This window comes from Aethalodelphis obliquidens, unplaced genomic scaffold (genome assembly GCF_003676395.1).
Source record: "Aethalodelphis obliquidens isolate GAN/ISIS:26980383/991018 unplaced genomic scaffold, ASM367639v1 scaffold52, whole genome shotgun sequence".
Taxonomy (NCBI): Eukaryota; Metazoa; Chordata; class Mammalia; order Artiodactyla; family Delphinidae; genus Aethalodelphis; species Aethalodelphis obliquidens.
This window is the reverse complement of record NW_020837996.1, coordinates 2,493,388-2,637,211: the sequence shown is the minus strand read 5'-3', so window position 1 is coordinate 2,637,211 and position 143,824 is coordinate 2,493,388. Positions and strand designations below refer to the sequence as shown.

The 143,824-nt window shown below is 42.1% G+C and overlaps 3 protein-coding genes across 8 annotated transcripts in view; all 3 read left to right on the top strand.

The window, feature by feature from the left end:
- The window catches only part of ATP6V0E1 (ATPase H+ transporting V0 subunit e1), a 35,073-nt gene extending 16,247 nt beyond the window's left edge, over nt 1-18,826 (top strand). The window contains exons 3-4 of one of the 2 annotated variants that reach the window (XM_027084282.1): nt 9,734-9,863; nt 18,329-18,826. In XM_027084282.1, the coding sequence (XP_026940083.1) occupies nt 9,734-9,827 (94 nt within the window). In that variant the 3' untranslated portion in view covers nt 9,828-9,863; nt 18,329-18,826. Of the gene's footprint in view, nt 1-9,733; nt 9,864-10,849; nt 10,900-18,328 lie in introns of those variants that run through there. The other variant, XM_027084283.1, reaches the window with a different exon arrangement.
- Nucleotides 18,827-31,497: 12,671 nt separating this feature from the next.
- Nucleotides 31,498-97,070, top strand: CREBRF (CREB3 regulatory factor). 5 transcript variants are annotated; one of them, XM_027084278.1, is made up of 10 exons: nt 31,498-31,593; nt 56,937-57,130; nt 59,450-59,575; nt 61,032-62,118; nt 69,143-69,337; nt 70,993-71,182; nt 72,398-72,471; nt 80,488-80,610; nt 87,362-87,497; nt 96,961-97,070. In XM_027084278.1, the coding sequence occupies exons 2-9, from the start codon at nt 57,122-57,124 to the stop codon at nt 87,475-87,477; spliced, it is 1,920 nt and encodes a 639-aa protein (XP_026940079.1). In that variant the 5' UTR covers nt 31,498-31,593; nt 56,937-57,121; the 3' UTR covers nt 87,478-87,497; nt 96,961-97,070. The 5 variants fall into 5 exon arrangements, with proteins under 5 accessions (XP_026940079.1, XP_026940077.1, XP_026940080.1 ...); XM_027084276.1 differs by lacking the exon at nt 96,961-97,070 and having other exon boundaries at nt 87,362-93,035; XM_027084279.1 differs by lacking the exon at nt 96,961-97,070 and having other exon boundaries at nt 56,937-57,144; nt 87,362-93,035.
- On the top strand, nt 97,057-116,191 carry BNIP1 (BCL2 interacting protein 1). Its single transcript, XM_027084281.1, has 6 exons — nt 97,057-97,237; nt 99,970-100,062; nt 104,283-104,374; nt 107,560-107,661; nt 108,466-108,584; nt 115,524-116,191. The coding sequence occupies exons 1-6, from the start codon at nt 97,154-97,156 to the stop codon at nt 115,718-115,720; spliced, it is 687 nt and encodes a 228-aa protein (XP_026940082.1). The 5' UTR covers nt 97,057-97,153; the 3' UTR covers nt 115,721-116,191.
- The last annotated feature ends 27,633 nt before the right edge of the window (nt 116,192-143,824 follow it).

Genomic DNA, 143,824 nt, shown 5'->3' with positions numbered 1-143,824 from the left:
CTTTATGCATTCTTTGTCCTCTGGATGTTATCAAGATTTTCGCTTTATCTTTGCTTTTCAGCATAGTTTCACTGTGATGTGCATAGGTGTGGTTTTCTTTGAATTTATTCTGATTGGGTTTGCTGAGCTATTGGATCTTTAAGTTAATGTTTTCCACCAAATTTGAGAAAATTTCAGCCTGTAGTCTACTTTTTTTTCTTTTTGCTCTATTCATTCTCCTTCTGAGACTACAGTTCCACCTATATTAGACTGTTTGATTTTTTTTTTCCAATATTTTTTCCCTGTTTCTTCAGATTGGATAGGTTCTGTTTTTCTCATCAGGTTCACTATTTCTGTCATCTCCAATCCTCTGGTAAATCCATCCAAATATTTTTCAGTTCATATATTATACTTTTTAGTTCTAGAATTTCCATTTGGTTCTTTTTTAAAGTTTTAACTTATTTTCTGAGATTCCCAATCTGTTCATTCTTTATAGCCAATTTTTCTTTTAAGTCCTTAACCATACTTACAATGCTGTTTTGTTTTGAGTTTGTTTTAGATCAATAAACACCTTTATTATATGAGCTAACATAAGAAGGAGGAGGATTTCTTTGCTTTTCTGGGCCTTGATTTTCCTCAGATAGAACTCCAGCTCCTTGCCCTCTAGTACACAGCCATTTGCAGGCCACACCTACTTTAGAGACATTACCTTTTAACTGATCATCTGTGTCATTTTGGACTCAGCTTCTGTGGATTCCTTTGTCCTTGATTGTTGATTACATTTCTTGGGGTTTTTGCATGTGTGTTTTTTACTAAATGCTAGATATTGTAGATGACAGACATTCTGGATTCTACTTTGTTCCTCTGAAAAACGTTAAATTTTTTCTAACAAACGGTTAAATTATTAATTGATCACCTTAAACCTGTGGAGGGTTGGTTTTACACTTTGTTGGGCAGATCTATTTCAGTTTTTGCCCTTAGAGTGAGTTCTCCATTAAGATGTGGCCCTTCTGAGGTTTCAGTGGAAAGTCTGAGGTGTTTACCAAGCCCCTCTAACTTCAGACTCCAGTTCTCTTCCGCTGTTGTACGCAGCAGTGGAAATCTCTGCTCTGTTTTTTCGGCCTTCTGGGTGTTTTCCACCAGTCCTTGGCATTTGCATTCATGGTTCAAGGATGAGCCAAGGAGTTAAGGGAATTTATACACAGGTTTTGGGGCTCCCCTTTGTGACACATCTTTTTTTGTGGTTTCCCCTCTTAATTTCTAACTGCTGGCAGCTCTGAACTTCATCTGTTGATACCTCAAGCCAATAAGACTGCAGGGTTTTGCTAGAGCTTCACACGGACTGGACAGTGTCCTCAGGGGAAATGCTGTATAAAACTAACTTCCTTCTTTCAAGGATTGAATCCCTTCTAGTCTCTACCTGCTTTGGGCACTCTTTAGTACCATCAGTTAGTTGTTTTTCATATTTTGTTCAGAGTTTATAATTCCTATCTATAGAATGAGTCTGATATAAGCCACTCTGCTACTACCTGAACCAGAACTTTACCTGTTGACTTTTTTTATTTTCAGGTATTATATTTTTCATTTCTATAGAAGTTCTTTTTGCTGCTTTTATAGTTTTGTTTTCCCTCCCTCCCTATCCCCTCCTTCCCCCTCTCCCTCCCTTTCCTCCTTCTTTCTTTCTCCCTGCATGTGTTTTAAGTGTATCTTATTTCTTAAAACATAGTAGACAGTTTATTTTTAGTGCATATCTGATCATTCCATTATCTGAAGTCTCTTCAGTTTGTGTCTGCTCTTTTCTGTCTCTCACTCATGGTGTCTTGTTTCCATATGCATTTAGTTATATTTGACTGCCATCTGTCCATTTTCCCTGTAGTGTGTTTTTGGGTTTTTTCTTTTGACTATGCCACACGGCTTGCAGGATCTTAGTTCCCTTACCAGGGATTGAACCTGGGCCCTCGGCAATGAAAGTGCAGAGTCCTAACCACTGGACCACCAGGGAATTCTCTGTTTTCCCTATAGTTTTATATGTATGACTTCTTGGGGGCCTGGTATGAGGGTGGGCTCTTCCAGAAAGTATTTACATTGCTTCTGCCAGGTGCCTAAGGCCATCATGAGTGTGGCATTAAATTAAGTAAAATTCTTGGTATGTTCTTTTTTAAAACCATGTAGTTGGCAAACCTTCTCGAAGACCAGTTCTCAATGGCAGTGTTTTCCTCCTTCCTTCTTGGTGTTTGTATTTGAGACAGTTGATTTTCCTAGCATTCCACTTAAGGGGGTCGTTTGATTTTTCCTTATCTTGAGACAGAACCCTTTGGGGTCTTAGCTTTTTTGCGGTGTGTGGGTGAAACTTTCATTAGACTTTCTGCCTTCAATGGGCGCTAGGCTTTGTCTACCGTTTTTCATGCCCTTCGATGTCTGAAAATAAAAGCTGAAGTTAATCTGGTTTAGTTATGCTCTCAAAGTATGGAACACAACCTGTAGTCACTTTATTTTCCTCTCTGGGTACTTGCCTTCACTTAGTTTTTTGCTCTGAGACTTGCTTACATTTCTCTCATGGATTCATGTAAAATATTTGGATGTCTTGATTGTTGATAGTGGAAAGGAAATCTAGGTACCTGTAGATATTATTATCTACTATATTATCTATTATCTACTATATCTATTATCTACTATATTAAAAGGTTTATTTTTCTTACTCTGACCATATAATCTTTTCATTTATAATTTGGCAGATAAGAGAATTTGAACTGGAAGGCCTAGTATAGAAAGTATGGAGCAAAGAAAGGAAAAGATGATTCAACTTTAGAGCTGGCAAAAATAGGGCATATTCCTATTTTTGTATTGTAGTAGTGCAAGGGCCATAGAAGAGATACAGTTGGCATCAGGTTAATGGAAAGTAAGTTTATGCCTTCTCATCTGGAGCTTGGGGTCCTCTTCCAAACTCCCATGGCTATGGCAGAGTTAAGTTCCTTGTGGTTGTAGGACTGAGGTCCCATTTCCTTGGCTTGGGTATTGGTTGGGGGCTGCTCTCAGCTCCTAAATGACACTCACATTCCTTGCCATGTAGCTCCTCCATCTTCAAAGCTAGCAAGAGAGAATCTTCCTTTGTGTCAAATCCTCCCCATCCTGTAGCAGTCTGGGTCCAATAAGGAGGTAGCAACCACACAGGAAGTTTAACATAATTATTCACTATGGCAGAAGAGTAACTATAAGATAGAAGGAAACTCCATATGGTACCCTAGGGCTCAGGGAGAGTACCCAAGCAGGGACAAACTTGGAAAGAATTCAGACCTTGTTGGAGAAGGTGTAGTTCAGCCCACCAGATAGCAGAGAAGTTCATTAGTTTGGCCAGGCTGGAGTTGGTCTGGAGTTGGTCTGGAGTTGCTGGGCAAGCAGTTGGCCACGCTCTAAGTGCAGGTAGCAGAGCAGGCTGGAGAGATCAGTGGCCAGGTAGTGGGAATTCTTGTGCCAGTGTGATCAGGAGGACTTCAAAGCATGTAGGCCAGGTAGGGGCTCTGGTTTTCATGTCGAGAGGGCTGCAGAAAGGTTATTTCCAGGCCAAGTCTCTAGATCAAAGAGCAACCGTGTTCTGGGCCACAGCCTGTGCAGATTCCACCAAATGTCCTCATACCCACTCCCCCAACTTCTAGCCCATGCTGTGTCCCTCCAGCTACCTCTACTGAGAAAGCTTAACATCGTGCTCACTTTAAAGGAGAAAAAGGGATTCAGTTTTTTATTACAGAGCACATATTAAAGGGTGCGTTGCAAGATGGTTGGCAATGAATTAATAAGTGATACACGCACTCCAAATGGCCTTCATCAGGAAGAGCCCTGTCCCTTTTGGGAGCTCACCTGATTAGGTCATGCTCACTCGGGGTAAATTCTCTTTCTTTTTTTTTTTTTAATTGAAGTATAGTTGCTTTACAGTGTTTCAGGTGTACAGCAAAGAGATTCAGTTATACATATACATATATATATACACACACATATATATACTTTTTCAGATTTTTTTCCATTATAGGTTATTACAGGGTATTGAATATAGTTCCCTGTACTGTACAGTAGGTCCTTGCTGGTTATCTATTTTGTATATAGTAGTGTGTATCTGTTCATCTCAAGCTCCTAATTTATCCCTCCCCTTCTCCCTATGGTAACCATAAGTTTGTTTTCTATGTCTGTGAGTCTGTTTCTGTTTTATAAGTAAGTTCCTTTGTATCATTTTTTTTAGATTCCACATATGAGTGATATATGATATTCGTCTTTCTCTGTCTGACTTCGTATAGTAATCTCTAGGTCCATCCATATTGCTACAAATGGCATTATTTCATTCCTTTTTATGGCAGAGTAATATTCCAGAGTGTGTGTGTGTGTGTGTGTGTGTGTGCGCACGCGCGCGCACGTGCATGCGCACGCACACATCTTCTTTATCCATACATCTGTTGATGGAAATTTCCCTTAAAGCCAGCTGTATCTTTTTTTTTTTTTTGAGGTATAGTTAATAATATTATGTAAGTTTCAGGTGTACAACATGGTGATTCACAATGTTTAAAGGTTATATTCCATTTATAGTTATTATAAAATATTGGCTATATTCCCTGTGTTGTACAATACATCCTTGTAGCTAATTTTATACATAATAGTTTGTATCTCTTAATTCCCTACCCTTATATTGCCCCTCCTCCCTTCCTCTCCCCGTTGGTAACCACTAGTTTGTTCTCTATACCTGTGAGTCTGTTTCTGTTTTGTTATATTCACTAGTTTGTTTTATTTTTTAAATTCCACATGTAAGTGATATACAGTATTTGTCTTTCTCTGTCAAGCCAGCTGTATCTTATAATCTAATCACGGCAGTGACTGTCCCTACATATCCACCATCCCCTGTTTATACAGGGTGTGTACGCAAGGGAATGGGAATTTTGAGCAACATCTTAGAATTCTGCCTGCCGCAGAGCAGGTGGGGGCGGGAGAGGAGGTGGAGATGAGCATGACTCAGTGCAGCATGAGAAACTCCTTTGTAAAGTAAAATAGGTTGTATTTCATTCTGTGGCTTGAATGCATTTTTAGCTGTATCACAGAGAAAGAGAAGGAATAAGTAGTATTTATTGAACACCTGTTTGTCAGCTACTACACGGAGCACTTTCATATATTATTCCTTTAATTCTTTTTTTTAAAATATAAATTTATTTATTTATTTTTGGCTGCGTTGGGTCTTTGTTGCTGTGCCTGGGCTTTCTCTAGTTGTGGCGAGTGGGGCTACTCTTTGTTGCGGTGCATGGGCTTCTCATTGTGGTGGCTTCTCTTGTTGCAGAGCATGGGCTCTAGGTGCACAGGCTTCAGTAGTTGTGGCACACAGGCTCAGTAGTTGTGGTGCACAGGCTTAGTTGCTCCGCGGCATGTGGGATCTAACTGGACCAGGGCTCGAACCCGTGTCCCCTGCATTGGCAGGCGGATTCTTAACCACTGTGCCACCAGGGAAGCCCTTTTTTTTTTTTATATTATTTATTTGGCTGTGCCAGCTCTTAGTTGTGGCACGCGGGATCTTCGTTGCCGCATATGGGATCTTAGTTGCAGCATGCGGGATCTAGTTCCCTGACCAGGGATCGAACCCGGGCCCCCTGCATTGGGAGTGCGGAGTCTTAACCGCTGGACCACCAGGGAGGTCCCTCCTTTAATTCTTAGTATCTTGAGGCAGGGATTATTATCTTCATTTTACAAAAGGGGAAACTGAGGCTCGGGGTTGTAAGCTCACTTGCTTGGAGTCACTCCACTAATATTTGATGTAGTTAAAATTAAAATCCAACCCTGTCTAATACTGAATCCCATATTTTCTAATAGTGTATAATAACACTGCTGCCCTTGAAAGAATTTGCGTCATTGGATTGGGATAAGGATATTTGACAGAGGTCATCTCGGTAGAGACAGGGCAAGTCACTTCTCTGCTGTTTCTTAAGGAGGTGATAGAGGTTACTCCTATCATGGCCCTCGCTGGAGGGACAGCAGATCAGAAGAGAAGTTCTCGCCGGACTTCCCTATTCCAGCAGGGAAGCTGAGCAGTTATCCGCTTGACCTGTGCATCACTGGGAAGTAACCATGCCTCTGTTCCCTGTTCTCATATCTGAATGTGGAACAAAAGAACAAAGTAGGATTTGAGAGAGCTCGGTATATAGCCTTTTCTGTGGGGAGGACGTATTTTATGCTTGAAGAATTCTAATAACCAAGAGCTGAGCTCAAGATAAGTGGCCAGGAGTGTTTGTAGATGAAGTATCCTCTGCCTCTCTCTTCCAGAGCATACTCTGCCCCCACCCTTGGTTTGTCTCTCACAAGCTCATGAGCCCCTGGGGGCAGGGTCGGGGGGTTGGCCCCTCAGCTGATTCCTCTGAGCATCCTTAGGGCCTGACGATGGAGCATGGCATTGGTAAATGATTGTGGAATAAAAGAGGAACTCCTAGGCTGCCTGATCTGTTTCATCCTTAATACCCCATGGAAGCAGCCTGGTATCAGGGACTCAGAAGTCCTGGGTTCCCTTTCCAGCTCTATCCCTGATTCGCTGTGGGAGTATTAAGCTCCCTAGGACATAGTTTCTTTGCTGTTAAAATGAGGACCGTGAACTTGACCTCTGGTGCATTCCAGCTCTTCAATTCTCTGAAAGATGGTACCGTGCCATAGCTGCCTCGGTAGTTTGAATAAGCTCAGGTTAGTTATTAGGCTGGACTTCAGGTTGTGGAGACATGTGGAACAGTTTGGGCAAATATGAAGAGTACATTTAGTTCTGTTTTTTTGGACATGTGAAATAATAGATTCATTGGAATATGATCTCTTTCTCCACCCACTTCCATCAATTCAGAGTGGATTTTTTTTTTTTTTTCTCCTTCCAGTTCTCCCCACTGTTTTTCAGCTTTAAAGAAAAATCTGAAGTCAGGCAGTAAGCAGAAGGGCAGACGAAGAGCTCATCTGGTTAGAGGGGGGATTTTCCTCCAGGACATTTCAAATGAACTGACCTGGGCTGTTTCCCAAGGAATTTTCTTGAACTTCGGTTTGTTGTTGTTGTTTTAAGTAAGATGTTTCACTTGATTTGAAACATTAAAAATAGTACGTAAAATTAAATTCAAAAAAGTTTCCGAATACTGATCTGAGCAAGCAGAGTGGACTTCGTTCTTGCTTCTGGATATTTCTTCTTTACCTCAGGTACCAAAGGCTCATGATGGACTTCATCTATAGTTAGCAGATGGATTCTTTGTTTCCTTAACTCCCAGACAGTTTAGATTTAGCTAAACTGATTGATGCTTTCTGAACTGTTGTCAGTTAAAATATTTCAGAAGGTAACTTTTGTACAGAAGGTAACTTTTGTAAGAACATTAGTCTGACCTGATTTTGGGTTCAGGAGCTGCTACCACCTAATTAGTGTTGTGACCACAGGCGAATCATTTCACCTCTCTCTGCCTCAATTTCCTTAACCATGTTGTGGGAGAATTAAAAGAAAGATCATTTGTGAAGTCTACCATCATTTTTTTTTTTTTAAAGCTCCCTGGGTGATTGTAATGTGAAGTCAGAATTCAGAAGCATCGCTATCCCACATCGTACAAAGTACTGGGAGATGGTGTTTTTATTCAATATTAAACATTTTTGGTAACGAGAGGAGACAGAGGCGAGGCTCTAACGTATTTTTTATTTAGCATTTCTAAGCACTGGCCAGTATTTCAGTCTGTCCTGAAAGGACGGACGACTGTTTGTACTGTCTGCTTCCATTGCCTGCTGGGATCGGGAAAGTCCTGGGTCTGTGTGGAATTTTCCATGACTCTCAGCTCTGCACCATTACTGTTCACTGCAGTCACAGCTCTTCAGTGTGTCTGCCTGTGCTCCCCTCCTCTTTCTTTTTTTCAGGTAGATGTTAAACCTCAACTACAAGTATGGGTATTTTGTTTGCGTCAAATATTGTAGTTCTAAGGACAGATCAGAGAGTCTCATCTGAATTTTTTGTTTATCAAGTGAGTCAGCTTGAGGTAACTGTCTTGGCTGGATGTCCTCAGGTGTCACGTTTCCTGTCACAGAACCACCTTCTGTTGGGCTGGGGTGGGGAGGGGCGGGTACATTGTTTCTGTAGGTGAAGCTGCTGTCGCTGCTAGATTCTCCAGCGGTCTGATCATTGGTGATCAGAATCAGCTTTTTGATTCTTTTATTGGAAGAGTTCTAAATATTACAGCAAATGGAAGAAAAGAGATCCAGCCAGATAATGGTTGCGTGTGGCTAGTTCCCCTCTTCCAGGGGAATTTAAAGTCCTAAAATTGTAGAAGGAGACTACAGGATAGCTGAGGCAGGATAGCTGCTTTCCCTTAGAAAGCAGTTCTCTGTATCCCATGCAGAGAGGACAGCGGTATCAGATTATGATGCTAAAATCCATCCTCCAAGATCAGTAGTGGATGGAGTCTGGGCCTGTTTACCAGACCCCCTCCCCCCAGACGAGAGCAATTCTAATTTCTAATTTAAATAAAAACTCATGTATTTTGAATAGGAATTAAAGGCACTGTGTGCTCTGCTTCATTCTGTGCTCGCCTGAAGCGGTAACTTCTTCGAAAGGCCTTCCTGACCACCCCATCGAAGGAGTACTACCTCCATCATTCTCTATTCCTTCGCCTCACTTTATTTCCTTCCTGACATTACATTCCGTAAGCTTTGTGAGGGCAGTAGCATTTCATTTTCTCCTTTGTATTGCTGGGGCCTGGAGCCTAGCAGGTGCTCATTAAATATTGGTTTAATGAAGTAAAACGTGGAATGGTTTGAATAGCCAGCTGTTTATTTGCTGTCTTTCTGTGGAGCCGTACGAGTTCTTTATATATTTTGGATATTAGCCCCTTATCAGATATATGATTTGCAAATCTTTTACTGTCTTTCTTTTTGTTCTTTGCTTTGGTCTTTGTTCAGTGATTCTCAAACTTCACTGAGTATATGAATTCCCATATCAGATACAAAACCATTTATTCAGAACTTTGTGAGCAGTAGAAGAAAACTTTAAAGACAGTTTTGGCTATGTACTGTTTTGCACTTCCGACCCTGAGGTAAATATGTAACACCATCATACTTCCTCCATAATCGGTCTGTGATACAGAGGAATACCTTGTTACTTAGATCTGAAGTAAGCAGGGGGAGTTAGATGCCCATTTGGTTCAGCTCCACTACTGCCCAAAAGATATGTAACACGTTTTAGTGGTGATGGTGATGAGAGAAGGGGTGCTCAAGTGATATAGTCTAATTGGGAGACAGTGGGCTGAAATTTAACCTTGGCTCTACCAGTAAAACTGGATGTGTCATTTTGGTTGTGGGTCTTAGCATTTGGAGAATGGGTAAAGCAAAGTAAACTGATTTTTCCTGAGCCCAGAAGTTGTGACGATGGTAAACTGAGATTAGGCAAAAACACTCTGAGGTGACGATATCATATGAATTCAGGAAATCTTGACTACTTGGAAAGGGAATTAAGGAAATGAGAGAAAAGACAGAGACATACTATGATGAAGCCTCACTGCTTTGTCAATAATGTATCAGATGAAGGGAGGGTTTGTTCTGTGCAGGCTTTTCTTACAAGACATGCTTCCATTAGCACAGTGTGCTTTATGAACTTTAAGTGTGTTGAAGGTTTGGTCTGAACAATAGATTTTTAATTCTACTAAAGCACTTTTCTCATCCTAATTTAAAATGGTCCCGTTCCAACATGATTTCACCACTTTCTGTTGTCCTTCCTCCCCCATTATTTTTTTAGTTGGCTGATTGCAATTCTGGCCCAACTCAACCCTCTCTTTGGACCGCAGTTGAAAAATGAAACCATCTGGTACCTCAAGCATCATTGGCCTTGAGTAAGAAGACCTGCTCGCCAGTGCTCAGTCATTGAGGTGACTATGCCCTTGACCTTTCACATCAATGTTGTCAATCGGTCAGCTAGAGTTTGCCTGGACTTTTCCTCATTTTAACACTTGGCAAGGGCAGACTGCTGAAAGCAAACACAATCTGAATTGCAGAAATAGATTTGGAACTTAGGCCATTCACTTTTAGCAAAGGATTTATCCGTAAGATTCTTTTAAATTGTATTCTTACCCAGCCAGTTAAATAAATTATGTTTGCATGTGGTCTTTCGGGCACAGATCAGGAATGTGACTGTGTGTACTTGGTATTTTGAGATTTAGCAGCTTTAAGTGGCTGACAGATTTTAGATGAAGGGCATCTGTGAATGCTTTGGACAGAGAGAGACAGATGCTTTTTGAAAATTGTTCTCAAAATTGCAAGTTTCATTTGCTTCTGAGGATCAGGGAAGTAAGGAGTGGTGTAGTGGAATGATTTATTCACTGGCCAAGAGTCAGAAAGAAAGCCTGTCATTTCATTTGTTCTTCAGTCTCCATTATTATGTTAACTGGAGGTTAGCGCTAAATGTTTGACTAGATTCAGGTTCAGCTTTTTTGGCAAGGGTACTTAAGTGGTTCTGTGAACTTCATAGTGCCTTATATCAGGAGAGACGTGATGTCTGGCTGTCTGGTCGTTAGAGATGCCAAGGTGATCAGTGGGTTCTGGCCCCTCCAGGTGTAAAGGTCTCTATCACCCTTTATCCAGTGATTGTATCCATTGCTGATCTTAGGCTGAATGAAGCATTGCAGTAGAAATTGCAAAAATGGTGATTTTCTAGTTTTTGTTATTACTTCCATATTTGATTAGGTGAAATATTTCTATAAAAAAATGAACTTTTCCTGGACTACCCTGGTGGTGCAGTGGTTAAGAATCCTCCTGCCAATGCAAGGGACATGGGTTCCATCCCTGGTCCGGGAAGATCCCGCATGCCACAGAGCAGCTAAGCCCTTGCACCACAACTACTGAACCCGTGCTCTAGAGCCTGCGTGCCACAACTACTGAGCCCGTGTGCCGCAACTACTGAAGCCCACGTGCCTAGAGCCCGTGCTCTGCAACAAGAGAAGCCATCACAGTGAGAAACCCGCACACCACAATGAAGAGAAGCCCCTGCTTGCCACAACTAGAGAAAGCCTGCACGTAGCAACGAAGACCCAACACAGCCATAAATAAATAAATAAAAATGTTTTTAAAAATGAACTTTTCCTTATCAACTAGAGTTATTTACTAACCTTGAAATGTAGATCATATAAGAAAGGTGGGATACACACTTCATTTTTTTCTTTTAATTTTCTTTTCTTTCTTTTCTTTCTTTTTTTTTTTTTTTTGTGGTACGCGGCCCTCTCACTGTTGTGGCCTCTCCCGTTGCGGAGCGCAGGCTCAGCGGCCATGGCTCACGGGCCCAGCCGCTCCACGGCATGTGGGATCTTCCCTGACCGGGGCACGAACCCGTGTCCCCTGCATAAGCAGGCAGACTCTCAACCACTGCGCCACCAGGGAAGCCTCTTTCTTTTTACTTTATTTATTTTGGCTGTGTTGGATCTTTGTTGCTGCATGTGGGCTTTCTCTAGTTGCGGCGAGCAGGGGCTACTCTTCGTTGCGGTGTGCGGGCTTCTCATTGCGGTGTCTTCTCTTGTTGCAGAGCATGGGCCCTAGAGCATGTGAACTTCAGTAGTTGTGGCGCACGGGCTTAGTTGCTCCGCGGCATGTGGGATCTTCCCAGACCAGGACTTGAACCCGTGTCCCCTGCATTGGCAGGCGGACTTTTAACTACTGTGCCACCAGGGAAGTCCCTCTTTTAGTTTTCAAAGTGAGTAACTTGGTGCCCAAGTTACTTCTGGGGTATTCAATGAGGTTTTCTTTTCTTTCCAATTTTAATCAATTAAATGTTTATTATCCTTTTTATAAAGTTCAGTTGTTCTTTCTTTGGCCCTGTGGGCACCTGTCTAGACTGGCTTCTATGTCCCTTTGATATTAGTCTTTGATAATTTTCTTTCTGGCAACATCAAGGTGTCCCAGACCTCTCTTGTATGTTTCTTGACTTGGAATCAGTGTTCCTCTAATAACTTTCCCACTGAAAGGATTCCCTGGTTCACTAGTCAGTCCTCAAGCCCAGTTGGCCCTGTTTTTCTTTCAGTGGAAGTGGTATTTATAAACCATGATCTGATTGCTAGGTGCATTCATTTCTGTTGGGGTGTTGTTGCTTCTAAGCCTTTACAGTGGACAAAGCCAGGAAGTATGGATTTTTAAAAAGAAAAAAAAAATCACGGGTTCATGTCAGTATTTCTAATTCAGATTTAACATTACAGGATTTTTGAATATCATTCACATATGCTGAAAATCTTGGCTCCTAAAGGCAGTAACTTAATTACTTAATTTGATTATCATATAATATATATAAAATAGTTTCAAAATTACCCCAATGTAACTACTAACTATAAGGTTATTGAATGCAGTTTAGGATTTCTTTGCTGCTTTATTTGTTCTTAGAACAAATAAAGAACAACATGCTGTTTTCTGTGGTTACTTGAAATTATTTCCTCTGGTGGTTATCAATTTGTTATACAGTTAGGTTAAGATGATTTATTTTGTGTTCAATTTATAGTAATTTTTTCTTTTTTTTGGCTACATTTTTTGGAATATGTAAAACATTTCCAGAGTCAAAATTTTAAGTAAGCTATATTCATAGAAGTCTATATCCTTCCAGTGTTTCATTGTGCAGAGATAAGCAAATACATAGTGTGTGTGTGTGTGTGTGTGTATCCATCCTTCCCTGACACACACAGCTGTTACAGAAGAAATATCATATTACATATGCTATTCTGTACCTTGCTCTTTTTCACTGAACAATATATCCTATCAGTGTATAGAGATCTTCCTTAATTCTTTTTATAGCCATTGATATCCTTTTGCATTATTTCCAGTCTTTTGTTATTATTGATAAAGCCACAGTGCCATCCTGTGCGTATGACACTTTGTATTTTTACCAGTTTTCTTTAGATTAGAGTCCTTGAAAATAGAATCTCTGTGTTAAAGGTATAAATACTTTTTCCAGGTATTACTACATGCCCTTCTATAGGGATTGTACCATTTTTGCATTTCTACCAACAATGTATGTGAATTTCTATTTCCTCACAGCCTGGATTTTTGCCAGCCTGATAGGTAGGCAGCCGTTTTTTTCCCTTAGAGTTCTGTCTGCCTAAAGGGGTTTTGATTCCCTTTTATATAGATTTTTTAAAAAAGATCTGATTTATATATATATATAAAACCTCCCCGCCCCCCCTTTTTCCCCATCAAGTTCTGTTTTATGTCCTTCCTCTTAACTATAGTGAATGTTAGGTGGTGGTATTGATTGGGGTTTAAAGCTGAGAACCTCAGGCCTCTCAGAGTGAGATCTTCATTCTAGCATTGCCTTTCACTTACCTTCTCTGAGCCTCATTTCCATCTCTCACCATAAGTAAATGGGGCCCACAGTGAATAACACTGTGTGTGTGGATCTGGTGTCATTTGCCCATTCTTTTCAGTTTCATGTGTCTGTAACCTGAATGATGAATTCCTAATGTTTGCACTCTGGTCCACAGCACAAACTAGGACTGCTTGAAACCCTTATGTTAACGGTTGTTCCTTTAAAAGCAGAATGGCAGGAAATAGAGCACAGCCAGGCAGCCCTAGTTATGAACATCATGTCACATTGATTCCATGTTTGAGGCAATGATTGTGGTAGTACTGTACCTCTAGTCCTATGGAGTTATCACATCAAGAGATCTAATCTGATCTAATCCTAACATTGGAGCAAACAGAACTCTCTTTTTTTTTTAAAAAAAAAATATTTATTTATTTATTTTTGGCTGTGTAGGGTCTTCGTTGCTGTGTGTGGGCTTTTCTCTAGTTGTGGCGAGTGGGGGCTACTCTTCATTGTGGTGCACGGGCTTCTCATTGCAGTGGCTTCTCTTGTTGCGGAGCACGGGCTCTAGGCGTGCGGGCTTCAGTAGTTGTGGCTTGCGGGCTCTAGAGCGCAGGCTCAGTAGTTGTGGCACATGGGCTTAGTTGCTCCGCGGCATGTGGGATCTTCCCGGACCAGGGCTCGAACCCATGTCCCCTGCATTGGCAGGTGGATTCTTAACCACTGCACCACCAGGGAAGCCCATAAACAGAACTCTTAAGACAGAACTTCACTTTTCTTGGTGGTAAAATTCAAAGAATGAGCTAAATTCCCTTTAGAACTTTGAACTTTTACACAACTGTGGGATGATAAAGGAGTGCAGAAACCAGATTTAGGCCTGTCCTCAGCTGGTAAGGAAAAATGTTCAATTCTGTATGTGATTCTTTAAGAGGCCAGATTTGGAAAGTAGGAGATGTAAGCCAGGCATGGTATTCAGCAGAGAAAAATGAGGAGCAGTCATGAAAGCTTTCAAATAATAATTCTATACAGATGAAATTGAATTGATCCTGAACAACACGGTTAAACAGCAAGCCGGTCCTTTGCTACTCTAAACACTTTAATTGCCATGATTTTCTTTCATATGTTGATAGGCTGAGTTATAGCACATTATGTTTATTGGCTGGAAATCTTACCCAATACTTCAAAGAACTATGTTCACGCCATCTCTGCCCCCTGCCAACCTTGGCTGCCTCTAGAGCCTCGATTCCTGAGATGCTTATGGAACTATCACATCAAGTTTGCTGTTTTTCCAATGTCCCATTTTCCTGCAGCTTTGGGGGTGTGATGCTTGTAGGGAATCTCCTTGGAATGGCTTCAGACCAGTGTTCTGTAAGTTAGTTGGTTAACCGCATCATGGTGATATGTTTAGATAAGCCTGTATGGTTTACCGCAGTCCTAAAAGGGCAGGCATTCTATTTTATTACAAAGTCTGGAGCGGAGAGGAATAGACTATTGGTAATTAGGCCTCTGCCCTGAGGAAGCTGTTTTTCTATGCATTCCAAAAATATTTGAGTGTCACGAGGTACATAGTACTGAGTGGGGATTTCAGAGGAGGCTGTGGACTCTGAAGGGGTTTGTGATCTGTTGAGAGGTTGGAACTAAGCCATACTTGTGAAAAGTTAAAACAGTGCAAGGTGTTTTATGGTTAAAAAGCCTATCACAGTTTTCCCTGTCACCTAGAACCCATTCGATGGCTTCTTTCTCCTCTTCCTTGAATCCAGTTGAGCCACTTATGTCACTAGTGTCTGCCTGTCTACTCTGTTCCTCTGTCGGGGACCCTACTATCTGACCCAGTCACTGCGGCTCTGAATTACTGCAGTGGCTCCTCATCACGTCTGCCTGCCTCTACACTCAAGGTATCTACAAACCACCACCCTGTTTATCTTCCTGACATAGCACTTCCTGAAACACATGCTGCTTGCCCCAGAAACTTTGAGTAGCTCTCCGTGGGCTACAGCAGGGCTTTTTCTTAAACCCAAGGTCCCTGATTTTAATGGGTACGTGCCGCTTGGAATGCTGTATGTAACGTGTTGTCAGCACAGCTTGTCAGGGTCACCAAAGGTCCCATGAGCCACAAAAGATAAGAATGACTAGTCTGCAGATTCTGTCCCACTTTCTAACTTGGTGGTCAAGGCCTGCCTAGTTTGCCTTCCAACCACCTTCGCCGCTTTCTGCACAACTTTCCTCCGTGACCTACTGGTTCCAGCCATACCATTTTCATGCTCTTGACCTAATTAGCTTTACTTAGCTTTTCCTGCCTCATTACCCTACCACAGTCATTAATGTAGAAGGCCGGTTAGTAAACACACTATTCAGCGAACATTCTGGTTTCTTGTCTCCACTCGCCCATTCTCAGTTCTTTCTGATGTTTTCTCTTGAGCGTCCAGCTTGCAAATCCTTGCACTTCCTTTCCTGGCCACTTGGCTTCCCAGAGATCTCTTCTCTCCTAAATGTATTTAGCTCTGCTGTTTTTGCCTTGAATTGTGAAGCACTCAGGCCTTTATAGGTTGCTTAAATACCTCTTGTAGTTAATCTCCTACAATAAATACATACCTTACCATGAGAGTAAAGAAGGAATTATTTTGCGAAGTTATCTGAAACGAAAAAATAAAGATAAAAATGAGACCTCTTCTTTTTTGTTTAAAAATATATATATATTCACTCATCATCCTTCCCTGAACAGATTTCTTGATTCTAGCCTTAATATTTTTATCTTTGTTTTTTTTTTTTTTTTTTTTTTTTGCGGTACGCAGGCCCCTCACTGCCGTGGCCTCTCCTGTTGCGGAGCACAGGCTCTGGAGGCGCAGGCTCAGCGGCCATGGCTCCCGGGCCCAGCCGCTACACGGCATGCGGGATCCTCCCGGACCGGGGCACGAACCCTTGTCCCCTGCATCGGCAGGCAGACTCTCAACCACTGCGCCACCAGTGAAGCCCTAGCCTTAATATTTTTATGTTGTTTTCATTCTCAGTTTTATCTGAAAGTAGCTTTGTGATTCCTTTATTTTACAAAATGAGAGCATGGACTCTTTGGTTGAGTTCCCCACCTCCACCCCAGAATGGCTATTCATATCAGAGAGATGATTAGAATATGTGGTTCTTTAATTCACTCCAGAATCAAACCACAAGTCTTCGAGCATAATGCTCGTTCACGTTAATCTTAAACTGGTATCACTGAGCTTGAGGGAAAATTATTCCCTCTTTCGGTGTGGTTTTTCAAAAGTGAAGACCTGTTTTCCCCTTCTGTGATTGTTCATTCATCCAGAAAGGCCTAAACAGTGAGGAAGTCTGACCATATGCTCTTTTTTTAAAATGTTTGGCTGCGTTGGGTCTTCGTTGCTGCGTGCAGGCTTTCTCTAGTGGCGACTAGCAGGGGCTACTCTTCAATGCAGTTTGCAGGCTTCTCATTGCGGTAGCTTCTCTTGTTGTGGAGCGTGGGCTCTAGGTGCACAGGCTTCAGCAGTTGCAGCAGGTGGGCTCAGTAGTTGCGGCATGCGGGCCTTAGAGTGAGCAGGCTTCAGTAGTTGTGGCGTGCGGGCTCTAGAGTGCAGGCTAAGTAGTTGTGGCGCACGGGCTTAGTTGCTCCATGACTTGTGGGATCTTCCTGGACCAGGGCTCAAACCTGTGTCCCTTGCATTAGCAGGTGGATTCTTAACACACTTGCGCCACCAGGCAAGTCTCCTGACCGTATGCTCTTCATAGGAACTTCACACACAAAACATTTGGATTCACTGCTTCACATATTCTCAAGTAAATTAATAATCTGCCTGGAACTCAGGTCTATGCAGAGGGCTGTTCTGCTGGCCTAAGGAAGAGAAGAGAAAATGATCGTGAGATTAATAGAAAGGTTTCATGAAGCCATGGAAGAAACCGGTAGCTCTGGTCATTGCCCCTACCTAGCCTGCTACGGTTATTTTCCTTAGTACGTGGTAAAAATGGTCCTCTAATTACATCTTCAGTTGACTGTTTGCACTGTCCTACCCTAGTGGGTCCCCAGCAGTCCGGTGCTTTCCACCATGGAGGGCGGCTGGCCTGCCCAGCTTGCTCCAGTAAGATTTACCAGCAGTCTCATGTCTGCTTCTGGGCACCTTGGCCCCGGAGCCTTGGGAAACCCGCCATTTAATCTCCCGGCACTGGGGATTCTCCAGGGTGCGTGCCCACTGGCTTGGGAAATCGCAAGGGCCCGTGTGGTCTCCCTGTGGGCTTTGTGACCTCCAGCCTTCCAGACCTGCCTGCTGCAGCCGTGCCTCATCCCCACTTAACTAGCCCCTCACTCCGCCTGCCCCTCCCTCAACACCCTAGCAAATGGTGGGCCACAACCAGCTTGTTTTCTTATCCACTAACTCGAGGCTTGTGTGGAAATCACCTCTTAAAGACACTATTTAACTTATTTTCTCTTTAGTTTTTCTCTTTAACTTCAAAAGTAGCACATATGGCTTTATTTATCAAGACGTTGTACAGTAAGCTTTTGCGAGAAGGAGTTATGCGACCACTGTTAGCAGTCTGATGTGTGAAGATACCTATTTTAAATGTTTGCCAGCTCTGCAAAGGTGGTGTTGCAGCTTTAAGCTTCTAGAAGAAGAAATTCTCATTTGTCACCTACACTTGGGGTTGCAAGAACGGTGAGCCATCGAGTAGCAAGGAGCCTGCTCTTTAGGAGTCTGACTCAGGGACCAGCTTGCCCGCCTGTGGGAGCGGAAGTGCAAATACAGATTCTTGAAGCCCAAGGGAACTTGTCAGGTCCCAGTGCAACGGGTCTTAGTCAGCTCCACTCTCCCTGCTTTCTATGATACCGTCAAACCGGGACTTGGGATCCTTAGTTTAGCATTGTCCTTGGTAACTGGACTTATTGTCACAGCCCTGCAAAACCTGCCCGAACTTGCACATTAACTGAGCCCACTTTCATTTAGGGGGCATCTGTGTATTTAAAATTATTGGCCTGGTTGACTTTCTTGGTGTTACCCTTTTGCCCTCCTGAGGTTGATGGAAAGGCCCAGTTACTGGAATGGTTTTGTTTTGCAGGTCACGAAGAGAACTCCTTTAGATGCAAAATCACCTCCATACCCAGACCACCTTCCTTGACTCGCCCAATTTGGCTGTCAGCTGCCTTAAACGTTCCCACCACATTTGAATATCTTATTCTACAATGCAGTATTTTTTCCTGTCACCTTTTTTACACTTTGATGAATGATGTGCCTATTGAATCTAAACTGTGCTGCCTCTATAAAATGTTTATGTACTGTTTGGAGATAGAAAGTGCTGTTCTTTTGAGAAATAACATTACTCTCTCCTTGGAAACTGTGGATCTGAAGATGGCTCCTGCCTGCTCACAACGTGAGAATCAGTGAAGTGTTTAAAAACTGTTACATGACAGTAAGACTCCAGTGGGGCAGTCAGTAGGAGAACATGTTCAGAGGGAAAAATCTGTCCCACCAGAATTATACCAAAGTATATTTTCGGGATGAATTTCTTATTTCTGCCCTCCTTTGGAATAAATTATTTTTCTGCTCTCTATGGAAATCTGGTTTTGGTGTTTGTTAAGCTCATTTCTGTAAGCTCTTCTGTCTCTGGATAATGCCTTTTTGAAAAATGATTTTGTAGTCCAAACGTAGCTTGGATGGATTAACCTGGCTGTGTAGTTTGAGATACCTGAGGAGTCTGGTAAGTACTGTTGTTAATCATCCAGTAAACACCTGAGTGCTTGTTGTAGCCACTGGAGGAATCGAAGATGTGGAAATTGGGTCCCTGTAAATTCAAGAGCTGGAGTGCTATTTGGGGAGGTATATAATTCAAGGCCCCGTTTGACCGTTGTCCATAAACACGTGGTCATGATGCTAAGCAGGTAGAGGGGCGGTGCCCGCCACAGGGACAAGCGGGAACCAGCGGTTCCGTGTACCACCTCACTATCAGAAATAGGACTGAAAAATCAAGTGGTTAAAAAGCCTGGGACGGGAACAATAATTCTGTGTTTCGGTAGCAGGCATCTCAATAATTCACTAACTTGGGGACTTTATTAGTTTTAAGAAATTTAAAATGAAAATGGATCTAAATTTTCACCAGCTCATGGCTCTTTGACAGCCAGCCAAGAATGGGTTTCCTGTTTTGCAGTTTGCACTTTTCTATTCCTCCCAAACTATCTGAACTCATTGCTTTGCTATTCTTATGACCAAAGAGAGTTTCAAGTTGACATGACTCTCCTGCTTTCATTTCTTTCTTTTCCTTCATTTTGAACTTAAAGTTTTTCCTGAGAGGCAGCTCTGTACTTTACATTTCCAGCAAACAGGCCTCTTCAGCTAATTTCATGGAATCCAGAAAACAATGAAGATTTGATGTTGAGGGACCGTAGTGATACATGCTATAACCCCATCATTTTATAGATGAGGAATCTCAGCCCAGACAGGGAGAGTTACTTTCCCAGTTTAACATAGCTGGTCAGAGGCAGATGGGGGAGTAGGATCCGTGTTTTCTAATTTCTGCTCTAGAGCACTTCTTCCTTGTACCCTGCCTCTCTCAGAGTTCCACTGGCCAGGAGCCAGCTCTGGGGCTTGGGTGGGAGGGAAGAATTATGCCTTTGTGGATGATCAAGCTGTCTCTCATCGGAGCAACTTACTTGATCCTTAATCGTTATTTGTCATCTAAGAAACCAATGCTGGTGGTTACTGTGGGTACATGAAAGGATGCCACAGTCTTTGAGTCCTGACCACGGTCGGGGGAGCGTGACTTGAGTGCAGCTGTGTACCCAGATTCTTCAAGTCAGGCCCTACTGCCCATCATCACTGGCGGTCAGTCTGAAACCGTTCCAACTCCCACCCTGGACTGCTTCCCAGCAGGCCACCATGGGTTTGAAGCTGAGCCTCATGTCGTCCCTAGTGTGGTGCTTCCCTTGAGTGTTGCTTTTGCCTGTCCCGAGTTCAGCACGGCATGAGCTGATAGGGAGCCTACATGGGTTCAGCACAGCAGACCTCGGCTGTGGCATGCTTGCAGCAGTGATGGAGGGCAGCTCTTGGGGGGCCCTTCTCATTCACGATCGTGGTTTGACACATTTCTGATTTAATGGCATGGTTGAAGGCAGAGGTCACAACCCTGGCTGATCCAGGTCCCTGAGTTCTGCCTTAGTCTGTCACTTTGTACGGATCCATTTTCGTACTTCTTGTTCGCTGTAAGACATTAGGGGGTGAACTGGATTACATTGCTTTTTGCACTTGGGCTTGCTTGCCATTTGGTGGGTCTTACAGACGGGTAGGGAAGATGTATGTGTTGGCTGCACTAACAGCAGTGGGAGACACAGGGACATGAGCACTGAAGGGCCTGGTGATGTGCCAGGGAGGTTTTGAAAATCCTGCTCAGTAAACTTTCTAGGGAGATAAAAGGCCCTAATAAGGCAGCAGCTCAGGCCTGAATCTAGAGGGTTTTCTCCAAACCCTACTAGGACTCACTCCTAATGAGGCCTCAGTATAAAGCCTGTGAAGAAGAAAGGAGCTCATTTCCTAGCCAGATTGGAGATCAAAGGCCACCCCCCACCCTCCCGCCCCTCCCTGCCCAAAGACTGATTGCAAGCTCCTAACAGCCAGGTAAACTCAGATATATGTTTTCTTCTCACCTCCTCCCTAATAATTGAACCATTTTGTTAAAATGACCCAGCATCTGAGATGGATGCCTGTGAATCCTATTTCCTTTGACAGTGCCCTTGCTCTAGTGCTCGTCAGGGCCCAGATTGGAAGGAGCACCATCCAGCGCTTTAAAAGGATACTGGAAGTGTGTCTCTCCTCCAAAGTCCCGGTGAACATGGTGTGGCCTGGGGATGATCATCAGACTAGGAGAAGCCCTAGCTTTGCAGTTATTCCATCACTTGCTAGTTATGTGACTTGGGTAAAATCATTTAATATCTGAGCCTCGGTTTTTTCATCTATAAAATGGGGATAATACCTGACCATTCTGCTATGTGAGGTTGTTACCAAATGTGGTGGTGAAGGTGATTTGTAAATTATAATAATACACAAAGGGTATTTTTCAAAGAAATGGTAAAATCCCTAGGACCCACTGACAGTACTTTTCTATGAAGATAGGCCCCAGAGAGGCAGCCAGCTGATTTTTTTTTTTTTTAAACATATGGTTTCCCTTTTGTTTAGTCATTTGTACTTGGGTTACAGAAAAATAAAAGGCACACACCAGGATCCAGGCCTGATCTCTGAGCAGGGAGATGGATCTCCTAGAAACAATCATAGCATAAGTGTCTAGACCACATCCTTCCTGCCCTTCCAGGCTCTACCAGCTCGTATACCAGAACGGGAGTATTTCTGGCATGCTTTTGAAGATGTAGTTCAAGGGTCATTGGTTTCTTTTAACATTCTTTTTGTTGTTTTCTTTAAACATATGATGTCTGTACCCTTATCACTGACCCAACAATTTTTTTTTATATCTTCCTTTGGTGTTGCTTCAGAAGTGGCACCTTTTTGTTTATTTCTTCTGGCCAGTTTTTTATTTTTTTTTAAGCACTGGTAGGTGTTCTGCCATGTGGAGGGAAATATAGAATTGAGAAATTATTTTAAACTGTTGCTCGGACTCATGGAAGATTTGGCCCTGGATTTCATCTTCCAAAAATTTGAAGTCAGTTGCTCCTTTATCAACTATATTTAAATTACATTTAAAAATATCTATCTGGCAGTTCAGAATGGTTTCGTCACCCCACCTCTCTATGCAAGAGCTCTCTTCTGTTTGGAGAACAAATGTATTTAAAATGGAGATGGACTCTGAAGTGAAAATTGTGTATTACTTTTTCCCCTGTCCCTTTATTTCAGTTTTCTCTCAAGAGTTGAATGTATGAAGTTAATTGCAGAAAATCCATAATTTTCTAAGGAAAAAAGCACAATGTAAAATGCTGTTGTGAAGGATATTTTTTGTAGCAGAATTGATGGAAAGCAACCTTAATGTTCAACAAAAGGAGATTCTTACATAAGCCATACTGCATACAAATAAAGGAATATCCTGGTGCATTTAATAATTTTTTCCCCAAAATATATGCCTGGAAAACGAGATTGAAAAGACAAACAGCAGAACTATTAACATGGCCTCTGGATGGTAATTGCAAATGATTTTAATTTTCTTTTTCCTTTTCAGCATTTTCTCCAATGAAGCTGTGATACTTTAGCAAAAAGAAGAAACAATAAGTTTCTTTAATAACAAAAGATAATAGGATATTATGTTAAGAAGGAAAAAAACCCCACAGGATTTCAAACTTACATGCACAGAAAAAAACCTGATAGGAAATGGACCAAAATGTTGATTGTGATTATGTCTTTTACAGCTTTGTGTACTTACAAATTTTCTACAAAGAGCATGTTATTTTATAATCAGGGGAAAAATGGTGTTTTGCAGGGGAACATTGTCAGAATAGTATTAGTGCTTCCTTCAAAGATTATATAACACACACACAAATACACACACACACACTTTTATTTTAAGAGTAATTCAGGACCCAGGGAAATGAAGTCAGCTAGATTTATTAAAACACTGAAGCTATTCTGAATCAATGAAAATCCGCGAGTTCACACAGCAGTTCTGATTAACTGTTTGCACTGTGCAGGATGGAGTGCAGAGCATTCAGCTTATAAAACGCCAGCCTCCCTCTGTATAGGTGCTCACAGTGACCGCGCGGTGAAATGAAAAGGGAGCATTGATTTTGATTCTGCCCACATAGAAAAGTGGAAGCCTGGGGTATGAATGTTCTGGGGTCCCACACGGGTAGAAAAAGCCCTACTGTTCTTCCACTCCCAACTGCTCCAAGCAAGTCTTTCATTCAGGCTATGTTTCTGTTTCAGTTCAAACCCCCTCCTTGTGAAATGTATTGGCCCTTTTTTCCCCACCTCCCACTACTTCTCCCCAGCCCCCCTTCCCAGGCCAACTCCAAAACAGGAGTATTCTAGCTGAGGATGCTCAACGATGAGGACGGCTACCCACGTGAATCCAGCCAAGCTTCTATTTAAGTTGCCATCAGGATTTTGACATGGTTTCCATAGTTTCTTTCTACTGTCCAAAGTGTGGTACTGCTGTGGGCGCCACCCCAAAATGGAACGCGAGGAGCAGATGTTTTGTAAAAGTAAGCGCTGTGTCTGGGGAAGTGTGGGTTAAGAAGCTCAGTGTGACTTTGCAAGCCGTGTAAGGTTTTCAGCAACATTCAACAAGTATTTTCAGCTCCTGTTCTTTGTCCTGAGGTTACCTGCTTGAGACACTGGTAAGCGGAAGAAACTCAGCCTGTGACCTCGAGCTGAGAGTTTAGCAATGGACCTCAGTGTAGGTGCAGTATCTTAGCAAGTACAGGTTGCTGGGTAAGAGCACTAGGAACCCTTAATGAGTGGTGGAGGAAGGCTTTTTAAAGGAAATGACCTTTAAGGGGAAACCCAAAGGATGAGTAAGAGCTAGGCAAACAGGAGTGAGTGAGGTGTTCTAGGCCGATGAGTGATGAAGTTGTGGGAATCTAGGAAAGGGAGAGGTGTCCTGGATTATGGGAATAGGAGTGAAATGAAGTCAGAGAAGTAGCTGCACTGGGGCCATATTTATTAGCAGATACAGATGACTGATGGTTGTCAGAGGTGGGGGGAGAGGTCAAGGATTACACCCAGGTTTCCTGCTGGCTGGACCGTGGAACCTTTCACTGAGATACGGAGCCATGATGAGTTCAGTCATGGACAATGAGAGTTTGCAGGTGCCTGAGATATCCACATGGACGTACCTAGTGGGCACTTTTTACATGGGCCTGGAGGTTGGGAAGGAGGACCAGGCTGGAGGTAGGGATGCTAGGCACCAGCATGGATATTACTGAAGCTATGGGTGTGGTTATGGGGGCTGAGAAGCAGTCTAGGCTGGAGACCTGAGAAGCACCCACTCTTAAGGGGTAGGCAGAGGAGGAGGGGTCTGTCTATAAATGACATCATTAGTAAACCCTGTGGCTTAGACAATAGCACCACCTTCACCTCCAGCTTACCAAATATTTTCACATATGTTATCCAATGAAGTAAGTGGAACACATTATTCCTATTCCACAGTTGGAGAAATTGAGGTCAACAAAGGTTACATGACTTAGCCAATGCCACCCAGAGGTCTATAATACGTCAAAGGTCATCACATTCCAAAGGTTTTTTTTGCCCCTTCAGCGGGTATGGTTACAGGGCCTCCAACCTTCCTACTCATCCACACCCAAGCCTCTTCCCATCTCTGAGATCCGAGAGCTCTTTTGCAACTTCTTTTTTTTTTAGTTTGTGTTTTTTCCTTCATTGTTATCAGTCCTATTGCTAATGATAATAGCTAGCACTTATGTAGCAGTTGGGTAAGCAAGACGTTGTTCTAAATGTTTCACAAATGTTAACGTGTTTAATCCCCACAATAACCCTGTTAGGTAAATACTACGATTATCCCTATTTTACAGATGAAAAAATTGAGGCCCAAGGCCACAAGCTGCTACATAGAGGTAAGGGGATTTAAACCCAGAGGAGTCTGATCGCAAGGTCCCGGGCTGCTGCTGAGCCTCCATGGCATTTTGTCCCAGGGTCAATTTCCTCACGTGACCCTTTTGGGGTCTTGCAGTCTTAGCTGCTTCCCCGTGGTTTGTTTCTATGGTACCTGCGGTAAAGGAGTAGCCCACACCTACACCTGCATGTCTGAGGGAGGGGGTGCGCTTCCTGCTCTCCGCTGGCATTTCTGAAAAGCAGGGTCACCAGTGGAATTTTCAGGCATAATGTAGCACATGCACAGCAAGTGCGGGTCTGGGCAAAGCATCGTCTCCTCTCTCACCTCCCTTTGCCTAGAACACCTCGCAGCCTTCTCATCTTGCTGTGTTGACCGGAGACAGGCCCTGGGGGCGCTTTCCTACCTCCTCCCTTCCTAAATTGTGCCCCCTCTGGGTTCCCACAGCAACTGTGGCTGATTCCTGTCATCACAGCTGTGTAATTTACAGGTCTTTCCCCCCAGGCTGCAAAAGCTTTGCTGTGCAGCATCTCTGGCTTGTTTGTTTCAAGTGTTTGATCTCTACAACCTTGCACTAAGTAGTTACTCAGTAAGAGTCCTATGGGTGGCCAGCTTTCAAATGCACATTTTGTAAATTCCATTCTTGGGATACTGAGTTTGCTTAAAGCAAAGGTACAGTGGTCTGACCTAGAGCTCTAAGGTCTTGGTGAGCCAGCTGCTTGGGTGTGGGACATGTGCAGTCAAGCAGGACCCCATGCAGAGAAGGGTCCCACACCTGGTTTAATGTTCTGCTTTTGTTGTCATGAAATTCTTACTAATTTTTGAACAAGGGCTCCCTGCATTTTCATTTTGTACTCGGACCTGCAAATTATGTAACTGTTCTGTAGGCTGGAGTGTGTCCTTCTGACTGCAGTGGGTCCTAATCAGAGTATTACACAAATATCTGCACACCCCCTGAAATCACCTGCAAAATTAGGTGTGTGTATACTTGTGCGCTTTTTTCTGGGGAGCAAGTCTATGGCTTTTATCAGACCCCTAGGGAAGTTCAGAGCCATTGTTATTAATAATGACAACAATAGCTAACCTTCACTTAGGCTTGTTCTGTGCCAGACTCTAAGGACTTTACCTGTGTTGCCTTACGCCTCACCAGAGTGTAATTGAGTTGGGGCAGGGCAAGAGCAGTATTGTACATTTTCCTCCTTTCTAATACTCCCTACTCCTCTGTTCCCCAACCAGAGGAGAGAAGAAAACCACCGACCTGGTCCTCCCTTCTTTTATGGAGTTGGCAGGAGCCTGAACCTTTGTTTGGAGGAAAGGAGAACCACCCCTTACTTTGTCCTGAACCACCCTACTCCCAAGTTCCCCAAAGGCGACTTCTCTTTTGCCAGACTGGGAAGAGGTGATTGGGTAAGTGGGCGAGAAGCCTCTTCATGTCAAGCTGACTGGTTATCAGGGCACCAAGAAGGAGCTGTAGCCAGCTCACCAGGACTTCTGCCACCAGAATCCTGACGTAAGCCTGAGCAGTGGGTGCACCGCCCAGGTTGCAGGGAGCTGATGCCCTTAGGATATGTATGGAAAGGCCAGCAGCCCTGCAGGAGCCTAGATGGGCACTGAGTTATGGGGGTAGATTAATGAGACTTCCTCCTAGTACTGCCCTCTTAACACAGGATAGAGTCCACAGCTGGCATTCAGGTTTGTTAATGTGCTCTAGGTCTCACTGTGACTGGAGTGTGAATTCAGGTACATTGCACCCATTTATTTTATGCATCTCACTCTTGGGCTGGACCTTGTGAAAACAAGCTGGAAACTCAAAACTGGTGAGCACCATCCCTGGTTTTGCTGTAGCATGAGGGAAATTTATGACCTTGTGAATTTATGGGGTGGGGGGGACCTTGGATACCCAGGACCCCCTCACTTCACCCTCAGTTCTCTGAACTTTTTATTATTATTTGTTTCCTTTAGTGACCTTTTCTGGACTCTTTACTTCCTGTGTTTAGAAATCCAGCTTCACAGTTTTACACCAGGTTGGGCCTTTTGGAATGTGCCTCTATTTGTAGTTCAACAAACTGTTATCTGGCTACAGGTCTTGGTTCCTACTTCTTATCAGTCTGTTCCTCCGCTTTCTGTTTTTATTGTCCTATTTCTGGCCTCCCCAACAAGAAGGTCTTATTGTACCTGTCCGTTGGGAGTCTTTCCTACAACAAACACTAGATTGTTCTCACTCCCTGGCTTCCTGGTTAGCTCTCAGTTAGAGTGGCTGATAGTAACAGTGTATCTTCAGCTCAGCACTGACAAAAAACCAAAACCAAACCAAAAAACGAAAACCCCACAGGAACTACTAGATGTCCTGGAAATTTTCAGTCTAGTGAAACAGACAAAACAATTTTGACAGGAATGCTGCCTTGGAAGATAATGGCATCCCAAAACAGTCTTGAGTTGCTTGCTGCCCTCTCCTGCCATGCCACTTTCCCTTCTCTGCTGCTGCTTCTCTTGCAAGAAACTTCCGGTCACATTCCTCCCTGGAAGGTAGAGGAGGGGAAGACCAACACTGTTGAGAACCTATTAGGCATCAGGCCGTGCATTTCATCCTCAAAATCAACTTGTGAGGCAGGTGATGACAGAAATCAAGGGATAGATGGATTAGGAACTTGCCCAAATCAGTTAGCAAGAAAGTGGCCCTGAAACACGTGTCATATTCTTAACAACCAGGTCAGGGCTTCCCCTCTTATAAACTCTTGTATTGTCACCTTCCCAAGTCAGTCTCCTTCACCAGGTTCTGAGTTCTTCCAGGGCAGAGACTGTGTCTTCCTGTACACATTAGGCACTCAACAAATGTCAGTTTCTTTATTGCTTTCTCTTCCCTTATCTGTCACTAAGCAGGCTTGAATCTGCTGTCTACTGATGTGCCTGGCATTCTCTGTAATTCAAGGATGTATTAGTGTTTATGCCCCTTGATTTACTCGAGGAAATAATATCAACACATGTTACGAATAATACAAAGCAGTAAGTACATTAAATGCTCAGTTGGGTGGAAGAAGGAAGGAGATTAATGAGGGCAGAAATAGATATGATAGAAATAAACTTCATAAAAGATATGGGGGGCTTCCCTGGTGGTGCAGTGGTTAAGAGTCCACCTGCCGATGCAGGGGACGCGGGTTCGTGCTCCGGTCTGGGAGGATCCCACATGCCGCAGAGCGGCTGGGCCCGTGAGCCATGGCCACTGAGCCTGCGCGTCTGGAGCCTGTGCTCCGCAACGGGAGAGGCCACATGAGAGAGAGGCCCGCGTACCGCAAAAAAAAAAAAAAAAAAAAAGATATGGGGTCTTCAGCCATGGAGGATGAATAGGATTTAGAGGTTAATCTGTGCCTTCCGACCACAAGCAGTTAACAAGCTCCTATCCTGTGGCAGACATGGTCTGGGTTTGGAGAACGAGGATTCAGGGGAAATAAGTAAATGATCGACTAGGAAAGTGCATTTGGGGCTGAACTTTGGTGCCTCCCAGGAGGAGTAAGAAACCGAAGCTCAGAGCTGTCACATAAAGAACACTGCATCCTATTGAGAGGTTGAGGCTATGGGAAGAACTGATCTTTTCTCTTCCCCCAAAGAATATTTTTTAGGAGGGATGAATGAGGGATGGGTGCCAATTGCCAAACATCAATTAGTATCCCTTTTAGATTCACCCTCAGCAACACTCCAGTTTTCTCAGGAAGAAAATTGGTTTTCAAAAGTGTCAGAAGGACACCGCTTTTCCTGGAGATCTTGATTAATCTTGAGTTAATTAATCTCACTTCTAAAGCTGTGAAATCTTAACATATTACACAGATCCAGATGGGTCTGGAAAGAAAACACAGATTCAAAAGGAAAACACTCATTTAGAAGATATGTGCATGACCAGCAGGCAGGGCTCAGTCTGTGCTCCAATGAAAAATTACACACAGTGCAAACTTTAGGTCAAAAGGAAAGTTAGGACCTGTGGCAATTATTTTAATGCTTTCAGGAGAACTCAAAGTTAGAAGGACCATAGGGAACATCCAGTTCTAGCCCAGTTCCTCCTGGTGAAGAAATTGGAACCCAGAGAGGTCGAGCCCCTCACCCTGGGTCTCATAGTTGGTGGTAGAGCTCCAACTGGGGTCTTGGCGCCAAGAACAGTGTTTCAAATACATCAAGGCTTAAAGTGGGTGAAATGTCTGCATTTCCAATGTCTCTGTAAGGATACAGAGAGTGTGGGTAACCGTGGTTGGTTCTGAGAAGGAGAAATGAGTGGCCCGGGAACAGGGGTGGGAGAGAGGTTTAATTTTCACTGAATACTTTTTGTACCTTTTGAATTTTGTACAGTGTAAACATGTTACCTAATCAAACAATAAAAATTATTTTCAAGAATTCAGTGGAGTCCTAAGTATTACTTTTTTACCCCATTGACTCATATTTGGGTAAAACATAGTTTTCTGACTCAGGCTATCCCAGTATGTAAATGGTTCTGCAATATCAAGGTTAAGCATTTTGGAAGTGGTCATGGCAGTTGGTTACTGCTTTGTGGCTAGAACAAGAAGAGCCTTCCGAAACTCAAAGCAGTGCTATTCCAGAGTCCTAACTCCCTGCCAACTTTGACTGGCAGGATAAAGCCCAGAGAAACAGAAATCAATTAGGAGTCAGTGATTTCATTCACTTCAGAGCAGGAAGTAGTCATTAATAAAGCTTGATGGAAAGGTCTCTGTTAGCCAAAAGTCTGTCCTTTCCAAGACAACAGAACATGCAAAGGCGGTTATACAACGTAATTCATTAGTAAGTGCTTTCAATGGGCAGAGTCTCGTGCTGGGAGAAGAATCTGGGTGGTCCTTGAGCCCAAGAAACTGTTGCCCAGTAGAGGAGGTGAAAATACTTATGTTCAAAGGGCAGTAACAGTGGAAAAGCTAACCATCTGCTGGAGTTTTTCCAAATATAGTATTACGAGAGAGGATTATCTGTGACCTACAGAGATTTAATGCATGAATCTCATGAATGAGTGAGAGGAACATGGCTCAAACTTCCCAAGCTAGTTTTTCTATTGGGGTTTCATTTTTAAACTTCAGTTCGTGTGGAAAATTAGAAGGTGGTATGTTAGACTTAGGAAAATAATTATAGTCCTGCTACTTCTGTGCAATCGGGAAAATACTCATTCCTTCATTGGGTATTGAGACCCTAAGGCATTTTGAAGGATACAGAGGTGAGATTTACTTTTACTGTCCTCTTTGGTATCTACATATACTTATCTATTAATATGGTGTACAAAAGTATTATTTCAGTAGCTGTTTAACTGCTGAAGTCTAAAGTTATCCTTGCTTGTATTTAGTCTGCTGTGGATCTTCTAAATAATGTCCTTGAAACAATCTAATCATACTGTCATTCATTAAGTGCTCACTATATTTGAAGCACTATGGTAGGTGCTTTATACGAATTATTTTCGCTCAGTTCTCACATCAACCCCATGAGCTACTTACAGTGGAGCCTCACGAGGTTAAATAATTTGTGCTGATTCACACACGGTAGAGCAAGGTTTCAAATCCAGGTTGCTATTCAACGAGTATTTAATGACTATGTGGCAGGCATGAAAGGTAGAGGATAAACAATACAGGCTGGTCCTTGTCCTCTTGAAGCTTATGACCTATAAAACTCTCTGGTTCAAAAGTCCATGGTTTTGACATTGACGTTACTACTTCTCTATATGTGTGCAAAGAGGAGCCACCTTTTCAAAGGCAATTACTCCTAAGAGGAAACTGGCATCCTAAAGGAATCTAGTCAAGCATTTCTGTTCCCCAATCGTCCTTTCCCAATGCTTACTAAAATCAGATTTCTGTGCTCAGAAGATGAATTCTGTGCCCTTAAGGAGAATAAAGAGCAGTCTGCAAGCGCAGGCTGTGATGACAGAACTGGTTCTAGTCCCAGTTGGGTCATTTACAAACTGCCTGACCTTGAGCAAGTAACTTAACCTCTCTGAGCCTTAATTTCCCCGTCTGAAAAATTGGTGTATTAGCACTGCGTGTTATTATTAATAGAATTAGGAAACACACACACTGAGGTACATGTGTTACGAAGGCTTGTTTGTCTAGGCGCTCTGGTAGCATTCTGTTTGTACCGTTGTGTACAGATCGCTGTCTCAAAGGTGCACGAAATCTGGTTTATTCCAGCGTCTGGAGCAAACGTGTGCAATAAATATTAGTTGAAAGAATGATCGAACGACTGAAGGCAAGGTCAGTTTCTCAGTGAATTGAGAGGTTCAGATGCGAAGAACATTCATAAAACAGAAAGTGGATGCAATCCCCCTCCTAAGTTAATGCCCTCTGTTTTCGTAGATTCCTTCAAGTTTCAGTGAACTTAAACTGTAAAATGGGCATACGAGCACTTCCGGCCTCACAGCGTAGTTCTAAGGTTAGATAGAATGCAGGACGTGAAAGCATTTGTAAACGAACAGCGCCGAGAAACGTGAGGGTAGCTGGCTATCAGACGGCCCACGCCCACAATGCAGCTGCAGGCGCCGAGCCCCCGCTCCGCCCCCTCTTTCTGGTTTTTCCCGGCCACCCGCCCCTCCCGCGTCATGTGATAGGGGTGCTTCACCGGGCCGATCTCCTGATTGGCCGGGCTGCAGGACGCCTCGCGATTGGCCCGAGGCCGGCGGGCCCCCGCCTCCCTCCTCCTCCTCGCCGCGGCCCACGTGAGGGGGGCGAGTCACGCGATTTCCGGGAACCCGTCAGGAAGGACATAAACAAAACAAACCCGAGGAAGCATGGAGAGGGGCCGCGGCCCCTGCAGCGGAACCGGACCCAGCCCCTGAGCCGCCCCCACTCCCACAGGTGAGCTCCGCTGCCCGCCACCCGGAGCCCGCAGGGGCCAGGACTAGGGGACGAGCCGGGCGGGGGGCGGAGGAGGGCCGCTGGCCTAGGAGGTGGCAGCGCCGGGGCTTTGCGCTGGGCCGGCGCGGGGCGGGGGCCAGGACCAGGGCAGAGTCTGGGGGCGCGCGGGCCGCAGGCTGCCGCCTGCCGGTCACGGGGGTTCTGGCTCCCCTCCCCCACCCCCGGCCCGGGATGGTTATATAAAAGCGCGGGGCGGCGGTAGAGGGAGCTACGGGCGGGAGGCAGGCTAGGCCAGGGGTGGGCAGTGCCGGGCGTCCGCCCTGCCAGGCCGCCCGGCCCTTCACCGCTGCCTCGGAGCCCGGGGCCGTGGCTGCCGGCAACCGGCCTGTCAGAGAAGCGAGCGGGTGGGAGGGGCCGGGGAAGGGAGGGGAGGCGAGGCTGGCGGGGGAGGACGAGAGAGAGGGGCGTGTGAGGAAGGGCCGGGGCCACGAAGGTTGGAACCAGGCTGACAGGAGACGAGGAGGCGCGGGCTGGGGGTTGGGGGGCTCCAGGCAGGGGTGTCTCGGGGGTGGCCGCTCCCCTTCCCGTCCCCGCCCCGGCGACTGGCGAGCGGGGGCCTCCCTCCCGGGATTTGTTTATATGTCTTCTCAAAGCAGCTTGAAGCGGCTTGGAGGCGGAGCTTTCTGCGCAGAGTGGCAGGTCTGCTGTCCAATGGAGCAGGCGGATGAAGGCTGCCAAGCCAATGAGAGTAGGGGAGGCGGTGCCTCGGACCCCCAAATGGTTGGCTGTGCCGGGGCGGGCCGGGTGGGGCGGCCATGTTAGATGGGAGGGGACCAGTGGCGGTGGGTCACTGAGAGGGGAGGAGACAGGGCAAAGGGCAAGGGAGCCGGGCCGGGGGCGTTTCGGGTGTCCGAAGGCGAGTCATATCGGACGATGAAGTAGCTCAGGGGAGCTTGACCCCGACCCACCGCTCTCCCCACCCGAGCAGAGGAGGCAGGGAAGTACCGAGGGCAGTCTAGCCGCCCCTTGGGGGTGGTTCCTGGGACTAGATGGAGCTCAGTCTCTGGATTCGCCCTCTTTCTCGGTCTTACGCTTCCTGACAAACCCGGCCGCCAAACCCTGTAATTGCCCTCCTTTAACCCAAGAAGGCAAACCTTTTTGCTGTTTCTGAGCGAGCTTGAGCCTTAAGAAGGTACTTGGATAACTAGCGGTCTAAATTTCTGCACCAGGCCTCAGATAGAAGCAGTGAGGAGGAAGTTATGTTTTTCTGGATTTTGCACAGAGGAAGCCAGGACTAGAAAAGCCGAGAAAAGTTAAGGGCTGGGCGGGGTCTCCGTTTTTTCATCAGGATACCTTCTAAAGATCAGGCCCCTCGTGTTTGCCCTAGCTTAGTAGTAATTTGCCCCTCCTGCTTACATAAATTAGTAGCTAACTTAAATTAGCTTCGTGAGAAAACTGAGCCATGAGAAAATTATTTAGGTTTGAAGGTTCTTTAAGACTCTGTCTTGCGAATACCCTGCAGGTGAGAAATAGGATCAAGAGCTGACTTATTTCTTTTTAAAAAAGCAGAAAATAAGATTTCTTTGTAAATCTTGTGATTTGTGGTAAACTGTTTGTCACTTGGTTGTACTTCTAAATATTTTTTCCCCATTTTCTTGTAATCCACAATAGCTAGGAGAAACACCAAAGATGAAAGAGGAAATGGTATGAGTAATTAGAAAGTAACTTATTTTACTTTATTTGGTTCACGATTATTTTGGCATCTTGTCCGCCGTATTAGATGCTTAATTTAGTTTCATGTTAACATAACCTTACAATCTGTGACTGCAATGGTATTGTCAAGGGTACCAGGCTGTTGTTGCATCTTTGGTTAAACACTTATGGTTAGGAACGTGCCTTAGGTATATCGTGCAGGGGCTATTCAAGAGTTGACTGTTTTTATTTAGGAATTTGCATTATCTCCTATTTTGTTAATTGGAGAAAAATAATAATTGGTAAATAAATGATTTATCGATTTCTGTATTAATTTGATATGATTGACTCACAGTTCTGTTAAGAATGATATATGAAAATATAATCCCTGATTATTTGATAGACTTCAGCTATTAAATATAATTTTTATGACAAATAAAAATATTACCTTATTTTTTCTCTTATTCTAAGAATGGTAAATAGATCCAACAGGACTTATTTGGATGTAATTCTTTTATATGATTGATAAAGCATCTTTGGAATTTTTAGACTAGTAAGCATAGAAGAGGCTAAATATATCCAAAAGAAGAGATTTGGGATCCTCCACTTACTATCCCATTTTCTGTCTGTCATGACAGGGGGAAACAAGCTTTTACAAAAACTATGTCTCGTCTGGTTTACTAGTTTAACATGTGTGGGTTCTTGGATGCCAGTGTAAGGAATAAAGGAATAATTATGGCTCCTTGTGGTGGTGAACTAAATACAAGTGACAATGAAAATACAGTGAGTTTGCATATTGATTCTATTAATGTAGCACAGTTTTAAAAGATTAAGAGAACTAAATTCCCTGTTCACTTTTAAAGTTTAGTTTTTAGTCAAGATTGACAACTATGAGACTTTCAGTGATTCAGCAGAGGTTTGTTTCCATGTGGGTTTGTACTTGGATGTTTTGGGGATGAATCCTCTTTCACCGTATTCAGTAGTTTGTCTTTCAGAGTAGATAAACTCTTAGACTGGACATAAATTTGTCAGATCATTGGTGCTAATGATTCTAAGATAGTGTAACCTGTACAGACTTCCTGTACAGGGTCAAGTAGTAAATATTTAGGCTTTGTGGACCAGGTAGTGTCTGTAACAGCTACTGAGGTCTGCAAATTGTAGCATGAAAACAGCCATAGACGATATGTTTGGGGCTATAACCCAGTAAAACTTTATTTATAAGAACAGGCTGTATTTGAAGGCTGTAATTTGTTTGTCAACCCATGTTCCAAGACATCAGTCTCTGGGTTTTAAGTACTTAGATGTTAACTTATTGCAGCATATATAAACGTGAACTTCGAGTAATATTTGAGCACTTGCAGAATGTACATATCTCCTGCCTTGAAGAATTTTTAGACTAAGAGCACATGGCAACATTGTATTCTATATTTTTATTTTATTTGCAAATAGGTGTTTTCCTGAAAAACCATTTAAAGTAAATGTTGGACTATTAAGTCCTATTTACTTTAGAGATGCATTGTGATTGAAAAAAAATTTGGCTTTAAGATGTCTCTAAGAACCTCAGTATATTCAAGGGTATGGTCCTGTTGAGGTTTAAAAGTGCATTTAACACATCATTCGTAACAAAACTGTACAGCTGTTTGAAGAGAGGTTGGTCAAGTGAATAGATAACACACTTAGCTCTTATTTATATATTTTATATATATACATATAGTTAATTTGGAAGCCACATTGATTGTGTTGTTGCCTGAGATGTTTCTAGAATTACCTAAATAAGGTGGAGTGCTTTTTCAAAGAAGACCCCCAAAATTTTTAGGTTGCCGCCACTCCCCTTCCTTGGAAAATGTCAGGTGGTGCTAAGTGCCCAATGAAGCAGAGATGCCGTAACTAAAAATATTACACAGGCAAATACTTTTTCATGTGTAGTTTTTTGTTTTGTTTTTATGTAATATTTCACCAGTCTTGTTGATTTGAACTGGATTTCAAGCATGAGCATGAAAGTTCAGGAAAGAGAATATATTGACCTCTTAAAGCTGAAAAGCATCATGTGGCGTTCAATCTTGTTTCTAGTTCTAGTTAACCTATGTTTGCCTGGGTGACTATGAGTAATTCAATTTATTAATTTGTTAATAGTGGGGATGTTTTTCTATCTCACAGAGGGATATTGGGAAATTGTTAGTTATTGTGTTCTCAAACTCTTGTACTTTGAATATGCTAATGCTTCAGGCCGCTTGAAACCACATCCCAAATCTGGATTCAATTTTCTTTCTCTTAGTGATTGCCTCTCAGTTTCTCTTTATTAGGACTTTCCCCACCCTACAGCATTTCTCTACCCACTTAACAGCGAGCGACTTGAGGTCAGAGTCTGCCTCTTATTTCTATATCTCCAGTGCCTCACACCTTTTAGTGCTTCTGAACTACTTAAATAAATGAGTGAATCGCTAAAAACTGCTTATCTGGAAGGCAGTGAAGTCAGTCTGCTATTAGTAGAGATGTTGGGCTTTCTGACTTGGAAGGGAGTAATTAATCACCATCTTCTCATACAAAAAGTCTTCATGTTGGGCTTTCCTGGTGGCGCAGTGGTTGGGAGTCCGCCTGCCGATGCAGGGGACACGGGTTCGTGCCCCGGTCTGGGAAGATCCCACATGCCGCGGAGCGGCTGGGCCCGTGAGCCATGGCCGCTGAGCCTGCGCGTCCGGAGCCTGTGCTCCGCAACGGGAGAGGCCACAACAGTGAGAGGCCCGCGTAACGCAAAAAAAAAAAAAAAAAAAAGTCTTCATGTTAAAATTGACCCTTTCTTGTAAGGAAGTTTATAGAGAAGCTATTTCGATGATGTCTAAAAACCCCTTGAATTCTTTTGTTAATTTTTTTCAGGTACATTCCGTTAGTTAGACTCATTGAATATTCCTTCCAGGTGCGCACACTCCCAAAAAACAACAACAAAAAGACCTTGTGCTTTGTCCTTGGATTTGTCATTAGCTCTTGGCACACTTGGTCTTTGGGTGTTTGGCAAATGTGAGTGAAACCTCTTATTTCTTAGCTGTTTGGGATAATTATTCATCTATGTAGCAGGGTCCCTTTGGGGGAGAAGCACTGTAAAATCATTCTGGCTAATAAGTCTGATTTACCCCAATGGGGAAGGCTAGACGTGGAGGGAGTTTGATGCAGGGGACTGCAGTGGTACTTTGTGACTGCAATCCCATTCCATTGCCAGCCAAGCCTTGTATGCCTTTTCGTGACAGTATGCCTTTTTTTTTTTTTTTTTTTACAACTTAGAATTTTTATTAAAACAATCATTTAAATTACAACAATCCCCCAGAATAGAAAATAGCCTTCCCTGGTCTGGCCCTGACAGGAGGCCCCATAGTTAGAAGGGTGGTTTGACATCTTTGAAAATGGATGGATGGAACTTCCCTGGAAGCCCAGAGGAGCCAGCCTGGCCCCAGGGCAGCTGGGAGAGGCCATCTCCCCGCCAAGGCCACCCCCTCCAGGGGCCTCCAGGCCCCAGCCCTGTCAGCGGGTGAAGCTTAGTCATTGTCACAGGTTGTCAGTCTCAGGACTTGCGGTTTTGATTTGAAAGAGAAAAGAGAGGGAGAGAGAAAATGGTACTTTGTGACTGCAATCCCATTCCATTGCCAGCCAAGCCTTGTGCGCCTCTTCATGACAGTATACCTTTTCAATGCCAGTTCATGACATTCCTTCCAAAAATCTATATTGGAACTCTCCTGCCCCAACAGCTTTCTAAACTACTCATCTCTCCACTAATTCCCAGCAACTCTGATCATCCTGTCATTCTGTCCTTTTAACGCCAAAACCACTTTTACATTTTTTGTTACAAAGTCATGTTTCCACTCATTTATCTTTGGGTATTATTGATGTTGACAAGTTTCTGACGAAAGCGTCATGAGCTTGCTGATTTTTTGTCCTTCTTCAGTTTTCTTCAGATTCTTTGTTGACACTTATTTTCTTCCGGATAATGTTTTGTCTTGGCGAATTTAAGCTGCCCCTTTTGTTTTGTAGAGGAAGTTCCTTTGACTGTTACACACCATTCCTGGTACAATTTGCCTTCTTCCCTATTATATGTTTGCCATTCACCAAGAAATTTAAAGCATTATGAAAACAAAACTTAAAATGTCCTTGATGTTATAGGGAGAAACAAGGGGCAGGGTGGATATACTCTTGTTTGAAAGATTCACTGTACCCTTTTTTTTTTTTTCCTGGCCTCACTGCTCAGCTTGCAGTATCTTAGTTCCCCAACCAAGGATTGAACCTGGACCCTTGGCAGTGAAAGCACTGAGTCCTAACCACTGGACTGCCAGGGAATTCCCTCACTGTACCCTTTAAACAGCAAGGCTTCAAACATCCTACTTGTGTTGTAAAAGATGAGGTAGACTTTATAGCTTTTTGAACTGTTTTTAGTAAGAGTTTACATCCTTACTACTGAATCCTCTGCTGGAGTTGCCCATTCATGAGTAGAGGAGACAGACATTGCAGTTCAACATTATAGTATTTAGAACAACATGTCCTGAGAATATGGAAGATGGGCTACTAACTCTGCCTGGGCAAGTTGGAGAAGCTTCCCAGAAAAGACGGCATTTGAACTGGGTTTGAAGACTAGTGAAGGAAGTCAGGGAAGTCTAAAAGGTGTACAAGATGTGTAGGGTGGGGTTGGGTATGAGAAGGCCTCAACTAAGGCAGAGGTGGAGATGGAAGAGGAAGGGACTACTTTGTGAGATTTAGGAGGAAAGAACATTTTTGCTTTCCCTTGTCCTTTAATTCTCTTGGGCCTGCTTTGCACTCAGGTCTCTGTAGCTCTGACTTTGGTCTCTTTCCCCCTAGTTTTTAGTTTTTCTTTTAGCCCCTCATCAAGGTCTGACACGCCTCCCTTCTGTCTTCTCATCTGTGGTCACCAGGTACCTTTGATTCTGACCCAGTGTGTCCCTTACCTTTACTTCATCTCCTTGCCGCCATCCCTTCCTTTACTCTCTTTAGGTTTCCTTTCCCTTTTTTGAGTCTTACTTTTCATTTTGCTCTATTTAAAAAGAAAACAAAAATTCTTTCACATTACTGTTTATTTTGCATATGAACAGCAATATATGTCTGAGTTGATTCCCTCTTGGGAAATCTTGTGAAATCAACTTGTCTTTGATACCTATCTAGGTACTAATTATCCATCTCTATGAATTTCCTTTTTCGAAGCATTTTTCTTTGTATTCAGAGTTGTCACTTCTCATAGGCTACAGTGCAGAATATTACTAGTTATATCTTGTGTTTTTTACTTCTTATGTGCCTTAAACTTGTTCTGTGATGAGACCCAATTCAAATCTCACCTTGCCTGAGACTTTCCCAGGTAGAGATGGCAGTACTCTTCTCTCTAGTTTTATAGCCTTTTCTGAACACCTCTTTTTAGAACTAGCTTTATTGAGGTATAATTTACATAAATTCACACAATTTTTAGTTTTGACAAATGTATGCAATTGTTTAACCTCCTCTGCAGTCATGATATAGAATGTTTCCATCACCACAAAAAGTTCCCTCGTGCTCCCCTTCACCCCAGCCCCAATTACTGATTTACTTTCTATCACTGTAGTTTTTTCTTTTCCGGAATTTCATATAAATGCAATCATAGAATGTGTTGTCTTTCGAGTCTGACTGCTTTTACTTAACATAATGCTTTTGAGATTCATGTTGTTTCAAGTTATCAATTGAGTACTTGTTATTATACGGATGTACCACGATTTGTCTGTCCATTTACCAATTGGTGAATATTTGGGTTGCTTCCAGATTTTGGGCTACTGTGAATTAAGCTGCAGTAGACATTCATGTACAGTTCTTTTAAATACCTGTTTTCACATTCCCTTTCATTTTGGAGGTCGAGTTGCAAAATGGTTAAGAATGAAAGTCCTGGAGTTACCTGTGTTCCCAAACAAGCTTTTTGCTAATTCTGTGGTTTGGAGAATCTTTTTTTCTTTTTTTTTTTGCGGTACGCGGGCCTCTCACTGTTGTGGCCTCTCCCGTTGTGGGGCACAGGCTCCGGACGCGCAGGCTCAGCGGCCATGGCTCACGGGCCTAGCCGCTCCGCAGCATGTGGGATCTTCCCGGACCGGGCCACGAACACATGTCCTCTGCATTGGCAGGCGGACTCTCAACCACTGCGCCACCAGGGAAGCCCTTGAGAATCTTTAAGATTCCCTACTTGTAAAATGGGCCTGGTTGGAGATTGGAGCAAGCTGGAAAGCACAGGTCCGTTTCAAGCGATAACTCTCACTTCAGTTCAAGTGATCTTCCTGAGAATATGTACCCAATGTTGTCAGGTCTGATATTTCTCCCCCAAGGGAGTGGCATTTGATAACAGGATACAGAAATTTTATATGAAATTTCCAACTTAAGTGCTGGCAGTTAAAATTTAATTTTTTCAAAACACTAATGTGTGGGCTGAACAAAACTCATATGTAGGCATTGATTTGTGGCTGCAATCCAGTTTGAGATCTTTGCTTTAAATCTTCAGTTTTTTGGGAATTCCCTGGCGGTCCAGTGGTTAGGACTCGGTGCTTTCACTGCTGGGGCCAAGGTTCAATCCCTGATTGGGGAACTAAAATCCTGCAAGCCGTGCAACATGGCCAAAAAAACAAAGCCTTCAGTTTTTTGTCTCTTGTTTTAAAATGTACATACTCTTGGTAGAGTGAACTTATTAGGACCTTGTTACATTTGTTTTATAGCTTAGAATAATAACTTGCTGATTTTCTATCTCCCAGGTTAAAAACTAATGAATTACTGTAAATGAATTTTATTCTGTTTTCTGATTGTAGGGGGATATAAGAATTATGAGTGTCTAATGGAAGGGTGGGACCAGATTCTTTTTACTCTTTGTATTTCTCTTCTGAGAGCTGCTGATACTATTCAAAGCTATGTTTTCCCAGCAATTGGGATAGTCTGCCTCCTTTGATTTATTCTGAACCCTGTTGAGACAAGTATAGTATAGATTAAACTGTGTGTTTGTATGTGTGTGTGTTCGTTAGAAACTGTGTAAGGTATTACGAGTACAAAGATAAATTTTGTATAAATCCATTCCCTCGAGTTGCTCAGCTTCTTTGGTGAAGCCAGTATAAATACTATAAAAAAGATAAATTGTATGTAATTTTTTGAACAATAAGAGCAGTAATTTCTCTGAAGAAGCCTTTCCCCTTGTAATTTATCCACCAATTCTTTACTGTGTGTAGAGATGACTCGTTTGCAACTTTATGAATTACTTTGTGACTCCAAAGATTCTTTTGCTGATTAAACCAGCATGTTGAACATTTCACCCTCATAAAGCTGGAGCGAGGGTGTTAAATGACCTGTGTTGCCTGCATATCCTTTATTCACCCTAGTTCCAGGCAGTTGGGTTTTTGTGATGATTAAGTGTGGAATTCAGACAATCTAGGATTCTGAATTGAGTTTAGGTTTATACATTCAATAGCAGCCACATCCCAGGAACATCTTACACTGACGGAGGAATCAGGAAACAAAAAATAGCCACCATTTATTGTCTGTTTTGTGCCAGGGCTAGATTCCTTACATATTATCATGAATCACAATATCCCTGCAAAGTAAGAGGGGGAATTCTTGTATTTACAAATAAAAGAAGGCAAGTAAGAATCTGGAATGAAATTCCAAATACTCAATTTTAAAGCAGAACATTTTATCTTGAATCTAGAGTTTGTTTCTCAAAGAGCAAGTCTTTAGGAGTATTGGAGCCAAAGAGGCAGGCAGCCTTTCTCAGTTTTGAAAGAAATGATTGCAAAACTGTATTCACAACCTCTTTGTAGCCCTGCGCCACAACCTCTGTACCTCTATAGTCCTGAGCTGGTGGTTTATATAGCCCATTTCACACTAGGAAGGAATTCGAAGGGAATTTCAAAATTGTCTCTAGTATACATTCATGCTACTTGTGAAAAGCATCAACTCTGAGAAGGGAGGGAGGAGACAATAAATTTTGAGGAAGAGTCCAGATCCCTGATAATAAGAGCACTGAAGTTGTTAGGGTATGTCCCCAGTGTCCTCTATGATGGATGTTTCCCTGCAATCTTGCTGGACGGCTCAAGTGTGATCTCACGTGCACCGCTGTTTTTATGCTGCTACCTTTAATTGTACTGTTCCCTTTTTACATCTTGTAGATTTTTGCAGAACAGCTCAGAAAACGAAATGATTCTTTAAAACTCCAATGTTTAACCTGGATAAAGTACTTTGTCTTAGTTAAAAATGTGTGTGTATGAGAGAGAGAGAGAGAGAGAGCGTGCATGCGAAAGATAGAGAGTATAGTACAACATTTATTAGTCCAGGGGCTTCCCTGGCAGTCCAGTGGTTAAGACTCTGTGCTCCCAATGCAGGGGACAGGGTTTGATCCTTGGTCAGGGAGCTAAGATCCTGCATGCTGCATGGCGTGGCCAAATAAAATAAAATTAAAATTAAAAAAAGAACATGTATTAGTCCAGTGCCTGGATTCAGTTGGTTTAAATAAGTTTTAATCCTCCTCTTTTCCTCTACCCTCTCCTCCATAGACAAAAATTATTTCAGGTCTTTAAAATTGACTGAAATTCAAACACTACTGTTCCTGGAAATTTAAAAGAAAATTCAGGAGTACAGTGTTAAATATTTTTACTATACAATACTACAGTGGTTCAAGACTCAAATGAACAAGCTTGTACAGGATACTTTGGAGCATTTAAAAGAGACTTAATAAATATATACTGAATGACTGACTTCTTTGTAATGTACTCTTTCTACATGAAGAACGTCGCACCTCTTGACTCCTTATCCAGAATGACCTGTGGTCTTAGGAGATTTCCTGTTTGCTGTCAGTCAGCTCTTGTCTGCATGCCTGTGCTGGGCATAGCATTGCTTTTGGCACTGTGGTGAAACAGACATGAGATGTAATGGTCATTCTCAAAAATTTTACAATCTCTGGTAGAAGAGGCAAGGGGTTGGGGAGGAGAAAGAGGAAAAACGTTATGGGCAAAGGCATGAAAAGCTGGAGTCTCACTGCTGGACATCCTTAGTGGAGTGAAGTGGGCTTGTAAGTACTTCAAGGATTTGGGGGAAAATTGTAAGACCAAACTAATACTAATGTTATATTTATCAAAGAGTAGTGGAAGATGGGGTTGGAAAGATAGTTTTCTTGTGTCTGAGTATTTTGAATATTATCCAAGAGATAACGGGAGTTGCTAAAAACTTATGAGCACAGTGCTAATATGATGTGGTAGTTTAGGGAAAATAATTTTATAACGGGGCATAAGAACTGGAGAGAGGGAGAGGCTGAAAGCAAGAAGACATACAGGGCAAATATTGGGATGGTAAATAGAAAATGATGAGGTCCAAGCAAGGGTTGAGAAGGTGGGAAAGGCAAAGTCAGACAGGTACATGCATGCTCTGTACAAGGTAAGTCGTCAGTGTATTTTTGATAAACGAGACTGACGTGATTTAATAACAAAGCAAGTGGGGAGGAGGAAAGAAAGAGTCAAGGCTGAGATCAGTGTTACATGCCTGGATGTCTGAGAGTGATGATACTATTGGCAGAATAGGAATGTTTGGGTGGGGAGGTGGCATGTTGTGTCCGAGGTCATGGGATGCGGGTGATCCAGGGAAATACCTGGATCTCAGATGGTAGGGATGGTGCACTGGTGTGTTTAGGATGAAGAGGTAGATTCGAGAGTTCTCTAGAGATGACTTTTGAGGCACTGAGAGTAGAGATGGTCTTTGTGATGATAGGTTTGCACAGAGGCATCCATTTACTGGCTGACCTTGGACAACTCTTGTCCTTGCTGAACTTTTTAAATTCATGTACAAGTGGTTAGACAGAGGGTGGGGGGGTGCTAATACTAACCCTAATTACTTCACTAGGTTTTGTTAAATGACAAGGTATAGCAGTGTTTCTGTAATCTGTAAACAGTTACATCAAATATAAACTGTATATTTGTTACCAGGAGTAATCAAAGGTGGCTGGGGTTAGAAATGCATTCTTTGGTTCTATCTAAAACTGTCTCATGCTCTTATTCTTGTGCTTTGAACAACTTAATTGGCAGGTATCAAGGCTGCAGAAAGACCCTACTAGTATCTTAACCGTCAGTAGTTTTCAGAAATAAAAACTCTTCCCATTCACCTCATGCTGATCTAGAAACCTGCTTTAATGATCTTTCTTATTGGTTCCCAAAGTGGTTTAAATAAGCTCTAGTGTGTTGTCTCTGTAGCCCAAAGATTAACGTTGTGCCAAAGCCTTTGGAAAAGAATTGAATAAAATTCTGAGAGGGCTTGTGTCTGTCTAAGACAGAATTCCAAGGAGAGATCACTTTTGAGATTTAGTATATTTTCTTAGCTCCTCAGGATCCTCAGGAAAATGTGCTTTTAATTATTTAATTAAGATATTGTGGCCAACCTAATTTACCCCCTTATTTTTTAAATTCTGAGTGTGAAGATAAAAGGAGACTATTGGGTTGACCCAGGGATAAAGAGTTCACAAGGTGTTATGGCAGAAGGATCCATATCCCGATTGTATTAACATCTAATTAGGATAACCATCTACATTGAAATTTACTTACTTGTTTTTCAGATTTTGGAGTCTAGAGAACTGCTGTTGAAGGGCAGAGAGTAGCAATTTCTCTGCAGTCATGTTCACAGGATTTATATTACATGATGAAGGGAGAACGCAGCCCCCGCCTTTTCTCCAATGCGTTCCTTGCATAGTCAGCCTCTTCCTCCTCAGTGGTTTGGAGATTTGGGGATCTCTGATTTCTACTGTACCATGAAATAGGTAGTGGCTTGATTTAGTAAGCATCTGAAGGTTTGTTTTGTTGAACTCCTGCTAAGTAGTTTTCAGAAAGCAAGGAATTGTCGAGTGGGACATTTGAAGTGTAACAGTTTGGATGTAGTGTGTGGGGGTCCTTCCTCCTTCCCTCCCCCTCTTCCCTTTCTTTCATCTTGGGGATTAAATCTCAGGAGGAATGACTGATTTAAATTAGGGGTCAGGACAATTACCACCTACAGAGAGAGAACCCAAGAACTCTGCCACCTGAAAGAAATGATGAACATGAACTAGCAGAGTTTAGGAAAGATCAAAATAAACCGTGGTATATAACAGTATAAATGTGTTGGCCTGTTTTACCACAGACTTTTTTTTTTTTTTTAATTTCCTTGTGGTGAATTCCTTGGTGGTCCAGTGGTTAGGACTCCGTGCTTCCACTGCAGGGGGCACGGGTTCGATTCCTGGTTAGGGAACAAAAACAAAGATCCTGGAAGCCATGCACGGCGTAGCCAAAAAAAAAAAAAAACAATAATAATAATAAAAATTTTTCTTGTGGTAAAATAAACATAAAATTTGCCATTTAAACCATATTGTGTACAATTCAGTGGCATTAAGTGCATTGACAGTTTTGTATAACCATCACCACTGTTCTGAAATATCCAGAATATTTTCATCACCCCAAACAGAAACTGTACTCTCCCAGCCTCTGGTAACCTCTCTTCTCTTTCTGTCTCCATGAATTTGCCTATTCTGGTACTTCATATAAGTGGAATCGTATATTATTTGTCTTTTCTATCTGATTTATTTCATTTAGCATAATGTTTTCAAGGTTCATCCATGTTGTAGCATGTATCAGAATTTCATTCCTTTTTATTACTGGGTAATGTTCCAGTGTGTGTATATACCACATTTTGTTTATCTTTTCATCTGTCAATGACCACTAGGGTTGTTTCCACCTTTTGGCTATTGGAAATAATGCTGCTCTGAACATGGGTGTACACGTATCTGTTTGAATTCCTGCTTTCGATTCCTTTGGGTATATATCCAGAAGTGGAATTGCTAGATCATATTCTATGTTTAACTTTTTGAGGGACTACTAAACTGTTTCTCAGCTGTATTGTTTTACATTCCCACCAGCAATGCACAAGTTTTCTGATTTTTCCATATCCTCACCAACACTTGTTATTTTCTCTTATTTGGATGATAGCCATCCTGATGGGTATGTCAAAAAATTTTAACATCTACTCTGATGATTCAGAAGTGCTGCTTGCTATTGTGAGGAACCAGTTCCCTCAAGATAGTAAAAGGGAGCAGTGGCCTAAGGCAGTGACATATAAAAGAGGAGCTGCAGGGATTCTAGCCATCATATGCAATATCTGCTTATTCATAGACATTTTTATTTATAAAGAGGTTTATATTTTTCTTGATGTCAACCTTTTTTTTTGTAAAATATGTGGACCCTTAGGGATCAGCTGAAACCCTCAGATTTGGAAGGGGCACAATTTAGGAGCCCTTGGGTATGTGTGAGCTGCCTGGGCCACACCAGTCAGCTCTTGGATTTGGCTTTTAAGGTTTGGATTAGTGTTGTGAGCAGTCCCGGGGATGAACCTTTGTAAGAAGTCCTTTGATCTTTCCTATTATTTTACTTGACCTTTTGCCTTGCCTAATGTACATAGTAAGCCTCAACATATTTTCAAACGGAGAACCAAAAAAACGTAGGGTAGGACCTGGTGGAAAGGGCTATGAAAAGAGATTGAAGCTGCGGCTCTCTTCAGGTGGTACCATTGCTGCTCATAAATAAATCATTTGCCCCATCTCATTGCTTTAGAGAGGTAGTTCTCTGTTACTGCAGTGTCTTCCTGCCCCTAGGAGCTGTTGTTGAATAGTTTTGAATGAGCCCAGGTACAGAAAATCTACTGGTAAATATTGTTTCTGATGGACCACAGTCTTCTCTCCCTTGAAAGGCTCACAAAACTGTATTGGGACTGGTGAGCCAGAGCTGTGAATAAGAAAGTAGTAACTAGGGGAATTAATTTAGCCTTTCCCCTAGCTGTCGTTGGTTTTTGTTTTTTCGGAATAACTACTAGTCCTTGAGGTCAGCTTGAGGGCAGGGTGGAGGATTTTTTGATCAAATAAGTTTGAGAAATGAGATCTGCTCTGTTCACCTGTTGGGGTCTGTAATGCACATTAACACCTAGCATCTTGAAGTTTCCAAGAAATTCTGCATAAAGGCAGTATAAGTTTGGTTAACGTGGTGTTTTCCTAACCTCACAACCCTTTTGTTGAGTAACCATTTAACATTCCTAGGGACAAATATTCCTCAGGTCACACATTGGGAAATTAGATCATTAACTTTTTATGTACTTTAATATCAAAAACTTTGAATAAAATATGGATATTCTTGAGACCCACAGAAGTGTGAAGGCGTCCCCAAAAAGCATGTTGTTACACCTTCCTCCTCAGTGTCACTTGGCCATCTAAGTATTAATGTGCCTTTTGTATATGGCTCCCTGGTATAGGAGGTAGTTTGTTTTGTTCGCCTTTTTTAATAAATTTACTTTATTTATTTTTGGCTGCATTGGGTCTTCATTGCTGCACGCGGGCTTTCTCTGGTTGTGGTGAGCAGGGGCTACTCTTCATTGCAGTGCACGGGCTTCTCACTGCGGTGGCTTCTCTTGTTGCGGAGCACGGGCTCTAGGCGTGCGGGCTTCAGTAGTTGTGCCATGCGGGCTCTAGAGCGCAGGCTCATTAGCTGTGGCGCACGGGCTTAGTTGCTCCACGGCATGTGGGATCATCCCGGAACAGGGCTTGAACCTGTGTCCCCTGCATTGGCAGGCGGATTCTTAACCACTGCACCACCAGGGAAGCCCTAAGAGGTAGTTTTGAAGCAGTGTGTCATTATGGAAGATTCTGTGTAACGGTGTAACTGTAACGGTGTAACTGCTGTAGCAGTCCTTATTCTTCTTTTTCCCTTCCACTTTTGGGTGGGGAATTTTGCTCTTCTTGGTTGTTTCACAATAAATGTTTGGAACAGTACCAAGCATTTCTGGAAAATGGGTGCAAAATGTTGGGAATGAGGATAGTTGGTGTTGTGACCTTTAGTCATTAGTTTTAGAGACTGGGAGAGTTTATCACTGAAAAGAGGTTCTACTGCTTGGGGTAGAATTGGCCCTCCCCCATCCTGTTTGCTGCCACCTAAGAGACTAGGAGAAGCAACTAAGGACCTTTATCCCAGGAGAACAAGCTCAACCCTCTATATGGTGGATACCCTCTTTTTGGGAATTGGTGTCTTTAAAATATACAGCTTTGTTGTCAACAGCTGTCACAGATGTTGAGTTTTTAAGCTGGAATAGCTGTGGGAGAAAAGAATGTGTTGGCAAAATACACCTATTGATAATAATCACCTTTCAGATTTAGTTCATTGCTACATCCTAATTTAATATCTCATTCAATTCTCATAACACCTCTATTACATAGTTAAGGGATAATAATTGTAATTCCTCAGTCTGGGAGCTAAAGCATACATTTAACTAACTTGCTCTAATTCATAAGGCCGTTTAGTTTTTTTCTTTTTTTTATTGAAGTATAGTTAATCCACAGTGTTGTGTTAGTTTCAAGTGTACAGCAAAGTGATTCAGTTATACATGTATATGTAATATTCTTTTTCAGATTCTTTTCCCTTATAAGTTATTACAAGATATTGAGTATCGTTCCCTGTGCTATACAGTAGGTCCTTGTTGGTCATCTCCTTTATATACAATAGTGTATATGTTAATCCCAAACTCCTAATTCATCTCCCCCACCCCCTGCTATCCCCTTTCATGACCACAAGTTTGTTTTCTATGTCTGAGTTTATTTCTGTTTTGTAAATAAGTTCATTTGTGTCATTTTTTTAGATTCCACAAATAAGTGATTATTATATGGTATTTTTCTTTCTCTGTCTGACTTACTTCACTTAATATGATAATCTCTAGGTCCATCCATGATGCTGCAAGTGGCATTATTTCATTCTTTTTTATGGCTGAGTAATATTCCATTGTATGTATATATACCACATCTTTATCCATTCCTCTGTCAGTAGACATTTAGGTTGCCTTCATGTCTTGGCTACTGTAAATAGTGCTGCAGTGGACATTGGGGTGCATGTATCTTTTCAAATTAGAGTCTTCTCCAGATACATGCCCAGGAGTGGGATTGCTGGATCATATAGTAACTCTATTTTTAGTTTTTTAAGGAATCTCCATGCTGTTCTCCATAGTGGTTGCACCTATTTACGCTCCCACCAACAGTGTAGGAGGGTTCCTTTTTCTCCACACCCTCTCCAGCATTTATTATTTGTAGACTTTTTAATGATAGTCATTCTGACTGGTGTGAGGAAACACCTTATTGTAGTTTATTTATTTATTTTTTCCTTATTGTAGTTTTGATATGCATTTCTCTAATAATCAGTGACATTGAGCATCTTTTCATGTGCCTCTTGGCCATTTGTCTGTCTTCTTTGGAGAAATGTCTGTTTAGATCTTCTGCCTATTTTTTCACTGCGTTGTTTGTTTTTTGGATATTAAGCTGTATGAGCTGTTTGTATATTTTGGAAATTAATCCTTTGTCGATGGCATCATTTGCAAATATTTTCTTCCAGTTCATAGGTTGTCTTTTCGTTTTGTTTATGGTTTTCCTTTGCTGTGCAAAAGCTTCTAAATTTAATTAGGTCCCATTTGTTTATTTTTGTTTTCATTTCCATTACTCTAGGAGACAGATTCAAAAAAAATCACTGCAATTTATGTCAAACAGTGTTCTGCCTATGTTTTCCTCTAGGCGTTTTATAGTATCCAGTCTTACATTTAGGTCCTTAATCCATTTTGAGTTTATTTTTGTGCATGGTGTTAGAGAATGTTCTAATTTCATTCTTTTACACGTAGCTGTCCAGTTTTCCCAGCACCACTTATGGAAGAGACCGTCTTTTCTCCATTGTATATTCTTGCCTCCTTTGTCATAGATTAATTGACCATAAGTGCATGGGTTTATTTCTGGGCTTTCTGTCCTGTTCCATTGATCTATGTATCTTTTTTTTGTGAGTACCATACTGTTTGATGACTGTAGCTTTGTAGTATAGTCTGAAGTCAGGGAGCGTGATTCCTCCAGCTCCATTCTTCTTTCTGAAGACTGTTTTGGCTATTTGGGGTCTTCTGTGTATCCATACAAATTAAAAAAAATTTCGTTCCAGTTCTGTGAAAAATGTCATTGGTAACTTGATAGGAACTGCATTGAATTCTGTAGATTGCTTTGGTACTATGGTCATTTTAATAATACTGATGCTTCTGACACAAGAACACTGTATATGTTTTCGTCTCTTTGTATCATCTTCACTTTCTTTAAATCAGCATCTTATAGTTTTTGGAGTACAGGTCTTTTGCCTCCTTGGGTAGGTTTATTCCTAGGTATTTTATTCTTTTTGATGTGATGGTAAATGGGATTGTTTCCTTAATTTCTCTTTCTGATATTTTTTGTTAGTATATAGAAATGCAACAGATTTCTGTATATTAATTTTGTATCCAGCAACTTTACCACATTCACTGATGAGCTCTAGTAGTTTTCTGGTAGCATCTTTAGGATTTTCCATGTATCTGCATATGTATCTGTATCTTCATGTCATCTGCAGACAGTGAAAGTTTTACTTCTTTTCCAATTTGGATTCCTTTTATTTCTTTTCTTTTTTTTTCTTCCTCATTGCTGTGGCTAGGACTTCCAAAACTATGTTGAATGAAAGTGGTGAGAGTGAGCATCCTTGTCTTGTTCCTGATCTTAGAGGAAATTCTTTCAACTTTTCACCATTGAGTATGATGTTAGATGTGGGTTTGTCATATATGGCCTTTATTATGTTGAGGTTTGTTCCCACTATGCCCACTTTCTGAAGAGTTCTTATCATAAATTGATGTTGAATTTTATCGAAAGCTTTTTCTGCATCTACTGAGATGATCATATGGTTTTTATTCAGTTTGTTAATGTGGTGTATCACACTGAATTAATTTGTGGATATTGAAAAATCCTTGCATCCCTGGGATAAGTCCCACTTGATCATGGTGTATGATCCTTTTAATGTATTGTTGGACTTCGTTTGCTACTATTTTGTTGAGGATTTTTGCGTCTATGTTCATCGGTGATACTGGCCTGTAATTTTCTTTTTTTGTGATATCTTTGTCTGGTTTTGGTATCAGGGTAGTAGTGGCCTCATAGAATGAGTTTGGAAGTGTTCCTTCCTCTGCAATTTTTTGGAATAGTTTCAGGAGGGTAAGTGTTAACTCTTCTCTTAATGTTTGGTAGAATTTGCCTGTGAAGCCATCTGGTCCTGGACTTTTGCTTGTTGGGAGTTTTTTAACTAGTGATTCAACTTCAGTACTGGTAATTAGTCTTCGTATTTTCTATTTCTGCCTGGTTCAGTTTTGGGAAATTGTTCCTTTCTAAGAATTTGTACATTTCTTCTAGGTTGTCCATTCTAGTGGTGTACAGTTGCTCATAGTCATCTCTTATGATCCTTTGTATTTCTGTGGTGTTGGTTGTAACTTTTCCTTTTCCATTTCTGATTTTATCGATTTGGGCCTTCTCCCTTTTTTTCTTTTTCTTTTTAAAAATTAATTAATTTATGGCTGCTTTGGGTCTTTGTTGCTGCGTGCGGACTTGCTCTAGTTGCCTCGAGCGGGGGGGCTACTCTTCATTGCAGTGTGCGGGCTTCTCAGTGTGGTAGCTTCTCTTGTTGCAGAGCATGGGGTCTAGGTGCACCGGCTTCAGTAGTTGTGGCACATGGGCTCAGTAGTTGTGGCTCACAGGCTCTGGAGCACAGGCTCAGTAGTTGTGGCGCACGGGCTTAGTTGCTCCACAGCATGTGGGATCTTCCCAGACCAGGGCTTGAACCCGTGTCCCCTGCGTTGGCAGGTGGATTCTTAACCACTGTGCTTCCAGGGAAGTCCCTCTCTTTTTTCTTGATGAGTGTGGCCAAAGGTTTATCAATTTTGTTCATCTTTTCAAAGAACCAGCTTTTAGTTTGTTGGTCTTTTCTATTGTTTTTTTTAGTCTCTACTTCATTTATTTCTTCTGACCTTTATGAGTTCTTTCCTTCTACTAACTTTGGGTTTTGTTTGTTCTTCTTTAATTGCTTTAGACTTAAAGTTAGGTTGTTTATTTGGGATTTTTCTTGTTTCCTGAGGTAAGCTTTATTGCTGTAAACTTCCCTCTTAGTATTACTTTTGCTGCATCTCATAGGTTTTGGATTATTACGTTTTCATTTTCATTTGTCTCTAGGTATTTTTTAATTTCCTCTTTATTTCTTCAGTGATCCATTGGTTGTTTAGTAGTGTATTGTTTAACCTCCACGTGTTTGTGTTTTTTGCAGTTTTTTTCATGTAGTTGATTTCTGGCCTCATAGTGTTGTGGTCAGAAAAGATGCTTGATACAGTTTCAGTTTTCTTAAATTTACAGAGGCTTGCTTTGTTGCCCAGCATGTGATCTGTCCTGGAGAATGTTCCATGTGCACTTGAGAAGAATGTGTATTCTGCTGCTTTCGGATGGAATGCCCTATAAATATCAACTAAGTCCGTCTGGTCTAATGTGCCATTTAAGGTCTGTGTTTCCTTATTGCTTTTCTGTCTGGATGATCTATCCATTGATGTAAGTGGCGTGTTAAAGTCCCCCACTGTTGTGTTACTGTCAATTTCTTCTTTTATGTCTGTTAACATTTGCCTTATATATTGAGGTGCTCCTATGTAGGGTGCATATATATTTACAATTGTTGTATATTCTTAGATTGATCCTTTGATCATTATGTAGTGTCCTTCTTTGTCTCTTATAAGTCTTTATTTTAAAGTCTATTTTGCCTGATGTAAGTATTGCAACTTTGGCTTTCTTTTGATTTCCATTAGCGTGGAATACCTTTTTCCATCCCCTCACTTTCAGTCTGTATGTGTCTCTAGATCTGAAGTGAGTCTCTTGTAGGCAGCAAATATATGGGTCTTGTTTTTGTATCCATTCAGCCAGTATATGTCTTTTGGTTGGAGCATTTAGTTCATTTACATTTAAGGTAATTATCGATATGTATGTTCCTATTGCCATTTTGTTAATTGTTTTGGATTTGTTTCTGTAGGTTTTTCCCCCCATTCTTTGTTTTCTTGTCGTGATTTGGTGACTAACTTTAGTGTTATGTTTGGATTTCTTTTTCTGTTTTGTATGTATATCTATGATGCATTTTTGTTTTGTGGTTACCATGAAGTTTTTGTATAGGAGTCTATATTTATACGTGCTTATTTTAAGTTGCTGATCTCTTAATTTCAAACGTATTTTAGATACCCTGAATTTGTATTCTACTCCCCTGATGATTACTGTTTTTGATTTTCTATTTTACATCTAATTGTTTTGTGTATCCCTTAACTGCTTATTGTTGGATACAAATGATTTTACTACTTTTTAAAAAATTTGTTTATTTATTTATTTATTTATTGGGGGCTGCATTGGGTCTTCGTTGTTGTGCACGGGCTTTCTCTAGTTGTGGCGAGCAGGGGCTACTCTTTGTTGCAGTGCACAGCCTTCTCACGGCGGTGGCTTCTCTTGTTGCAGAGCACGGGCTCTAGGCGCACAGGCTTCAGTAGTTGTGGCGCACGGGCTTAGTTGCTCCGCGGCACATGGGATCTTCCTCGACCAGGGCTCAAACCCGTGTCCTCTGCATTGGCAGGCAGATTCTTAACCACTGCACCACCAGGGAAGTCTAGATTTTACTACTTTTATCTTTTAACCTCCCTACTAGCTTTGTGTGTGGATGATTTCCTACCTTTATTGTATGTTTGCCTTTCCCAGTGAGATTTTTTATTTTGTAATTTTCTTGTTTCTAGTTGTGGCCTTTTCTTTTCCACCTAGAGCAGTCCCTTTAGCATTTGTTGTAAAGCTGGTTTGGTGGTGCTGAAATCTTTTAGCTTTTGCTTGTCTGTAAAGCTTTTGACTTCTCTATCAAAATTGAAAGAGAGCCTTGCTAGGTAGAGTATTCTTGGTTGTAGGTTTTTCTCTTTCATCACTTCAAGTATATTGTGCCACTCCCTTCTGGCCTGCAGGGTTTCTGCTGAAAAATCAGCTGATAGCCCTATGGGAGTTCTCCTGTTTGTTATTTGTTGCTTTTCCCGTGTTGCTTTTAATATTCTCTCTTTATATTTAATTTTTGTCCTTTTGATTACAGTGTGTCGTGGTGTATTCCCCTGTGGGTTAATTCTCTATGGGACTCTGCACTTCCTGGACTTGGGCGACTATTTCCTTTCCCAGGTTAGGGAAGTTTTCAGCTATTATCTCTTGAAATATTTTCTCAGGTCCTTTCTCTCTCTCTTCTCCTTCTGGGACCCCTATAATGTGAATATTAGCATGTTTGACGTTGTCCCAGGGGTCTCAGACTGTCCTCATTTCTTTTCATTCTTTTTTTGGTTTGGCAGCAGTGATTTCCACTACTCTGTATTCCAGCTCACGGATCCATTCTTCTCCTTCATTTAGTGTACTGTTGGTTCCTTGTAGTGTGTTTTTCATTTCAGTTATTGTCTTCTTTAATTTTGTTTGTTTCCCTGGTGGGTGAGGTTGGTCCAGAGGCTTGTGCAGGCTTCCTGGTGGGAGGGGCCTGTGCCTGCCTCCTGGTAGGTGGAACTGGGTCTTGGTTTTCTGGTGGGCAGGGCCATGTTTAGGGCTGTGTTTAGAGGCAGCTGTGGACAGGAAGTCTTTAGGCGACCTGTCTGCTGACGGGTGGGGCTGTGTCCACACCCAGTTTGTTGCTTGGCCTGAGGTATCCCAGCACTGGAGCCTTCAGGCTGTTGGGTGCAACCAGGTCTTGGTGCCAATATATCAGCCTCCCCCATGTATCTTTCACCAGTGTCTGTGTCCCCAGGGTGGGTCACAGCTGCCCCCCACCTTCCCAGGAGACCTTGCAAGACCAACAGGTAGGTCTGGCCCAGGCTCCTGTGAAATTACTGCTTTTGTCTTTGGTCCTGGTGTGCATGAGATTTTGTGTGCACCCTTTAAGAATGAAGTCTTATTTCCCCCAATTCTGTGGAGCTTCTGCAATCAAGCCCTGCTGGCCCTCAAAGCTAAATGCTCTAGGGGCTCCTCTTCCTGTTGCCAGACCCCCAGACTGGGGTCCCAGATATGGGGCTCAGAACTCTTGCTCCTGTGGGGAAACCTCTATAATATAATTATTCTCCAATTTGGGGTTCACCTACCTGGGGGATATGGGATTTGATTATATTGTAAGTCCATGCCTCCTACCAGTCTCATGGTTCTGTCTTTATGTCTTTAGCTGTAGAGGATCTTTTCTGGTAGGTTTCAGTCTTTTTCAACAATGATTGTTCTGCAGCTTGTTGTGATTTTGGTGTGCTTGTGAGAGTTGATGAGCTTAAAGTCCTTCTACTCCGCCATCTTGGCCACTCTCCTATTTCGTTTTTTGGGGTTTTTTTTGTTGTTGTTGGTTTTGTTTTTTGTTTGTTTGTTTTTTTGCGGTACGCAGGCCTCTCACTGTTGTGGCCTCTCCCGTTGCGGAGCACAGGCTCCGGACACGCAGGCTTAGCGGCCATGGCTCACGGGCCCAGCCGCTCCACGGCACGTGGGATCTTCCCAGACCGGGGCACAAACCCGTGTCCCCTGCATCGGCAGGCGGACTCTCAACCACTGTGCCACCAGGGAAGCCCTCCTATTTAGTTTTAATTATGGAATCAAAACTGGAATCCAGGTCTCTTGTCTTCCAAACAAGTGCTCTTTTTGCTAACTGCATTGACAAATTTGTTTCGATGCCAAGTGTTTAAAATAATGTTTTACATAAATATTTGTATTTGTATGGAAGTTTTATGGCTTAGAAAATTTGGTAGCCAGGAGTAATATTATTTTCTTTATATAGATGAGAAAAATGAGTCTTAGAAAGATTGACCTACCCAATATTGTAGAGTTTGCAAGTGAGAGCAATAACTAGAACTTAGCCCTTTTTTTGTCCAGTGTTTTCCTGATAAACCAAGCTGTTGGTACATGGTGTCTATAGTGGTTGTCAATAAATATATGCCAAAATATATATGTTGTAGAGAACTCAATCTCTTCTTGATTCTTCAACCCTGTTGCTAGAAAGGATAAGTTTCAGGTTTTAGAGAGTATCAAACTTTTTTCCCAGATCCAAAGTTATAGACCGGGATTATACTAGTCCACTTTGTTGAATGCATCACTTGAATGATTTGTTTTTTTGGGGGGGGTCTAAGTAATAGGTCTGGAAAAGGCAACTGACCTTGTTTCTCACAGGAATCATGGGAAGAGTTAGGACTGAGAGTACGTGTCAGCAGTATGTCCAAGGAGGAATTGGGCCAGAACTAGCCTTTGGCACAAGCAGGCATCAGTCCATTTAAAAACTGTAGCACTGGATTGAGATGCATAGTTAATTCTGTTTCTGGGCCCAGGTTGGGCACTTGAGGGTGTTTCCTAGGCTAGAACAGTGCACTGAGAATGACAGCCAAGTAGTGGGAAAAGCCCAGCAAAGATCTAGGAAATGCAGATGATACTCAATTTATTAATCTAATTGAGTAGAACAATTATTGCGTCCTTGTTGACTATCTCTTATTTGTTCAGCAAGAGGTCTCTGAAATTGATGTAATGTATCACTCTGAAGCTCTAGGCCAGAGAATGTGTTAACTACAGAGGGCAGCGTAGCTTAAATTGGCTCTTTACATCAGTCTAAGAAATGATACTGCATCTAGAATGAATAAGAGCAAGAAGTTCAGTTTAAAGCAGAGGTTCTCAGATTTTAGAGAGGAGCAGAATCACCCTGAGGGTTTGTTAAAACACATTACTGGGCCCTACGCTCAGAATTTCTGCTTTAGTAGGTCTGGGCTGGAGCCCAAGAATTGCATTAGTAACAGATTTCCAGGTTGATGCTGATGCTGCTGGTCCTGGGATCACACTTTGAGGACCACTTATCTAGGAAGAGATGCTGAAGTGGGTATAGCTGTTTAGTTCTTCTTGATTAAAGCCTTCACAGAGGAGGGAAAGGGGAACTAACCTGTCAGTTTCTACCACAGTCGAGACCCTGTGCCAGGTGACTTGCAGTCATTTAATTTAACCCTTGAAACCACTCTGCAAAGTAGTCCTTATCCCTGTTTCGCCTCTCAACATACATGTTCAGAGCTTACTGGAATAATTACTTCAAGGACAGATTTCACTTATAACTCAAAGAATAATGCTGCGTATACCATTATGAACATGATTTTATGTAATGTAGAGGATATATTAAATTCTGTTATTGGTGATATATATTCATTGCTCTTCTTGTACATTTATGAGAGATATAAAATGTAGGTTCACTTAGCAGTAATGATTATACAGTAGCTGGAATTGCTGAGACATTATGTTTTCTCATACAAAACATGAAGAGAATGGGAGGTTTATTTTAACATTAAGTAAAATACATTTTTAGATCACAGGAAAGATGGGCCTATGTTAATAATATTTTTTTTCCTTTTGGCCGTGCCACCGGGCATGTGGGATCTTAGTTCCCCAACCAGAGAATCGAACCTGTGCCCCCTGCATTGGAAGCATGGAGTCTTAACCACTGGACTGTCAGTGAAGTCCCAGGCCTATGTTAATTTTGTCAGCGTTTTTTTTTTTTTTTTTAATGGTGCCAGTTGGTTATTGACCAGTCCTATTGTAGAAACAAATAAAGGGAGGGATGGTGAATTTCAGAATAGTTGGTACTAAAAAATGGCCTAAATTCTTGATAGTACAATCACAGTACTTATTCCTTTAAAGTGTTCTTTGTTAATGTTATTTTTGAAAGGTCAACTTGTTTCTAGTGGCTTTCAGTGAAGTTACTTTGTGTTGTTGACAGATTCGCACAGAATTATTAAAAAAACAACAGTGATACAAGCAGTTGAATTGAAGGCATTCTGGGAAACCTACTGTTTATTGTGAAAATCATCTTTGATCTTGAAATTAAAAGTAAAGCTGGAAAGGAATTTACAAACGAGAAAAAAAAGAAGTTTGGGATCGGACTCACAGGATCTGGGCTTGGAAATGCCTCAGGTAAATCATACAGAGTAGGTGCAAAGTTTTATATTTTCCCACTGCAGTTGGTTCAGTACGTTCTCTGAATCTTAACACAACTTGCTATAATATCTTTTAAAGACATTTTGCTGCTGATCTCAACTGGTTTTGAATACATGTCCTTCCTTTGCTATAGCTTTGAAATTTAATGAGGTTGACACAGGGAACAATGTGAAGGAAAAGTTGGTTAGAAGGTAGCAGAGGTGCTGGCTTTTATGGGGTCTAAACCAACTCCCCTGAAAATTAATCTGCCACAGAAAGCCCATTTCCATCCCCTCTATCTTCTTCTAGTTTCCCAATTGTTCCTTTCCCTTCATGCCCATTGAATTCAGTTAGGAGGAAATGGTGAGGGACTTCAACCTTTCTGTCTTTCACACACACACACACACACACACACACACACACACACACACACACACACACACACACACACACACACACACACACACACACACACACCCATACCTCCCACAAAACATGTCTAAGGATGACTATTTATATCATGGTAACTACTTTGAATTGCTCAGTTCTGGTTTGAGGCAATCACTGAAACAATAAATGAAGTCCTGTTAGTCCCTATTCGGCATATCCAAACTTCTTCCCTTCCCCCTCCCGTGGTTAGGTCTTATCCCTCCCCCACTTTTTTTTTTTTTTTTTTTTGTCTGCGTTGGGTCTCCGCTGCTGCACGCGGGCCCTCTCCAGCCGCGGCGAGGGGGGCCACTCTTAGCCGCGGTGCGCAGACCTCCCACTGCGGCGGCCCCTCCTGCCGCGGAGCACGGGCTCCAGAGCGCAGGCTCAGCAGCTGCGACGCATGGGCCCAGCCGCTCCGCGGCACGTGGGATCCTCCCGGACCAGAGATCGAACCCGCGTCCTCCGCATTGGCAGGCAGACTCCCATCCACTGCGCCACCAGGGAAGCCCTGTCCCCCCTCTTTTTATGCTGGGGAGAAACCTAGAAATAATGAGAGGGCAGGGACTCTGAGGTGGCTTTATGTGGGGCCAGGCAGAACTGTGCCTCGAGCACAGGAAATCAGCAACTTGCCGAGATGGTCCAGTGATTTGGAGACAGGCAGCGGAGGCAAAAGGGGGTTTGCTAGCTGATAGTAAAAAGACCAGTGGCCTCCCTCCACCCCAACCACTATACCAAGTGGACTGCAGATACCCATTTTGAGTTCTTTCCCATTCAAGGTTTCATTCGCTATTTATTGAATACTTGAATTTAGGTCTATAAAACACTTATTTTGAGCTTGCAACCTGGCAAGCTTGCGGAAAATTAGAGAAAGAAAAGAATGGGATGGGAAGTACCCATGAAGGAAAACATGGTGAAAGAGTGTGTGAAAAGGGGTCAGTCTGTGGTAGGTAGAAGGTATATGAATAGAGAAATATAAGCAAGTAGACTAATATAATTTTAAAAGTTTTGACAGAAACTTGCAAGAGAAGAACAAAAAGGCAAACAGGGAATTTGTATTCTTTCCCATCTTCCTTTATCCAAGTTAGATTTCAAAGTGAGGACTTTGACTTGTTTGGGCCACTTTAGTAGTCTTAGCCTGAACTTCACTCTGAACTGATTTGTTTAGACCTTGAAATGATAAAGGGGGGATAAAGAGAAAAGAAGGAGCATCAACTCTGGGTGCCGAGCCTTTTTTTCTCCCTTTCTTATTTATCATAGAAATTGTATCCTTCTCAGGGATCACGATTAAGGCTACTGAGTTCATGCACCAGTTACTGGCCTCACTCAGCAGATTTTTTGATATTTGGCTGATCCTGACTCCATCACGTTCCTGGAGGCATTAGTTGGACTAGAGATGCCCAAATGGTCTTACACTTGTTTTGGGAAATAAGACATTGAACTCATTTAGGAGTATAGAGACTGTCTTGCTATCTCTTCAGACCCGAAGAAATGGCAGGGGATTCTCCACTTTCTGGAGTTAGAACAGCGAGTGTTGTTAGAGATGGATTTGAAGAAATGTTACAATAGCTAATAAATAAAAGTACTCATTAGGTACTACATGCTGACTCTGGTGGCTAAATAAGCTTTAGTTTTTAGAAGTTAGGTATAATTAACAATTTCCAGTCTATTCCTTTTCCAATGTTTGATGCATCTTAGTTATTTTCGTAATATAATTCCATAGTTTAATGTTAGTTAGATATTTTAAATGTACTAAAATTAAAAAGCAGGAAAAAATACAAAATTGTTTTAAAGATAATTATTTAGTAGGTGTGAGGGTGGGGCTTGTGTGTAATAAACTGGTCTCGAAGCAGTCGTTAACTTTCCAAAATTAAAATCACTCTGTTGTAGCCTAGTGTAAGCGGAATGGATCCGCCTTTTGGGGATGCCTTTCGAAGCCACACCTTTTCAGAACAGACTCTGACGAGCACAGATCTCTTAGCAAACAGTTCAGATCCAGATTTCATGTATGAACTGGTAAGTAACATTTTCTTGGATTCTGCTTTAATCGATTTGAGGTAAAGGTGTTGTATCATTTTTTTATTTATAAATGTCTAAAAAGAAAAAATGATGTGATCAGGCCAAATGTTTTTCTTGTCACTATCAGTCTGGTATTTTAGAAGGGTGTATGAGCCCATTGAAAATAGTAAGAGGAAAGGTTATCTAAATATCCTTAACTCTAGTTTTTGACGATGAAGGTAGAAGCCGTCTTTTTAATATGCCTAACTGCTAAAGGACTTTTCAGCTGGGATATTTAGGACTGATAACATTGAGCAAGGCAGATGACACAGAGAATGTGAGACAAAGGTAGCAAATCCAAGCAACATCTGAATATACTAATTATTTATTCTCGAGGTAAAAAGACACTTAAGATTCTTAAGAAAAAGACTTTAAAAATAACTTAAATTACATGCAACTTCAGAAACACGGAGGTATATCAAAACTGGAAAACTAACACAAATCTGTTAATTTGCTAAAAATTATTGAGCTGTACGCTTAATAGAGGTGAATTTTGTGGTATATAAACTATATTTCAATAAAGCTGTTAAAACACACGGAGACATACGTGCAACCAAAAAAAAAAAAAAAAACCAAAACCCCACAAACAAATGGAGAAATCAAAAACAGAACAAAAACAAACTGGAAAACTGAAAATTTCCTCATTTTCTTCCTGAGCCTCCACCCACCAAACCTTCTCCCCAGAGATAATTACCACTAACAGAGTTTTTCTATGCATATATAAATATATGAATATTTTAAATTGGATGACATATCATTGATACAGTATTCTGTAACTTAACTCTTTCTAACATAAAAACATGGTAAGTGGCCTTTCATCCTAGTACATTAGAGCTTAACTGCATTCCTTTTAATGGCTGCATAGTCTTACTGACATTTAAAAAATCATCTCTCTACTCATGAGGAGTTAAAGTACTTTCCCATGCCCAAGAGTTATTACGAGGTCTTACCAAAGATTTTATCTTTCTGTGGCTGAGTTGCACCTCTCTTTGGATTGCTCTTCACCTCTATGTTTAAATTCTCACTTAGGAAGACATATTCTGTGATGAAGGTAAGGCCTTTGTTATTTGCTTTATAACTGAAGCTTGTTTCTGAGAAGGTCCCAAAATCCTTCTAAGTTAAAGATCAGGAAATGTAAACTTTTTTCGGGAAGAGTGTTTACAGTGAAGTTCAAGAGCCCTGAACCATACCTAAGTTTCTCAGGGGACATATTTTCCCTTTTTTTTTTTTCCTTGCCCGAGGAAATGATATTAAATGGAATGGTAGAGTGTCATGTAAGTAGTGTTTATCGTAAAAGCAGACCAGAGGTTGAGTACTGATTTATCAATTTGATGCATGAAAGTGAGGATGGAGGTAAATAATTCTTTCCTCAGTTACAGTATGTGATTTATATATTTTTTTAAACCTTTCTCAGGATAGAGAGATGAACTACCAGCAAAATCCTAGAGACAACTTCCTTTCTTTGGAGGACTGCAAAGACATTGAAAATCTGGAGTCTTTCACAGATGTCCTGGATAATGAGGGTACTTTAACCTCAAACTGGGAACAGTGGGATACATACTGTGAAGACTTAACGAAGTACACCAAACTAACCAGCTGTGACATCTGGGGAACAAAAGAAGTGGATTACTTGGGTCTCGATGACTTTTCTAGCCCTTACCAAGATGAAGAGGTCATAAGTAAAACTCCAACTTTGGCCCAGCTTAATAGCGAGGACTCTCAGTCTGTTTCTGATTCCCTTTATTACCCTGATTCACTTTTCAGTGTCAAACAAAATCCCTTGCCCTCATCATTCCCTGGTAAAAAGATCGCAAGTAGAGCAGCTGCTCCTGTGTGTTCTTCTAAGACTCTTCAGGCTGAGGTCCCTTTGTCAGACTGTGTCCAAAAAGCAAGTAAACCCACTTCAAGCACACAAATCATGGTGAAGACCAACATGTATCATAATGAAAAAGTGAACTTTCATGTTGAATGTAAAGACTATGTGAAAAAGGCAAAGGTAAAGATCAACCCAGTGCAGCAGAGCCGGCCTCTACTGAGCCAGGTTCATGCAGATGCAGCAAAGGAGAACACCTGCTACTGTGGTGCCGTAGCCAAAAGACCAGAGAAAAAAGGGACGGAGCCTCTGCAGGGCCATGCCACTCCAGCTTTGCCTTTTAAAGAAACCCAGGAACTATTACTCAGTCCCCTGCCCCAGGAGGGGCCTGTGTCTATTGCAGCAGGAGAGAGTAGCAGCCTTTCTGCCAGCACATCGGTCTCAGATTCATCCCAGAAAAAAGAAGAGCACAATTATTCCCTTTTTGTCTCTGACAACTTGGGTGAACAGCCAACCAAATGCAGTCCTGAAGAAGAGGAGGAGGACGAGGAAGATGTTGACGATGAGGACCATGATGAAGGATTTGGCAGCGAGCACGAACTTTCTGAAAATGAGGAAGAGGAAGAAGAGGAAGAGGATTATGAAGATGACAAGGATGATGACATCAGTGACACTTTCTCTGAACCAGGTATTGTAGTGCTTGGAGGCTTACTGAATTGACTTTTTGCTACTCTCTTGAAATAGAAAGTTTTGCTGTGGTTGCTTTCTTTGTCTTAGTTTGGGGATTAAATGACTTAGTATCTTGACTTGGATATGTAATCGCTTTTATCTATTGAAACAGCTCTAAAATAATCACTCTTGCTCATGTGTAGTTCATATGCTGATTCCTCGAGGGCTTCTTCTTAGTTTATCTTATGTTAAGTGATCTGATTTGTTACTGTCTTGAGCAGCTGTGCAAAGATGCCAAAATTGATTGGTTTAAAAAATATTCCTATTTCTGCATGTGTCCCTCTGTTATAATTGAGGTATGTTTGGAGTCCCTAGAATGGTGAACCAAGCAATGATGGTTTATATTACTCATCCCTAATAACCAACAAAGCCTACTTAATGAATAAGGTAAAAGAGAGCTTTTTCTTTGTGTCTGCTGCATCTTTCATTTGCACAGTATTTTTCCACTGAAGAAAAATACATGCTGTAATTTAATGAGCATGAAGGAGTCTCTGCTCTATTTATATACAGTGCATATAAAAAAAAGGGAGAAAGAAAATGAAACCTGTGGGGAACTGGTTCACTTCAGCATGTACATGGTTGGGCTTTTGCCACCGTTGGCTTGTGCAGTTTATTTATGAAAATGGTGTTGCCAAGTGGCACACAGTTAAATGCACAAAGAAGTGAAGATCTTCACATTTAAGCGAAAGTTATTTTCTTCAAAAATAATATTGGCACTATAACTTCTACATAAAAGACCAAGTTATTAAGAAAAATATAAATTGTCAAAGAGAGCCCTTTCATTGTTGGAATTTCAGCCAGTATAAACATTGGTATTTAATTTTCAGAAAGGTTTTTCAGCCATAGTAGCTATATTGTAGCCAGTGAAGCATATTATTGCCCAGAGACTTTCCTCTTAGTGAAATCTTTCTATTGCACAAATGCTTAGATTTATGCATTTGAGACAATTAAGTTGTTTGACTTGAGTGGATTTTCAAGTAAGGAAAAGGTGGAGGAAAAGGGTTTATGCCTTTTCTTTGGCTTACTTTAGCACTCAGTATAGTCTAGACAGAACAATTGTCTTTTCTACTTAGCAGGAAAACTTCTCTCTCAACAAGTTAATGAAATCTGCTTTGAGGTGTTTCAAACTGTCTTTGCAGTTAGCAGTAAGTTATATAGCTCCCTCCCATAGGGAGACCAAAGTGCTCTCCATGAGTGGTCCTTAAAACCTGACAGGTCAGTCCTATTGTTTTGAGTCCCATATTTAGAATTAGGGTAGGAGGGAGGGTAAGGGTTGAGACAAGGAGTGATAACTAGGGTGATAACTAGGAAGTGGAAAGTATGGGGAAGAAAATGCCTTTACTGGCTGGTGCTAAAAGGAATATATAAATCTGAGGGAGTCGGTAAATCCCACTATCACCAAGCAAGGCAGGCAAGGACTATACTGTTTATTCCACTTCTGGTTGTAGTTTTGCTTTTCTTTGACTTTTTTTTTTTTTGGTGGGATCTTAGTTCCCTGACCATGGATTGAACCTGGGCCTCGACAATGAGAGCGTGGAGTCTTAACCACTGGATTGCCAGGGAATTCCTGCTTTTCTTTGACTTTTAACTCCAGTCATCCTTGATCTTTTGACTTGATTTCACAAGGATAAATGTGTTGAGAGATGAGTAGGTCCATGAAAAGAAACCACTTGATAAGTTGACCCTCATTTCCATTTTCTCAGCCTTTTGACTCGTGTCGGGGGTGGGGCGGGAGAGCCCTGATTTGTGAGTTTGTTGGTGTTAAGCAACCAACAGTGCTTTAAACAGAGATGCGTTAGCTGGCATTTGTCAGGGTGAACCCCTCTTATTGGCACTATTTAACAATACTAAATATTTGGATGGCATTTAATTCACTCACTTGCAGTTGACTTGAAGTAAAACCTCTTTGGTTAGTATTACTTGGACACTTCTCACAAATGTCAACAAATGACATGCCTTATCCACAAATCAATGATATTTTATGGTATTTTGGGGGCTTATTCTCATTTGCTAATGAAAATTTCCCTTCTTCTTGGAAGAAAGAGCTAAACAAGTGACTTTAAGAATACAAATGTGAGTTATTGGTGAGAGGCAAGAAGAAATTCTTTGAAGCAGAAAAGTGGGATAGTTATAGTTTCTTCAGAGTGGGTTGATTGGTTTAATTTGCAGCAGTTTACAAAGGCCCTTTTGTGATGACTAGCTCCCTTGATGCTGTTTCTTGGCAGTTGGCTACAACAGTGCCTGAGCCTACAAAGCTCCAGGAAAGGTGTAAAATGGAGTTTCAGTCCCTACTCTGGACTTGCTCCCAAGTTTTAATAGAGCCTATTCTGTGGACAGGCTACAACTGTTTGGGGTCATGGAATTACATGGTTGTAAGGCTAAGAATTAGGCCCCCAGAATGAGAGTTTATTTTGTAATCCCTACTAAGGATTTTCATGATTGACTTTACCAGCTTAATGGCAGTAATCTGCACTAGCCAAAGACGTGTGATCAGAATTTTAGGCCTTTTTGACTACGTTTTGGTAACTGTGTCAGGAAGGAATGAGTTAGATCAATATGGTGATCCATCAAATGAAAAGAAAATGGAAAAGGCTCCATGGGAAATGTTACATTAAACAAATCATTGATTTGTTAAAAAAAAATTGTGTGTGGGGGTGCCTATTTTTGTGTTAGGCACTGTGTGTACTAATTTTTGGCTATGCAGAGATGAACAAAATAGACATGATCCTTATCTTCATGCAACTTAGAGTTGAGTGGGTTTATTTACTGTCATGATTTCTCAGTCTTCTGATCTTATGTGTACTGTGACTTGGCAAGAGAAAGATTCAGGACAAGAATTTCTTAAAATTTATTTGATCACAGAACTCACTTGGGATTGAAGACATTTTATAGTAATAGTGTTCCTCAGAACACACTTCAAGAAATATTTAATCACCTTAAATGCAAGACCAGTGATCTGGGAATATAATTTTCATGCATTCTACTTGATCACAGTAGTCTCTGTATTGAAAGGCAGATGACTTTAACAAATCCATTGTGTGTATGTGTGTTATTGTGAGTTCATGGTGTATGCTATTAGAAAATATTAAAATATTAGGTCAAAGAAAACTGATAACCCTTAAATACTTTTTTTGGGAAAATGCTGAACATATGTAAGTAAATAAAACTGGTTATTAATTTGGGTGGGAGAGAAGAAATCCAAATCCTAATGACTCTTTGGATTTAACGTGGAATATATGTGGGGGAAAAAATCTGTTTAGACCATTTAACTAGATAGGCACAGGCAAAGCGGGAAGCCCATTTGGAGCTGGAGTCATGGGGCCTGAGCCAGTCCCAGCTCTGCCAAATCACTTAAACCCTCCATTGAGCATGTTTCTTTGTGTAAATAGGGTTAATAACCTCTTCCTACCCAGTTCTTAGAAGCCTCAAATGAAACATCTGTGAGTGAAATATGTGAGTACATTAAATGAGAGAGAAAGTGTTTTGCCAGAAATCTAGGCCACTGAGGGAGCATATCAAATAAAGTGTCAGGGGATGGGTTGCCTGAGGGAGCTGTATGTAAAAATGTTTACCTTATACTTTGGGCCGGGATAGACTTGGGACACCAGTTCTTGACATTGATAGGAAGATGGGAGTGTTTTGGTTGGTGCTGCCTGTGTTGAGGTGTTCCCAGCCATACTAGGGTAGTCTCTGTGAGCCAGTAATTTTAGCTTGGCCTCATGGAGCAAAGGCCTTTTTAAAAAGGCCATTTCTGGCGGAAGCATGTAGCCCTTGCACCTTTTCCAAAGCTAGGTTGATAACTGGAATAAGATAAAGTCCTTTAATTTAAAGTGATACATTAACACAAGTAAATAAAAAAATATTACTTTATGTATCTAACAGAATTTTTAAAAATCAGATTTCCAAAAATGATTGTGTCACTTGTGCCTCATTTCTTATTTATTTATTTAAATTGTATTTTTGGCTGCGTTGGGTCTTCGTTGCTGCATGCGGGCTTTTCTTTAGTTGCGGCAAGCGGGGGCTACTCTTTGTTGTGGTGCACGGGCTTCTCATGCAGTGGTTTCTCTTGTTGTGGAGCACAGGCTCTAGGTGCGTGGGCTCAGTAGTTGCAGCATGTGGGCTCTAGGATGCACGGGCTTCAGTAGTTGTGGCATGCAGGCTCAGTAGTTGTGGTTTGCAGGCTTAGTTGCTCCACGGCATGTGGGATCTTCCCGGACCAGGGCTCAAACCCGTGTTGCCTGCATTGGCAGGCGGATTCTCAACCACTGTGCCACCAGGGTAGTCTGTGCCTCATTTCTTAAGAAGAACTAAGGTTCTCTGTCACACTGCTTGCCATGTTGTTGTTTTGTTTGTGTTTTTTTAATTTGTTTTAAAGTACTACATGAGCATTTTAATGCTGTTAAGCCAGCAGTGCTACAAAAGCTTGTCTTTACTGTTGCCTCGAAATCATTCTGCTCTCTGAATTGATTCTTTTTTCAAAGGTCATGTTTATCGAGGCATAACAGTAAAATTCACCCCTCTTTAAGTGTACACTTCTTTGAGTCTTGACGAGTGCATGTAATCATGAAACCACCACCACCACAATCAAGGTACGGAATAGTTTGATCACCCCCCAGATTTCCCTCCCGTTCCTTTATAGTCAGCCTCTCCCTCCACCCCCAACCTCTGGCAACCACTTTGTCCCTGTACTTTTGCCTTTCCCACAATGTCGAATAAATGGAATCATGTTCCTAATTAACTCTTAATGTGAAGAAAACCTGGCAAAATTCTAAAATTCGATTTTTATTTCCAAAATGTCCAGATGTCATCACTTTCTTAGTGTCAGTTCCAGAGGAGTCATGTTTTTAGGAGGGAAAATGGTCATTTTGCTTGGCCATTGCCATCCAGTTTTTCCTTGCTACCTTAGGTTTAGGGCTGTATACACCCCGTGCACAGCCCATCTCCATTGCCCCAGGTACCTAGTACTAATTAGGTGGAGTAATCTCTAAGATGGGCATGCTCTGAGGGTATTTTAGATTTATAGGTTATTCTGTATTGGGTCTGACCAGTAGTTCCAGCAGCTCAGAATTAAGTATTTTCTGAAACTTCCTATTAGTAGGGAAAATAACTTCTTAAAAAGTGAAGTAAATGCAAATTGCTTCCAATAAAATATTAGTTAGAATAGGCATATAAGTTTTTATTTGAATAGCCTGTGTGAGAACTGTCATTTTTGTACTTTTACAAAAAGCGTATTGTGGGAAGTAGGAAGAAAACCACTGCTACCTCACAGAATTCTGCTTCATAGGATACCTTCCCAGAAATGCACACAGCTTTCTGTCTGGGGATGTTTCAGATGCATAAATATTAGACGGAAGACATTAAAAATAATTGTATAGTGTCTAAGTACCGTTAATTAATGGTACTTTTTAACATTTCTGTGCCTGTATTTCTTTTTTTTTAATTGAAATATAGTTGATTTACATAATGTTGTGTTAGTTTCTGGTGTACAGCAAAGTGATTCAGTTATACATATATATATTCTTTTTCATTATAGGTTATTACAAGATATTGTATATAGTTCCTTGTGCTATACTGTAGGAACTTGCTGTTTATCTATTTTATATATAGTAGTTTGTATCTGCTAATCCCAAACTCCTAATTTATCCCTCCCACCACGTTCCCCTTTGGTAAGCATAGGTTTGTTTTCTATGTCTGTGAGTCTGTTTCTATTTTATAAATAACTTCATTTGTATCATATTTTAGACTCCACATATAAGTGATATCATATGATACTTATTTTTCTTTCTCTGTCTGACTTCACTTAATACGATAATCTCTAGGTCCATCCATGTTGCTGCAAATGGCATTATTTCATTCTTTTTTATGGCTGAGTAGTATTCTGGTGTGTGTGTGTGTGTGTGTGTATGTGTATGTGTGTGTGTGTATATATACATACATATATATATATATATATATATACACACCACATCTTCTTTATCCATTCATCTGTCTGTGGACATTTAGGTTGCTTCCAAGTCTTGTCTGTTGTAAATAGTGCTGCTATGAACATTGGGGTGCATGTGTATTTTTGAGTTAGAGTTTTCTCCGGGTATATGCCCAGGAGTGGGATTGCTGGATCCTATGACAACTCTATATTTAGTTTTTTAAGGAACCTCCATACTGTTCTCCATAGTGGCTGCACCAATTTACATTCCTACCAACAGTGTAGGAGGGTTCCCTTTTCTCCACACCCTCTCCAGTATTTATTGTTTGTGGACTTTTTAATGATGGCCATTCTGACTGGTGTGAGGTGATACCTCATTGTGGTTTTGATTTGCACTTCTCTGATAATTAGCGATATTGAGCATCTTTTCACGTGCCTGTTGGCTATCTGCATGTCTTCTTTGGAGAAATGTCTATTTAGGTCTTCTGCCCTTTCTTTTTTTTTTTTTTTTTTTTTTGGCGGTACGCGGGCCCCTCACTGCTGTGGCCTCTCCCGTTGCGGAGCACAGGCTCCAGACGCGCAGGCTCAGCGGCCATGGCCCACAGGCCCAGCCGCTCCACAGCATGTGGGACCTCCCGGACCGGGGCACGAACCCGTGTCCCCTGCATCGGCAGGCCGACCCTCAACCACTGCACCACCAGGGAAGCCCCTCTGCCCATTTTTTGATTGGGTTGTTTGTTTTCCTGTGGCTGTATTTCATTCTCTCAATCTCATGTGAAGATACAAAAAGAAAGTGTCATATACTAACCAAAGAGAAACCTAAGGAAGGTAAACAGTGTAGTTATCTCTGTTTATTAGTCTCTAAATATTTTGAATTAGAGATTTCTATATTAAAAGTTATTTTATAGATTTGGTTTATTATCTTTGACATGTTAATACTGTTTTTTGATGAAAGGAAATGTGTCAGATGGTAAATAGAGGGGATCTTTTTGTTTGTCCTGATTGGTTTATTGAAATGTACGGAACTTAAAATCGGGGCGGGGGGCTTTCTTTTTTTAAGGCTATGAAAATGATTCTGTGGAAGATTTGAAGGAGATGACTTCAATTACCTCTCGGAAGAGAGGTAAAAGAAGGTACTTCTGGGAGTATAGTGAACAACTCACACCATCACAGCAAGAGAGGATGCTAAGGCCATCTGAATGGAACAGAGATACCTTGCCAAGTAACATGTATCAGAAAAATGGCTTACATCATGGTAAGAGGGGATTGTGATCATGTATGTTCCCTCCCTCCCTCCCTTCCTTTCTCTTGTTATTGAAATATAGGTGATGTGCAATATTATATCAGTTTCAGGTGTATTACATTGTGATCTGACATTTGCATGCACCATGATCACCATGATAAGTCTTGGTGTAACCATCAGTCCTGGATATTTCATGTCACTTTTAAATAGAGATAGTAAACCATAATGCTTAATCATTATACATTATATGTAGGTATTCAACCCTTCCTAGCAAATTGGAGAGTCTAGAACAGTAGAGCTGCTGTATTTGCTATGACTGCTCTTCATTCACAAATAGCGTTTATCAGTATTGAGAGCCATCACCTAAACAGGGAGGAAAGCTTGTGTAAAAATGATTTGTAGTCACTTCTTGTTCTATATATCCTACCCAGGAAATGACCCAAGAGCCTGCTGATTCCTGACCTGTCACAGTTGCCATAAGCAAGAAGGGTTGGGGAAGAAGAGAATGGGCTCTAGCATCTCTGTCTTTCATTTTTGTCCAATCTCCAGGCCTAAATATAAACAGGGAGATTGGAATCAAAACGGTGGTGGAGAGAAAAGAGGAGGGAAAGGAAAGAAAGGAAGAACAATTGCGGAGAAAAGGAATGGAGCAGGAAGAATTGAATAGTAAGAGTCAGGAGAGGCTTATAATCTTAGGTAGGCCAGATTTTGATCTGTGAACCCAGGAGGATGTAATTGAGTAGAATTTCTTCTGCACAGATGTTTTTACCTTAATCCAAAGTCTGTACTGAGAAGGTGAGGGGCACTAGTAGGCTTGGAGCTCAGTAAACAGTTTAGTAGTTGCTCATGCTACAGATATAAGTTGCTAAGCATTTTTGACACAGAAGTTGTATCAGAAGTATATTTGTGCCTCATTTTCCCTTTCCACTGGCACCCAGGTCTGTACTCTATTATCTTTCAGTGAATAAAGGCCTAGTTTTTGACTTCAGATTAATTTTCTACCAGAAGTGAAAAGATGGGTCCAAAAAATAGGTCCAGGTAGCATGTAGTGAGTACTAGGAAAGTTGTTCAGGGTATTGTAGTTCAGAGGACAGAGCCATTCCTCTTGCCTGCAGTGGTAGGGAAAGTCTTCTTGAGTCTTCTGTAATGTTATTTATCAAACTAACTGAAGACGTGGTTTCTGAAAAGGCAATCCTTATTTGTTGGACTTTTGGGTCCAACACAGGAATATATATGTCTGACAAATTTTCAGTCATAGCAGCATAAATGTCTTGGTTTGGGTAAAATTTCCAAATTCGTTGCTGACCATATACTGTACCCTAGCCCTGATTTTTGTGTGCAGGTGAACTTGGACTCCAGTCCTGAGGTTTGAGATGCTTATTACTTCCATACAGATAATTAAGAATCCATCATACCAGGGCTAGAAACCTTAAGGTGGAGAAGGTTTGGGAAAAGGCTGGAGTTGTGCTCTATTACCCCCATTTCTTGCCATCACAAAGTGGGAAGGAGAGGAGGCCAGCCCTTCTAGCGTAGGTTGTTCACATGCTGAGACCTCTGAAAAAAGAAAAGGGACGAGGGGAGAGATGGATTTTTACATATGGCTATATAAAATGTATCTCTTGTTAAATAAAATGATCTCACTTAAACTTCTTTTAAACCATCTATAGGAAAATATGCAGTAAAGAAGTCACGGAGAACGGATGTGGAAGACCTGACTCCAAATCCTAAAAAACTACTCCAGATAGGCAATGAACTACGGAAACTGAATAAGGTGATTAGTGATCTGACTCCAGTCAGTGAGCTTCCCTTAACAGCCCGGCCAAGGTCAAGGAAGGAAAAAAATAAGCTGGCTTCCAGGTAAATGGTAATGTTTACTCATGTGATTGAAGTCTAGGAGGTGAGGTTAGACTTCAGTGAGCTTTCATAGAGGAGGTGGCCCTCGGCCCTTTTTTCAGAAATATACTTTTATAAATACTACAATGAGAGTATTATAATTTTTCCCTTGAAAGTAAATGATGGTATTTATGCTTCATGGAAGAAGTTTTTAAAGGGGAGAGGTGAATGAACTCAAGCGCCTTATAGTATAAAAAGGAAAAATTTTATCATAGCTCTTTATTTTTTGTTTGTTTTGCAGTAAGTCACGTTTTTTTATTGAGGTATAATTTACTTGATAAATTCTTCACTTTCAGTGTATCCTTCTGTGAGTTTTGACAAACATATCCAATTATGTAACCACAACCACAGTCAAGATATTGAACATTTTTATCACCTTAAAATATTTCCTTATGCCTCTTTGTAAAAGTGAACTCCCTCTCTCACCCCTAACTCCTCACAACCACCGATCTGTTTTCTGTTCCTACAGTTGCGCCTTTTCCAGAATATAGATGGAATCGTATTATATGCAGCCTTTTGAGTCTGGCTTTGATATCGCACAGGACGAATTTGAGATTCATAATGTTGTTGTGTGGAGGAGTATTGATAGTAGTAGTCCTTTGAAGTGATACACTGCAGTGTATCTGTTCACCGGTTGAGGGATAGTTGAGTGGTTTCTAATTTTGTGCAATTATGAATAAAGTCACCATAAACATTCATCTGCAGTTGTTTATGTGAACATAAGTTTGCATTTCTCTTGGGTAAATTCCCAGGAGTGTGTGTTTAACTGTATAAGAAACTGCCAGAGTAGCTATTTCCAAGGTAATGAAGTAAATTAAAACAATATTTACTGTTTTCCGAAGTAGTTGTATGTACTGTTTTACATCCCCTCCAGCAACATACGAGGGTTACACTTATTCACATCTTCTACACCACTTGGTATTGTCAGTGTTTGTTTGTTTATTTTGGCATACTAGCCATAGCTTTATTTTTGAATCTATGCTGAAACTTTAAAAAATCAGTTTGGATAAATGATGATATTGTATGTTTTGGGGTGATGATTGAGGCCCTCGATACAAACATCAGTAGGCAGCGATTTTTGGTTGCTATTAGAAAATGTCTGACAGCAGCAAAAAGAAGTATATTCTGAATGTTCCTTTTAAAAAAAAAAGTGAACTAAATTGCTCCTTCCTTTCACAGGGCTTGTCGGTTAAAGAAAAAAGCGCAGTATGAAGCTAATAAAGTGAAATTATGGGGCCTCAACACAGAATATGGTAAACCTACACTTTTAACAATTTGATTAACTTCCTTTTACCTTGCTGACCACTCTCTTTTTCTTTGGTTTTGTTATTTGCTTTCCCTGTATTCTGCCCAGCTTTAGGCCAGCCTCTTTTTTGTTCATCCATTCAGTAAGCTATATACTCACTCTTACTCATTCACGTCCTTCTCTTAGTATGTCCGTCTGTGGCGCGCCAAGCCAAATCTCACCTCTATCCTAAAGAGCTCACCTCTTGTGACCATGGGTAATCTCTGACTTCCATTTTACAGTTGTGTGCTGGGTTAGCCAATTTTATTAACTAATGTATACTTTAACCTTTGAGTGGATAGTTTAGAAACATGTTTTACAAATGTGATTGTTCATTAGAATCATTGGTGTGTACATGTTAAACTGTAGATTTCTAGGCTTCTCCCCAGATACTCTGAACTGTAATCTATGCAAGTAGAACCCAGGAATCCATATTTTTAACATTACCCCAGATTACCCTTTTTTTTTTAAATTTAATTCATTTATTTTTGGCTACGTTTTGGGTCTTCATTGCTGCGCACGGGCTTTCTCTAGTTGCAGCGAGTGGGGGCCACTCTTTGCTGCAGTGTGTGGGCTTCTCATTGCGGTGGCTTCTTTTGTTGTGGAGCACAGGCTCTAGGTACGTGGGCTTCAGTAGTTGTAGCATGCAGGCACAGTAGTTGTGGCTCGCGAGCTCTAGCGCTCAGGCTCAGTAGTTGTGACGCATGGGGTTAGATGCTCCGCGGCATGTGGGATCTTCCCAGACCAGGGCTCGAACCTGTGTCCCCTGCATTGGCAGGCGGATTCTTAACCACTGCGCCACCAGGGAAGCCCCTACCCCAGATTACTCTTATGCAACCATCCTAGTACATATTTGGGAACCGTTGGTTTAGATCAGTGCTTCCCAATCTTTCACATCATGGCACATGCAGAAAACTATCATCCCTAAGGCATCCTGGAGTATAACAGAGTAGGCTGCTGATGGGAGGAGGCCCTTTTGGGCTGAGATGATCATTATCTCATACACCTGGAACCCTTCTACAACGAACTAGTGGGTTGGAAAGCTCTGCTTTTGATCTTCTGTAATAAGAACCACCCCTTCTTTTCCCCTTGCTCTGTTACTCTTCCTTAAGCCTGGTAGCATAAGAGCTCATATGTTCCTTTGCGTCTAAAATTGTCCTCTTCACTGTGTTGCTCTTGGGCTAAATTGTATCTGAAAGTGGAACAGTGGCTAAATGATCGATTATTATTTGTTTCCAGAGGTTTTCTTAAGTCCAGCATGATGTCTGGCACATAAGTGCTCAATAAATGTTGTGGAGTTTTTTCTTAATCCTTTATCTTGGTTATCTTGTTTCCATTTGTGAGGACAGAAAGAGGATTTCCAACTGTGATGTTTACAACTTGTGAAAGGAACTGATCTTTTTATTTATTAATGACCACACAGGAATTCTAATCAAGGTAAATGAATTAGGTAAAACAATAGTTGGTTTGTTGGAATGGAGATCTTCCCATTTTCCTATTATTCGTTCTTGCTTATTGAAGCATTTTGACCTTGAGCTCTGTGAGTATATATATGATTGCAATGTCATGGACATTCATACTTCATTTTAGAACCCAGCTGACTCACACTGCAGGGAAGTGTGGTGAGCTCCTGGGAGCCTTCTGGTCTCTTTTTCTCTGGACACATGTAGGCATATATCTGTGTGTTACTCAGTTAATAAATTTATCCATAATGATGTACATCTGTGTGGCCATATGTTTTTGCATTTGTATATATGTACATGCATGCCCACGCACACATGCTTTCTGTCTGTGATGTAAATATATTCTGGGGTGTGGAACAATTGGGGAATTGGTAAGGGCCAGGAATATGTGTATTTCTGAATGTGTTGTTCTATCTCATTGAGTTTTTGATGGCCTTAAATGTTTCTTGTTTCCAAAGCTAGCTTAAAGCCTCTAGATACTTTCATGTAGGAAAGGCCTGTCTTTATTTTTTATTTATTTATTTTTTAACATCTTTATTGGAGTGTAATTGATTCACAATGATGTGTCAGTTTCTGCTTTACAACAAAGTGAATCAGCTATACACATACACACATCCCCATATCTCCTTCTCCCTCTTGCGTCTCCCTCCCACCCTCCCTATCCCACTCCTCTAGGTGGTCACAAAGTACCTAGCTGATCTCCCTGTGCTATGTGGCTGCTTCCTACTAGCTAGCTATTTTACATTTGAAGGCCTGTCTTTAAAAGGTAGCATTTTCTTCTCAGTTAGTCAGCATGGAGGAAAAGGATCTTCTCATTCATTTATTTCTCGTCCACTTCTGTCTTACTAGCTTCTCTCCTCCAGTCTGGGGAAGAGCAGCTTCGACTATTGGTTTAGAAGACCTCAGAAGCAATGAGATACTCCTGTGTAGTTTGCCACATGTAGTCTGAAAGTTCTTCCCGGAGTTTCTGATACATCTCTCAAGGGAATGGTGCCCTTGATTCCTCTAAATATCTGGGAGTCACTCTGTTACTGCTTTGTGGAACACTTTTATCCGTTACTTATCTTTTTTTTTTTGCGGTACGCGGGCCTCTCACTGCTGTGGCCTCCCCCGTTGCGGAGCACAGGCTCCAGACGCGCAGGCTCAGCGGCCATGGCTCATGGGCCCAGCTGCTCTGCTACATGTGGGATCTTCCCGAACTGGGGCATGAACTCGTGTCCCCTGCATCGGCAGGCGGACTCTCAACCACTGTGCCACCAGGGAAGCCCTGTTACCTATCTGTTGACCCAATGGTTTCTAGAATTTGTGATTTACAAATCGGTGACATCGGAAAAAGATTTTGGGACTTGGGAACCATAGTGTTGCCAGCTTTATATTTTGCCATGTGAAGCCATTAAAAGGAACATCATCTACAATTACTGTCATTTCATACAAGGTAGAATATTTTAGCATTAGAAAATTGAGACAGGCATAATTTCAGAGTAAAGTTAGCTTTATGAAAAAATGTACTCTGTTGTCCTTATCCTTTTAAATTTGTCATCAACTAGCACCATTCCAAGGACTAGCTTCAGGGCCCAGGACTGTCCTACTCATCCCGTCCTATCCTGCCGAACCTCCTCCTCCTATTGATTCCTTCTACCAAAGCTCGCAAGAAGCTGCTCCGTGAGTCAAATGTAGATTTGTTGACTCAGAATGAAAAGTAAAGCTACTAAGAGGATTGGACGTTCATCCTGATTGACATATTTTATCCCTAAGCAAGCTACATGAGAAAATTAAAACTGGAAGATTCTTGGATGAACATGGAATCAAAACAGGAGGGATCTGTTAGAGATTTAAGGTTTGGCCTCACTTTCTGAGCCAGATGCCTCCGCTTCCTCACCCAGAAGTTTTTGATGTTGTTAGAACCCTTCACCTCTGCCCTCCCTCCCCCCAGGGCCTGGCATGGACACTGCCCAGGTTGAGAAGAGCTGTTCTGCTCTGTTTCAATTTTGATTTTACAGTGGGTTTTTTTTTTTTTTTCTTTCTTTCTTTTTAAAAGTGACCTGGGGCTTCCCTGGTGGCACAGTGGTTGAGAGTCCGCCTGCCGATGCAGGGGACACGGGTTCGTGCCCCGTTCCGGGAGGATCCCACATGCCGCGGAGCGGCTGGGCCCGTGAGCCATGGCCGCTGGGCCTGCGCGTCCGGAGCCTGTGCTCCGCAACAGGAGAGGCCACAGCAGGGAGAGGCCAGCGTACCGCAAAAAAAAAAAAAAAAAAAGTGACCTGATTTACTTTACCTGTTGAAGATGAGGGAACCTCATTTGCTTCTCATAAGTCCAGCCTGCATGTAAATGTCGTTATATTTGAGTAAATGGTGTTCTCTCTCAGTTATTCGAGAAGAAGCATAAATTTCTTGTTTCATGTGGTTTAGGGAGTCAGCTGTGCTTTCCTTGTTTACTGACACGTTTTATATATATTGTTCCTGCATGTAGTTTTAAACTGCCTCCCCACCCCCCCACCCCCAGTTATTTCTGACTTCTCGCTTCAATATTAGTCTAGATTGGTCTCTTCTAAGTATTACAAGGTTAGGAATAACACATCATTGATTTCAAAGCAGTGTCTGAAGTAGTAGAGATTTATTTCAGACCATAGGAATCCTGTGTGTTGAAATTGGTGATGTGTTCCCCCCTGCAACTTTATTGAGGTATAATTGAAGTACAATAACTCTACATATTTAAAGAGTATTATTTGGTTCGTTTGGACATATGTATATACATGTGAAATCAATCAAGATAATGAACACTTTGATCACCTACAAAAGTTTCATAGTGCCCCTTTGTAAGCTAACCCTCCCTCCATTCCTATCCCTTAGTAGCCCCGATCTGCTTTCTGTCACTGTAGATTAGTTTACATTTTCAGAATTTTATATTAATGGAATCCTACCATACATTCTCTTTTTTTGCCTGGCTCCTTTCACTCTGAATAATTATTTTAAAATTTCTCGGGCTTCCCTGGTGGCGCAGTGGTTGAGAGTCCGCCTGCCGATGCAGGGGACACGGGTTCGTGCCCTGGTCCGGGAGGATCCCACATGCCGCGGAGCGGCTGGGCCCGCGAGCCATGGCCGCTGAGCCTGTGCGTCCGGAGCCTCTGCTCCGCAATGGGAGAGGCCACAACAGTGAGAGGCCCGTGTAACGCAAAAAAAAAAAATTTCTCCATGTCATCTATATCAGTAGTTAAATCCTTTTCATTGCTGAGTAGTATTCCATTGTGTTAGATATATTACAGTTTCTTTATCCATTCACCTATTGATGGATACTTGGGTTGTTTGCTTTCGCTGTAACAGAGCTGCTGTGAATATTTCCGTACAAGTGTTTGGGTGGACATATATTTTAATCTCTCTTGGTTAAATACCTACGAGTAGCTGTATAGGAAACCGCCAAACTGTTTTCCAAGTAGCTGTACCATTTTACATTCTCAAAAACAGTGTATGAGGGTTCTAGTTGGTCCATATCGTTGCCAACGCTTGGCACGGTCAATCTTCTTACTTTTAACCAACCTAATGGGTGGTATGTGGCAGTATCTCGTTGTGGTCTTAATTTATATTGCTTTGATTAATGATGTTCAACATCTTTACTGTACTTACTGGCTATTCATATACTTTGTGTGTATATGTGAAGTATCTATTAAAATAGTTTGCCATTTAAAAATTTTGTCTTCTAAAAGTTCTTTATTCTAGATACAGGCTCTTTGTCTGATATATGTATTGAAAATATTTTATACTAGTCTTTGAATTTCCTTTTTGTTTTCTCACTGACATCCTCCAAAGAGCAAAAATGTTCAATTTTGATGAAGTCCAATTTGTCAGTCTTTCCTTTTATATTTTACATTTTTTGTGTGTTCTAATTAGAAACTTTGCCGACTCCAAAAATTGTATTTTCTTGTATATGTTCTCCTAGGATTTATGTAGTTTTAGGTTTTACAGTTAAGTTTATGAGATCTTTTTCAGGTTAATTCTTATGTATGGTGTAGGCTAAGAGTTGATTTTCTTTCCCCATATGAATATCCAGTCATTGAAAGAACTTTCCTTTCCCCATTTAATTGTTTTTGCACCTTTATCAGATCAGTTGATCCTATATGTATGGGTCTACTTCTGGACTCTGTATTCTGTTCCATTGATCTATTTGAGTATCTTTATGTGAATATATAGTGTCTTACTGTAGATAGTAGATTGTGAAAGTCAGGCAGTGTTAGTCCTTGTTAGTCTTCTAATTTTGTTCTTTCAAAGTTGTTTTGGCTATTCTAGGTCCTTTGCATGACCATATAAATTTTGGAATCAGTTTATCACTTTTTACAAAAAAAGTTTCTTGAAATTTTGATTGGAGTTGCTTTAAATCTGTAGATCAATTTGGAGAGAATTATCATCTTAACAAAATGGAGGCTTCCTGTCCCTGAACTTGGTTTCTCTTTCCATCTAGTTAGGTCTTCTTTAATTTCTCTCTGACTTGTTTTATAGTTTTCAATGTAGAGTGCTTGACCATCTTTTGTTAGATTTATTCCTAAGTATTTTATGTTTTTTGGTGCTGTTGTAAATGGACTCATTTTTGAAATTTCAAATTCTTTCTTGGTAGTATATAAAATGAATTTTTGTGTATTACTCTTATACCTTATTTTCTTGCTAAATTTATTAGTTCTAGTAGTAGATATTCCAGTAGATGCCCTGGAATTTTCTGTTTAAGCAGTCATCATCTGCAAATAGAAATGGCTTTATTTATTCCCTTCTGATCTTTATGCCTTTTAACTCTTTTTCTTGCCTTGTTGCAATGTCTGAGACATTTGAATAGAAGTGGTGACTGCCTTGTTTGCAGGGGAAACTTTGACCTTTAAGTTGATATTGGCTGTAGGTTTTTTTGTAGATGAGATGCTCTCTATTATTTTGAGTAAGTTTCCTTCTTTTCCTAGTTTCATTTATCATGAATAGATACTGAATACTGTCATTTTCTTTCCTTTTTTTTTTTTGCATTTATTGGAACAATCACATTGTTTTCCTTTATTCTGGTAATGTATCACATATTCCCCTGTTAATATGGTGAATTATATTAACTAACTTTTTATTAAACCAACCTTGCATTCTTGGAATAAACTCTATTTGGTTATGATGTATTTTCCTTTTTATATTAGAGTCTATTGAAAATATTTTGTAAGATTCTATTCCGATATTTTAAGTTGGATTCTGTTGTTAATATTTTGTCAAGGATTTTTATATCTATATTCAAGAGGGTTATTAGTCTGTGATTTTCTTTTTTTGTAATATCTTTGTCATGTTTTGGTATTTGAGGATACTGGGCTTAGAGAATGAATTCAGCCATGATCTTTCTTCCTTTTTTTTTGAAAGTTTGATGAAATTAATTTTATTTCTTCATTGTGCATTTGATAGAATTTTCCATTAAAGCCCTCTGCATTTTCTTTGGGGAATACTTTTTGATGAATTCAATTCCTTTATTAGAAATGAGCTGTTCAGATTTTCCATTTCTTCTTGTGAAGTGGCATTTTCAATAAATTTGTCCATTTCATCCAAGTTTTTGAATTTGTTAGCATAGCATTTTCTTATTATCCTTTTAATGGCTGTATTCTGAAGTGATAACCCGTTTTCCATTCTAGGTAGAGGTGATCAAGCCGTCTAGCTGGAGATGGGGATGAGGGTGGGAGTGGGTATCAATTTTGTTGATATTTTCAAAGAACCAGCTTTTGGCTTTGTTAACTTTCTCTGTTGTGTGTTTGTGTTCTGTTTTATTGATTTCTGCTCTTATATTTATCATTTCCCTCCTTATTTACTTTTGGTTAACTTTGCTCTTTTTTTTTTTTAAAGCTTCTTAAGGTGGGGAAATTTGTTGTTGTTTTTTTAATTTATTTATTTTATTTTTGGCTGCGTTGGGTCTTCGTTGCTGTGCGCGGGCTTTCTCTAGTTGCCGTTGGGGGGGCTACACTTCGTTGCGGTGCGCGGGCTTTTCATTGCGGTGGCTTCTCTTGTTGTGGAGCGCGGGCTCTAGGCACGCAGGCTCTAGAGCGCAGGCTCAGTAGTTGTGGCGCACGGGCTTAGTTGCTCCGCGGCATGTGGGATCTTCTCGGAACAGGGCTCGAACCCGTGTCCCCTGCATTGGCAGGAGGATTCTTAACCACTGAGGCACTAGGGAAGCCCGGGAAATTTGTTTTTAAAGCTTTGTCTTTGAAGGGCTTTGTTCGATTTATTTAATAAACATTTACTAAGACCCTATGAGTCAATATACCAGGCACTGTCATAGCTGTGAAGACAAGTAGGGCAAATTGCTTACAGGATAGTGGACATTGATACATGTCTACAATCTGTTATCAAAAGTGGCATATCGTTTGATTATTAGTCTCTTTGGATAAGAAAGCTTACAACCATCACTGCTTAATGTTTTCTTATATGTTCTTCATTTTTAATTGAGTATCTGTTATTACATAATTAAAAGTAAATTCTTCCATGTTAATGACATGCTCCAACTGTCCTGTTCTGTCTTACAGATAATTTATTGTTTGTAATCAACTCCATCAAGCAAGAGATTGTAAACCGAGTACAGAATCCAAGAGAGGAGAGAGGACCCAACATGGGACAGAAGCTTGAAATCCTCATTAAAGATACTCTTGGTAAGAAGAACACTGGATAAACTAATAACCATTAATAACGTATAGTGTAAGGTATATGATTCAAGGGAATATTCAAAATTCTTTTAAGGAAAAACTCAAGTGGTCTCATTGTAGTTACCTCCCTTTATGAGAAGATTTGTTTTTTGAGAGTTAGCATTCATAAACATGTTCTGCTGGTTACCACGATTGATTGATTGATTGATTGATAGACAAGAAGTGATTTATTAGGACGCTTACTAGGCTTACAAGTGGGCAGGTGAGCGTTGTGCTGCCCCACAATTTATTATTTAGACTTCGTCACTGTACTGTTTTAACACTTAGGAAAGATAAACTTCTAGCAACTTTAACCTTCTGTGGGGAAAATAAAGATCCCTGACCTTGTCAAGCCTGCAGTATATACTTCAATAGAGGTTCTTACCTATTTGTTTTACTCTTTCACAGGATTCTAACAGACTTGATTATCTGGTTTTCCATCCCTGAACAGTTTATACCACATGGGGAGGAACAGAGAGGCAGGCATCCAGAAGTCAGGCAGAGTGATACTGACAGGGAGGGTAGAGGTAGCTAATGTAGACAAAGACATGCAAACCCTAGAGGCCCCAGGAGCTTGGCTGCCGTAGGAGCAAATCACCCTATGATCAGTAGCATCCCAAGGGCATTACAGCATAACACAAGCCATGAAGACCCTGAAGCATCATAAAATTGTTTCAGCTATATTATATGTTCTTTGTTTAACAGTTTTTATTCTAGGACTGTCTCTTAAAAACTGGTTCTTACATAGTTGTTGTGTAGAGTAGTAAATTTCACTTACCTGAGAATTTTCTTCCCCAGGATGCTGACTGTATATTGAATCACATCACTTAAAAGAATTACAGCTTACTTTTCAATCATTAATTAGTTATTTACCTGAATTTTAGAGTGCCAAACACTATAATTAAAAAAATTTTTTTAATTGTAAATATCTTAGAATTTGTTAAGACAATTTTTCTGACTTCCAGTTATTATAAATTCATTCATTCCACAAAATTTTTTCAATGCCTACTATGTTGCCAGGTGTTGGGGGATCCACAGGGGTTAAGTAGAGACTTGGTTGCTACTCTTCTTAGATGCTTGTAGTCTAAAAATGGAAGGCAAGGAATAGAAAACCAAAAATAATAATAATAACATTGTGGTAACTGCTATGAAGAAATCAAGATGCTTAGATGCAGTGGAGTGAGCAAGAATATTTTATTTCCACTTATACAGAAAAGCTTCTGTATACCAAATCTGCTACCCAAATCATTGCATTTTCTTTAATTGAAAATAAATACACATTTAATGCTTCCATGCACTTAGTAAGTTTCTTATGGTTTTTGAAATGTCATTAATTTCTCTTGTCAGTGTTGTGTTCATACTGAACGTAAAATATACTAGTGTTTCTGTAGGGCAATTTGGAATCATTAGTAAAATTAGCAAGGCATATAGATTTAAACCCAACGATTTCATGAAATTTGACAGCTTTCATGTTTAAAGGCCAAAGGAGAAGATCTAAAAGAGAGATTAAGAGATGAGAAAAAAGAATTCCTTAGTCTAGGAAGGGATAAACAGCTAACATTTATATAGTACTTATTATGATCCAGGATCTGTCTACTCAGATTTAGTGATTTACTTCCACAGTTCTGTGAAGAAGGTATTATTATCCTGGTTTTACAGATGAGGAATTGGAAGCCCAACAAGGCATTAGGTAACTTGCCACAAGTTCTACAGCCAACAAGTGGCAGGACTAGGAGCTAGAAGTAAGTGCTCCTAGTTGCAAGTGCTTGCACTGTACCCATGGATCATCACTTGGCCCTGTCATCTGACACTCATCTCTAGATAGTTTCTGAACTGTATAGTTCCCAAGTGGCCCACTAATTGCCTCATCCAGTAGACTTACTTGAGAATTTATTTTTCTTGACATTCTGTGTAACATTTGATTCTTTTGAGCATTTATCTTCATTCTTAAAACATTTTCTTTATCTTAAGATACTTAAGGTTCTGCATGCCTTGTTTCCTATCTTTTTACACACAAAATGCTAGTGGTTTCTCTGTGGCTCTAGCAATACCCACTGGTCATGTGCAGAAATTAAGATACGTTTCCAAAAAACAAAAGCTCATTTAGCATAATGGTTAAAATCAGAGTATTTGAAATCAGTTCTAGATTCAAGTCCTGGCCCTGCCACTTACTACCTGAGGACCCTAGGGAAGTAACTTCACTTCCCTCAACCTAATTTTATTCATCTATAATGTAAAGTGTGGACAGTTGTGTGGATTAAATGGAAAGAGTGCATGTAAAGCACTTAGCATACTGCTGAACACAAATTCTCAATACTTAGTAAGTATTAGTTGTTGATGTTACCATATTACATCGTAAACATTTTTTAATTAATTAATTAATTTATTTATTTTTGGCTGTGTTGGGTCTTCGTTTCTGTGCGAGGGCTCTCTCTAGTTGTGGCAAACGGGAGCCACTCTTCATCGCGGTGCACGGGCCTCTCACTATCACGGCCTCTCTTGTTGCAGAGCACAGGCTCCAGACACGCAGGCTCAGTAGTTGTGGTGCATGGGCCTAGTTGCTCCGCGGCATGTGGGATCTTCCCAGACCAGGGCTCGAACCCGTGTCCCCTGCATTGGCAGGCAGACTCTCAACGACCGTGCCACCAGGAAAGGCCACATCGTAAACATTTGAATTTTTTTCCTTAAAAGAATTTTATTTCTACATTGTCTTCCTGTGTTAGGTAGAGAGAGAAATTTAATGTTATAAGAAAAAATTCTTCCTGCCTTTTTATTTTTTAACTTAAAGGTCTTATATATTGATAAGTTTGTGTTTTCCCTTTGTACCTGATTGTCAGTTTTACCAGATACAATCCTTGACTCACATTTTCCTGCCTTGAGTATTTTAAATATGTTTCTCCATTTTTATTCTGGAATAAAGTGTTGCTGTTGCAAAGCTAATAATTGCCTAATTTTTTTCCCTTATGCCGTTTGCTATTTTTGCCCAGATGTCAACAGGATTTTTTCCTTTTTCTTTAAATCCTAGTAATTTTACTAGACCATGTCTTGGAGTTGGTCATTTTAGGTTGATATTCTCATATACACTCTGTGCTCTTTCAGTAAGTAGCTTCAGATCTTTTAAATTTTATTTACTTATTTATTTTTAAAATTTCTTTATTTAATTGATTTATTTTTGGCTGCGTTGGATCTTTGCTGCTGTGCGCTGGCTTTCTCTAGTTGCAGTGGGCGGGGGCTACTCTTTGTTGCGGTGTGCGGGCTTCTCATTGCGGTGGCTTCTCTTGTTGCAGAGCACAGGCTCTAGGCGCCTGGGCTTCAGGAGTTGTGGCTTGCGGGCTCTGGAGTGCAGGCTCAGTAGTTGTGGCGCATGGGCTTAGTTGGTCCGCGGCATGTGGAATCTTCCCGGACTGGAGCTCGAACCCGTGTCCCCTGCGTTGGCAGGCAGATTCTTAACCACTGTGCCACCAGGAAAGCCCATATGTTTTTAATATTTGATTTGTTCCCTTGCTTTGGTTTTCTTCTTTGGGGACTCTTACTATTTGTGGGTTGGATCTTCTTTGCCTGTCTTCAGTATTTTCTGAAGTATATTCACTTCTTCTCAAATTTAAAAAAAAAATCTCTTAATTTCTTATTTTAAAATTCTTCCCCTTTTCACTGCTGTTTCTCTTAAATGCGTTATCTGTTGTGTTTATTTGCGGCTCTTATATCCTTTTAGATTTGTTTTAATTTCAGGAGTTCATGTTTTCATTTTTTTCTCTTTTTTTTTGAGGTGTGATTGACATAACATTATATTAATTTCAGGTGTATAATGTACTGATTTGATACTGGTATATATTGCAAAATGATCACCACAGTAAGTCCAGTTAGCATCCGTCAATATACATAGTTATAAAATATTTTTTTCTTGTGCTGAGACCTTTTAAGATCCTCTCTCCTACCTACTTTCAAATGTGCAGTATGGTACTATTAACTACAGTCACCATGCTATACGTTACATCCCCCTCATTATGGATTATAGTCTTTATCATCAAGAAGCACACATCTTTTGTCTTGTTTACAGCTTTTTCCCTGAATTCAATCTTGTCTGATCTTACAATCATGAATGTAGCTTTCTTATTATTTATCTTTGCTTGGTAGCCTTCCCTTTTATTTTCAGTCTTTCTGAATTACTTTATATGATACACATCTCTTTTTAAAAGATCTTAATTAGATTAAAATTTACATTTAATTTCAATTTGCATACCATAAAATTCACTTCTAGATTTTTATATATAACTTGTAGTTTGATTTTCTTTATTAGTCAGTCTAGGAGTTTTTCTTTAATGGATGAGTTTAGCTCATTTTTATTTTATTTTTTTTTTTGGCTGCTTTGGGTCTTCATTGCTGTGTGCAGGCTTTCTCCATTTGCGGTGGCTTCTCTTGCTGCAGAGCACGGGCTCTAGGCTCACGGGCTTCAGTAGTTATGGTGCACAGGCTCAGTAGTTGTGGCTCGCAGGCTCTAGAGTTCAGGCTCAGTAGTTGTGGTGCACAGGCTCTAGGGCACGTGGGCTTCAGTAGTTGTGGCTCGTGGGCTTGGTAGGTGTGGCTGGCGGGCTCTAGAGCGCAGGCTCAGTAGTTGTGGTGCACGGGCTTAGCTGCTCTGCGGCATGTGGGATCTTCCGGGACTAGGGATTGAATCCGTGTCCCCCGCACTGGCAGGCAGATTCTTTTTTTTTTTTTTTAAATGTATTTATTTATTTATTTTTGGCTGTGCTGGGTCTTCGTTGCTGCGCATGGGCTTTCTCTAGTTGCAGTGAGTGGGGGCTACTCTTCGTTGCCGTGTGCGTGCTTCTCATTGTGGTGACTTCTTTTGCTGCGGAGCACAGGCTGTAGGCTCATGGGCTTCAGTAGTTATGGCTTGTGGGCTCTGGAGTGCAGGCTCAGTAGTTGTGGTGCACGGGCTTAGTTGCTCCGCAGCATGTGGGATCTTCCCAGACCAGGGCTTGAACCCATGTCCCCTGCATTGTCAGGCGGATTCTCAACCACTGCGCCACCAGGGAAGCCCGGCAGGTGGCTTTTTAACCACCGTGCCACCAGGGAAGTCCCAGCTCATTTTTATTTATTGATGTATGTTTGGTTTTATTTCTGTTATCAAAAGAGCTGTTAGGGCCTTCCCTAGTGGTGCAGTGGTTGAGAGTCTGCCTGCCGATGCAGGGGACACGGGTTCGTGCCGCGGTCCGGGAAGATCTCACATGCTGCGGAGCAGCTAGGCCCGTGAGCCATGGCCGCTGAGCCTGCGCGTCTGGAGCCTGTGCTCTGCAATGGGAGAGGCCCTCGTACCGCAAGGAAAAAAAAAAAAAAAAGCTGTTAAGATTTGTTCATATGGCTTTCTTGCCTTTTTATGTCCTTCACTCTGTGATCCATTATTATTATAGTTTCATTTTGTATGTGTCCTCTGATTATTTTCAAGCTCTACATTTTTGTCTTGCAGGTTCACTTTTTAGCTAATAACATGTATACTTAATTTTTTTCTCAACTTTTCATTTAAGATATCAATCCTACAAGAAAAGTAGAAAGAAACAGTCCAGTGAACACCTGCCTGTCATTCCGCTAGATTCACCAGCTGTTAATATTTTGCTGCATTTGCTTTATTTCTGCCTGTGTACATTTTTTCCCTATATATTTGAAGGTAACTTATAAACATATGATTCTTCATCCATAACTACTACTTCAGCATGTATTTCTCAAGAACAAGGACACTTTCTTACTTAGACACAATACTGCTATAACTTACGTTGATGTGACATCTATATGGAGTCCATATTTAAATTTCCCCAGTTGTCTCAGTAATGTCCATTATAACCTTTTTGTTTGTTTTTGATCCATTTAAGGATCATGAGTTGCATTTAGTTGTGTCTTTTTTTTTTTGTATCCTTTAATCTAGATCAGTCTCCCAGGCTTTTTTCTTCCATAAAAAATCCAGGTAGTTGATCTTGTAAAATGTCCCAATATTTGAATTCATCTGTTTGCCCATGATTAGTTACAGTTAAATTTTCTTGGCAAGGATTCATTGTAGCTTATATATCCTTCTCATTATGTCAATCAAGAAACAGTATCAGTTTGTCCCATTATTGGTCAGGCTGATTTTGATCACATGGTTAAGGTGGTGTCAATTCTCTGTTTTTTACAGTATCTTTTGACTTCTTATGAGCAATTACTGCATAGTATTTTTCTGCTTCCATCTCCTTTAATTGCTCAGCTTTGTATTACATTTAAAACACGTACACCTTTGTTACATAAAATCAATATATCAAATATCTTTGACCTCAGCTATAGAGGATGAGGAAGACGAAAAAATCAACATACCTGCAGTGTCTCCCACCTTTCCTTCTTCTCTTCCAAGTTTGCTTATTTATCCACTTTTCTTTAAAATGAAGAAAAAGGAACGTAAAATTGATCGTCATTATAAAAATGAATGAAAACATCCTTCAGGTATATATTTTCAGTCACGTGGGTGAAGCCCATCTATGAGATGTAGTGAGGTTGGAGCAGTTGGTGGTTTGATCCTTCTAATCTTGTAGGCTCTAATTATGGTGGGTAGAATTATTTTCTGGGCTGCAGTAGCAAACGGCAGAACACTCATCTGGGACCAGTGTCTAGCTGAGAGTCACCCCTGACCCGCAGATTTTCCTACTCCTCACCTTCATATGTGTCTAAGTGTGCCTATTATTCTTTTCTTCAGGTCTCCCAGTTGCTGGGCAAACCTCAGAATTTGTTAACCAAGTGTTAGAGAAGACTGCGGAAGGCAATCCCACCGGAGGCCTTGTAGGACTAAGGATACCAACGTCAAAAGTGTAATCAGCCTCATTGGACCACTGGTCAGAAATGTCTGTGTTTGTCACGTTATTCATTGTAAATTTTCATTCTGTTTTGCATGTCAGTTTAGCATTATGTAAACATTTACAATTAGGTTACATTGTTTTAAGAACTAAGTAGCATAAGTGAAGCATGATCCAAAATACTTGATTATTACATTTTCAGAGCATAAACTGTTGGTTAAAACTGCTACTGGCATCAGAATTGAAACTCATACATTTAAGTAGATGTTTAGATACAGATTACAAAATCTGTTAAAGCAAAACATTTTGGAAGAGTGAAGATAATAGTAAATGCCAAATATTGTGGCAGGTTTATGCTCTGAACCACAAAAAAATTGAGGAAGCATTTTTTTAAACAGTCAGTTTAGATTGTTTTTAGAATTATTGCTTTTTATTCTAATTTTCCACAACCATTAATCTCACTTGTACATGGCACAACCCAGCACTCATGCCCATGTGCCATATTAGATGTTCATTTTCCGAGCTCAATATGGTATATATAAATATATATATAAATATATATATAATGTCTGTGCAAGTAAGAAAAAAAAAGCATATTCTTTGTGCCTTGTATTTTGGGGAAACTATAAAACTGGTAATATTTTGTATGATGAAAACCCTAATGAGGAAAAACAAGATATATAGATGGAAAAATTATGGGGTTTAAATGTTTTTTTGTTCCAACTCTTTTTCAAATTTTTTGAATGTATATAGGACTATGTTGAAATGTAGATATATGCCACAGAGTCTGTGTATTGTATAAAAAACAAAACAAAAAAACAAACAAAAAAAAGATGGCTCTAGAAAACTCATATTTCGGTACTTGACCGGAAGAAGACAAATACTTGCACATTATTGCGATTGTTTTATTTTTTGTACCAAAGACAAATGCAACTGATATGGCATACTGCCAGTCTAAGTAAAGTTTTGCACAGCTTACATGATACTGTATGAATGTATGAAAAAAAAGGAGAAAAAAAAGAAAAACGAAAAGGTCAGGGTTAGGGATCTTACTGAACTGTGAATTTTATTTCTGTTTGGGTCCAATTATCTACAGAAGGAGCATCCACACATACAGATATTATTTTGCTGTTCCTCTAGTTCGCTTCCATAGTAGATAAGTTGGTGGCCATTTAGGTGTCTATAAGTCTTTTTATTTCTGCACTTATTGTAGGAAATTTTAATATATTTCATTTTAGTAAGCTATTGGTAAAATAGTTTTTGACCTTGAAAATTAAAAAGTTTATTTAGCTTATTGTAGTATACTTCCACCAAACAACCAAAATACAGATTATTTTTATTGTATTATGTATATATATATGTAAAGACAGAAAAAAGCTAAAAATATCTAATTCTTTAGTTGCCACTTTTCCAATTGATGTATTATTGTGCATGTAATATTTTCAAAGATCAACACAAGCTTAAAACAAAAACAAAAAGATTTATAGATTTTTATATTTTTGTACAGGTATTTTCAAACTAGCTTCTTCAAACTTAACATGTGACTTATTCTTCTTCTATAGTTTCTAGAACTGAGAAATATTAACACATTTAGTTTTTAGGTGCTCTTTTTTGTTCACATAAAACAGCTTCATTAGTCAGTGTTTTAACTATGTTAAAGCTTTACCTCTTGATGAGAAATTTCTTATGTCAAGGCAACGTTATAAACCTTCCCTACAGATCTTTCCGTCCTGTCTCTCTTACTGTTTTATTTTCAAATCTTGTGTTTTGAACTCTGAAAACTGGTAGCTTAAAAATTATACCTTAAAAAAAAATCCTATTTAGCCAGAAAAAAAAAATACCAAAAATTTCCGACCTAGCTGCCGGGAAAGTATCTATTTCTCCAACTATTTCTCCATTACCCCTTGGAGAATTTATTTTTAATTATATTTTGTCTATACAGTGTGTTTCCTTTTCTGTTATTTTCTCCCTCCCCACCACGGTTTCCCATTTGTAAGTGATAGCACATGAAGCTATAGCTTATAAAGGTTTGCTTGATTCTAAAACACACAGTAACAAGTGAGCAATGTTGCTTTCATGCTTCTTTGACATTATGAAAAAGAAACTCCAAGAAGGATTGTCTTAACACCTTAGCTGAACTGTGATGCACAAGATTACCCTGTGTGCTTGGTGGAAATGTACCTGGTTAGTGCATTCACACTAAACAGATAAGCTTAGATCTAATGGTTTAATAGAATGTAAGTTTATTGTTTTAAAGTTTTTCATTTTTAGGTGGGAGAAGGCAAAGCACAGGTTTGTAACTTGGAGGTATATGAAGTTTTGACAGAATGTGTCTGGGAAATTGAAACATGTTCCAAAATATGGCAGTTTTGCAATCAGGTGAAAATCACTTCATGATAGAGATTCAGCTGATGAGGTTTATAAAATTGCCCCTTTCTAGCTGCTCTGTTAGGAATTCTGGTTTTTTATACCTTTTTCTTGTCTGCAAACCAGAATTTGATTTTTTGGTCTTGCATTTCAAAAAAAGACTTTGAATCTGTTTAGTAGATTCCATATCCTTGCATTTCAGTGTTTTATATGTACTACTTAAGTTAAATAGGTAAAAGCTTTTAAATAGTTGAGCTTTTTAATGTTGACACTTTATTTTGTACCTATTTATATATGTATGTATATCTTAGAAAAGCACTTTGTTAAAAAAAATTGCATTTTATATGATTCCTGCCATTTGCTGCTAAATCTGGGCTGGTCAGAATGCTGCAGCGATACTTGATCTAAATAAAAACCTGGCAGTAAAATGTAGAGTGAAAGTTAAATCCTCTTGCTGTTTTAACTTTATCATAAAGATGACATAGGCAAGCTGTGCAGCTTTACATTTTAACCAGGGGACTCTGTGGCATTTAAAACCGTCTAGAAATGGTTGTACTTTAATGCCAGTAATAATCTGCTTCCTCTATTGTCATTAAAATGTATACGTTTAGTGTATCACACAAACAAATCTTATAAGGGTAACGTAAAAACCCCAACAATTGTACGTGTTCTGTTTTTGAAAATTGTGGCATGTATTTTTGGGTGAAGATCATTAGAGAAGAGCTCTCTAAAGGTTTTCTGTGTTCATACATGGTATACAGATAGCTCATAATGAAGTCCAGAATTTTACTTTAAGTGAAGGCATTGTGAATTCACCTCAAATAAACCCATTGTTCCCAAAGCGATTATAAACTTTGACTCTAGTACTACTATGATTTAAAAAAACAAAAAACGTTCTTCCTCTTTTCAGATACACTGGATTCTTTATAGAGTTTGTCTCCATATGAAAGCATGCTGTCCAGTTGTTCTTGTTAAGATCTTGTCTGAGTTTTGAATTGGGTGCCACACTTTTTCAGTCAATATGATTGCTTGTTCTACTGTACCATGTACGATTCTTGTCCTCTCCTATATCCTTCATGACAGATTATGATGTGGCTTTATATTGTGCCTTACTTGTACATTTAAAACAAAACATCTCCATTCCCTTTCACTTCCTAAATCTTTCACTTTGACCTTTTTGGTAAGAGAATCAGAGCTATTATAAAAACATCATGAAGGATTTCAGATGGGTATGGTTTCAAATTCCCTCTCTTTATTGTTATTTTATATTTGTATGAAAGACCAGTTTTGAATGGTCTTTGAATATGAGGGGGAGAGATTAGCAGTAATTTCACTACATCCCTTTTTCCTAACTTTCATGAATTTGTCATACATCTTCTTTCTGATGCTTGACTTCATTTGCTCCTTAGCAGTAGTCTGCATTTAAAGAAAGGTATGCTCAGTTCATCAGCTTGAAATTGACTATTTTCATTTTTCCAGAATTTTTTAGGAGAAGAGTACTCGTTTTGTTTGTTTTATAAAACAGATGACAAGTCTCTTTAAAAGAAACAGAAGTACAGTACTTTTGAAATACAATGCTGTTAGTTTGGATTTCTTTTTTTATATATAATATTCATACAGTTATCTGATGTTTGCCTTCATTAATAAAGCTGTTAGTTTATTCACCAAAATGTCAAGAATGGATGTGCTTTTCTTTATTCCATACATTTCTAAATATTTTAGCTGCTAAGAGTTAGTTAACTTTCTAAGAAACGAAATCAAGTTGCCTTCAGCAGGAATTAACAAAAACTTATGTTCCCTTTCTTTATATAGTCTTCCTAAAATTCTGTTCAAGTATTTTCTAGTTAATTATGTAACAGAATGTTAGCATCTCTCCAAATCTTGAAACTTGAATTTTGAGAATGCATTGAATTATGCTTTCAGTGTTAAAGTTTCAAATTATCCTTCTAGTGAAGTCTATTGTGGAATACCATTTCCCATGGAACTAAGGCCATTTCCACAACTTTGCACAGAACTGCAGTCTTGTTCTTCCCTCGGATCATGACAAATAAGCCTCACACAGTGCCGTAATACTTGTGGATTCTTTTGTAATCTTTGTAATCTTAATAAGGGCATTATGAGAAGATGACTCCATGTTTTTTTAATATTTCAAACACATTGGGATGTAACCATGAATGTCAACTGTAGGAATGGTTGTTTCGTTTTAAGGAATAAGCATGTTGGGGGAAGATGATGAAAATGTACTACTGACAGTTTTACACTTCCATAGACAAGTGGGATTATGTGTTGAAGCATAATCCTCGTGCTTAGTAAACTGACTGAAATTGTAGAAATTACACCTAGGAACTGAATTATGCCAAATTGCCATTTTCCTTTAGAAAAGAGAGATTTGGGGGTAGTGGTGAGGGAATAGAACCTTAAAACTACTTCCAAATAGTATTTTGGAATTGATGACTTGGTGACTAGTGAGGAACATCAAAGTTGGGTATTTCAATGTGCCAAGTTCGGGTGAACTAAGTTTGCCTCTTTCATAACAATGTAAACACAATGGTGTAGTTAATTAAATTATGGGTGGATGTGAGCGGGACTGATTACTGTGTCTTGCCCTTCGCCCTTTGTTTTTTTCAGAACCAAATAACAGAAATGTATATGTGTGTACTGTATCTGCCTTTTCACCACATTTTTATGACACTGTATTCCACTGCCTGCTTTTTTTTTTTTTTAACCTTCTTTCCCTAGGATTTGTCCTATAACTTAGCATTTGTGGTTAACAGTGATACTAGGGCTGACTGCACATAAGACGTCACAAGAGAAGAGCGGAAGGGCAAGAATTCAAAGTGTTTGTTCATACAATGTGGCGACCTCTTTTGCATAGTTGCGTAGGATCCTGTTTGTAATGCTATCATAAATATTCTGTAGTTTTGTTCCCCACTCCCCTAACTGTAGCTATGAAACTTTTTATTGGATTCAGTCTTGTCTATTGTCTAGAAAGAATTTTATCTCGTTGACGCATGAGCTGTTTAAAAATTATTCTATTAAATGTTGGTTAATAGTTGTGCAGTTTTTCTTTTCAGAAGAAAAGGCAATTCAAACATTGCCTTTGTTTTCTGTCACTTTCCAACCCCTCAGCACTTCTAGTCAGATACAGATTCATCAGTGTATGCAACATCCTTTGTAATTTAAAATAAAAAAAGATGAAAAGAAAAGGTTTTGAATTGTTTGCCTCATGCTTTCGTCCTTCCTTTTTCTGTTGCTTTTCTGTTGCTTTCCAAGGTGATCATCCACCCTTCAGAATAACCCACTGCAACAAAATTCCAAACTGGAGACAGCAGTGAACTCTTGATCGCGCTGCCCCTCTCTTGGTGTAGTGTGCGAACAGCTAACTTTTTTTTTTTAACATTTTGGGCTGCTTTTTCAATACTTTAGTTAAATTTAGCTATTACGTAGAATTATTCATTGACAAAAACATTTACATTCTTTATAGTTTAGAGCATAGTTTAGTTTATCCTTATTTCTCCTCCTTGATTCTTTGGCCAAGCGATTTCTCTGAGGGAAAGAAGGTATTTTGAGTCTCTCCTGACTTAAGCCTTTGTATGTGTTCGTGTGTTTCATAATTCTAAGTAGGTCCCCAAGCTAGGCTGGGCATATACATAGAACTGTTAAATCAGGGGACCCGAGTAAACACCACTGTAGCAGTGTGTTCCTTCGGCCAACAAACATTTGTTTAGCACTTTCTCTGCCAAGACTTGTGCTGCGTACTGGCCAGAAGGAGACTAAAGAGACCGCCACTAACGTTTAGTCTGCTAAGGGAGGCCACGTGTGAACAGGGCCACAAAACAACACAAGAGCTGTTAAACACACAAAGGGTTCTAGGTACATTACCGCAGAGGTATTTGCAAGGACACTGGTACCACATCAAGTGGGGTATGTTAAGAGAATTGACAGGCTGTGTGCATGACATCCCTGGTCCCTTGAAGAAGCCCTTTTTGCTTCATTTGAGTGACACTGAGGCTGTCAGGAAGAAGTGGGCCTAGCCTCTCATGGACTGGTTCTGCTTCAGGACTTGACCTCACAGGAGCCTCTGTCAGAGTCTGGGCACTTTAAGGAGCTGGGTGAGCCAGCCCTTCCAGTACAGCTCTTAGGAAACCAACCCTTCTGTTAGGTAGCACCCAGTGAGATGGGCTGTTCAATTGTCTCTCGTTGCCCACATTGATTTCGGAACCAGGAGAGCACCTTAGAAAAACATTAGTTGGGAAATACTTTAATATCCCAGCTGAAAGGTTCAGAATAGGAAGAAGGCATTAGAAAGTCCTAGAAGGCTAGGGTGGCATTCATTAAGCCCCTGCTAGGTGCTTTCCTATCAGGGAACTCACCTGCTGCTCTCTGTGGCCCAGTAAGGTGGGTGATCGTGTCCATTTTACAAAAGAGACTAGAACCAGATGCAGGGACTCACCCCAGACCCAGCTTAGGTGATACAGAACTCCAATTCAAATGGCAATCTGCTTGCAGCACTCAGAGACAATCCGTACCCCTCTGTAAGGGACCTGGCCAAGTCACTGGCAATATTTGGATGGATGTCTGTGTAGGAGGGAGATAATGGGCTTAGGGTCTGCAAACCAGAAAGAACTAAAGCCAGAACCTAGTAGATGCAGTAAACAAAAGCTAGTCTCAGGATCAGTAGGTAAAGGTGACGGAAGCAAAACAGCATTGGCAGTAGTCAGTGATGGGGAGTGCGGGTCACCAAATTGTATATCTATCCCTCAAAGATGGCCTCTAGCTGAAGGCCTTAGAATTGAGTCTTTTTTTGTTAGAATGGAGTATGTTGGAGGGTGGAGAAAAGAGGAGCTATGTTTTCTCTAATTGCCTCATGGAAATGCAATTGGTGACTGTTGGTTGCAGAGGACTTTCCACCAAGTAGCATGATGGGAAAGGGGCTCAAGGTCACGTGGGCCTATCTACTGCGTGCAGAGTTTGGGTTTCTTCAGTGTCCTGAACAGGGAGCTTCTACTTGAGGATCCAAAACGTTTGACCTGAAGAATGTCAACCTCAGTTTCTTTAAAAGGTTTTAATCTTAAAATGTCTCCAGGAATGAACTTAAAAGAAAATGTACAAACTCTGAAGAAAACATTAAAATACTATGAAGGATACAGAAGACGACTTGAACAAGTGGAAAGATAGACCAAGTTCTTGAATAGGAACAGTCAACGGCATAAACCTGTCAGTCCTCCTAACTTAAATGAACAATTCAGTGCCATCCCGATAAGACATACCAATACGATTTCAAAAAACTAAAGTTCACATGGGGAAAAAAGTGGGGTGTTCGATCCTAACAGATATTAAAACACATAAAACTAATATTAAAACAGTATCATTTTGGTGAATGAATGAATAGGCCAACAGAATAGAATGGAAAGTATAGAAATAGATTCAGATGTATTTATATTTAATTTATATATTATAAATAATATTAATGTTATTAATTTATATATTATTTATATTTAATTTATATGGTAAGTGTGGCATCTGAAACCAGTGAGAAAAGGATGGATTGTTCAGAAAATAGTGTTGGAACAACTGGGTAACCCTCTGGAGAAAGTAAACTTGGCTCTGTATCTCCCACCATAAGCCAACACATATTTCAAAATGGGTAAAGATCTAAATGTAAAAATAAAATTTCAAATAAAACTTTTTTAAGGCCCGAAACACCATAAAAGCCAAGTCAAAATTCTGTAGACTAAGAGACAAAGCTCATTTCTAAGGGCAAATCCTCCTACTATCTAAAGAACTCTGGGAGCTGATATGAAAAAGACTGACAACCTAATAGAAAAATGAGCAGATAGTAAAATAAATACAAGTAGTTCTCCATTCATGATAAGAGAAATGAAAATTGAAAGATGGCATTTTTCACTTAATCAGATTGGCAAAAATCCCAGTGTTTGTTAACACACCGTGTGTACGAGGCCGTGAGAAAGCAGGCATTTGTACCACATTGCTGGTGGGAGTGTAAATTGATATAACTTCTATAAAGAGCGATTCGGTAGCATGTATCAGAATTTTAAAATGCATGTATCCTTTGACCTAGCAATTCCATTTGCTCTGGGCAACTCATTATCTCTCTGTGCCTGTTTCCTCATCTGTAAAAAGTGGATAACTCTACCTCACAGGGTTGTTGTGAGAGTTAAGTTAGAATGATACATATAAAGCACTTAGTACAAAGTACCTGGCACAAGGGAAGTGCTCCACAAATGTCAGTAATATAATAATAGTCATGTGCATTGCATTCTTACGATGTACCAAATTACTACATTGTGCTTGGTGCTTTTTATGTATTACCTCTTTTAATCTTTCAGTCAGTGCTGTGGTCACCAGCATTTAGCCTCTGAAGCACAGAGATGTGAAGTGGGTTGTCAAGCAGGATTCAAGCCAGGGCAGATGCCCAAGCCTGCAATATACAGCCTGTTTATTAGGTGCAGTGGGGTGATGAACACCTTAAGGGAGGGTGTTCCCTCCAAGGCTACAGATCCAAAAAGAGCTTGAAGAATCCAGGAAGGAGACAGGGCTGTGTGGGGTACCTGATGCCCTTGAGGTTCAGCTAAGAAATTTGGACTAGTTAATAAAAATTCAATGAAAGAGCCTCCATCTGTTGAGGGTCTGTTCTTAATTATTTCCATCGAAACTACTCCAGCGAGGTAAATTTATTAAATCCAATTGTACACAAAAGGCAACCACCAGGAGCCAGTGAAGGGGTGTAAGCTGGAATGTGACTTGATCAGTTGTGCGTTTTAGGAAGATCCCTTGGACCGTGGGCTGGACTGACAGGAAGTACCCTAGCAAACTGCTTTGAATTCCGTACATTTAAAAAAGTAATGATAACATTTGTCATTTTTTTCTTTCACTCCACAATTTATATTCACTGTAGAAAATATGAAAAATACAAGAAAGTTTAAAGAAATATAAAAAACTGTTAATTCCACCTTCCAGAGACATCCCAATTGATACTTTTCCTCCAGTTTTTTTCCCCCCTCTATGCAAAAAATATGCAGTCATTAGAGTGACTGATGGGCGGAAGATGGGGAGAGGCCCCTGTTAAAGCGTTGCTGATAATTCCCTCCTCTCTTTCTCTCCGTCTTACCAGGTCCACACCAAGGGGCCGACTGATTTTTCCCACGAGTCAGGAAAAGTCCACACGACTCGGCGCTACCACCCTCGCTCGCCGCAGGCCGGTCTCTAGGGGTCGCTGCCGCAAAACCCGACGGGGAAGAAGGAAGCCGGTGCAAAAACGCGTTGGAATTTGGGCACCGCGGCAGCCCGTAGCCGGCTTTCCCAACATGGCGTTTCCCCAAGACGTCCACGTCAGGATCTGTAACCAAGAGATTGTCAAATTCGACCTGGAGGTGAAGGCGCTTATCCAGGTACTAATGCCCGGGACCCCCGCCGGGGTCCAGTAGCCCTAAACCCAAGATCCACTGGCCTTCTGTGAGCTCGGCGGTCTCACTCCCGAGCTTTTCCCCCTTGGTCCCGTCCCCTTCGTCCCCTTGACCGTTGGCCTTGATACTCCATCTGGCTGCCGTTGGCTCGCCCTCTTCCGGGACGCCCCCTCCACCTCAGCCCCGACCAGCCTTCCCCTTTGTGGCCCCTCCCCTACACACCTCTGGCCGTCGCCTCGCCCCCACGACAGCCTCAAAGCTTACCTGTCATCCTGCTTGGCCCCGCCTTCTCGCACCGTCCTCTCCATCCTTTGGTAGCGTCCTGGAAGCCATTAGCCTCGCCCCCTGCTGGCCAGCTCCCTGGGTCCGATGCCCCGTGGCACCAAAGGCCACCTGGCATGGGAGGCACCGTTCGTTACGTGAAACGAACGTCACCTGGACCGTAGTTGAGATTGTTGTAAATGAGGAAATCGAGTCTGCCTGGATCAGAAAGCAGATACTGGCAAAACTGGGACCCGGACAGGGAAAGTCAGTCTGTAGAAAAGACTTAAGAGTCTACTCTTTCGTTTAACAGATGGGGTAATTGAGGTCCTTTGCCTTAAGCCAATTTTAAGGGTAGAAGGTAGTATTGCAGTAAACCAATTGGCATAGGCAAGAGTTAGAAATGTAGAAATGGTTCCTTGAGTTTAGCAAAAAGAAACCAAAAGTTTAAAACCTTCCTTTTAGGCAGATCGTTTCCATTTCCAACAAATGTTACTAAACATTCGATGTAGACTCAGAGTTTGCAACTAGCTGTCGTAAAAGGTGAAGGAAAGTAAGGCTACCCACGGAAATCAGATGCAAAATAAACCAAATTAATAGCTTATTATATGTTGCAAGGACTGTGATTTAACGAGTAATCCAGAGAACAAGTGAGGCAACTTGATGCAAACATTTAAACTTCTTGAACTTCACATTTCCCATGTGTAAACTACAAAACATCTGGACCAATTCTAGAAAAATAAATTTAAGATTCAGAACAGATGAAATTGCCTTTTCACATAATCTAAATTGCTTAAGCGCCCTTTTGCACTTTCCAACATTTGCATTCTCATGATGAGAGCAATTGATGATAGCTAGATTTAGCATACTCTTACTGTGTTCCAGCTCCTCTGCTAAGCCCTTTACATAGGTACCTGGTCTGTGAAGTGGGTATGTTGTGATGAGGAAACTGAGGCACAGAGGACTCTAACTTTCAAGGTTACACAGCTAATAAACTGCTACAACCAGAATTTGAATCCACATAATCTGGCTCTAGGGCCTGCTTTAAATCCTGGCCCTGGGATGAGGTCTCCATAGACCTCTACGAGCTGGAGGAGGAGTATTACTCGTCTAGCTCAAGTCTTTGCGAAGCTAATGGTCTGCCTCTGTGTGAAGCTTACTGGAGGCTGGACCTCAACACAGACTCCACTGACGGCCTCTCAGGCCCTCTGCCGGCATCCCCAGAGCCCAGTGCTGGCCCCCTGCGGGCTGCAGCCCCTGCCCACTCCCACACCGGTGGCCCCGGCCCCATGGAGCACGCCTGAGCCTCCCAGGGCTCCCCTCCCCGGGCCTCTAGGGTCTTAGGAATGAAATCCAGTGCTCCCCTCTGGGCCCACCACAGCCTCAACTCCCTTCAGCCTTGGGGAGCCGCCGTGGCCTCTTTGGGAACTGTTTCAGCCCAGGGACAGCCCACCTAGGAGTGTTGGGGGAGAGCAGTGCCCCCAACCATGCTGGGGTGGCCCATCCTTCCTCGAGTCGTCACCCCTTATTTGCTACCTTCCTGGCTGGCTGGATGGAAGGAAGTTTCCAGGATAGTTTGTCCTGTTGAGGACCTAACAGCGGGGCAGGGTTGATGCCCAGCATTGGGAGACCTGACCTGAGCATGGTGTTTACAATGGCGGGGAGGATGGAAGTGCTCAGAGTGGACAGTACTAGCCAAGGCCAGGCCCCCATGCAGAGCTCTGCCCGCTATCTTGCCCTGAGGCTCTCTGCGCTAGCTGGCTGCCCCTGCAGGGCTGTGGGGAAAAGGGGGCTGCCCACTCTTGCAGAAGTCAGGCAGGGTCCTTCCTAATTCCGCTGCTGCATACATTTTGGTTATTTTTGTAATGAGATTGTTGAATAAAACCAGCTCCGCCCTTTTGCAAAAAAACCCAAAAAAACCAAAACAAAAAACCTGGCCCCGGTAATTTTGAATGTCCAGAAACAAATTCTAAATCTACCTTCAAACATGTCTATAAACAGTGTGATTTATAATAGATGGTTTGTAAAATTAGATTGAGAAGTTAATCTTGGCATATGATGCCAGGAATTTAGCATCCTGATTTTCAAGTTGGAAAGATCTAAAGTTATAGTATCTCTTTCGGATGTTTATTCTTGTCAGGTGTATAAGCTGCTTTAAGTCTTTCATAGTGACTGGGTGGCATTTTGTTAAGCTTCAGGAACTAAGAAGTCAAGACAATTTTGTTTCTATCTATGCCTTTATGTTGCTTGGTCAGAATTAACCTAAAGAGGGATGAGAAAATGTAAATTATAATGTTTTTGCTTGTGTTGCAGAGGTAAACAGCAAAGATCAGGATGAATTACAGTCAGTAGGCCAAACTTAGTTGTGCTGTAAGCCAACTCTTTCACTGTACAGCTGGTGTCATTTCATTGCATTGTCTTGAGAAAGACCTCTTCATCTCTTCAATGTCTCCTAGGATATTGGAGATTGTTCAGGGCCATTAAGTGCACTTACCGAACTGAATACTAAAGTGAAAGAGAAGTTTCAACAGTTGCGGCACAGAATACAGGTGAGTGTCTGCAGAGCTGGGATGCTGAAACTGGGTAACGATGAATGGGGCTTGGAACTGGGACTAACCTCTGCTCGAGAGCTGTCCAGGTCCTTCAGTAAATGTTCAGATGGGAGTAGTAAACGTTTAGACAGTGGAGGTAACTGTACTAACCTGCTATCCAGGTAGAGATGAGGGACTTCTGAATGCACAGCACTGCCAGCTATGTTACAGGTAGATAGTAGGGACACCATTGTCCTGGGAATTTTTCAACTTGAAAACTCTGAGATCACTTGCATTACTTTCTTTTCTCTACCACTCTCTCCAACCCATCCACCTCAATCCATTACCAGTGTCCCCTGGTTTTTTTTTCCGTGCTGTCACTTTGCCCAGCCTCTTCCTCTCTGTTTCTGTAGTCTCCAGTCACATCATATGCATATGTAACAGTCCTGAATTCGACTAGGGTATATGTGCTGTCTCCAAAAACAATAGAATGAGAAAAGTAGCAGTCTGAATAGCATAGGTGTTTCTGTGCTGTGCCCTGAGTGAGGGTAAGATGGGTGGCATGGAGCTGGCCATTCCTGTCTGGGTCTTGGGGCACCTGGTCTCGCTGCATATGGTTCTTGGATTTAAAGACTTGTGCTCTCTTTATGACATGGCCCCAAATGCCAGCCAATAACCCTGTTTTTGCTTACCAGAAGAAGACAGTCTGTTCCAAAGATGATAGAAAAACTGGCAGTTTGGACCCTGAAAAACAGGATGTCTGTGTCCTGTGCATTGCTTCCTAAGGGATTTTCAAGGGCAATTTTGGCAATATGCAGTTTTTGTCAAAGGAGTTCACTTGAAGATTTCAGCAATGTCACTGAACCTGGCTGATCTCTTTCCACCTCCATCTCTAGTGCTGATTTAATCATTTTAATTTTTTAATTTAGAAAGCCTGTTACTTTCACATGTTTTTTATATATGCGTATATGTGTGTAAATATTGGCAGGCAGGAAAAAGTGCAGTGAAAATCTTAGGTGTGCCTCCTTATTTGTTCTCTGTTCCCCTCCTCCAAATAGGTAACCACTCTTATATGTTACTTATGTATCTTTCCATAGTTTCTCTACTCAGATACTAAAAAAGACAAATGTTTTCTTATTTCTTTCCCATTTCTCATCTAAAAGGTAGCATATTAAAAATGGTATTTCAATACCATTTTTAAACTGAATATGTATTGGAAATCTTTCCATGTCAGTATTGGGAAGCTTCCTCATTCTTTTTTTATAGTCATAGTTTATTTTTGGCCTGTTCTCTGTCAAAGGGCATTTATTTGGACTGTTTTTTTGCTTTTTAAAGCAAATTTATTCCATGAAAGACCTTTTTTCAACTCATATGACTTCAGCTCTCCAACCACACTCACCACCTTAAGTATAAGTATTTCCTTGTTCTTTCTGTTTAAGTTTCTGTGTGCTCACCCAGTGTTTATGTCCTTCACTAAGTAAGATAACCTCAGTACATTTACACATTTGTTATGTCCCTCCCTCCCGATCATCAGCTCTTCAAGCACCAGTCTACCCCTGGCACCTAGTAAGGCCCTAATAATTTTGCACATGGTCAATGAATATTGACTCCATCCCAGTTTTAATCTGCATCTCCAAACATTTATTAATGTATAAACAAGCATATAAATAAATAAATTAGTATATAAATGAGCTAATAGTTTATGTTTTTGCATCAATAGCTTGATTAAAACTGGAACTTGTTTTAATTTGAAAGCCAAAAGTATGACATGACCAGACAGGGACGGACAAATATCATATGATATCACTTAAACGTGGAATCTAAAGAATAATACAAATGAACTTATTTACAAAAACAGAAATAGACTCACAGACATAGAAAACAAACTCATGGTTAACAAAGGGGAAAGGGTGGTGGAGGGCTAAATTAGGAGTTTGGGATTAACAGATACACAGCACTATATAGAAAATAGTTAAACAACAAGGATTTACTGTACAGCACAGGGAACTATATTCAAATCTTATAATAACCTATAATGGAAAAGAATTGGAATATATATATATATATCTGAATCACTTTGCTATATACCTGAAACTAACACAATATTGTAAATCAACTATACTTCAGTTAAAAAAATAATGACATGAGGGCTTCCCTGGTGGCACAGTGGTTGAGAGTCCGCCTGCCGATGCAGGGGACGCAGGTTCGAGCCCCGGTCCAGGAGGATCCCACATGCCGCAGAGCGGCTGGGCCCATGAGCCATGGCCACTGAGCCTGCGCGTCCAGGGCCTGCGCTCCACAGCGGGAGGGGCCACAGCAGTGAGAGGCCCGCGTACCGCAAAAAAAAAAAAAAAAAAAAAAAAGACATGAGACTCAAGGTATATTGACATCTTTAATTATAGTCTGTCTGATAGTGCCATCATCTGAAGTTCTTGGGGGTCTCAGACAGCTGGTTGTTAGGTCTGCTGTCCCTCACTGTGGTGGACGGTTGGGTCCTGGTGTTTGGTTATTTTGGGCTCTGAGTACTCCTCTTCAGAAGCCCTTCCTGGTGGGACTTTTGTGTGGCCTGAGTTGAAGGCAAGTCTCTTCAAAGGTTTTTGCATTTGCTTTTGCCAGGTCTCCTAGGATTAGCACAAGTCTGGGAGCACTTTTGTGTTCATTTCTCCTCGTGGAGTTTCTGAAACCACTCAGGGAGTATGAATTTGAATCCTAGATCAGTGTGAGGGTAGCTCCATGGTTATATATTCTCAGGGAAGGTATTTTGTATCCCTCTAGCCAGACCCCACAGCAAAAAAGGACAAGCTTCCACATTTTCTCTGTGCTGGTTGACAGACATTTTCCTAGTTCACCTTTTCACTGAGGGTGTATCCCTTTGTGGTCCTGGCTTTGTGGTGTTCTCCATTCCAATTCCTGGCCTCAAATGGCCAAGGCTTCATTTTCTGTCCCCACATGGACTTTATTTTTTTCTGTTTTTTTAAAAATATTTATTTATTTGGTTGTGCTGCATCTTCGTTGCAGCAGGTGGGCTCTTTAGTTGTGGCAGGTGGGTTCCTTAGTTGCTGCTCGCCGGCTCCTTAGTTGTGGCATGTGAACTCTTAGTTGCGGCACGCGTGTAGGGTCTAGTTCCCTGGCCAGAGATTGAACCTGGGCCCCCTGCATTGGGAGCGTGGAGTCTTAACCGCTGTGCCACCAGGGAAGTCCCCCCACATGGACTTTAAAACCCTCTTTGCCGCCAGTCTAAAATGAAATATGTACAGAGATTGAGAGTAAGCATGAAGCAACAGTAGTGGTATTTCCATCATATTTCAGAGTGGAATCTGTAGGCTCCTATATAGTTGTATTTTTTTCCTTTTCTTTTCAGGCATGCCCTAGATTAGAGAAGCATATCTCCTGCTCCAGGGCAGCCTCACATCCCTCACAGGAAGACCGCTCTGGCTCTTAGTTCCCTTCTTGTTTTGTGGTCCTGGGGATGCTCCTTACTTCCTGCAGACTGAGCTATCTATGTAAAAGGATGTTTATTGTATGTGAACTGGCATTCCTAAGTCTTCTGTTCTAGGGAGGTTTTCTTTTTTCTAATATTTATTTATTTGGCTGCATCAGGTCTTAGTTGTGGCATGTGGGATCTCTCGTTGCAGCACGTGGGCCCTTCATTGCTGTCCGCAGGCTCCAGAGTTTGCGGGCTTAGTAGTTGAGGCATGTGGGTTTCTCTGTAGCTGAGGCATGTGGGCTTCTCTCTAGTTGTGGGGCACGGGCTCAGTAGTTGCAGCACATGGGATCTCTAGTTATGTCGCGCGGGCTCTAGAGCATGCGGGCTTAGTTGCCCTGTAGCATGTGGGATCTTAGTTCCCCGACCAGGGATCAAACCCGCGTCCCCTGCGTTGGAAGGCAGATTCTTTTTTTTTTTTTACGGTGTGCGGGCCTCTCACTGTTGTGGCCTCTCCCGTCGCGGAGCACAGGCTCCAGACGCTCAGGCTCAGCGGCCATGGCGCACGGGCCAAGCCACTCCACGGCATGTGGGGTCTTCCCGGACCCGGGCACGAACCCTTGTCCCCTGCATCGGCAGGTGGACTCTCAACCACTGCGCCACCAGGGAAGCCCTGGAAGGCAGATTCTTAACCACTGGACCACCAGGGAAGTCCCTAGGAGGGTTTTCAAGTGCTGTTGCATAATAGAAGTGCTCTCCAGTTTTGTATGAGCTTTTAAAGTCATTTTAATTTAGAGCTGTTTTCCCCCCACAGGAGCTTGAGCAGTCGGCTAAAGAGCAAGACAAAGAGTCTGAGAAGCAAGTTCTGCTCCAGGAAGTGGAGAATCACAAAAAGCAGATGCTCAGGTAGGTAGAGCCTGGCCTCCTGCTAGTGACCTTGGCTGGGTTGCTTGCTGCCTGTGAGGCTTGTGCCAGGGTTTGCCTAATAAACCTAGCTTAATGACTCAGTTGTGCCATTTATACACAGACCGGATGTAATTCTCAAAGCTGGGGGGCAAGCAGGGGCTGTTGGGTAAGTGAGACTGTGCGTAGTTTACAAAAGCGTATTTAACATTATACTGTATTTTATATTTTTAAAAAAGCAAAAAAAATGGTTACTTTTGTAATACAAGGTCCCTTTTTTTTAAAAAAAAAAATTTATTTATTTGGCTGCACCGGGTCTTCGTTGCAGCACGCAGGATCTTTGTTGGTGCGTGCAGGATCTTTAGTTGCAGCAGGTGAGCTCTAGTTCCCTAACCAGGGGATTGAGCCCGGTTCCCCTGCATTGGGAGCAGGGAGTCTTAACCACTGGACCACCAGGGAAGTCCCAGTAATACAAGGTCTTTTTTAATCTAAAGAGAATTGATATCTTAAAAAGTCCATTGAAAGTGAACCTACTTAAGACGGACCAAAATGTAGAAAGTTTTGAATGGGACTTTATTTTAAAAAATGAAAAAAAAAATGTAAATAAGCTTATGTTAAATAAAATTGAGGTTTTCATTGCAGCTATATGCTAATCCTTGATTATATAACTGAAGGTATGTGCTATTTCTTGGTATTGAAATTGGGGGACTTATCCAACAAAATTGTCTGATAGCATGAAACTGTACCTGACCCTTCACATTTGATGTTTGCACCACAATCAAAAAGAGGGTTGTTATTGCAAAAATATTTGAGGGCCCCATCAACTTTTCCAAGCCCCTGGTAGCCATATCCTTCTCTTTTGAAGTCCCTATCAATGTCACCATCCTTGTAGGTTTTCTCTTCGTCCTTGTTAATTGGACTAACTGTCACATCTGTATTTGTCTATGGCTTTGCTTCTGATTTGAGTAATTCTCCAGCATCATCCTTGCTGACAGCAGCTCTGTTTATAATGCCCAGCCATCAGGAGGATAGGGACTGACAAAGACATGGGCGTGGTAGAGGCTCCTGTGCGGAGGGAGGGATGTGTGAGTGGGGACCAGTGAGACTTTGTGTCATGATGGCTTTCCTTTCCCTAGGCCACCATGGGGACTCAGATTATAAACATTGAGTAAAGAGGACCCTTGTGTAAAATCTAGCAAGTTACACCAGCAAAACCACCTCAGCATGGGTTTAAAGTTGCGAGTGGCCATTCAGGATTTGCAATTCCAGGGTAGAGGAGAGAAAGCAGTAAATTAACACTTTGGCGATTTTGTGTTGAAACAGTACTTGTGCTTACCTGGGTTATCGTGCTTGTCACACTATACAGTAAATATTTTTGCTTGTCTTTCTCCCCAGTAAATGTGAGTCCCTGAGGGCAAGCACTGTTGTTCATTTATCTCTGCATTGCAGGGCCCAGCAGAACTCCCTTGTAAACAGTTGAAAATGTAATTGATTCTTTTAAAGTATCAGATGTGAGACGGCATAGCAGATGCTGGTCAGGCATCAGAGAGCTCATTTGAACACTTTCAACATAGAGGTGCTATTCAAAACCACCCTATCAGTTCGTGTACTCTCATTTGCCTCTTTAAATATTCCGGGGGTTAGCACAATTGATTTGAGCCAGCTGCGTAAGAGTTCTAGTGCATGAGTTTGATTCTCTGAGGAGCCCAGTTAACTTTTTTATAGTCCATCAAACAAAGACCTCACTCTAATATAAACTGGTACAGCCACTATGGAAAACAGTATGGAGGTTCCTCAGAAAACTAAAAATAGACTTACCATATGATCCAGCAATCCCACTTCTGGGCATATACCCAGAGAAAACTATAATTCAAACAGATACATGCGTCCCTATGTTCATAGCAGCACTATTCACAATAGCCAAGACATGGAAACAACCTAAATGTCCATCGATAGATGAATGGATAAAGAAGATGTGGTATATATATACAATGGAATATTACTCAGCCATAAAAAAGAATGAAATAATGCCATTTGCAACAAACCTAGAGATTATCTTACTAAGCAAAGTAAGTCAGAAAGAGAAGGACAAATACCATATGATATCACTTATAAGTGGAATCTAAAATATGACACAAATGAATGTATCTATGAAACAGATAGACAGACAGACAGAGAGAACAGACTTGTGGTTGCCAAGGGGGAGTAGGGGAGGGAAGGACTGGGAGTTTGGGATTAGTAGATGCAAACTAGTATGTATAAGATGGATAAACAACAAGGGCCTACTGTATAGCACAGTGGACTATATTCAATATCCTGTGATAAACCATAATGGAAAAGAATATGAAAAAATATATATATGTATAACTGAGTCACTTTGCTATTCAGCAGAAATTAACACATTTTATATCAACTATATCAACATTATATATCAACTTCAATAAAATATTAAATAAAAAAAGACCCCACTCGAACTCCAGGGAACTGTTCACCAAATTTGAGTTGTTTCTCGCAAGGAAATCAGGTAAAAAATGTAAATAAATCATGTCAGACTGGACTCTTCTAATACAGTGTGTTTGTGTTGGCCTTGATTGGTCTGTGGTATGCAAAGAACAGCAAATCTTGAAGAAATACTGAAGAAGACTGTCTTATAATGATTTTTCTACTTCCTATTACACATATTGATTGAGCAGCTAATGGGCCAATAACTGTTGTTCTGGGTACTGGTTATACAAAGATGAGCGAGTCATGGTTCTCGAGGAACAGAACCAAGCCGCACACAAGGCAAGGCAGTAATGTGTAAGAGATAACTTTGAACGGGCCTCGTGTGCCCCGCTGGGAAGTTTGGATGTTACCCTGAAGTCTGGAGCCATTGTGGGCTGTAAACAGAGGCATGCTATGGCCAGGTTGCTCCCTGTGGCTGTCCTGGGGGGAGAGGGACAGTTAATGGGCAGTAGGAAAACAACTCAGAGACAGCCTCCAGGATCCAGACAAGAGGTGCTGGGGCCTGAGCTGGAGCAGCTGCTGGGGCAACCAAGTGGAGGAAGTGGTGGGGGGGTTGGGAATGGACCCTGGGCCAAACTCGGATGGCCTTCCTTACTCCCTGGCTGGAAGGAAGACCTGCTGTGACTTGAACTGACAGCCTGGTGGCATCAACAGAAACTCACACATGACCCTTCTAATTCCAGCAATCAGACCTCATGGAGGAAGGCAAATCTCACTTGCAAAATTGCTATTGACAACCTAGAGAAAGCAGAACTTCTCCAGGGAGGAGACCTCTTCAGGCAAAGGTACCTGTCTTTTTGTCTTTCTGGGTTCTGGTGACAGAATAAAGAGCAGTCGGCAAGGTGCAAAACCCACTGTGGGGAACCCCTTCTTGTTTTCAGCATAAAATTAGTATTTAATTTTATAAGTAATATTTTTTTAAGTATGAAAGAAATATATTCTTATTTGTAGTAAATTAGTAAAATAAAAATATGAGTAACAAACTGAAAGTAAGTCATAATTGTACTACTCACAAACATTTTGATATATTGCCTCCTTTCATTATTTTTTCTTCCATATTTTTTATAAAGTCAATATCATACCATGCATAAAATTTAGTCTCCTACTCCCCTTCACTTAGTATCGTTGCACAGACTTACATTTTTTTTAAAAAGCTCTTTAAACAAAATGTTAATAGTACATAGTATTCCCTTATATTAACTAATCCCCTGTTTGTGTGTGTTTATATTTCTAGTTTGTCAGTATTATAAATAACACACCAGGGCACATGTTAGTACATAAGGCTTTGTCCACATTCTGGATGTTTCCTTTGGAGAGATTCCCAGATGAGATTATTGGTTCAAAGGCGTGAACATTTCTAAGGCTCCTAATACATATCGCCAGATGGCTTTCAGAAGGTAGCACCAGTTTACGTTCCTAATCAGCAGTCTTCAAGAGCATGCTCTCTGCACGCCTTTGTCACCGCTGACTATAATCATTTAAAAATATGTACTAATTCGATAGATTAAAAAATGGGATCTCATTTGAATCTGGGGCTTTCCTGCAGCCGGGCTTTTGTTGACATTCCTCCTCCCACTCTGGACTTCTAGGAAAACCGCCAAAGAGAGCCTGGCCCAGACGTCCAGTGCTATCACAGAGAGCCTCATGGGGATCAGCAGGATGATGTCCCAGCAGGTCCAGCAGAGCGAGGAAGCCATGCAGACGCTGGGTAAAGCCGGGCCTGCAGTGGGAAGCTGCTCCCAGAGATACGGGCTCCCTTGCCCCTGGGCTCCTCCACCTCTGCCCCCACCCGCCCCCAAGCTTACTGATATGTGTGGCTTCTCACTTCTTTGACAGCCTGGTCTTACCCAGAGTGGGATACGCCGCTCTCATTTCCCTTTTCGGTTTTTATAGTTGTACTACAAGATGCACACAACCCCATCAAAATGTGCAGAAGCACTCCCAGGGGCTGTCTCCTGGAGAGTGGGTGCAGCAAGGCTGGAGGAGGGGCCTGGGAGTCTGTTTCTCATCTAGGGCTCTGGGGACCCCCTGGCCAGGCAGAGAGATGATCAGTTATTGGCTGGCAGCTAGTCTGCTAGCATTTCATCAGCTTACAGTTGTACTCCCCAATGTTATTTTTACTGTGAGCTCCTTTTATTTCTTTATTTTTGGGCTGCACCGTGCGACATGCGGGATCCTAATTTCCCGACCAGGGATCGAACCCGTGCCCCCTGCAGTGGAAGCACAGAGTCCTAATCACTGGACCGCCAGGGAAGTCCTGTGAGCTCCTTTTAAAAGATGCAGTCAGGGCTTCCCTGGTGGCGCAGTGGTTGAGAATCTGCCTGCCAATGCAGGGGACACGGGTTCGAGCCCTGGTCTGGGAAGATCCCACATGCCACGGAGCAACTAGGCCCGTGAGCCACAACTACTGAGCCTGTGCGTCTGGAGCCTGTGCTCCACAACAAGAGAGGCTGCAACAGTGAGAGTCCCGCGCACCGTGATGAAGAGTGGCCCCCGCTCGCCGCAGCTAGAGAAAGCCCTCATACAGAAACGAAGACCCAACACAGCCAAAAATAAATAAATAAATAAAAATTTAAAAAAAAAAGATGCAGTCAGAGGCCACAGAAGAAGCTTCCGCAGACCATCTGGGTCTCCCCAACAGCTTTTCCATGATGTCTCCCTTATAACACAGAAGAGAATCTGCCCTGCCCAGGATCCTCCGTGTAGGAAAACAGGAAGAGAGTTTACTCTTTGAAAGACTTTTGGAAGATTTTACACAGAGACAAAAGTAGAGAGCCTGGTACATGAGTCCCAGGAACCCATCACCCAGCTCCAGCAGTTGTCAACTCCTGGTCAGTCTTGTTTCAACTCTGTCCTCACTATGCTCCCATCTGGATTACTTTGAAGCAAATCTCAGACGTCATCCATATAAATATTTCAGTATGTCTCTCTAAAAGATAAGAGACTCTTGAAACAAAAAACAAACAAAACAAAACCACAATACCATTACCACCCCTAAAAATTATCTGTAATTTTGAACCACTCTTTTTTTTCAGTGTACTATCAAAACAGGCAGAAGCAAAAGGAAAGCAAGCAGCTTATCCCCAAGGTCACTCCCTGTGTTTGAAAATTTTCTGGGTTTAGGCTCGGAACCAGCTGGTCACCTCCTCTGAGTGTGCACCGGGGTCATGGCCTGAGCCTGGGGAGAGGGCTTGGAGAACGTGACAGGGAGGAGCCGGCCTGGCCTTGGAATCGAGGACTTTTCTGCCTCTGGTGCGAGCGACAGGACACACACCCAGCACGTATATCAGAAACAGACCATATATTTAAGTGGCGAGAAGGCTGCACAGATCCTGATGGTTTCTGGGGTGTTGAGGGTCATTCTTGGGGTACATTTTGTAGGAGAGATAGCCATTGAAAAATGAAGAATGCAGTTCTTTTTTTTTTTTACTTATTTATTTTTGACTGTGTTGGGTCTTCGTTGATGCACAGGCTTTCTCTAGTTGCAGCGAGCGGGGGCTACTCTTCGTTCCGATGTGTGGGCTTCTCGTCGCGGTGGCTTCTCTTTGTTGTGGAGCATGGGCTCTAGGCGCACGGGCTTCAGTAGTTTTGGCTCTTGGGCTCAGTAGTTGTGGCCCACGGGCTCTAGAGCGCAGGCTCAGTAGCTGTGGTGCATGGGCTTAGTTGCTGCAGGGCATGTCGGATCTTCCCAGATCAGGGCTTGAACCCGTGTCCCCTGCATTGGCAGGAGGATTCCTAACCACTACACCACCAGGGAAGTCGAAGAATACAGTTCTTAATCCTTTCTTTATGACTCACAAATTCAAAAGTCTTTTAGGGGCTTCCCTGGTGGCACAGTGGTTGGGAATCTGCCTGCTAATGCAGGGGACACGGGTTCGAGCCCTGGTCTGGGAGGATCCCACATGCTGCAGAGCAACTAGGCCTGTGAGCCACAACTACTGAGCCTGCGCGTCTGGAGCCTGTGCTACGCAACAAGAGAGGCCACGATAGTGAGAGGCCCACGCACCGCGATGAAGAGTGGCCCCCGCTTGCCACAACTAGAGAAAACCCTCGCACAGAAACGAAGACCCAACACAGCAAAAATAAATAAATTAATTAATAAACTCCTACCCCCAACATCTTCTTTAAAAAAAAAAAAAAGTCTTTTAGGACCACAATTTTTTTTTAAAAGCGCATTAAGGATATGATGTCTGGTATTTGCTGTAAAATTGTAGGTGGGGGGAATTGAATGGGGGTCGTGAGGGGACAGGACTGCCAGGGAGTTGGTGGTTCATGTGTATGGGTGCTGACACATGGCACTTCATGATATTATTCTGTCTACTTTTGTGATGGTTAAAATTCTCTGTCAAGAAAGTTTAACAAAGAAAGGCCTATTAGGTTTTTACTTAACAGGTTCTTACTTAGGTTTTCAAAATGGCAGCAGGCATGGAGAAAGAGGGCTGAGAGGGATTTTTGTTACATGAGTGTTTGTTTTTACCCCTTCTCTGTGTTTTTTTTTTTTTTTAAATAGATCTTTATTGGAGTATAATTGCTTCACAATACTGTGTTAGTTTCTGTTGCACAACAAAGCAAATCAGCCATATGCATACACACGTGCCCATATCCCCTCTCTCTTGAGCCTCTCTCCCATCCTCCCTATCCCACCCCTCCAGGTCACCGCAAATCACTGAGCTGACCTCTCTGTGCTATGCGGCTGCTTCCCACCAGCCAACTATTTTACATTCGGTAGTGTATATATATTGACGCTACTCTCACTTCACCCCAGTTTCCCCCTCCCACCCCATGTCCTTAAGTCCATTCTGTATGTTTACCTCTTTATTCCTGCCCTGCAACTAGGTTCATCAGTACCAGTTTTTTTTTTTGATTCCATATATATGCGTTAGCATACGGTATTTGTTTTTCTCTTTCTGACTTCACTCTATATGACAGACTCTAGCTCCATCCACCTCACTACAGATAACTCAATTTCGTTTCTTTTTATGGCTGAGTAATATTCCATTGTGTATATGTGCCACATCTTCTTTATCCATTCATCTGTTGATGGACATCTGTAGCTTCCCTGTCCTGGCTATTGTAAATAGGGCTGCAATGAACATTGTGGTACATGTCTCCTTTTGAATTATGGTTTTCTCAGGGTATATGCCCAGTAGTGGGATTGCTGGGTCATAAGGTAGTTCTATTTTTAGTTTTTTAAGGAACCTCCATACTGTTTTCCATAGTGGTTGTATCAATTTACATTCCCACCAACAGTGCAGGAGGGTTCCGTTTTCACAACCCCCTTTCCAGCATTTATTGTTTCTAGATTTTTTGATAATGACCATTCTGACCGACATGAGGTGATACCCCATTGTAGTTTTGAGTTGCATTTCTCTAATAATTAGTGATGTTGAGCATCTTTTCATATGCCTCTTGGCCATCTGTATGTTTTCCTTGGTGAGATGTCTGTTTAGGTCTTCCGCCCATTTTTTAACTGGATTGTTTGTTTTTTTGAATTGAGCCCCATGAGCTGTTTGTATATTTTGGCGATAAATCGTTTGTTGTTTCATTTGCAAATATTTTCTCCCATTCTGAATGTTGTCTTTTTGTCTTGTTTATGGTTTCCTTTGCTGTGCAAAAGCTTTGAAGTTTAATTAAGTCCCATTTGTTTATCTTTGTTTTTATTTCCGTTACTCTAAGAGGTGCGTCAAAAAAGATCTTGCTGTGGTTTATGTCAAAGAGTGTTTTTCCTGTGTTTTTCTCTAAGAGCTTTATAGTGTCTGGTCTTACATTTAAGTCTTTAATCCATTTGGAGTTTATTTTTGTGTATGGTGTTAGGTAGTGTTCTAATTTCATTCTTTTACATGTAGCTGTCCAGTTTCCCCAGCGCCACTTAATTGAAGAGGCTGTCTTTTCTCCAGTGTACGTTCTTGCCTCCTTTGTCATAAATTACATGCCCATACGTGTGTGGGTTTATCCCTGGTCATTCTATCCTGTACTGTTGATCTATATTTCTGTTTTTGTACCAGTACCATACTGTCTTGATTACTGTAGCTTTGTGGTATAGTTTGAAGTCAGGGAGCCTGATTCCTCCAACTCAATTTTTCTTTCTCAGGATTGCTTTGGCTATTCGGGGTCTTTTGTGTTTCCATACAAATTGTAAAATTTTTTGTTCTAATTCTGTGAAGAATGTCATTGGTAGTTTGATAGGGATTGCATTGAATCTGTAGATTGCTTTGGGCAGTATAGTCATTTTCACAATATTGATTCTTCCAATCCAAGGACATGGTATATTTCTCCATCTGTTTATGTCATCTTTGATTTCTTTCATCAGTGTTTTATAGTTTTCTGAGTACAAGTCTTTCACCTCCTTAGGCAGGTTTATTCCTAGGTATTCTATTCTTTTTGTTGCAGTGGTAAATGTGAGTGTTTCCTTAATTTCTCTTTCTGATTTTTCATTGTTGGTGTATAGGAATGCCAGAGATTTCTGTGCATTAATTTTGTATCCTGCAACCTTACCAAAGTCATTGATTAGTTCTAGTAGTTTTCTGGTGGCATCTTTAGGATTTTCTATGTATAGTATCATGTCATCTTCAAACAGCAACAGTTTTACTTCTCCTTTTCCGATTTGGATTCCTTTTATTTCTTTTTCTTCTCTGGTTGCTGTGGCTAGGACTTCCAAAACTATGTTGAATAAGAGTGGTGAGAGTGGACATCCTTGTCTTTTTCCTGATCTTAGAGGAAATGCTTTCAGTTTTTCACCACTGAGTATGATGCTTGTTGTGGATTTGTCATATATGGCCTTTATTTTGTTGAGGTAGATTCCCTCTGTGCCCATTTTCTGGAGAGTTTTTATCATAAATCGGTGTTGAATTTTGTCAAAAGCTTTTTCTGCATCTCTTGAGATGATCATATGGTTTTTATTCCTTAATTTGTTAGTGAGGTGTATCACATTGATTGATTTGCATATATTGAAGAATCTTTGCATCCCTGGGATAAATCCCACTTGATCATGGTGTATGATCCTTTTAATGTGCTGTTGGATTCTGTTTGCTAGTATTTTGTTCAGGAGTTTTGTATCTATGTTTAACAGTGATATTGGTCTATAATTTTCTTTTTTTGTGATATCTTTTTCTGGTTTTGGTATCAGGGTGATGGTGGCTTCGTAGAATGAATTTGGGAGTGTTTCTCCCTCTGCAATTTTTGGAAGAGTTTGAGAAGGATCGGTTTTAGCTCTTCTCTAATCTGTGTTTTTCAAAACGCTACTCTGTTTCCTCTGGTAATTTCTTTTATTTGTTAATTAACTTGTAATTTTGTGAAAAGGTAATATAAATTACGTGGTTAAGGAAAAAACCTCCAGGCCAACACTGTCCCATGGAAACATAATGGGAGCCACATACATTCACTTAAAATTTTTCATTAGACACATTAAAAAAAAGTAAAAACAAACATATGAAATTAATTGTAATCATATATTTAACCATTTCAATATGTAATTCATAGTGAAAATTATTGAGATATTTGACATTCCTTTTTTTTCTTTCCACACTAGAGCTCTGAAATCGTGTAGGTATTTTACCCACAGAGACATGGATATTTGGATTGGACACATTTTACACACTCAGGTGTCACATGTGTCTAGTGGCCGTCAGTCCGGGCTGCACAGCCCTGGACAGTACAGGAGGGAAACAGAAAGACGGCTCTCCCTTCTGACCTCCCCCTGCCCCTGACTTCCAGGTCTGCTGCCAGAGGGGCGCACTGTTACCAGTTTCTTTCATAGCCTTCTGAGACCCTCCAGCATGCAGAGTACAAGCAAATTAAATGTTACCTATCCCTTTCTTACAGAAATGGAAACATTTCACATGTTGTCCTTCATGCCTCACCTTCTCACCCGACAACATGTTTCATTCTGTGGCTGTTCTGGTGATGCCCTTTAGAGGAATCTTGCCAGGGAAACCTTCTTCCTCAAGTGTCAGGTCCAGGAACCCACACTCCAGTTAGTTTGACATGTGGGCACAACGAGCCTTAAGGGACACGTGCCTCCTTGTAGGTTTCACACAGGGGCTGGAGCACAGGTGTCACGTGTTTAAAGCTACAGCCAGTGTCCCAGGACTGCAGGACAGGCATGTGTGAGGGCATGTGGCAGGACCCAGGACATCCCTGCCCCTTCACGATCCCACAAAGAGCAGATCTGACCACCAGGCGTCCTGGCGGGTGCACCTCACAGGCGGCAAGTCCTACCCCCAGCCCTGCCCCCACAGAGACCTCACAGTGCCTGTCCACGGCACCCGCATTAGTTTTGCGGCCGGGGGTTCTTCTCAGCAGCGCCTGCCTCCTCCAGAAAGCGGAGATTGGTGGTGAGGAAAGGAACCGTCCTCTGCCCTTTTCCCTGGTTATGTCCATGTTGGGAGGACTCCTAGTTATGGCCCTGTGACTGTATGTAAACAAACCTCCTCCTTCCCTGAGCTGGATGGGACCCAGAGAAGTGCCTCTCCTTGCCCTGTCCTTGTTCTGTGCTCCTCTGCGTCGCGTCTGTTCACATCCTTTGCCCTGGCTCAGAACTTGCTTCCGAGCACAGTGTTAATTACTGGGAACCCAGCTGGCAGAGCAGAGTCTTTGGATTCTGTGTTGTACAGTTTCTTAGTCAGGCTCCCTCCCTCTTTTGTTTCAGTTAATTCTTCACGGACTATCCTGGATGCAAATGAAGAATTCAAGTCCATGTCGGGGACCATCCAGTTGGGACGGAAGCTCATCACAAAATATAATCGCCGAGAGCTGACTGACAAGCTTCTCATTTTCCTTGCGCTCGCCCTCTTTCTTGCTACGGTTCTCTATATTGTGAAAAAGCGGCTCTTTCCGTTTTTGTAAGATCTGAGAGCTGCCAGCTTTTGCCCTTTGAGTTCCAGTGTCAGGATCCAGCCACACTCCTGAGCTCTGGCCCCGGCCACCAGACTGATCCACGCCCCCCAGTCTGCTCCAGTCGCTCAGCAGGTCCGATGGAGACACAGCCCCGCCTCCCGGAGCTTCTGCAGGTGGCTGGCGTGTAAGGGGCGAACAGAGCAAGGGGAGGAAGGCCTGTCATCGGGACACCTGCAGAGACAAAGGGACTCCAAGAGCTGTCCCACACTGTGGGTGGCTGCCACTTGAGGCACTCGGGCTGGCCTCCAGGATTTGATGCCCCTCTTGGGTCCCCCTCCCCCACTGCAGCCTTAATGCCAGATCTGGAGGAGGGAAGAGAAAAGGGGGAGAAAGAGGAGGATGGAAACTCACGTCCATTCCTTGAATAAAGTTGACTAAATTTTTTTTTTATTTAAAAAAATGTATTTATTTATTTTTGGCTGTGTTGGGTCTTCATTGCTGCACGCAGGCTTTCTCTAGTTGTGGCAAGCAGGGGCTACTCTTCATTGCGGTGGCTTCTCTTGTTGCGGAGCACGGGCTCTAGGCATGTGACTTCAGTAGTGGTGGCTCTAGGGCTCTAGAGCACAGGCTCAGTAGTTGTGGCACGCGGGCTTAGTTGCTCCGCGGCATGTGGAATCTTCCCGCACCAGGGCCCGAACCCCTGTTCCCTATATTGGCAGGTGGATTCTTAACCACTGCACCACCAGGGAAGTCCCAAGTTGACTATTTAACAGCATGAAATGCATTCGGTTTTCTAAGGTATCCCTCTGGGAATTCGTGTGCCTGTCTTGATGTCCAGATTTCTAGAACATGAATTTAGATCACTGATTTGTTCACTCACCAAAGAGTGATTAATCAACAGCCGCATGCAGGGTGTCACAGACACTGCCGTGGTCCCTCCCTCAAGGAGCAAGATGAACAAGATCCCGCAGACTCTCAGGAAGGAGGGTGCACCCAGCCCCCCCTGGAGGAGGCTCACACCAGTGTCTGAAGAGGATGAGGCAGACACCCTCTTTCTACGCACAGTGGCCTGGCCTGGCCTGGGGGTGTGCACTGTCTCAGGGGCTGGCCCACACCTTTCTCTTTGAGGTCCAGAGCTAAATATAACCAAGAGAGTGAAGCTGGTGATAAGCTGGGGCCTGTCTGGGCCTGAGTTCTGTTGAGGCCTGGGGGGATAGCAGGGCCCAGGCTAGGCCAGGCTGGGAGATGTTAGTGTCTCCTTGTGCTAAAGGCCTGGCTGACCTCGCACACAAAATCCCAGCCTCCCCCACTATTTATAGCCCCAGAAGCCCTGGGACGGTAATGTGGGGGCAGAGGGGAAAGTGAAAAGAACATGTGGATTTGAACGTTGCTTCAAAGACTTGGTTTTGAGTCTTGGCTCTGCCACTAAGGAACCACATGACCCTGGGCAAGTTACCTTATGTCACTAAGCTTCAACTTCCCCCCCTGTAAAGTGGGGGTGATAGTCCATCTAGATGCTTGTAGGGTCCATTTGAGAATCACACAAGAATGTAAAGTAGCAAGTGCAGCTTCTGTCTGAGCCATGGGCTTCCCAAATCCAGCCACCTTCAGGCCTCTGGGCCCCAAGGTTTCCTGAAGCAAACAGCCAGGTTCTCCAGGGAAAGCTGGCCTGGGCATCAGAAGTTCTGTTTAGATCTGTTTGAGCAGAGGATGTCAACAGTTAAGGCCTCAGTTATGAAGTGTCACATCGTCCTGGGACCAAGTTAGAAGAGACTGGCTGCACACCTCAGACTGACTAGTTTAATGAGTAGGTTCTGAGTTAAAGTATACACAGTTTATATATATATATATATATATATATATATATATATATATATCTCATCCTTAAACAACTTCTGGCCCCAAAAGGCACTCAGTGCAAGTTGTGCATGTGTGTGTCTTATTTATAGTCAAATTAAAGCTGAGACTAAAGCACAGATGGGAAATTCCCACTCAGATTCCAGCTGTAAGTGCAGCAGATGGATGTGATCATGTTAGGATTTTCTTGCTTAACATTTTTCTTTACTACTTTCCACTAATTGTCAACATCCTCCTCACAATATGGAAATGTGTGGGCTCTGTACTCCCTAGAAATTCTCCTTTTGACACTTTATTCCTCTTTTCCTTGCCTCCGTCTGAAAATAGGGTTGAATGTGACCCATTTTGAAATGTCATCGATAGCATATCTCGCAACCCCACCAGGTCCGTAAGTCGTCCCCGGTGGGGCTGGTGGTGCAGAAAGCCACACCTCCATGTTCAACCAGGAGGGGGCAGTACTCACATTTGCTCTGTGGTCTTGCTATGTGTAGACTATTTCCATCCGTCCGCATGAAATGCTCTCATGGATTTTTTCTTTTTTAAAAGATACCAGATATTTTAAAAACACGCAAATGTACAAAGTTTACCTGTATAGTTTTTGGAAGACATTTCATGAATCACCTTAATTTTCACTGTTAAGCAGTAAGGCAAGCTTCTATTCTCCATTTTGCTTAGCCGACAGTCAAGGAATTAAAAGTATTAGAACAGTCTTCAAGGGGTCATTCATTCAAGTATTTACTGAACACCTACTTTGTGCCAGGCACTATGTTAGGGATACTCAGTGAACAAAACAAAGATTCCCTGCCGTCCTGGAACTTGTAGTACGTGGGGGGAGGGTGGGCAGATGATAATTAATGGCCTAGAAAACAAACTTGTGGTTACCAAAGTGGAGTGGGAAGGGAGGAGGGACAAATTAGGGGTATGGGATTAACAGATACAGACTACTATGTGTAAAATAGATAAACAACAGGATATATTGTATAGCACAGAAAATTATAGCCATTATCTTGTAATAACTTAAAATGGAGTATAATCTGCAAAAATACTGAATCACTATGCTGTATACATGAAACTACTATTATTAATCAATAATACTTGAATGTACTTCAATTTAAAAATTAACATACTAAATAAGTCATTCATTATGTTAGAAAATAAGTGTTTTGGGAAATGTGGCCCCAGCTAATGAAGATTTGGAATGGGGGAGGGCAGGTTTGCAGTGTTAAGTTGGGAGGTCACAGTTGGCCACATTGACAGGCAAGATTTGAGCAGAGTGGACGGCGGAGGGAATAGGGTTCCACACAGGGACCAGCTAGAGCAAAGGACTACCGTGGGAGCATCTGTGATATTGTGATTCATAATAAGAAATATATATTTGGTCTTCGTTGTGTTCCTGGTACAGAGGTCCTAAAACCATTGGAATTTCCTACGATAAAGGAGGGATAGATTTGTCCTTTGTTATGTTCAGGAGGAGAATTTTGGAAAGCACAGAGGATGGGAGTTGGTTGCCAGGGGAATCAACCACATGATTAGTGGATTGGAACTTACAGTCCTACCTCCCAACCTCCAGGGAGGGGAAAGGGGATGGAGATTCAGTCTATCGATCATGAGTTCAATCATCGATGGCCAGTGATCTTCTTCCCTCTCCAGGTCTACATATTCTCAAAGGCAAGCTGATCTATCCATGTCCCCAGAGCTGTCACCATCATCTAAAGGACCATCATCAAGAGTGTCAAAGTTAGAACATGAAAAAGAATATGTATATATATGTATAACTGAATTACTTTTTGTACAGCAGACATCAACACTGTAAATCAACTTCAATAAAATAAATTTTTAAAAATTTAAAAAATAGCATTACATAGGAACTATATTTAATATTCTGTAATAAACCATAATAGAAAAGAATATATATGTATAACAGCAGAAATTAACACATCCTAAATCAACTATACTTCAATAAAATAAATTAAAAAAATTTTTTAATAAAAAGATAAAATTCAAAAATAGAAAAAAAAAAAAAAAACCAAAGTTTTATCTCCACTCAGGTGAGCTCTGGACACCCCCTGTTATCTCCATTCAGATGTCCCCGAGGTCCCTTCACCTCAGCTCATCCCTGACCTCTCCCACACACAGCCTGGGCTTCTGCAGGCTTCTCTGTGTTCCCTGACATCCTCTCATTTCCCCTTCCTGGGTTCCTTTTCCCTCCACCAAGCTCCTCCCCTTGACTCCTTTTGCCTCCAGCCCAGGAGATAGTACTTCATTCAACAGGTACAAGTCCTGCCTCCACCACTGTGTGGGTGAGTTTAAGGGGCCCAAAAGGCCCTGCTGGAGGGGATCTAACAGGGTGACTCAATTTGAAGATGCTTCTAAGGAGAAAAGATTTTTTAAAAAAAGATAGTAAAATGTAAAATAAGCTCTGTTTTCTTCTTTGGTGAATGGCGGTCTCCCCTGGGGCCCGGCCTGAGGGTTTGCCCAATCTGTATTTCTTCCCTAAGCAAGGGCAGAATAAAAATAGCTGGGGGCTAATCTAAGAGATAACAGGCGGGAGTCTCAGCCATGCTGTCGGGAATGAAGGGCTGCAGGCTGGGGTGAGGGGAGTTGGGTGTTAACAATCCCCTCTCCTCAGTCCCTAACAGCGAAGCCCCAGGGCCTGTGGTATTGGTCAACCTGCCATAGTGCATGGTGGTCAAAATTGCGGCCTTTGGGTGAATTGCACTCTCCCTGGCCCTATGTCCTGGGCAGGGATCGCCGCTCTTTGTTTCCTCCTCTGGAACACAGGGACAGCCAACACCACTGACCTCTTAGGGACACTGGGAGGATTAAAGGACAAAACTCAGGCCAAGAGCTCACACCATAACCCCAATGGCCACTGCATCCATTCCCCTTTCTTTTTGGGACCTTATTTTGGGGAAAATGGTGCTTAGGCCAAGAAAAGGATGTAAGGAATCAGGACTAAGGATGGAGTGGAGTATCCCAAAAGGCAAAGGTCTGAGAGTGGGACAAAGCAGACCGGGGCAAATCGGTCATCTCTCCCAATCCATCCAAAAAACAAAAGGCAATGGGTAGAATTAGCTCAGTGTAAAATGTTCTCTTTTTTATTATTCTTACATCTTCGCTCTTCCCCTCCTCCCCTGACAGTTTTGTTTGCTGGCAGAGTGCTCCTGGATGAAATGAATGCATAAAGTAGCGAAAGAATATGGGCTGAAGAATGAGGAAATGGCCCATCAGTTTTAATCTGACAGCTTAACTGGTATGAAGAACAAGCATGCTTCTGACGGAAATGTCACAGTTTCTCCGAAGGGTGTTCATGGTTTGCACGAGATGGCTCTTCCACGCATTCTCTGCCTCCACCTGAACAGGTTTGTGAATCAGGGGATGAGAGGGTGAAGCGGGTGTGAGTTGCTAGACTCTGCAAGCTCCTGGCTGCCTTCCTGAATGACCTCATCCATCTTACTGAGTGTGAACACTGGCTACACACTGTGCTGGGCGCCGAGGACAGAGGGGTAAAATTCCACATGCCTTGTGGAGACTGCATTCTGTGGAAGACAGACCCGGAGCCAGACAGTTAGACTAGAGGGTGGTAGGTGTCCTAGAAAGGGCCCCGGAGACCCTGGGAGCCCGAAGTGACTTCTTTAGACTACATAGAAGAAGCAAATGGTAGTCTAAATAAAATTAATGGTAAGCAATTATAATGAAATCCTAAAGCAATATTTGGTGAGATGTTTATGTTCAGCAGGTGATGGTGATGTTAATCAATTTACTGAGTGCTTACTTATTTCATTAAATCCAGGAATTCTCTACGGTAGGCAGTGTTATCGCAGCTGAGGCGATTAAGACCCAGAAAGGACCAGAAAGATGCCCCAGGTCACACAGCTAGGAACTGGGGGATCTAGGGTTCCCATCAGGCAGTTGGGCTCCAGAGACTCTGGAATTCTCTCAACAGCAGGAATAAGGGGGGCCAAATAAACTCTAGGGGCAGAGGGACTAGCTGCTCCCCCTTGATGCAGACCCCACCCAGCAACCAAAATCATCTAAAGGGGAGGATGGAGAGGGAGGGGTTGAGGGGTGTGAAGATGCCTGTTGACCTGGGGTTGGCAAGGGGAGTTCAGGAACGGGGAAGTCACCTAAGCTTTTGCTTACGTGGGAATTCACTGGCTCATATAACACGGAAAGTGGCTTTAATCACGCTGGATCCAGGTGCTCTAATAACGATGTTAAGAACTGGTCTCACTTCATCTCCCCTCCCCGTTTCTCTCCATGTTGGCTTAATTCTCAGGCGGATTTGCCCGACATGGCAGGATCCCCCTTCCCCCACAGGCAGCTTCAGACTAACATCCACTTATCTGGGAACCCCAGAAGAGAGATCCTTTTCCCTAAGAGTTCCTGAAAATCCCTGGGTGGTCCCTCCTGGACTAGTTCTTGCAGCCAGGGGGGCGGGATGGCCTGATTGGTCAGGCCCAGGTCACATGCCCAGCAAGGGGGTGGAGTCAGCCCTGCTTCCACCAACCATAGAGTGGAAGGTGGGAGGGGGCGGTTCCCGCTGGAAAATCAGGGTGCTGTGATCAGATGGGGTAGCCAGTGCAGGGTGGATCCCAAACCTCAGGGGTAGTGATGGTGTGCATGTGAGTTTCCAGCCACCCTAGGGTCAGCCCTTCACAGACGTCAGCTTGGGGGTTTCACCCCAATTTATGAAGGCTGGGGGATGATTCCTTTGTAGGAGGGAGCATACTTTTGTCAAGATTGGTTTTCCGTATTACGAAAGCAATACAGTATAGGCCAATTGCAGGACAGCTAGTAAATATATTTAATCAGAACAAACTTCTCCCCCCAGATATATGAAGAAGTCATAATCCCATCTGGAGAGAATTGCCATTAACACTTGGGAGTGGATTATGTATCTGTTTTTCTATCTTTTCCATCTTCTTCAAAAAATACGGGATCACATTTTACAAACTTATTTTTTTACTTTAAAAACAGTTTTACTGGGATAAAATTGATATATAACAAACTGCACATAATTGAACTGTACAATTTGATGAGTTCTGACATATGTATACAACCATAATCAAGATGATAAGCATATCCATTACCCCCAAAAGTGACCCTTTGTGATCTATTTACCCTCACTGCTCCTCCACTGCTCCTGAAATTTCTCCAGGCAACCACTGATCTACTTTCTCTCACTATTGAATATTTTGCATTTTTCATCATTTTATATAAATGGATCATACAATATATACAATTTTGGGGGTGTGGGTCCTTCCACTCAGTGTAATTATTGGCTTCTTTCACTCAGTATAATTATTTTGAGATTCGTTTGTGTTGTTGAATGTATCAAGAGTCCATTCCTTTTTGTTGCTGAGTAATATTTCATTATAGGAATATATCAGTCTGTTTATCAGAAACGAATAATAGTCATTAGAGTTATTTCCAGTTTTTGCTATAACAAGTAATGTTGATATAAACATTTGTGTAGAAGTCTCTATGAACTTATGCTTTCATTTGTATTAAGTAAAATACCCAGGACTGTATTGGTTGGCTCATACAAGTGTATGTTTACATTTTTAAGAAATTGCCAAACTGTTTTCCAAAGCGCTTGCCGCATTTTACATTCCTACCAGCAGTGTGAGCGAGTTCTAGCTATTTTACGTCATCACCAACGCTTGGTATGGTCAACATTTTAACCGTATAGATTTGAGCCATTCTGGCCAGTGTATGACAGTATTTATTGTGGTTTTAATTTGTATTTCCCTAATGACTAATGATGTTATGTGCTTATATGCCACCTGTATATCTTGTTTGGCGAAGTGTTTATTCAAATATTTTGCCCCCCCCCCCTTTTTTTTGGCCATGCTGCATGGCATGCGGAATCTTAGTTACCTGACCAGGGATTGATCCCTTGCCCCCTGCAGTGGGAGTGCGGAGTCTTAACCATTGGAACACCAGGGAAGTCCCTATTTTGCCCATTTTTAATTGGATTGTTTGTTTTCTTATTGTTGAATTGTAAGAGATGGGTATGATCTTTTTTTTTTAACATCTTTATTGGAGTGTAATTGCTTTACAATGGTGTGTTAGTTTCTGCTTTATAACAAAGTGAATCAGCTATATGTATACATACATCCCCATATCTCCTCCCTTTTGCGTCTCCTTCCCACCCTCCCTATCCCACTCCTCTAGGTCGTCACAAAGCATCGAGCTGATCTCCCTATGCTATGCAGCTGCTTCCCACTAGCTATCTATTTTACATTTGGTAGTGTATATATGTCCATGCCACTCTCTCACTTCGTCTCAGCTTACTCTTCCCCCTCCCCGTGTCCTCAAGTCCATTCTCTATGTCTGCGTCTTTATTCCTGTCCTGCCGCTAGGTTCTTCAGAACCTTTTTTTTTTAGATTCCATATATGTGTTAGCATACAGTATTTGTTTTTCTCTTTCTGACTTACTTCACTCTGTATGGCAGTCTCTAGGTCCATCCACCTTGCTACAAATAACTCAGTTTCGTTTCTTTTTATGGCTGAGTAATATTCCATTGTATATATATGCCACATCTTCTTTATCCATTCATCTGTCGATGGACACTTAGGTTGCTTCCATGTCCTGACTATTGTAAATAGAGCTGCAATGAATATTGTGGTACATGACTCTTTCTGAATTATGGTTTTCTCAGGGTATATGCCCAGTAATGGGATTGCTGGGTCATATGGTAGTTCTATTTTTAGTTTTTTGAGGAACCTCCATACTGTCTTCCGTAGTGGCTGTATCAATTTACACTCCCACCAACAGTGCAAGAGGGTTCCCTTTTCTCCACACCCTCTCCAGCATTTATTGTTTGTAGATTTTTTGATGATGGCCATTCTGACTGGTCTGAGGTGATACCTATGTAGTTTTGATTTGTCTATCTCTAATGATTAGTGATGTTGAGTATCCTTTCATGTGTTTGTTGGCAATCTGTATATCTTCTTTGGAGAAATGTCTATTTAGGTCTTCTGCCCATTTTTGGATTGGGTTGTTTTTTGATATTGAGCTGCATGAGTTGTTTGTATATTTTGGAGATTAATCCTTTGTCAGTTGCTTCATTTGCAAATATTTTCTCCCATTCTGAGGGTTGTCTTTTCATCTTGTTTATGGTTTCTTTTGCTATGCAAAATCTTTTAAGTTTCATTAGGTCCCATTTGTTTATTTTTGTTTTTATTTCCATTTCTCTAGGAGGTGGGTCAAAAAGGATCTTGCTGTGATTTATGTCATGGAGTGTTCTGCCTGTGTTTTCCTCTAAGAGTTTTATAGTGTCTGGCCTTACATTTAGGTCTTTAATCCACTTTGAGTTTATTTTTGTGTATGGTGTTAGGGAGTGTTCTAATTTCATTCATTTACATGTAACTGTCCAGTTTTCCCAGCACCACTTATTGAAGGGGCTGTCTTTTTCTCCATTGTATATTCTTGCCTCCTTTATCAAAGATAAGGTGAGCATATGTGCGTGGGTTTCTCTCTGGGCTTTCTATCCTGTTCCATTGATCTATATTTCTGTTTTTGTGCCAGTACCATACTGTCTTGATGACTGTAGCTTTGTAGTATAGTCTGAAGTCAGGGAGCCTGATTCCTCCAGCTCCATTTTTCTTTCTCAAGATAGCTTTGGCTATTCAGGGTCTTTTGTGTTTCCATACAAATTATGACATTTTTTGTTCTAGTTCTGTGATAAATGACATTGGTAGTTTGATAGGGATTGCATTGAATCTGTAGATTGCTTTGGGTAGTAGAGTCATTTTCACAACGTTGATTCTTCTAATCCAAGAACATGGTATATCTCTCCATCTGTTTGTATCATCCTTAATTTCTTTCATCAGTGTCTTATAGTTTTCTGCATACTGGTCTTTTGTCTCCTTAGGTAGGTTTATTCCTAGGTATTTTATTCTTTTTGTTGCAGTGGTAAATGGGAGTGTTTCCTTAATTTATCTTTCAGATTTTTCATCATTAGTGTATAGGAATGCAGGAGATTTCTGTGCATTAATTTTGTATCCTGCAACTTTACCAAATTCATTGATTAGCTCTAGTAGTTTTCTGGTAGCATCTTTAGGATTCTCTATGTATTGTATCATGTCATCTGCAAACAGTGACAGTTTTACTTCTTCCTTTCTTATTTGGATTCTTTTTATTTCTTTTTCTTCTCTGATTGCTGTGGCTAAAACTTCCAAAACTATGTTGAATAATAGTGGTGAGAGTGGGCAACCTTGTCTTTTTCCTGATCTTAGTGAAAATGGTTTCAGTTTTTCACCATTGAGAACGATGTTGGCTGTGGGTTTGTCTTATATGGCCTTTATTATGTTGAGGTAAGTTCCCTCTATGCCTACTTTCTGGAGGTTTTTTTAAAATTTTACTTATTTATTTATTTTTGTCTGCATTGGGTCTTTGTTGCTGTGCACGGGCTTTCTCTAGTTGCGGCGAGACGGGTCTACTCTTCATTGTGGTGCACAGGCTTCTCATTGCAGTGGCTTCTCTTGTTGCAGAGCTTGGGCTGTAGGTGCCAGGGCTTCAGTAGTTGTGGTGCATGGGCTCTAGAGCACAGGCTCAGTAGCTGTGGCACACAGGCTTAGCTGCTCTGTGACATGTGGAATCTTCCCAGACCAGGGCTCGAACCCGTGTCTCCTGCATTGGCAGGCGGATTCTTAACCAGTGCACCACCAGGGAAGCCCCCTGGAGGGTTTTTATCATAAATGGGTGTTGAATTTTGTCAAAAGCTTTTTCTGCATCTATTGGGATGATAATATGCTTTTTCTCCTTCAGTTTGTTAATATGGTGTATCACATTGATTGATTGGTGTATATTGAAGAATCCTTGCATTCCTGGGATAAACCCCACTTGATCATGGTGTATGATCCTTTTAATGTGCTGTTGGATTCTGTTTGCTAGTATTTTGTTGAGGATTTTTGCATCTATGTTCATCAGTGATATTGGCTTGTAGTTTTCTTTTCTTGTGGCATCTTTGTCTGGTTTTGGTACCAGGGTGATGGTGGCCTTGTAGAATGAGTTTGGGAGTGTTCCTCCCTCTGTTATATTTTGGAAGAGTTTGAAAAGGATAGGTGTTAGCCCTTCTCTAAATGTTTGATAGAATTTGCCTGTGAAGCCCTCTGGTCCTGGGCTTTTGTTTGTTGAAAGATTTTTAATCACAGTTTCAATTTCAGTGCTTGTGATTGGTCTGTTCATATTTTCTATTTCTTCCTGGTTTAGTCTCGGAAGGTTGTGCTTTTCTAAGAATTTGTCCATTTCTTCCAGGTTGTCCATTTTATTGGCATATAGTTGCTTGTAGTAATCTCTCATGATCCTTTGTATTTCTGCAGTGTTATTTGTTACTTCTCCTTTTTCATTTCTAATTCTATTGATTTGAGTCTTCTCCCTTTTTTTCTTGATGAGTCTGGCTAATGGTTTATCTATTTTGTTTATCTTCTCAAAGAACCAGCTTTTAGTTTTCTTGATCTTTGCTGTTGTTTCCTTCATTTCTTTTTCATTTATTTCTGATGTGATCTTTATGATTTCTTTCCTTCTGCTAACTTCGGGGGTTTTTTGTTCTTTTTTCTCTAATTGCTTTAGGTGTAAGGTTAGGTTGTTTATTTGAGATGTTTCTTGTTTCTTGAGGTAGGATTGTATTGGTATAAACTTCCCTCTTAGAACCGCTTTTGCTGCATCCCATAGGTTTTGGGTCTTCATGTTTTCATTGTCATTTGTTTCTAGGTATTTTTTGATTTCCTCTTTGATTTCTTCAGTGATCTCTTGGTTATTTAGTAGTGTATTGTTTAGCCTCCATGTGTTTGTATTTTTTACAGATTTTTTCCTGTAATTGATATCTAGTCTCATAGTGTTGTGGTCAGAAAATATACTTGATATGATGTTAATTTTCTTAAATTTACCAAGGCTTGATTTGCGACCCAAGATGTGACCTATCCTGGAGAATATTCCATGAGCATTTGAGAAGAAAGTGTATTCTGTTGTTTTTGGATGGAATGTCCTATAAATATCAATTAAGTCCATCTTGTTTAATGTATCATTTAAAGGTTGTGTTTCCTTATTTATTTTATTTTGGATGATCTATCCATTGGTGAAGATGGGGTGCTAAAGTCCCCAACTACGATTGTGTTACTGTCGAATCCCCTTTTATGGCTGTTAGCATTTGCCTTATGTATTGAGGTGCTCCTATGTTGGGTGCATAAATATTTACAATTGTTATATCTTCTTCTTGGATTGATCCCTTGATCATTATGTAGTGTCCTTATTTTTCTCTTGTAATAGTCTTCATTTTAAAGTCTATTTTGTCTGGTATGAGAATTGCTACTCCAGCTTTCTTTTGATTTCCATTTGCATGGAATATCTTTTACCATCCCCTCACTTTCAGTCTGTATGTGTCCCTAGTCTCAAGTGGGTCTCTTGTAGACAGCATATGTATGGGTCTTGTTTTTGTATCCATTCAACCAGTCTATGTCTTTTGGTTGGAGCATTTAATCCACTTAAATTTAAGGTAGTTCTCTATATGTATGTTCCTATTACCATTTCTTAATTATTTTGGGTTTGTTATTGTAAGTGTTTTCCTTCTCTTGTGTTTCCTGCCTAGAGAAATTCCTTTAGCAATTGTTGTAGAGCTGCTTTGGTGGTTCTGAATTCTCTTAGCTCTTGCTTGTCTGTAAAGGTTTTAATTTCTCCATCGAATCTGAATGAGATTCTCGCTGGGTGGAGTAATCTTGGTTGTAGGTTTTTCCCTTTCATCACTTTCAGTATGTCCTGCAACTCCCTTCTGCCTTGCAGAGTTTCTGCTGAAACATCAGCTGTTAACCTTATGGGGATTCCCTTGTATGTTATTTGTTGCTTTTCCCTTGCTGCTTTTAATATTTTTTCTTTGTATTTAGTCTTTGATAGTTAGATTAATATGTGTCTTGGCGTGTTTCTCCTTGGATTTATCCTGTATGGGACTCTCTGTGCTTCCTGGACTTGATTGACTGTTTCCTTACCCATATTATGGAAGTTTTCAAATATAATCTCTTCAAATATTTTCCCAGTTCCTTTTTTCTCTTCTTCTTCTGGGACTCCTATAATTCAAATGCTGGTGCATTTAACGTTGTCCCAGAGGTCTCTGAGACTGTCCTCAATTCTTTTCATTCTTTTTTCTTTATTTTGCTCTGTGGTAGTTATTTCCACTATTTTATCTTCCAGGTCAATTATCTGTCCTTCTGCCTCAGTTATTCTGCTATTGATCCCTTCTAGAGAATTTTTAATTTCATTTGTGTTGTTCGTCATTGTTTGTTTCCTGTTTTGTTCTTCTAGGTCCTTGTTAAATGTTTCTTGTATTTTCTCCATTCTATTTCCAAGATTTTGGATCATCTTTACTATCATTACTCTGAATTTTTTTTCAGGTAGCCTGCCTATTTCCTCTTCATTTGTTTGGTCTGGTGAGTTTTTACTTTGCTCCTTTGTCTGCTGTGTATTTTTCTGTCCTCTCATTTTGCTTAACCTAATGTGTTTGGGGTCTCCTTTTTGCAGGCTGCAGGTTCGTAGTTCCCGTTGTTTTTGGTGTCTGCTTCCAGTGGGTAAGGTTGGTTCAGTGGGTTGTGTAGGCTTCCTGGTGGAGGGGACTGGTACCTGTGTTCTGGTGGATGAGGCTGGATCTTGTCTTTCTGGTGGGCAGGACCACTTCCAGTGGTGTGTTTTGGGGTGTCTGTGACCTTATTATGATTTTAGGCAGCCTCTCTGCTAATGGGTGGGGTTGTGTTCCTGTCTTGCTAGTTGTTTGGCATGGGGTGTCCAGCACTGGAGCTTGCTGGTCGTTGAGTGGAGCTGAGTCTTAGCGTTGAGATGGAGATCTCTGGGAGAGCTTTCGCCATTTGATATTATGTGGGGCCAGGAGGTCTCTGGTGGACCAATGTCCTGAACTCGGCTCTCCCACCTCAGAGGCTCAGTCCTGACACGCGGCCAGAGCACCAAGGCCCTGTCAGCCACACGGCTCAGAAGAAAAAGGAGGAAAAAAAGAAAGAATAAAATAAAATAAAGTTATTAAAATAGAAAAAATTATTAAAAATAAAAAAGTAATTAAAAAGGAAAGAGAGAAAGAAGAGAGCAACCAAACCAAAAAACAAATCAATCAATGACATCAAGTGCTAAAAACTATATGAAACAAAAACAAAAACAAAAAAAAGGACAGTCAGAGCCCTAGTCAAATGGCAAAAGCAAAGCTATACAGACAAAACCACACAAGGAAGCATACACATACATATTCACAAAAAGAGAAAAAGGAAAAAAATATATATATATATATAAAGGAAGAGAGTAACCAAATCAGTAAACAAATCTACCAGTGATAATAAGCTCTAAATACTAAACTAAGATAAACATAAAGCCAGAAACAAATTAGATGCAGAAAGCAAACCCCAAGTCTACAGTTGCTCCCAAAGTCCACCTCCTCAATTTTGGGATGATTCGTTTTCTATTCAGGTATTCCACAGATGGAGGGTACATCAAGTTGATTGTGGAGATTTAATCTGCTGCTCCTGAGGCTGCTGGGAGAGATTTCCCTTTCTCTTCTTTGTTTGCACAGCTCCTGGGGTTGAGCTTTGGATTTGGCCCCGCCTCTGCGGGTAGGTCGCCTGAGGGTGTCTTTTGAGAAGTCTGAGGTCTTCTGCCAGCGCTCAGTAGTGTTCTGTAGGAGTTGTTCCATATGTAGATGTAGTTTTGATGTATTTGTAGGGAGGAAGGTGATCTCCAGGTCTTACTTCTCTGCCATCTTGAAGGCACCCCTGGGTATGATCTTATTTTCAGTCAAAAGCTCCCAAGTTAATACACAACCACTGCCATCAGCTTCTTACATCTCTTTCCAAAAATGTTCTAATGTATCCGTTCACAAAATCGGGCTTAGCATTCAGCTGGGATGCAGCAACAGGGCATATCTGCCAGCATCCATGTTAACTGGGTGATGACCTGCTCTACCAATTGCTAAATATTTGGAATATTGCCCCTGTATTCAAGTATATGTGTGTGTGTTTACGTACACATGTATATAATATATGTGCAGATGTGTGTATATATAACTTGTACAAGTGGAAGAATCCTGCGCACACACTTTTGCACCTATATCAGTGCATCTTGGAATCTTCCCATTTCATTTTTCACAGAGCTGCCACATTCTTTCAAATGGTTCTGTGTAGTCCACTGTGGGAACATGCTGTAAATGATTTTCTGTGTTGATGGACTTTGAGATTATATCTAGTACATCCTTTTTTTCATGATTGCATCGTACTCCATGATACTTTTAACCAATCCCATAGTTCAAAGAGCATATCACTTATTAACTTTCCCCCTGCTATTTGAATAATGCTTGGTTAATATCTTTGTGCCTATATCTTTCCTCCCAGCCTCCCTTAATCAGCCTAACATTGGTGCTTGCTAACATTTGCCATCCAGTCAAATACCTCTGGGGCTCACGGTCAGGCACCCTATCGGTTGTGCTAATACTTGGGAGGTGCAGCATGTAGAAGGAGGAGATGAAGTTATAATTGGAAGCTCATGTGGTAAGTCTTGGCTGTGACTGGTTTATCACAGCTTTGTTTAGATATAATTCACATACTGTACAACTCATCTTTTAACATGTACAATCCAGTGGTTTTTCGTATATTCACAGATATGTGCAACCATCGCCAATTTTAGAACATTTCATCACCTCAGCAAGAAACTCAGTACCCATTGGCAATCACTCCTCCATCCCCCCATCCCACCCCCAGCCCTAAACACCCCCTGATCTGTTTCTGTCTCTATAGATCTCCCTATTCTAGACTTTCATTTGATTGGAATCATATAAAATGTGGTCTTTTAGAACTGGCTTCTTTTACTTAGCATAATATTTTCAAAGTTCATCCATGTTGCTGTAGCATGTATTATCAGAACTTCATTCCTTTCATGGCTGAATAATTTTCTAGTGTATAGATCGACCACATTTTGTTTATCTCTTTGTCTGTTGATGGACATTTGGGTTGTTTCCACTCCTTGGCTGTTATGAATATGTTATGAACATTCGTGTAACAGGTATTTCTCTTCTCATTTTTAAGATTTATTGAACATTGATTATCATGGTTCATACTTTTTAAAAAAATGTTTTATTTTATTTATTTATTTTTGGTTGAGTTGGGTCTTCGTTGCTGTGTGCGGGCTTTCTCTAGAGCAGCAGGGGCTGCTCTTCGTTGCGGTGCGCAGGCTTCTCACTGTGGTGGCTTCTCTTGTGGCAGAGCACGGGCTCTAGGCATGCGGGCTTCAGTAGTTGTGGCTCGTGGGCTCAGTAGTTGTGGCTCGTGGGCTCTAGAGTGCAGGCTCAGTAGTTGTGGTGCACGGGCTTGGTTGCTCCGTGGCATGTGGGATCTTCCCGGACCAGGGCTCAAACCCGTGTCCCCTGCATTGGCAGGTGGATTCTTAACCACTGTGCCACCAGGAAAGCCCTGGTTCATACTTAAAAAAAATTTTTTTAGTATATCTTGAGATTAAAAAAATTTTTTGTGTGTGTAACAGTTTTTGTGCGGACACATGCTTTCATTTTTCTTGGGTATATACCTAGAAGTGGAATTGCTGGATCATGGGGTAACTCTAGATTTAACTCTTTGAAGGACTGCCAGACTGTTTTCCAAAGACTGTTTTCACATTCCCCAGCTCTGACATTTCTGATGCTGAGCAAGTTCCTAGACTTCTCTGAGGCTCCACCTCTTTCAGCCATAAAAAGAAACTAAAAACTCAGGGTTTGGGGGCGGATAAATGACAAAAATGGATATGAGAGCACTTTGCCAATTAGAAGTGTTTTAGTAAGTCTAGGGGAAAGTTGTTTTTGCTTTTTTAAAATGTTGGCTCTGTCGTTAAAGTGTCTGTGTGTGATTGGTTCTGTGGTTTTGGGGACTTGCTCTCATGCCAAAACAGTTAAGGAGTAAGAGACACTGAGGTGTCATTATCTTCTCTGACCTGTTCCTGATCAAGACAGAAGGCCAGAACTGTCTGGAGCTCGAGGCCCCTACTCCCAGCCTTCTGCTCAGAGCCAACTCACAGGGGCCCTGAGTTTACAGATGCCGGTGGTTACCGCCCTTCAGTGATGAAGGTGACGCTAAAGGTCGGGGAACCTGTGGCTGCATGCAGCCACGTGGTCTTAGGGCACATCGAGGAGAGTCGGACCACCTGGCTGAATGTGCCTCTCGGCTCCTTTCGGCATTTCCAAATAACAAGTGGCACTGTCGGGTGGAACACTCTCTCGAAGGCCCAGTGAGTGGCATGCACCCTTGGTCACATGCCTCACATGGTGTCCACTCGGCGTGGCCATGCCAGCTGGCGTTTAACTGGGCACTTTCCCGAGCATGCCCAGAAGGACCCCAAGCTTGGCTGCTGGGGGAGGCAGTGGAGCCCAGAGACGGCCTGGTGCCTGGGTCAGACTTCTTCCCGGGGAGCTGAGACAGCCCTGCTTCTTAGAATGTGGTTGTCTGCTCCGTTCTGGAAGCTGCTTGTGGGAGAGCCTGTTGGGGTCCCTGGGAATCCCTGAAGGTTAGCCTGGTGGGCAGGGTGTGGCTGGGAGTGCGGGCCTCAGGCAGGAGATGGATCTCTTTCCGTACAAGGCAGGATGGTCTGGGGACTGAAAAGCCCCAAAGTCGCCCGGGCAGTTGATGGGAGTCAGGAGGTACAAACGGCCAATAGAGGGTGAAAAGATGCTCTGCCTCAACTGGAAATCCACGATCCGAAACTGAGATGAGATACATACGATGTCTCGCCCACCAGAGTGGCAACAGCGAAGAAGACCCGTGCTTACTGGGAGCTGACGAGGGCGTGGGTAAGTGGGAACAAGTACTGCTCGTTACCCCAATCCTGAAATCTGGATCCTGAGTCGTGGACTGCAGAGAGCAACGGGCTGTGCCACCCTTGATCTGAATGGGAAAGACCGTCCTGCATCTCCAGTCCATCCAGAAATCCCGACCGATTTCCCCAAACGTCATTGCACATATACACTCTCAGGCACCCATCCTCACAACTCATCAGGCATTTGGGGATCATCAGACATTTTGGCATAATAGCTGGCATTTAAAGAACTGTTTCACACATAAAGTGAGTATGTTTGTGTTCAACACAAAATAATGCCATACAATAGACAGTACACATGACCCTTCCTGATTTGTTTTGGTATTCGTTTATTACTCTTTGTCACAACTTCTCTCCTAGGTTTCTTGGGCATACAGTTTCTTCAGAAACTATTCTGCTTTTTAAGAAGTCATTTCCACTCAGTTGGACAGGCTGTTGGATAGGCTAACGAGCGTGAACTGTGACCCTGAAGCATTAAGGCGACTTCCAGGCTCTCCATTCTCTTCCTGGGACCCTGCAGAGCTTTGATGTCGTTGCTGGTACTGTATGCAGGTTCATCAGTTTTGACTCAGCTAGTGAGCTTGGGGTATACATTTTTACATGCCACCACAGCAGATCTTCAGTGAGTGACAGCTGTCATCCTCCTCCTCTAGGCGAAGCTAAGCTGACACAGCCTCTGAGAAGGGCACTCTCTGCCCCAGGACCCTGCTCCTGCCGCTTCCCTTCTCTGCGCTTCTCTAGAAAGGCTTAGTCTTTCAGCCTCCTCACGGCAGGATACAGGCCCACTTGCTGCTCGGGGATTTAAGAGGACAGAGGGAGCTCTGTCTTACATATTTAGTAGGAAAGGTACCAGGATACATGGGACACCAAAGCTGGAAACTTCAAAGTCACGTTCAAAACAATCCCGGTACCATCACCTCTGAGGGGATGGCCATTCTGTTTCCAAAGGAGACTTTCCTTTGGCTGACCCTTTCCTGCCTTTGCCCACTGCCCTGATCTGACCTGGGCTGGCTGATTGCAATAACTTTCTGTATGGTTCCCTCCCCCAGACTCCGAGGGACTGGCTTATTTAAGGTGAAGAAACTGAGCACATGCCAAGAATGTGAAGGAAAAAGGAGAGAAAGGATGGACCAATAGGCTGGGTGAGGTCATGGAGGAGGTGAGGGGAGAGGGGTCACCTTGGGAAGGGGGTTCAGATTCAGCCCTAAGAATAGGTATGTGTGGGGACATCTGCTGTCTCTGGTTTCCCTTTCATAAGGGGACCAGGTCTTCTGCTGAGAACAGAGGGTCCAAGGTGGGGTTTAGGGATGCTGAGAAGACAGGTAAGACAGGGACTCATGGGGTCGTGGGTAGGATGGCTGCTAGGGTTGGAGGACTGCAGAGGTTCTTGGGAACTGTGGTTCAGGAAAACACTGTGCAATCCCTTTTAAAAATGTTTGCACATTTCTTGACATTCCTCCCATCATAATGTGGAGTCTGAGTCCTCTCTCCTTGAACATGGGCTAACTTTCATGACTTTTGCTTCTAATAAGACTGCAGTGGAAGTGTCACTGTGTGACATCGGAGGCTATCTCATAAGGCAATGCACAGAGCACAGAGGAGGTTATTTGGTTGTGGTAGGAGATGGTCTGGGAGAAATTCCCACACTCCTTTCCCTTGGGCAGGGAAGTGAGATCCCCCTTCCTCTGGCCTCAGGGTTGAGAGGCAAATGCGCTGTGGTAGCATCTGCTGTGTCTGCCTTCATCTGGGGATTTTCCTTTGTGGAAACACTCTTGCCCACTCTGTCTACCTGGTCAGGGTGGAGCTCACCCAACCCCCGATGCCAGGGTTGGAGATGTGACCTGGACAATTAGTGTCAGAGTGATTGGCTCACATAACCAAAGCCAGGCCACTGAGCATCAGTCCTGGGATGTTTGCTGGAATTCTCCAGATAGAAGCATTCTCTTCATCTGGGATCAATCAGCTTGTAGGAAGGGATCCTGAAACTATAGGGTGACCATCTTTGGGGGGAGCCTGTTCAAGAGGAGAGCTGAAAGACAGAGGGACAGCATTCTATTGATATCATTTAAGCCCCTGGATCCAACCAGTCCTGAAACCGGATGTATCTCTGGTCTTCCTATTTAGGTCAGCCAAAAATTAACTTCTACTCTGGGTTTCTGTCGCTTGCAACTCCAAGTGTCCTTAATGGTACAGCCCCTGAGTATTGGAGGTGGCTGAGATTAAGAGGGTGAGACTGGCAGGCCAACCCCCTCCCCAGCAAGGCTGTCAGAGAAGAGCCCTCTGCATCAGTGTGGCCCCAAAGCAAAAAACCTCCCCCTGCAAAGACCCCAGGCCCCAGCGCAGCCCGTTGGCCCTTGCAGCTTACTTTTCCTCTTACCACCACTTGTTCAGTTGACTGTGAACTGGTCTTACCCAGAGCTGGGATTAACATTGCCCAAAAAGCCTGGGATTTGTCTCTTCTTGACATTAAGCCTGACCCTCGGCCTCATCACTGGACCCCACCTGACCACAGAAGGTGGGTGAGGAATGCCTGCTTAAATGGGACCAGTAACCGAGGATAAAAAAGCTGGGTGTCAAAACCTTTACCAACCCCATTGTTGCCCACTTTGGTTGCAACTTAATCCCCACCTGGAAGCTTCCCCCATCCTCCCTGGCCCCCAGTGCCTGGGTCAGAAATTCAACCTGTTTCCTGTCTCTTTCGTCTTCATCTCTTCTCCCTGGTCAGACACCAAGGCCTCCACTTCTACATTCAGCCTCTGCCTGGCTCAGGCCTCCTCATTAAATCAGTGCCACACATCAGCCCCTCTCTTTCAGAAGCTCATGCCGTGCTTTTCTCAAAACCCTCAAAGCCCATGGCAGGGGCCATAACACAAACATCTTCAGGCCCAAGGGACCTGGGCCCAGTGATGTCACATTTTTAGGTTTTCCTAGAAAAGCCAGACACTTGAATTTTTTGTAAGTCTCTTGATTTATAGATGTTAGCTGCCAATTAAGAAAAAACAAACAAGCAAGCCAAAACCCAAAAGACAGACAAACAAAAGCACCCTGCAGGGATCCCGGAAGTTGATGCTGCGCTCTGGGTTGCATGCTGCTGGCTAGGGGCATCGCCTTAAAGATCTGGACGGGCTGGGCTTGAGAAAGGATCAACATGCCTTTGGCTAGAGATTTACTACATCTGTCCTTGGAAGAGGAGAAGAAAAAGCAAAATGAAGCGGCTGGTTCAAAGTCCAAGTTCTTACCTTACGGATGAAAAACGTCCAGGTTGCTCAAGGTTACCACGGTTTTCAGCCATGCTCAGACGGTGGTGCTTTGTGTAGGTTGTTCAACAGTGTTGTGCCGGCCGACAGGAGGAAAGGCCAGACTCACAGTAGGGTGTTCACGTAGAAGAAAACACCACCAATGATCCACACAACGGCCTGGATTTGCATTCTGTCACAGAAAGACTTGTCAGTTCAATCATTCTAGGTAATCTACCAAGATAATATAATTACGTTTAATTTTTAAGGTATACACAACAACACTGTCCCATTTTGGTGTCAGTTTTTCAAAAAAGTTTTGATGATGGGCAAAACAAAAACAAACAAAAAAACCCCTGGATGGGCCAAACAGAACACATCTCTGCACCAGACTGACACGCAGTCCATCATTTTGCAACTTCTGTGCTCCCAGAATAGAGTCCAAGATGTCCTGGCGCATCTTCCCTGGGGAGGAGACACCTGAGCTGAGCTCTGAGAGTAGATAGAAGTCACCCAGGTGAGCATGGGGTGATCCATGTAGAGGGATGAGCTGTTAACATTCCAGGAAGTGCTTCTTAATTTTTGTATCCTGAATTCCACCGGTTCCAAGATGCATGGTTTTACTGTGAGCATCTCTGAACTCAGGATGTCTTACAGTCAACCACGTGTTGTAGTTTAAATGGCAGCACATTTTCTTTCTTTGTGGTACATAAAACAGTCGTGGTCTTACAATCTAGGGCATCTTAGATTTGATGAGATATGGTGAGTTGTTTTCTTTTTTAAACGAAACAAGGTCCTCCTATACATTCTGCTCTGGGGCAGGCAGCTTCTGCGAATACGGATGGAATATGGCCAAAGGGACGGGTTACAAAAGATCATGGCTTTCGTCTTGCTAATTCTTTTTCTCTGGCTGTCACTCTTCCTGGGCCACAGGAGCCCCTGGTCTGTGAGTCAACTTTAGGGAGCCAAGATGTGTGCGCAGCCCTGATGGTGGCCCTGTGGTGCCCCAGAGGCCACTGTGAGCCTCAGTGGCATAGATGAGCTAGATGCTGGTCTGGGCTGGATGCTGGCCACCTGGACGCCAGACCATAGCCAGCCGCAGAGTGCCCACTGCATCAGATGGGAAAGGGCCACGGGGCTGGAGGGGCTTATGTTCTGAGTGCACAGAAGCAGCGGGTACAGCCACAGTGGGGCCCCCAGGCTTGGGAGGGAAGGAGGGAGGCAGGTGCCTGGGCAGGCTCAGCCCAGGCTGCTGGCTTGAGGCCGTGTCTTTACACAGACACTTCTGCCAGTGTGGCTGACGTGTCCCCTTTAGGGGCAACTGTGCCATTAAACCCATGGGTGGTCCATTAGGACAGTTCAGGGCTGGCAGAATGAAAAACAAAACCACATCAACCACTGGTTTCAATGTCATCATAGGTGGAATGGCAGTACAATACCTGTCTCTTCTCTACTTTTCAAATTGGTTATGAGAATAGATGATTACCTCTTGGATAAAAAGAACACATTAATATTCTTTCACACTCAAATTCTATATAGAAGAAGCCCCATTTACAAAACCCGTGTGAGAACAAGATGATTTCCCTTTAGAAAAATGACTAACTGCCCAGTCCTTTAAAACACAAAATCTAAAGTCTTTGCAGATCGTAACGCCTTAGCAGACGTGTGTTAGATAATAGAGGAGCTTAAAACTAAACATTCGCTTGCCTGTTTATATCAGAGAAATGAAAACTTACGTCCACAAAGAAACCTGTAGGCGAATGTTCAAAGCAGTTTTAATAGCCCCAAACTGGAAACAGCTCAAATGTCCTTCAATGGGCTAAACAAAATCTAGGACATCCTTACAACAGAATACTACTCAGCAACACAAGAGATCAAGCTATTGATACATGCAACCGCCTGCATGCATCTCAGAGAGCGCTGCATAGTGAAGAAAGCCAGCCTCAAAAGGTTGCATGCTCTGTCAGTCCACTTATATAACGTTCTCAGAATGATGAAATTAGTGAGATGGAGAACAGATTAGAGGTTGTCAGGGGACAGGGGTGTGGGGACCTGTGATTATGAAGGGAACCCGGGAGTCCATGAGGAAGTCCGTATGTGGGGATGGATCTGGTCTGTGCCTTGATTTCGATGGTGGTGACACCAATCTGTCCCTGGGATAAAATTACATAGAAACACCCACAAAAATGAACACATGTAAAAAACTGGCGAGAATGGAATAATGTGGGTGGTCTAGTTCACAGTAGTATACCCAGGTTGGTCTCCTTTAGATGTTGGACTACTGCTCTATAAGATGTCACCACTGGGGGACACTGGGTGAAGGGTCCACGAATCCTCTGTACTATTCTTGCGACTTCCTGTGAGTCTATAATGATTTCGAAATAAAAAGTTTTAAAAACGTCTAAATATTAGGAGTTACTGCAGACGAATATAAATCAAGAAAGAAGACTTCACACTGATCGCTGGTGTTCATTTTACTCACTCCTGACTCACTAAGTGCTGTTCAGAGGCAGGAGTGCAAGTGCAGAATGTCACTTAGTTTATATACTTATGAATTTGACGCGTCTGATCCCCGTAGAATTCATTCTTGTCTAGGACACCAAGGACCTTCAAACAACACACCACGGAATGCAGGCAGTTCAGGGTGGCGGGTAGCCTGAACAGCCCCTCTTAAAACGTCTAAATGGTATCAGAATCCGGTCTTGCATCTTTATTTTTCAGAGTCCCACTAAGAAATTCACTGGAGACCAAAAATACTTTCATAGCCGGGCAGGGGAGTGGGGGGCACAGAACAATTAAGAACCAGCCAACATTTCCTGAGCTCCTGCCATGTGCCCTTTTCCCAAATAAGGTTACATTCACAGGTTCTAGGGATTTGATGTGGACTTAATGAGGGGCCACTGTTCAGCCCACCACACCCAGGGAGACTCGTCTAGCAAGTGGCAGGGCTGGGACATGAACTTAGGCTGGTCTGATGATCTGGACGCTGGGGCGGGCGGGGTGTCCTGGCCACCTGGTGCTGAGCCCAGCAGGGCCACGTCCACGGTGAGCTCTCAGTGACTATGTGTTCAATGATGGAAAGAACAAATGAATGAGTGAATGAATGAAGGGGGGAGGAAGGGAAGAACTCCCGCTTCCAAAGAGCGAGGGTTGGGCTTTCCTGGTGGCGCAGTGGTTGAGAGTCTGCCTGCCGATGCAGGGGACACGGGTTCGTGCCTCGGTCCGGGAAGATCCCACATGCTGCGGAGCGGCTGGGCCCGTGAGCCATGGCCGCTGAGCCTGCGCGTCCGGAGCCTGTGCTCCGCAACGGGAGAGGCCACAACAGTGAGAGGCCCGCGTACCGCAGAAAAACAAAAAACAAAGAGCGAGGGTCCTTTTCCTTCTAGTATCACTGTCCACCAGGAAAAGGTCAGGCTGCAGCTTGTCAACTGAAATGAGAAGTGTCTTCGTCCCTAGACTCTCAGTCCCCTTTGATCCCACGGTCATCATTTTGTTGGGGACCAGAGGTCACTGGGAGTGGAAGTACATTCTTCCTGTCTCTCTTCTCGCCTCCCGCCAGTGGCCATGGGTGCTTCTAACAGAGTGGCCCTTCCAGGTGTGGCCCCGGTGGCCTCTCTCCCCCTCTCTGGGTGTGGTGGCCACTCGGGGGGCCATTCAGCTCTCCACTGCCGGTTTCAAAGGCGGCCCTTTCAAGGGCACAGACAGGGCTCAGTTGTCCTGTGAATAGTTATGTATTTGGGTGGGAACTCTAGAGAATCGCAAGCAGCTCCGATTCCCGTGCTTAGGGCCACTCAATCCCCCCCGGCTTTGAAGCCCCAGCTGGGGATCTGGGCCGCTTCCAGCGGGGCAGAGTTCAGGGAAGGAAGACAGATGGCTGAGTCGTTAGTGGAGGGTGAGGGGCGTCACCCTCAGGCTGGGGATCCAGAGCTCAGGTGGGTTTCTGTGTCCCCTTGGGGAGCTCGGAGCCTCTGGAAGAAGAATCCCAGGAGCCGTGGCCTCGACGGCACCTCTGAGGGTCACGGATCCACAGGCCCATGCTGGCCTGTGGTGCCCTTGTGTGAGAGCATTTGGCCAGTTCAGGGAGAGCTCAGAGGGCCAGGGGAGGATGCTAGAATGCAGGCTGGGACAGGCTATGAAGGACCTTGCTTTTCATGCCAAGGGGCTTGGACCTCATCCTGTGCTTGAGGGGAGGGCCAGGAGCTGTCAGTCAAGTGAGGTGTCCCTTGATCTGAGGGAAGTCTGGCTTCCTATCTAGTGGATGTCATTGACTGGTGGTTTTGAAACATGGCGGCAGATTGTCTGACACTTGTCCTCTGCAGGAGGGGTCTGTGTCTATGTCCACAGCCTCCATGTCCTTCCTCTTGAATCTCTGAGGGCTTGGGACTGCTTTGACTGATGGAGTACAGCAGAGGTGATTCTGTATGACTTCTGAGGTCAGGTGATAAAAGAGAAAGAGTGAGCGGCCATGTAAAAAGTTCAACTACCCTGAGGCCACCATGCTGTGAGGAAGCCCAATCCACATGGAGAAACTAGTGTAGATGCTTTGGGTTGTCAGTTCCAGCTGACCCCAGCCTTTGAGTCATCCCAGCCCAGGCACCAGATGATTCCAGCCCAGCCATTCCAGTCCCGCAGCTGGGCCTCCAGACATCATGGAGCAGAGACAAATCACCCACACTGCGCCTTGTCTGAATTCTTGACCCACAGAAGAGTTAAATGGTGGCTGTTTGATACCACTGAGCGTGGGATCGTTTGTTCCACAGCAATAGATAACTGGAACGTTATTGATAATCTGAGGAAGCCAGAGATCTTAACCTCAGATGCTTTTACTAGGGCAAGGCATGCAGTTAAAATGTGAGAATAGGGCCTAGCAATGGGACTGAGGCAAACACACTGTGTCTTGCAAACAGGACGCCAACGTGATGGCCTTGGGTGAGCCCTGTGTGACATCTGGGTTAAACTAGTGACATCTTCGTAAATGTGAATGGAGAGTTTTGGGAATGCCCCAAACTCCAACCAGTGCCATCTGGAGGCAGGGAGGCCTCAGGGAGGCCTAACTATTGGAGGGGACTGTAGTTCTTGAAGCAGAAGCCTCATCTACTGTGTTGTGTCCATCGAGAGAAATAACCTGGTGATCACCACAGCCCAGAGGATAGGAAAGGGCTGCCCCAGAAGTCATCCCACAGTCCCCCCAGCTGTGCCCATCAGGGAGAATGGGTCCTCACCTCCCCTGCCTCTGGCTCCAGTCTCACCCACAAACACCTTTCCATGACGGTGCCCTGGTCCTGCCACCTCTGCCCCAGGTCCTTCACCAGCTTACCTCCCACCTCGGGCTCCAAGCCTCCTGATGTGTCCCTAGTATCTAGCACAGTGTCTGCACATAATAATTGCTCAATAACGACTTGGTGCTTAAAACAACAGAGAATTCTTGTCTTGAAGTTCTGGAGGCTGGAAGTCTGAAATCAAGGTGTCGGCAGGACCATCTCCCTCTAACGGCTCTACGGGAGAATCCTTCCTTGCCTCTTCTGGCCTCTGGTAGTTACCGGTCATCTTTTTTTTTTTCTTTGGTACGAGGGCCTCTCACTGTTGTGGCCTCTCCCGTTGCGGAGCACAGGCTCTGGACGCGCAGGATCAGTGGCCATGGCTCACGGGCCTAGCCGCTCTGCGGCATGTGGGACCTTCCCGGACCGGGGCACGAACCCGCGTCCCCTGCATCGGCAGGCGGACTCTCAACCACTGCGCCACCAGGGAAGCCCTACCGGCCATCTTTGACACTCCTTGGCTGGAAGATGCATCACTCAAGTCTTGCCTACATTGCTACATGGCCGTCCTCTCCCTCTGTGTCTTCACATCATTTTCCCTTGTGTACGCCCGTCTCTGTGTCCAATTTCCCCTTCTCATAAGGGGAAGATGATAAGGACACCAGTCATATTGGACTGGAGCCCACCCTAATGACCCCATCTTAACTAAATACATCAGGAATGACCCTATTTTCAAACAAGGTCAAATTCCGAGGTACTGGGGGTTAAGACTTTGACATATCTTTATGGGGACACAATTCAACCCATAACAGATTAGGCAACCTCTGAAATAAGATCTGCTCCTGGGATGCTGATAAACCAGAATGACCGTCATTAAAAACTCTACAAATGGAGTTCCCTGGTGGCGAAGTGGTTAAGAATCCGCCTGCCGATGCAGGGGACATGGGTTTGAGCCCTGGTCCAGGAGGCTCCCACATGCTGTGGAGCAACTAAGCCCGTGAGCCACAACTACTGAAGCCCGCGCGCCTAGAGCCCGTGCTCCGCAATAAAAAAAAAAAAAAAAAGGCACCGCAGTGAGAAGCCCGTGCACTGCAATGAAGAGTAGCCCCTGCTCGCCACAACTGGAGAAAGCCCATGCACAGTAATGAAGACCCAACGTAGCCAAAAATAAATAAATAACAAAAAATCTCTACAAATAACAAATGCTAGAGAAGGTGTGGAGAAAAGAGAACACTCCTACGCTGTTGGTGGGAATGTAAGTTGGTGCAGCCACTATGGAAGACAGTATACAGGTTCCTCAGAAAACTAAAAATAGGGTTACCGTATGACCCAACAATCCCACTCCTGGGCTTATATCCGGACAAAACTCTAATTCAAAAAGATACATGCACCCCTATGTTCATAGCATCACTATTCACAATAGCCAAGTTATGGAAACAACATAAATGTCCATCAGCAGATGAACAGATAAAGATGTGGTACATATATACAATGGAATACTACTCAGCCATAAAGAAGAACGAAATAATGCCATTTGCAGCAACATGGATGCAACTAGAGATGATCATAGTAAGTGAAGTAAGTTAGAAAGAGAAAGACAAATACCACATGATATCACTTACATGTGGAATCTAAAATATGGCACAAACAAACCTATCTACAAAACAGAAACAGACTCACAGACATGGAGATCAGACTTGTGGTTGCCAAAGAGGAGGCGGGTAGGGGAGGAAGGATTGGGAGTTTGGGGTTGGCAGATGCAAACTATTATATGTAGAATGGATAAACAACAAGGTCCTACTGTAGAGCACAGGGAGCTGTATTCAATATCCTGTGATAAGCCATAATGGAAAAGAATATAAAAAAGAATGTGTGTATGTGTTGACGAGTCACTCTGCTGTACAGCAGAAAT

Coding starts and splice junctions, on each gene's coding strand:
- CREBRF (XM_027084278.1), top strand. Junction 59,576..61,031: donor CAGATTTCATGTATGAACTG/GTAAGTAACATT, acceptor AACCTTTCTCAG/GATAGAGAGATGAACTACCA. Junction 80,611..87,361: donor CCTCATTAAAGATACTCTTG/GTAAGAAGAACA, acceptor TCTTTTCTTCAG/GTCTCCCAGTTGCTGGGCAA.
- BNIP1 (XM_027084281.1), top strand. CDS start 97,154: ATGGCGTTTCCCCAAGACGTCCACGTCAGGATCTGTAACCAAGAGATT. Junction 104,375..107,559: donor CACAAAAAGCAGATGCTCAG/GTAGGTAGAGCC, acceptor TTCTAATTCCAG/CAATCAGACCTCATGGAGGA. Junction 107,662..108,465: donor GGAGACCTCTTCAGGCAAAG/GTACCTGTCTTT, acceptor CTGGACTTCTAG/GAAAACCGCCAAAGAGAGCC.